This window comes from Schistocerca piceifrons, chromosome 10, assembly GCF_021461385.2.
Source record: "Schistocerca piceifrons isolate TAMUIC-IGC-003096 chromosome 10, iqSchPice1.1, whole genome shotgun sequence".
Lineage (NCBI taxonomy): Eukaryota > Metazoa > Arthropoda > Insecta > Orthoptera > Acrididae > Schistocerca > Schistocerca piceifrons.
In genome coordinates this window covers 139,961,795-140,105,973 of record NC_060147.1, presented here as the reverse complement: position 1 = coordinate 140,105,973, position 144,179 = coordinate 139,961,795, and the positions used below count along the sequence as shown (strand labels likewise).

At 45.3% G+C, this 144,179-nt stretch overlaps 1 protein-coding gene and 1 non-coding gene across 2 annotated transcripts; both read right to left on the bottom strand.

Moving 5' to 3' along the window:
- Window positions 1-45,817: 45,817 nt before the first annotated feature.
- Trnat-ugu lies at window positions 45,818-45,892 on the bottom strand. Its single transcript has one exon. It is a non-coding gene; the product is annotated as a tRNA-Thr (tRNA).
- Window positions 45,893-50,648: 4,756 nt separating this feature from the next.
- On the bottom strand, window positions 50,649-87,483 carry LOC124718832 (proline-rich extensin-like protein EPR1). Its single transcript, XM_047244455.1, has 2 exons — window positions 87,362-87,483; window positions 50,649-53,179 (listed from the first exon to the last, which is right to left on the bottom strand). Exons 1-2 carry the CDS (start codon window positions 87,374-87,376, stop codon window positions 51,335-51,337), a joined length of 1,860 nt encoding a protein of 619 aa, XP_047100411.1. The 5' UTR covers window positions 87,377-87,483; the 3' UTR covers window positions 50,649-51,334.
- Between the last annotated feature and the right edge of the window lie 56,696 nt (window positions 87,484-144,179).

Sequence of the window (144,179 nt, the reverse complement as noted above, 5' to 3'; positions counted from 1 at the left end):
TATAAAGTATGCATCAACTTATGTCTCCATGTCGGGCCGTGGTTTCGAAACTGGTTTTTAACGTAAAAGGTAAGTTAGAACAATTACTTGTGTCATACTGTTTTTGAATGAACCTCTCAGTGTGACGTTGCATTTTGTGTAACAAGTGAAAGCCATTTCCGGAATTTACGATTTAAGTGGGAGCAGGAAACAAACGGAAAGAGAGACACACCCGAGAAACAAGAACTGCTATTGCTTGTTCTCTGTATGGTAATGAGTGCCGCCGACACGAGCGGTTCCATAAAGTGGAGCGAGATCTCTCGTTGGCGGTAGCGCTACTGGAATACTCGACGTGTGTGGTTGTCAGTGATAGTTCAGAACATTTTGTCTCTTGTTGCATAATCAACTAATCCTGTTTGTGTTTTCTTTGCAGGTAAGTACCGTTGGGGGCAGCAGGCATCAAACTGTGAGTACCGCATTGCGTGCATCTACCTGCTTTTTGTTCCCTCTCGGCTGCTGTCTTTGTTATCCCCTCCATGACCGCATGACTGTTGCTACGCGTTCGCCTTGGCGGTTCTCTACGTGCTCAGAATTTTTATAGGCACGCAGTCTGGCGACGAAACAGATAACACGTAAGACTTTTGTTCTGTATAACGAGAATCACATAAACGCCGTATCTCGTACGCTTGTGAAACCCAAGTAGCTGTTGATGTGTTGTTATCTCAGAAATGAGGTGTAGCCGAGGGCCGGCAGCCACAGGCCACATACGTCTTTTAAAAATTACTGTGATGTGTACTTACAGTATTTTAAAAAGTGATCTGTTTCAGAATAGAACAACACCCATTGTCATCGGAGAAATGAAACTGGAATAAATTAGAAAGACTTCTTCAGGATTCCGGTACAAGTAGTCCATAAGCAGTCGCAGTTTGCAAATCGTAGACATCGGCAGTTGTCTGCGCCAGCTTAAGTGAATACACGTGCTTTTGTTTATGAAAAAGGAAGAGAATTGGCCTTCAAAGGTGCTGTTCTAAATGCCAACCAGCGGCCTCTGATCAGCCATTTAATTATTGATGCATGTGCAGATTCTCAAAACCACACCTCTCGTAGGTTTGTTTAGGGATATCTTGTCATCGTTTGTTTGTGTGAGATTGCAGGTTCAGGCCTTTATATAATGTTTAAGATGATTTTAAATTTTTGAAAAACGTACAAAAACACTGCATGGTGTTCGTTAATTATCGTTTCGTACAAAAACTAAAACATATAGCTCCCACATGGCGTACCTCTGTTGCAACCACACTATTTAATAGAGAAGAATAATCAAAATTAGCCTGCTTGTCTGGTCTTAACGCACTTGGCACTCTCCACGTCTGCCCACCTGCCACTAGGTGGCTTCTTCTTCTGTTATGGTGAGTTGTGACGTTAGTCTTGTGGTGGCAAACAAGGCTTACCTCGGAATTGCTGCCTTCTGAATTAAAGGAACATTTTTACAATATCCAGTGACGCTGGTGCCAATGATTCAGTGGATCACAATAGTATTCACAGACGCCGCTTCTGTCTGCATGTAAACCATGTTCCCAGTACACCGTCCGTCCAAAAGGTGCCGAAAATTGTCTTACTCCTGGCGAATAAGCGACGTCAGCGCGTTAACGACGATGGCAACTTTAACTAACAACTGTAAACAACAGGTGTGCATCGCATTAACCAGTTGTGAGCAGGCAGTATTAAGTAGTGGACATGCGACCGGAGTGCGTGAATATTGTTGTTTGACAAATTACAGTGGAGCAACGTTTCTGTACCAAGTGTTCGAGACATTCTCCAGAATCTTTTGGAGAAGAGGAAAGTGTGTGCAAATTTTGTCCTACACACCGTGATTCCCTCAAAAAACAACTCCGCGTTGACGCCTGCCGCGGCGTGATTGAAATGCGAAACGCGAACAATTTCTGTCTGGAAGGAAACGTCACGGGTAACGAGACCTAGTATTATTAGTACCCACCTAGCACAAAAGGACAAAGTGCAGGAATTCAAACGAGGGGTCAACGCTTTGATGAAGTAACCGAAGAAGGCATTCCTGAAAATTTCGTATGGTTGTATGGACGTTCTGTGCGTCGTAGTCTGGGTGACTACGTTGACCATTTGAAGCGTTAAAACCGGCATTTTAACTTATTTTCTTATTAATCCAGTCTTGAAACGTTTTGGAATTTGATGCTTCAGTTAGTTTAGGTTGAACGGTGTTCTCGTACCTGGCTTCGCAGGATTAGTTAATTGAAGCTGTCCCCATCAAAACCTGTTAGGTCAGTGCGCGTAAGACAAGGTTGTGACTTCCAATGCGTGTTTCAAAATCGAGGGAAAACAAATACGAAAACTTGAGCCATACGAAGAAACCTTACACGGTAAATACAAGTAAACTCATCGATATGAAGAAAGACGGATAAGTTTTAAAAAAATGGTTCAAATGGCTCTGAGCACTATGGGACTTAACTGCTGAGGTCGTCAGTCCCTTAGAACTTAGAACTACCTAAACCTAACTAACCTAAGGATATCACACACATCCATGCCCGAGGCAGGATTCGAACCTGCGACCGTAGCGGTCGCGCGGTTCCAGACTGTAGCGCCTAGAACCGCTCGGCCAGGATAAGTTCAAGCAGCTACATGTAGCGGCCAATATTGTTATTTCACGTGAACAGATACTTTTATTACGTAGAATTTAAGTTATAGGAACACAGGGCCTTCATTCTGAAGCAATCGATTAAGAATAAATCATGTGCTCGCAACTGATTTTTGATGTATGAAAAAAAGCGAGGAATTAAATAAATCAAATGACTCTCTTACGTTGAACTGGAATTACAGGACCTAGAAAACGTAGCAGAAGCAACAGAGTGACTGCAGAAGAGCGTGTAGTTCAGGTCAAGGTCCAGACTGATGATACTGTAAATCTACACGGCAGTCCCCGGAACACCGTCTCCACCGTTGCAAGTCCCAACCGTAACACGACTCTATCCATCAACAGGTGCAAATTGTATGAACTTTTACACGGGGCATCAAGATAAATGACACCGGATTTAACGTGTATCTTGTTTAGTTATTAAGCAACATTTACAGATCATTGCCAAGTTAAAGTCTGAAACATGCACCCTTGTTCCGTAAAGAATATCAGTGTGCTTCAACAGGTAGAACATCAGTGTCCACGGAGTGTAAATGTGCCGTGTGGCGTGGTGAACCACCAGCTCATATCCCATGTTTTCATAGAAAGAAATATTGCTATCTGCTACAGACTAACTTCCACGAATACCAAAAGACGTTCTACTGCAGGGCAATGAGGCCGGCCGGAGTGGTCGAGCGGTTCTAGGCTCTACAGTCTGGAACCGCGCGACCGCTACGGTCGCAGATTCGAATCCTGCCTCGGGCATGGATGTGTGTGATGTCCTTAGGTTAGTTAGGTTTAAGTAGGTCTACGTTCTAGGGGACTGACGACCGCAGCAGTTAAGTCCCGTAGTGCTCAGAGCCATTTGCAGGCCATGAGGAACAAGTGGAATCAGCACGGCTGTTGTACAATGCACACTCTGTGACGTACTGCTGATTGGTGTCTTCACAACTTTTCTTCTAACTCGTTGGACAGGACAAAGGGCACCTTTATGTTGACCAATCCGTTCACCAGATTTGGTCCCCTCGCAAGTCTTTTCGCGTGGGGGAAATTAAACGCACTGTTCACGTTGAAATACAATCACAGTAGGTGGTGATAGCGACATACGGGCGTTACTGTTGCCTGCGCTAAAATTCCTACCGAAATGTTACATCGTGTCCATTAATCTACACAAGGCAGAATGGAAACCTGTATATCGAAGGTGGTCGTCGTCAATTTGATCTCAAAAGTTTGGCGGCTAAGCTGCTTTCTTCACCAGATTCCAAATCATTTATTTATTTATGCGATATTTTTCCTAACGTTTGTGCTGAAACATGCAGCAGACAGCTATCAGTATATACAGTTATCAGGCTGTGGTTGTTCATAGGCTACTTGTTTACTGACGGAAAAAAATCCCATCACGAAGGAGGAGTTGTACAACATAAAAGATAGTTGGCAGGCGTGTTTATACACCAGAAAGATGATCTCTACTCGTATTTTGCAGCAGTCGCTTAACAGTGGCGCTAGCAGCGCTAGTATGAGGGTGCAAATCATATTTGCTTTGAATACCACAGTAACGGTCGTGAGCGTTAGTTACCTTTGAGATTTAACGTGGTGAGTTGAGGTTAGTCAAGAATGCGTTTAAGGCGACAAAGACGCCATTATCAGCACCTCACTGAGCGTAAACGAAGTCGTTTAACAGTGCTGCGAGAAGCTGGATGTTCCCTTTGCGATACTGCAGAAAGACTGGCCAGGAATGTAGCCACTGCACGTGGCTGAAGGCAGCGCCGGTCACGGGAAGGTGCGGTCGCAAGAAGGCAAGCATCCGGACGACCATGTTGCGCAACCGAGAGAGCATGGCTCAGGGGCATCGTAATGCATCTGCAGCAGCAGCTGCCAACACAGTGACACAACAGACTGTTACAAAACGCAGGGACAGCTCCGAGACAGACGCACTGTAGCGTACATTCCATTGACCCCGGAGCACCGCAATTTGCGACTCTAGTGGTGTCGAGCGAGAGCTCACTGGGTGGTAGCGTGTAGATCTGTCGTGTCTTCTGATGTCAGCTGGTTCTGCCTCGGTGCCAGTGATGGCCGTGGGTTGGTTAGGAGGAGGCCAGATGAGAACCTGCACCCGACCTGTTATGGTCTGCGGTGCGATTTCGCGTGACAGCACGAGCACTGTCGCGGTTATCCCACACACCCTGACTGCGAATTTATGCGTCAATCTGGTGATTCGACCTGTTGTGCTGCCACTCATGAGCAGCATTCCAGGGAGTGTTTTCCAACAGGATAATGCTTGCCCGTGTACCGCTGTTGGAACCCAAGGTTCTCTATGGCATGTTGCCTTGGCCTGCTCTATCACCAGATCTGTTTACAGTCCATCAAATGTGGGCCACCATCGGACAGTTCCAGCGTCATTCACAACCAGCATTAACCGTCCCTGTATTGACCGATCAGGACCAACAAGCTTGGAACTCCATCCCACAGACTGGCAACACAATACATGCACGTATCCATGCTTGCAGTCGACATTCTGGCGGGTTACACCTGTTATTAATGTACCAGTATTTCACATTTGCAATGACTTACCTCACTTGTAATATTCCAATGTTAATCACTGAAATATGTTAGCCAGCTAATGCATTCTGGAAATTTCATCACTCTATATTAATTATTTTATAGTGTTGTGATTTTTTCCCTTATTTATTAGGAGCTTAATTAACTCTGATTCTGTAATTCCTCGAGCCGTCTTGCGCCTGCTGTTTATGAAACCTGTTTCGGTCGGTTGTTATACGGGTAGCCTGAACTGACGACGTAACACGGATTGTCTGGAGAAACCAGGACTGGTTTCCGTGGGTGGCCCCATGTTCATCAAGATGTACCAGCTGTCGTTCCGACTGTGCAAATATGTGAACCCGAGCAGAAATGCGTAGTTATTTCTCAGGCGCGATCCTATTAACCTCCTGTGTCGGGTTGGTCTTGGTGTGATTTATGGTTAACTACTTCGATACTAATCCTAACCGCATAAATTGTACAGATCTGTAATTAGTTACAAATCAGTGAGATGTCTCACGACCATTTTAATTAACTGTGATCTGGAAAAGAGTGTTTTACCTGTGGTTTGGCCATACAATGCAGTCATTCACACGGGTATTTAGATCCTTGTTGACTTTTTTGTTCATTGATCGTTAAGCCGCCATTCTAACGTTTCGTCTCCAGGTGCTGGAGACATCTTCAGAGGCTATGAACACTCAGTTATTGTAAGGGGCAGATGCACGCCGGCCAGCGCCACATTCTGTTGTCAGCACGGCCCACGGTAACCACACCTGCTTTCTCCACCCAGTCCACGCTGCGCCGCCAGTGCAGGCTACCTGTACGGCAGTCCAGTGAAGCGGGCTTCATAAGTAGCAGGCGCAAGACAGTTCGCGCGCGTTGTGCTCTTACGAACTTTCTATTTATTGTCATGTCTCACTTTGCCGTCATCTGTTGGCTCTGACCTAACATAAGACATTTTCTACAGCAGGATAAAATTGCTTTACATGCTACGTCGCTTGTAATTTTACTCATATTTAATCGATCATTTGTCATCGTGTGAAACAGAAATCGTTTTACTTTCGATTAAAAAAAAAGTTTAACGTTACTAACATTTATTGAAAGTCAGAACCATTTTTAATCACAGTGACGTAATATGACGGAAAACAGTCTGCTAGAAATAATCGGATCATGTCTAATGAAGCAACTGAGCATTGCTCCACTTAGTTTTTGACCTTTCTTTAAAGAAAAAAAAAAAAGCTTCTGAAACACATGACTTGTCGGTCACATGCATGTCATTGGTAACGAAGAGGAATCTTCAGACGCAGAAGTAACTTCGCTCGTACCCCAAGCGAACGTTCACAATACGAAGTATAAACAATCTAGTGGCTTTTCGTGGCTGATGGTGTTGTATTCAGAGAAGACGCAACGCTAGCAGAGTGTAGATTAATGCGGAAATACCTAGAGAGGAATGACGCTTGGCGCAGGAATTGGAAGTTGACCCTCAGTGTAAACAAACGTGACAGGTGCACTGAAGTGGGCTGAAAGACTCATTGCTGTACGATTCCATGATTGCAAAACAATCGCTGTACGCAGCCGCGTCACTTAAATATCTGGGCGTAAGCCTGCGTAGAGAACTAAAGTGGGATGACCATATAAAGAAAGGTCAGGGAGGGCAGATGCCAGACTGAGAAATTCATTGGACGAACTGTCAGCAATTGTTGTGCAATCACGGAGGTTGTACCTTATAAAACCGTTCTTCTACCGACGAATATTGTTCTTCAGTCTGCGATCCGTATCAGATAGGAGTGACAGAGGAAACAGAGAGGAGACATACAAGACCAGCGCGTTTCGTCGCAGGTTCACTTCGTAAGCACGAAAACGTCGCGGGAAACTGAGCCAAATGCAGTGGCAGACGCTGCAAGAGGGGCATTCAGCATGACGGTGCGCTTTACTGTCAGGTTTCTGAGAGCCTTCGTTCTTAGAAGAATCGGCCGATATAGTGCTTCCTCCTACGTGTATCTCGGGGAAAGTCCGTGAAGGTTAAGTTAGAGAGACTGGAGTTCACACGGAGTCTTGCAGCGAATCGTCCATCGCGCGAACCGTTCACGACCAGAACAAGGAGGAGCAGAAGTAACAGCGGAACAGAAAGTGCTCTCCGCCACACACCCTGTGGTGGCTAGCGGATATTGATGTAAATGTAGAAACAGGTGGTTTGCAAGAGAATATAGCAATTTGAATTAATATAAATTAATCAGCATATCAGTTGGTATAAACTGATCAGTTTCTAAATTCATTACCTTTACAAAATTTCATTTCAGATTCGTGAAACTCAAAGCAAATGGCATCTTATGATACATGGACAAGATGTTACCCAATTTTCATGTTAGCAGTTTTATTTAATTTTTTTTTAAATTTTATTTTTGCTAGCGCGCATACGGAACTGATATTCTGTGAGGGATTACCTTTTCTGTTACGATGCGCTGAACCATTCAGGATACTGGCCTTAAGCTTAGTTTAACTTTACTTAAAATAGATATAGAATTAAGAGACACTTCGTTATGACGTATGGCGCGTTTGAGCCGAAGGGAGCTGCCTCACCCGTAGGCAGCCAGTGTCTACGAGAGGAATGTGATACCCACGTGTTGCGTCAACGTATTTGTCTGAAATAATATTGTGGTGGCAACACTGATGTTAGCCATCTTAAGTTTTCAAACAATGGCTGTGTGTTGGACCGCGGAAAACAATGATTACGCAAGCACCCAAAGTCCCTCCACTCTGTTCAGGATTTATAGTATCTTGTTCGTGTCACTCTTTGCTTCCACTGAACGAAAATTTGCGACTACACGAATATTTTTCACGTTCTACGTTCTTTGGTCTTCATTGGCTGGCGATTACGTAAGGTCGGAATATGCTCACATCAGGATAAGCAGTGACTGTATACCTCTACGTAAAACGACGAGATCAAAAGGAGAAGTATGTCAACGAAAGTTGTGTATTTGGGGAAAAAGACAGTGCCTTCAAAGTCTAACATTAACAACAGACGAGTAGCGTTTATTTGTGGTGACAATAATCGACGCAAACCGAGCGAGGTGGCGCAGTGGTTAGCACACTGGACTCGCATTCGGGAGGAATCGATCCTGTCTCCAGACATCCTGATTTAGGTTTCCCGTGATTTCCCTAAATCGTTTCAGGCAAATGCCGGGATGATTCCTTAGAAAGGGCACGGCCGATTTCCTTCCCCATCCTTCCCTAACCCGAGCTTGTGCTCCGTCTCTAATGACCTCGTTGTCGACGGGACGTTAAACACTAACTAACCTAACTAATAATCGACGCGTGTTCGGTACATGTCTCCTCTGCGAGATAACTTACCGAGGACACGTCGACGCAGCCGCGCTGCGACAATGTTTAACGCCAAACCTAGCAGTGATTGCAACGAGACGAAGGCGAGAACAGTTCGTTGAATTAGAAAGTAAAAATGGCCAAGAGATCTCATGTCATAACAAGTTTCAGTTTTACAGTTAGCCAGTAGGGGAATCGAAATCACCTTCTAGTGCGCTCAGTGATTGTAGTGGCGCCGAAACGGGAGATGACACGGAGGAGACCGAAATACGAAGTTCGATTTTCAGAAATTGTTTAATAGCGACAGGTCGTAATAAATTTCGTCCTCTCAACCGTCGCACAAACGCCAAGTGGCAGATATTGACATAAGTGATGACTCGAGAGAAAGTCAACTAAAGGTGTTCAGTGGTGGAAAGTCATCTCAACCCAGTGAGGTAGTACTGAGACTGTACAGAGGTTCCGTGAAAGGAGTTGCTCTCCCTTCTAGCAGAATTTTATCGTACGCCATTCTACATGGTTGCCGGTCATTCCAGTTTTGAAGAAGGCTCGTCTGTCAAATGCACATAATATAGACCTCTTTCGTTGTCGACAATCTGTTCTGCAGTTACAGAATATGATTTACGACCTTTCTGAACAACTAAAATCTCCTCTTTAAAAATCCGTATGGATTCTATAAACAGAGGTCTCGTGAGTCGTGCTTGGGTAGCTCAGTTGGTAGAGAACTTGCCCGCGAAAGGCAAAGATCCCGAGTTCGACTCTCGGTCCGCGCACAGTTTTAATCTGCCAGGACGTTCCATATCAGCGCACACTCCGCTGTAGAGAGAAAATTTCATTCTAGAAACACCCCCGAGGCTGTGGCTAAGCCATGTCTCCGCAATATCCTTTCTTCCAGGAGTGTTAGTTCTGCTAGGTTCGCAGGAGAGCTTCTGTGAAGTTTGGAAGGTAGGAGACGAGTTACTGGCGGAATTGGAGCTGTCAGGACGGGCCGTGTGTCATGCTTGGGTAGCTCAGTCGGTAGAGCACTTGCCCGCGAAAGGCAAAGGTCCCGAGTTCGAGTCTCGGTCCGGCACACAGTTTTAATCTGCCAGGAAGTTTCAGAGGTCTCGTGACCTCACCTACCTATATTCGGCCACATGATGCAGACCACTTTAGACATCGGTGACCAGGTTGATCGTGCGCTCGTTGGCTTCAGGAAGGCTTCCGACACATTTCGGCACTGTCATTTTGCTCAGCGAAATACAGCGATGAAATGGATAGATCTGAAAGTAATATCGGCAGCATGCCTCTGTGCCACCGTTACCGTGATCTTCTTGTTTCCAATATGGGCGTTAATGTGACGACGAAATTTTTCATAATCTAAGTACAATACCTATCAGAACATGATGGCGCCGACCTTCTATCGATGTACACCAGTCCAGGCGGTAGCAGCGTCACCTGGCGAGTGCTGTCCGTGTGTAGAACGGGGAAGGGGCGCGATCTATTTGAGTTTGACTGAGGGCAGATCGTGATGGCCCAGAGGCTCAGCACGGGCATTTCGGAGACGGCGCGACTTGTCGGATGTTGGAGGAGTGCTGTGGCGAGTGTCTTCAACACGTGGCGAAACCACGTGCACACGTCGTGAGCTTGGGTGGCCAACTCTCATTTCAGATGCCAGACGTCGTTGGCTGGGCAGACTGGTAAAGCAGGACAGGTGGCGAACTGTGGAGGAACTAACATGAGACTGTAATGCTGGACAGAGTACAAGTGTGTCTGAACACACAGTGCACCGAGCCCTCCTAACGTGGCAGTGTTAACACCACCACGTCGGCAACTACGACTGAAAGGGGCACGTGACCATTGGCACTGGACGTTGGCGCAGTGACAGAGCGGTGCACAGTCTGTTGAATCCCGATAACTTCTTGATCATGACGATGGGAGGGCGCGAATCCGTCGTCTTCCAGGGGAACAGTTTCTCGACACAGGTACTGCGGTATAAAGACAAGCTGGCGGCAGCTCCATTATGCTCTGTGGAACGTTCACCTGGGCATCCACGGTTCAATAGAGCTCGTGCAGGGCACCCTGACGGCGAAGGAGTATCATGCATTGTTTTCAGATCACATACACCCGTTCATGGCGACCGTGTTTCCCGACGGCAGCGGCATTTTTCAGCAAGATAATGCGCCATGTCACAAGGCCAAGAGTGTGATGGAGTGGTTCGGGGATCACAGTGGCGAATTCGAGTTGGTGTGCTGGCCCCCGAGCTCGTCACATGTGCACCCGGTCGAAGACGTGTGGGATCTGATCGAACGTGGCGTCACAGTTCATCGTTCCCCTTTCCCGGAATTTGCGGGAACTGGGTGACTTGTGTGCGCAGATGTGGTGCCAATTCCCCCCAGCGACCTACCAAGGCCTCACTGCTTCCATGTCACGACGCGTCGCGGCTGTTATCCGTGCCCAAAGTGGACATACCGGCTGTTAGGTAGGTGGTCATGATGTTCTGGCTGGTCACCCCGTAGGGCACAGCATTGTGTGGAAGTGTATCCGTGGATTGCGGGAAAACCAGGAGAGAAGAGAATCGAAGCATTTGAGATCTCTACTGAAGGAATGGTCTGAAAATTAAATGCATCGATAATATAAGAAACGAGGAGCTAGAGGAAAGGAATATAAGAAAAACAGTAGCTGGAAGAAGCGGCAGAGTGGTAAAGACGTGTATTAAGGGAATAGCTTGCATGGCAATAGAAGGAGGCGAAGAGTTGTAAACAGAAGATCCATCTTCACAGGCAGGAATTTTCCTCGGATCGCTGCCAGTTCACTCTGCAGAGATCGCGCAGATGCATTTAGGCAGCAGCGTACCGGCACTTGTTGTTCTCACGCTTTATCTGCCAGTGGAACGGGAAAAAGCCCTGTGACAAGGAATGCGGAATAAAAAACACCCTCTGGCATGTACTTCGTAATGATTTTCGAGTGCATCAGCAGATGTCTGCGTCTTGGACTCTACTCGGACTGTGTCGCAGTTTTAACTTGCCACGAGTGACCACTTTCAATTCGCTGCCGGTCCGTAAGCAACGGCGGGCGGATGTGTTTGGCTACGCCCCGTGCGCGGTGCTTACCACACGTACTGCGAAAAACTTGCGTGGGCCTCCTGTGAAGTCGTCACAAAAATAATGAAAGAAAAATTATTTTGATATTAGTCGTTCTATTGTTTCTCCAACCTTCCACTTTTAGAATTCGTACACTTTGGCATGAGTTCGAACCTATTCTGAAAACAAAATTTTCCACTCTCATGCTGATAACTCAGGAATATGTCTGTACAATGATTGAAAAGCTGCTTGACGTGATGAAAATCGGTGCCCAGAGATGTTTTGTTTAAAGTGAGGAACCAAAGAGATGTCATTAGGCGATAAGTCAAGTGAGGACGGGCAGTGAAGTAATTGGCCGAATGAAGTACTCAGTTACAGCTGTCACTGCCACGGTAAACGACGCGACGTTGTCATTTGTTTTCCCTTATGTCATGACCACCTGTGGCGCCCGGATCGTTGTACACCAAACAGCATTACCTGTTACTAGATCCTGTGAAGCACTGAGAGCGATGTGTGCAGTGCGGCGCAACAAAGCCATTTTCTTGCAAGTGCTTCGCGAACAAAATAGTCTTCATTATTTTGGTTGATCTCGGTACAGTTAACTGTTGCTGATGGTTCAAATGGCTCTGAGCACTATGGGACTTAAATTCTGAAGTCATCAGTCGCCTAGAACTTAGAACTACTTAAACCTAACTAACCCAAGGACATCACACACATCCATGCCCGAGGCAGGACTCGAACCTGCGACCATAGCGGTCACGCGATTCCAGACTGTAGCGCCTAGAACCGCTCGGCCACTCTGGCCGGCTTAACTGCTGCTGATTCTCCAGCTCGTGCAAGTACACTGATGGAAAAAAGCTGCAACACGAAGGAGTTGCGTGACATAAACGAAAGTTGGTAGGCGTGCTTCCGCATCCAAAAGATGATGTCTGCTGAAATTTCACGTCAGTCCAATAAGAGCCTTTCAGATGACTAAGACGCTATTTTTAACGGATCACTGAGTTTTAACGAGGTCACGTAATAGAGCTACGAGAAGCTGAAAGTTCCTTGCGAGATACTGGAGAAAGACTTGGTAGGAATGTAACAACTGTACGTGACAGCTGCCAGCGGATGTCAGTGGAATGAAGACCGGGCTGCGGACTGCCACGTCCCACTACCTAAAGGGAAGACCATCGTGTTCGGCGTGTGGCTCTGATGCATCGTACTGCATCTGCACCAGCAGTTGGCACCGCAGAGACACAACGAACTGTTACAAATCGATTATACAAGGACAGAGCCGAGCTAGACGCCCTGTAATGTGCGTTCTAGTGATCGCAAACTACTGTCTTTTGCGACTTTAGTGGTATCAAGCAAGAGGTGATTGGAGGGTAGGGTGAAGGTCTGTCGTGTTTTCTGGTGAAAGACGGTTCTGACTCGGTGCCAGTGGTGGTCGTATTTTGTTTAGGAGGCCAGTCGAGGGCCTGCATCCAATGTGTCTGCGTACTGGAGTCACGGGACCTACACCTGGAGTTATGGTCCGGTGTTCGACTTCGTATAACAGCAGGACCACTCTCGTGGTTGCCCCACGCATCCGTACTACAAATCTGCACGTCAGTCTGGTGACTGAACCTCTTCAGCTGTCATTCATGAACAGCATCCTGTTTCCAAAGGGGATAACGGTCGCCCGCATACCGCTGTTGTAACCCACCATGCTCTACAGAGTGCCGACATGTTGCCTTCGCTTGCTCGATGACCAGATATGTATCCAATCGAGCAGATACGGGACATCGTCGGTCGACAACTCCAGCGTCATCTACGAAAAGAATTAACCGACCCTGTATTGCTCGACCAAGTGCAACAGGCATGGAACTCTGTCCTACAAACTGACATCCGTTACATCCGTAGCAAAGTGCACAAACATTTGCATGCTTGCATTCGACATTCTAGCGGTTACATAGGCTATTAATGTAGCAACATTTTAGTTTGAAATGGCTTATCTCGCGCTTACATAAACATGTGATCTTTTAATGTTAAGTCCGAAATTTTATTACTCGAAAGTCTACGTTAATTATTGTTTGGTGTTGCGATTTTTTTCCTGACAGCGTACATCAAAGGTTACTCTCTCGTGATATTGTGTGTGGGTTTTGCGTTTCCTCTGTTGAATTTTTTTGGGTGTTTAGTTGCACCAGTTTTCATGAGCCTTTTTTTCCCTTTCGGTCAAATTGTCCGGAATCCATTGGGAACATATTTTTTCTGCTACATCGTCATAAGAAATGGAATGTACTGATATATTCAAGGTGCCTGGGGATCTCTCTCTCTCTCTCTCTTTCTCTCTCTCTCTCTCTCTCTCTCTCTCTCTCTCTCTCTCTCTCTGTAAGCCAAATGTCAGCAGCATCGCTGTGTTTTGGACAACAGTCATTTTTTGACTGATGTTCACGAAATTCATCGCTGAGCGGAGCACGACGTTGTAAACACTGTCTTCTTAAGCCGGTTGATTGCCAAAAGCTGAACGAAAGACAGTTCTTGAGTTAGTTCTTCATGAAAATTGCGAAATGTCATGCTATTAAATCTTCTACATATAGTTTTTTTTTTCCTTCACAACGCTGTTTCTCGGAACGCTCAGTGTAGAGGAACTACTCGCCCAATTTCTGAGCTGACAATATCTTAGCTCCTCTTACTGGCAGTGCAAAATGGAGACCTGACGACACGCAGCCACCTCGCCTGTCACACAAACGGCACTAGAGTGCCTGGCGCCGCGCGGTGGTTTCTGGGAACGGACGGCTGCCACGCCCCACTCCGTGTCCCGATGCAAATGCGATGGCGGTGCGTTGCCGCCCACCGCCGACCTTGGCTGCCGGTGGAAACAGGGAGAAAGCGCGGGATGATCTAACCTCAGCTCAACTGTGCTCAGCTGGCCCGCTGCGCCGGTTCCGCCTTGTGGCCGCTGGAGCGCTGCGGTGAAGGGCCGGCCAGCGTAAGAGGCGGCTGCCTTAATGCTGGCGATTATGTGAGAACAGGTAGCCGATTAACCGGAGGCGGCGGGTTATCTGCGAGATGGGGGACTGCTCAGTAGCTGTTAAAATGACGTCACCAGCGTAGGCCTGTGGGTCTGCTCCCCCTTCAATGGGATCTGTGTACGCCATCTAGTGCAGGATTTACCTACATTCTGGCGCCGCCTACTGGCTTATGCTCTATAACCCGTGTGTTTCCTGATTCTTCAGGACATGGGTAAGGAATGACTAACACGATTCGTACTGTCGCGTCCCGGCACAGCCTCACTATACCAGAATGAAGTAAGTGTGGACTGCGTAGCGCAATGGGGATGTTAACAACAATGGGTTGGTTATAAATTGCTGTCAACCTTTATGTCGGAGATGGGACGGAGAGAATCTCTTTGGTTTGAAGAAAATATGTTTCCTGAAAATAGGTTACAGAGTTGCAATAGGCAGAAAAGATTGGTTGGTTTCTATCAAGTTTATTCTCGCATATAGTTACGTGAGGTGTTGGACCATAAACCTCTTAGTAAGATTCAGTCTATTTATTCGGATTTGCTACTTCAAAGCTAATTGCCGGTACATATAAGAAACAAGTACAAAGCAATCACTTGTTCTTGGTTAGCTCTGAAATCTCTCTAAGTAATTGAGACAAAGACTGACAGCCTCTGTTCAACACTATTCCAATGAAACTCTAAAAATCCTACTCGACCTGCAGTTCCTGACTGTCCACCAGAGTCTATCGCCGTCTTCTCGTAGTTGAAGTATTTATCAGCTGTACTGGCTGCTACGGGACTACTCGGCCCCGCCGGCGTCTCGCTGCGGAATCTCCAAACTGCCGGCACTGGCTCTGAATCTGCACCTCAATCTCTGCTTCAAGCTATTCCGCTGCCTGGCCTTTTATTTCGTTTCTCATGTACTTGGGTGCACACGAGTTAATTTGTTTCACACGACCCTTTCAGTTCTAAGTGATTGGATTGCACAAGAATGCCTATGGTTCCACACGACACTCTCGTTTCTAGTTGGTCGGCTTGTGCAAGACTGCCTTCGGTTCCACACGACACTTTCGTTTCTAGCTGCGCACAACTTAATTTGGTTCCACGCGAGTCTTTTCCGCACGTGGGTGACACTCTCTCTTGCTGTATTATCTCCCTGGTGTTTGCGTCTTCCATTGTGCAAGTTTCATTCATGCTGCTTCATCTGGCAGGAAGTCAAACACTAAGTTATTTGATCAACAAGCCATACTTGGCAGCCTCCGCTGCTTATCTTGTCCCTATGTCCTGGTGGGCTATTTCTTAATGTTGGCTGGCTGTTTGCCTATGAAGCCTGGGCTCTTATTATGGTCACAAAAGCAAGAATAAAAATTAAAATTTTCTATGGTCACGACAGTACGAAACTTGACTGTATTGTCTAAAACGAAAACGGGCTGCTTTTCTTTAGAAATATTAAAGTTCTTCGGTTTTAACTCAAAATGATTGTATTGAAGGAGTACTGGTTCATGCCATTTAATTCATTTATTATTTCCCAACAATGGCTAGACCCAAGCACTCACATAGTAACAGTTGAATTTGCCCCAATTTCACACTGAAGTTTACCATTGTTGTATTACTGTTGGAAAAGAATCTGTCACACCGTAACAGTTCACTGTAGCCTTAATAATTGTTCACGTCACAATACTGCTCGCTAACGGATGGTACCGACTGAGAGTGGCAATTCGATTTGCGCACTATTTAGCCGGCCAGAGTGGCCGAGCGGCTCTAGGCGCTACAGTCTGGAGCCAGGCGACCACTACAGCCGCAGGTTCGAATCCTGCCTCGGGAATGGATGTGTGTGATGTCGCTAGGTTAGTTAGGTTTGAGTAGTTCCAAGTTCTAGGGGACTGATAACCTCAGAAGTTAAGTCCCATAGTGCTAGAGCCATTTTGAACCCACTATTTAGTGTGTCATAATTAGACGCACCCTCCACGAAAAATGTGATTGATAACTCGTCGTTGCCTTGCCATTCGATGGAAAACTTGCGACCTCACATTACATCGACATCTGCAGACCGTCCATATATTTCTGGTGCGACTCGACTGCGTGAAGCCGTTCAATGCGCAACATCAGCGACGAATGCCCTCGCCTCGCATAAAGGTGCATTGTTCAACGAAGCAGCGAGACAACACCAGCCGCCGCAAAGACCACACTCAGCTCTCAAGTGTCCCAGGGAACCAACGATGCCAATATCGATAGTAATACCCCTTACATGTCCAGAAAGGTGTTAGGAATGCGTGTCTCCACACGAAAATGAGGGAACCGACTGCAGAATGTAGATCAAGTATAACAATGTTGATTTACTTTACTATTAGCTATGTAATCTGTGTTACTATTGTCGGCCTTGCCGCAGGATACCTTTTACATTATTTGACGCACAAGTATTAGTATTGGCATGTGAGCTATTACAAATAATTTCATGATACCTGAAGATGATCTCAAGATAGGAAACAGTTGTAAGCTCCTAACGGTAGAAACGTGTCACCTATCTCACATTTAGAGGCTATGGGGCATTAACTTCACCATATAGAGTGCGGCGCAGAAAAACGGTAAAAATGGGAGGAAAACGCCAGACTGTCGGGTGTGGTGGACATTTAGCTGCAATGGAGCGCTGCGGCGTGTGCTACGCTGCCGCCGTAAATGCGTGTTACCGACGTTGTGGCAGTGTGGGATGGGAGGCCCTCACTTGTTTGAAGATGGAGGAGGCTCTGCTGTCTGTTCTTTTTGCCCTGTCTGGCGGACAAGGAAATGTCCACGCAGATTTGGCTCAACAAGTTTACTTAGCAATAAAGAGTCCGTCTGTCCCGACGTCTGTTAAGTACAGTGTAAGAATGAAATCCTTTACAAAAGGCTATTTCTTCTCGAATAAAAAGTGAACACTATCGAAAAGAAAGTCTCTTGTCATGTACTGAAATAACACCAATACTTATGGGAAGGACGAAGCCTGAACGAAACAGTCACTTCTTGTGGAAGAACGATTAAACACAAATATGGTCTAAGGTTGAAGGCCTTTAGAAAGAAAACAAACACTGCTAGGAAATATCACTAGCTACCAAATACACAGTGCACTGTGGTTGCAAAGGTGCACATCCCGACGCTGCCCTTCACAGTTAAAAGTTTTGTACACTAAGACTCGGTGCTAGAGGGAGATTACAGTTTCAGGATTCCAGTATGATGAAACACAGTCAAGTGCGGGTAGGAAACAACGACTTGGAATGTTAAAAGTCCTCTAACAGCTCACTGACACACAACACGGCGTTGTCGTTCCCGATTGATGGAACGGGACTGCATTCGGCGCCTGGCGCAAGAAGCTCCTCGTCGTGGCTGTAGCGCCGACCTAAGTACAGCCCTCGGCGCCTGGGTACTCCAGGCACTGGTTTCAGTCACGTGGTCTGCGTAGGAGGAGAGCTCCGTGGTGCCAGCGGCCTCTGTCTGCGCCTGGGATGCCGTCTGGCGGCCGGGCGGGTCGCGGTCGAGTTTCATTTGTCAGCAGACAGGCTGCCCCTGTATGGGTTACTGACCGCTCCCCTCGGGTGTAATGTTGGTTGCTGGCTGGGTAGGCGTAAGGACTACCCATAGCACTGTCAGTGTGATGTCTCGGAGTTGTGTCATCATCCTACAGACAGTTTTGGCTGCAAGGCTCCCTTATTTTTGAAAATGTCACATTCAGCACACTTGGCTCTAATGGGATGGAGCCACATCACACAATGCCGCGCTGTTGTCGCTGCAGCCAAACGTTTCTTTGGGAATCGCGTAATTTCAAAGAATTCTTATATCTCTTAGCCACTCCGATCACCATACGTCTCAGAAACTGACTGCTTTTCACGGGCACATTTGAACAGCGTTGTGTACCAGACTAGACCAACGAACTTCGCCCAATTCGAGGCTTAGAGTGAACAAAACAACGCCAACAGTCAAGAAAACACTTTGAGCCACGCCGTGCAAAATATGCAGAATCGATTTGCTGTGTGTGTACGGCGGAATGGCCAGCACTTAAATGATATAGTTTTTAAAAAATGATGCCTAACGAAATTTTCACTCTTGCAGAACACTCATGCCAGCGTAAAATAAAGTTTTGTAAGTTTCCTTCACTTTTGGTACTTATGTCACGTTTCTCTGCGCCCACATGTGTACTGAGCCTTGCGTTTTGTTGCAGTATTTTCGCTTTAAAACCGTTGCCTGTAATTTGTAACTTATTCATAGCTATTACACATCGTCTTGTGAGTAGGAAAAAACAGCCTAGTCAGTTGCAAATTGAAGTGTACTTAGAGTCACGTTGTCCGGTATTTTGTACCGCGTTGTCACTGCGTCTTTGTACAAGTTGTGTTCAAAAATAACTGTACTTTGGTATTTTAACGCGTTGTATTAGTCTAGTTCCCGCGATATTTTCCTTGTTGTGTTGCTAAACATGACTACAAAACACCTGCACAATGTTGTCCGTAACAGATATTTAGTCTGTTATCAGCTGTCAAAGACGTTAGGTTTATGTTGCTAGTATCGTCGATTATTTGTTTTCAATAAAAACTGATCAGATAAAAACACTGTAAAGAGCAGCAGTGATTTAGAAATGTCAAATATTTGTTTTGGTGGTCTGCTATGGGAAAAAAAACTTGGATTTACGAGGGGTCTAAATGATCGAAGAAGGCAGTGGAGACTGCGAAGATGACGGGCGCCGTGGACGTCCCAGCACATCATCGACTGATGAGGTCGCGGGAAAGGTGAAAAAAACGATGATGAACGGCGAATGCAAGTTTCTCACGTTTCGCTAGATGAAGTCAACAACGACACGGAACAACCGCAGCGTATCATAACGGATGATGAAACTTGGAATTAGGAATCTGACGTCGAAACTTAAGGCTCGGTCGTCCTAGTAGACATATTTCTGGACCACAAAGACCGAAAAAACATAGACAAGTGCGGTCCAATGTGGAGGATGTGTTCTTAGATTTGAACGGCAAAGTGGACCATGAGTTCTCGCCACAATCTCGAACAACCAATAAAGAGTCCTAGTTACAAGTTCAACGCCATTTCCTTGAAGCAGTTCGAAAAAAAAAAAGCGCCTGGATTTGTGACGAAACAACTTGCGGTTTCTGCAGCACGATAATGACCATTCTCACACGTCGTTGTTCGCCAATTTCTGGCCAAAATAATACTACTTCTTTATGTGGATGTCGACAGCAGCAATATGATTTGAAAAATGCATGACACAGAGCTGTATAGCATTCATTTGTTATTGCTACCGGTTTCGCTCATAAGCCGTCATTGAATAGCAACCTAGCTGCTACTTAAAGGGCCTCAGCTTAACTTCACCTTTATCAATGTTCGTTTTGCCATTTGGACACAACTGTAAAGAATAAGGATATACCAATAAATAGGATCCCATGTGTCAGTTTGTGTGACATGTGAGCAATATTCTTCATTCTTTCATACTAAGATTCTGACCGAAACCGGTAGTAATAAGAAACGAATACAGCACAGCTCTGTGTGATGCATTTTTCAAGAAATATTGCTGTAACGATGCACAGCCTCCATACTCGCCATACATGGTCTCATGTCACTTTTTTGTGTTTCCAAAATTAAGTAAAACCTGGAAGGGCACTCGTTTTTCAAAGCACAGATGGCATTAAAAACGCATCGCCGATGGTACTAAAAATTTGCCCTGGCATAAACATATGTAATATCTATTGGAGATTGAGCACAACCATGAGCTGCTTTAAAGAACAAATAGCGTGTGAAATGGAGGGACCTGGCAAAATCCCCCCCGTCTATCCGACTGCGTAACGTAGCTCGTCTTTGTCAGCGTGTCTGACGAAAACAGTTAATGTTTTGTGTTTTCGAGGCTGCTGCTGTTGTGGTCTTCCGCCCGAAGACTGGTTTGATGCAGTTTTCACGCTATTCTGCCCTGTGCAAGCCTCTCCATTTCTGCATTGCTACCCAACCTGCAGTCATGTTGACCTGTTCACGCTACTGAGGTCTTGGTCTCCCTCTACAATTTTTACTCTCTGTGTTTTCCGCCATTACCAAAATGACTAATCCTTGATATTTCAAGTTGTATCATAACAACCGATATCTCTTTTTAGTCTAGTTGTAACGTATTGCCCTTTTCTCTAAGATTCACTTGGTCAGCTCTCCGTTAATTAACTAATTTACCTATGTAATCTTCATTATTCTTATGTAGCATCACATTTGAAAAGGTTCAGTTCTCTTATTGTACGTGCTGTCACTCATCATACTACACATAATCTCGCGAAGATGTCGAGATAAGAGGTATAGCTCGGTAAGCGTGGTGGAGACAAATTGAAGGCGTGTCGCATGATTTTGGTACATGAAGTACCCTCCTCCAGGCACCGTAATGTGGCTTATGAGGTAGAATTTCTGGTATAGATGCACAATTTCACAAACTATGACTCTTAGATACATCTCTATGATTTTTAAACCACAACTGTTCAAAAAATAATAGAGGCCTTTTGTTGTGTGATCAGGAGTAAATTACTAGAACTTACAAACACTGAAAGACATCCCAAATATTTGATGGATGTAAGTGAAAGCCTATGTAGAAACTGGCCAGAAAAATTTGAGCCCAAGAAACTGGCAGCAAGAAGAAAGTAAAAAGAAGACAGGGTACAAGTACTATTTAATACACTCCTGGAAATGGAAAAAAGAACACATTGACACCGGTGTGTCAGACCCACCATACTTGCTCCGGACACTGCGAGAGGGCTGTACAAGCAATGATCACACGCACGGCACAGCGGACACACCAGGAACCGCGGTGTTGGCCGTCGAATGGCGCTAGCTGCGCAGCATTTGTGCACCGCCGCCGTCAGTGTCAGCCAGTTTGCCGTGGCATACGGAGCTCCATCGCAGTCTTTAACACTGGTAGCATGCCGCGACAGCGTGGACGTGAACCGTATGTGCAGTTGACGGACTTTGAGCGAGGGCGTATAGTGGGCATGCGGGAGGCCGGGTGGACGTACCGCCGAATTGCTCAACACGTGGGGCGTGAGGTCTCCACAATACATCGATGTTGTCGCCAGTGGTCGGCGGAAGGTGCACGTGCCCGTCGACCTGGGACCGGACCGCAGCGACGCACGGATGCACGCCAAGACCGTAGGATCCTACGCAGTGCCGTAGGGGACCGCACCGCCACTTCCCAGCAAATTAGGGACACTGTTGCTCCTGGGGTATCGGCGAGGACCATTCGCAACCGTCTCCATGAAGCTGGGCTACGGTCCCGCACACCGTTAGGCCGTCTTCCGCTCACGCCCCAACATCGTGCAGCCCGCCTCCAGTGGTGTCGCGACAGGCGTGAATGGAGGGACGAGTGGAGACGTGTCGTCTTCAGCGATGAGAGTCGCTTCTGCCTTGGTGCCAATGATGGTCGTATGCGTGTTTGGCGCCGTGCAGGTGAGCGCCACAATCAGGACTGCATACGACCGAGGCACACAGGGCCAACACCCGGCATCATGGTGTGGGGAGCGATCTCCTACACTGGCCGTACACCACTGGTGATCGTCGAGGGGACACTGAATAGTGCACGGTACATCCAAACCGTCATCGAACCCATCGTTCCACCATTCCTAGACCGGCAAGGGAACTTGCTGTTCCAACAGGACAATGCACGTCCGCATGTAACCCGTGCCACCCAACGTGCTCTAGAAGGTGTAAGTCAACTACCCTGGCCAGCAAGATCTCCGGATCTGTCCCCCATTGAGCATGTTTGGGACTGGATGAAGCGTCGTCTCACGCGGTCTGCACGTCCAGCACGAACGCTGGTCCAACTGAGGCGCCAGGTGGAAATGGCATGGCAAGCCGTTCCACAGGACTACATCCAGCATCTCTACGATTGTCTTCATGGGAGAATAGCAGCCTGCATTGCTGCGAAAGGTGGATATACACTGTACTAGTGCCGACATTGTGCATGCTCTGTTGCCTGTGTCTATGTGCCTGTGGTTCTGTCAGTGTGATCATGTGATGTATCTGACCCCAGGAATGTGTCAATAAAGTTTCCCCTTCCTGGGACAATGAATTCACGGTGTTCTTATTTCAATTTCCAGGAGTGTATATACGAGGTGTGTGTAGAAAACAATGGCGATTTTTCGAAAGAATTTTATTCATTCGTCTACATACGTCCAAAAGTAAAAGTATAAGGCACAAACAGGAGGGTAGGAATGTCCCGAGTGGTGTTACTGAGTAGAGTGGAGTGACGGAGAAGCTGATTGGCAGACGGTAAATAACGAAAGCACTGCGGTGCAGAGGAAGGCGGCCCAGTTGAAGGGCGGAGTGACGTGTCGATGAGTGACGTCAACAAGACGGCTCTGAGACAGTGCGGCTCTGAAGCTTCAGGTCTGTTCGTGCCTCTAAAGAAACTGCTTCTCCTGTATCTGACGACGTGCGCCCTTTCTCACGACGTATATCTCTCACACTCGTGGCGTACAGCCCGTACCTCACGCCCGAAACCACACGTCTCGCAGCCGTGAGAAAGACGTGGCGGTTTCTGCCGACCCGCCAATCAGCGTAAATCTTCCAGCGTGCGTATGTGTGCTGAGAGAAAGAGAGATATACAGAGAGAGAGAGAGAGAGAGAACACACACGAGCTTATGGATGGAGCAGTCAGAGCGCCTCGTCTGTTGCGTTGGGGCAGCCAGGATCAAGGAGTGGTGCGTGCCACATTGACACACCGTCTCTAACGCCACAGCGTAAAGTTCTGATGCAATAAAGAAAAGAAAGAAGAACATATTCTTTGAAGAAATCCTTCTACAGGGTTATTACAAATGATTGAAGCGATTTCACAGCTCTACAATAACTTTATTATTTGAGATATTTTCACAATGCTTTACACACACATACAAAAACTCAAAAAGTTTTTTTAGGCATTCACGAATGTTCGATATGTGCCCCTTTAGTGATTCGGCAGACATCAAGCCGATAATAAAGTTCCTCCCACACTCGGCGCAGCATGTCCCCATCAATGAGTTCGAAAGCATCGCTGATGCGAGCTCGCAGTTCTGGCACGTTTCTTGGTAGAGGTGGTTTAAACACTGAATCTTTCACATAACCCCACAGAAAGAAATCGCATGGGGTTAAGTAGGAAGAGCGTGGAGGCCATGACATGAATTGCTGATCATGATCTCCACCACGACCGATCCATCGGTTTTCCAATCTCCTGTTTAAGAGATGCCGTACATCATGATGGAAGTGCGGTGGAGCACCATCCTGTTGAAAGATGAAGTCGGCACTGTCGGTCTCCAGTTGTGGCATGAGCCAATTCTCCAGCATGTCCAGATACACGTGTCCTGTAACGTTTTTTCGCAGAAGAAAAAGGGGCCGTAAACTTTAAACCGTGAGATTGCACAAAACACGTTAACTTTTGGTGAATTGCGAATTTGCTGCACGAGTGCGTGAGGATTCTCTACCGTCCAGATTCGCACATTGTGTCTGTTCACTTCACCACTAAGAAAAAATGTTGCTTCATCACTGAAAACAAGTTCGCACTAAACGCATCCTCTTCCATGAGCTGTTGCAACCGTGCCGAAAATTCAAAGCGTTTGACTTTGTCATCGGGTGTCAGGGCTTGTAGCAATTGTAAACGGTAAGGCTTCTGCTTTAGCCTTTTCCGTAAGATTTTCCAAACCGGCGGCTGTGGTACGTTTAGCTCCCTGCTTGCTTTATTCGTCGACTTCCGCGGGCTACGCGTGAAACTTGGCCGCACGCGTTCAACCGTTTCTTCGCTCACTGCAGGCCGACCCGTTGATTTCCCCTTACAGAGGCATCCAGAAGCTTTAAACTGCGCATACCATCGCCGAATGGAGTTAGCAGTTGGTGGATCTTTGTTGAACTTCGTCCTGAAGTGTCGTTGCACTGTTATGACTGACTGATGTGAGTGCATTTCAAGCACGACATACGCTTTCTCGGCTCTTGTCGCCATTTTGTCTCACTGTGCTCTCGAGCGTTCCGGCGGCAGAACCGTGAAGTGCGGCTTCAGCCGAACAAAACTTTGAGTTTTTCTACGTATCTGTAGTGTGTCGTGACCATATGTCAGTGAATGGAGCTACAGTGAATTTATGAAATCGCTTCAATCATTTGTAATAGCCCTGTATTGTCTCTTAAAGTAGTCACGTTCAAAATTTATAAACGTTTGCATGCGGTTGGGCCATATTGTGGAACATTTTTTCCACGAAGACTTTTTTTTATATAACTAGCAATAAATAAACCAACAGTTGCATTTTCATCTCTGATTTGTTCCAGCGGCAGCCGGTTTCGGCGTTCCATTATGCCATCATCAGGCCTTATGTGGTAAAACAGTGGCTGAGCTTGTACTGGCAGACAATAGATCATGCAAAAGCTAACCAGTATTCGCAACAGCGTATGTACCGCGGCTATACTTTCGTAAACAATCTGAGTAGACTTGTTTACGAACGTATAGCCGTGTTACATACGCTGATGCGGATACTGGTTCACTTTCCCATGACGTTTTGTCTGGCGGTAGCGCAGGTACTGTGTTACCATAGAGGGCCTGGTGATGGGACGCCGAAGTCGCTTGCGTCTGGAACAAGTGCGAGATGAAAATACAGCTGTTAGTTTACTTATTGCTGGTTTTATATGGTGTCTCGCCTAACTCTGCCACCTCAGATATTTCTGAAACAGCAATAGATATTCAAGAACAGTTTTCACCAGCATGAACGTACGTCAGGGGCTTAGGAAACCAAATACTGTGCGAAATTTTAAAACGTAAACAAATACTATTTTCAACACAAACTTGTGCATTTTTAAACGGACACCCCCTATTATTCCGAAAGCAGTCAATAGCATGTAAAATCACAAAAATGATGGTGTTGGTGCATCGCAATAGGTCAGTTATATCCCGAGAACATCAAGTTGACGCTTGAAATAAATGAAGCGAACAGCTAGCGCACGTCCTGAGACTCAAGCGCGCACCTCACGCTGCCGGTAATCGTGATGTGATTGACGTACAACGCCAGTGGAGTGTCGATGTATGGTGTTGTATTGCATGACAACACGTGATTGGCCCGTATTTCATTGACGACACTCCTAAACGGGGATAGTTTAGCCGCTTCTTGAGTTGTACCTTACTTGAACCGGTTCACCTCTTATAACGTGTCAAATAATGCGGTATCAGAATGATGGATGTCCTGCGCATAATGTTTATTGTTGCGAAGTGACAACTAGATATACAATTGGTGCTAATACACTTGTTTTCACGTTTCTAAAACTCATAAGTTCTGAAATATGTGGCTTGTAAAGGATAGCAACGGCGTCACAGTTTCTGACGTAATGCATCGCATGTAGTGTTGTGCTCAGAGCACGGGTTGCCAACATTTGCGCCTGTATCCTGCCGTAAACATACCAATGTCACCACGGCACGCTCTACCTTCAGTGTACAAGTGTGTCCTAATTTTGTCTGCTGCACTGCCCTCACACCGTAACGTAATTCACATACATTGCCACATTAAAACCTGTTTTCTTGTGCCGGCCGAGGTCGGCCGAGCCGTTCTAGGTGCAACAGTCTAGAACCGCGTGACCGCTACGGTCACAGGTTCGAATCCTGCCACGGGCATGGATGTGTGTGATGTCCTTAGGTTAGTTAGGTTTAAGTAGTTCTAATTTCTAGGGGACTGATGACCTCAGATGTCAAGTCCCATAGTGCTCAGAGCCATTTTGAACCATATTGATAATGTGGAAAAAGCGTTCGACAAAGTTTTACAAAAGCAATGAAAAGTAGATTTCCGCGATACGAATAAAAAATGGTTCAAATGGCTCTGAGCACTATGGGACTTAACTTCTGAGGTCATCAGTCCCGTAGAAGTTAGAACTACTTAAACCTAACTAAGGACACCACACACATCCATGCCCGAGGCAGGATTCGAACCTGCGACCGTAGTAGTCCCGCGGTTATAGACTGTAGCGCCCAGAACCGGGATTGTGCATACCTTCCCATTATGTGACCCTTGACACAGGCAGCGTGAGGTGCACGGTTGAGTCTCAGGACGTGCGCTAGCTGTGCGCTTCATTTATTTCAAGCTTCAACTTCGCTTCGCAATTTCTCGTGATGTAATTAACGTATTGCGAGCAACCAAAGCCATTGTGTTTGTGATTTTTCATGCTATTGACTGCATACGAAATAATAGGGGGCGTTCATTTAAAAGTACACAAGTTTGTGTTGAAAATAGTATTCGGTTTCCTAAGCCCCTGCAGTACGTTCATGCTGGTGAAAACCGTTTTTGAATATCTACTGTCATTCCAGAGATATCTGAGGTCCTGTCGTCCCTCCTAGCAAGGATGGATGAAGTGAAATAAGACTCTTTTTCCTGGACAGTCTTCTGGCTGGTCGGCCGCGGCCCGCCGAGAATTCCTCTCCTATGGCATCCTCTGGCTATGTTCCTATCTCTACCGTCCTCTACAGTTTTTACCCTCTACAACTCCCCCCTACTGTAGCGGAAGTTATTCTCCCATGTCTTAACAGATGTACTATCACCCTGTTCTCCTCCTTGTCAGTATTTTCAATACGTTCCGTTCATCACTGATTCTGCTCAAGACCTCCTCACTCCTTATTTTATAAGTCCATCTAATTTTCAGCATCCTTCCGTGGCTTCTCAGACGCTTCGATAGCCTCCTTTTTCGGTTTTCACGTGGACCGCGATTCCCTTCCGCACAATGCTGTGATCCAAACGTACATTCCCAGAAATTTCTTCCTCAAATTGCGGCCGATATTTTCTCACGAAGTGCCCTATTTTGTGTTTGCTAGTCTGCTTTCTCCCTTCCTTCGCCCGAATTGTCTGACGTTGCAACAATTTCTTGAGACGATGAAAATGGCTGCTTCTGAATTCTTGATCGACATTAGGGCACAGGAAGAAGTCGTTACACGACAAATGAGGTCAGCGTGGGCAGTGATACGTCAATTCGACGTTTTTTTGCCGTCGAATAATCAATTGTTTGACTGGCCGTGTGACAGCTGACATTGTCACGACTACGGTGACGATAATCATTAGTGGGTTAGGGCGCTAAACGGTAGGGTCATCAGTGCTCTTGTGACATTGCTGTTGATTGCCCTAACCACATATCACCATAATCATCGATATATAACGATGAGCTGTCTTCGATTGTTTGTCCTTACGTACTCCATGACTTCTGACAAACTAATGTTGTGCAGCACTGAACATTCTAGTACTTGTCCAGCGTAACCAAACAAACAAATGACCATTTCCTCGGAGTGCTTCGCGAGAGAACCATTTTCGTCGGTTTCTGTTCATCTTGCAACACCCAAACAATTGACTGCCGCGCTTACATTCAGGCTCGTACGGATGTGTAAAGTTTTGTCTCCTGTTACGAAGTTTGCATTTGCTTCCTCAAACTGTTTGATCATTTCCTTACACCAGTTTACACGACGATATTTTTGTGTTTTTGTCACATTGTGCGGAATCCAACGGGAACCGATATATTTTTCACAGCTTCAACTGATTTAGAAATCGGCTTGAGTTGTAGCTATTGCAAGTTTTATTGCACTACTTGCTCTGAAGGTTTTATAGGTCCATCATCAGGTGCCACATACTGCGAACAACAACGCGAGGGAATAGTACAAAATGGCGCGAACGTTGTAACAAACAATGATTAGTGGCATTACCAACATAAACGTGGTTTACGCATCTTTGTTACAACAGCTGCACTATTTTGTGCTGTTCCCTCGCGTTCTCGTTCGCTGTAGGTGCCAGCTGATGATGGAACTATAAAACCTCCGGAACTAGTTCTGAAATAAAAACATACACTATCTACAACTGAAGCGGATTTCCAATTCAGTTATCTTGCTTCGCAGTTGCGGATGTTCAAAAACCCAGTTTTGTTTTCGCAGCTAAATGTTGATGCACAATCGGATGTAATGGAGTCTTCGATGCGTCTAAAATGCAACTGTCTAAGATACATGTTTAAGCTCTTGAATAATAGTGTCCACAGCTTCGTTTTTGAAGGGGTAAAGAAACGATTTTGATCTGCCTTAACGAAATTCGTCGCTGATAGAATCGCGCATATTTTTTATTCAGCCGTGGATCAGTTTTACAACAGTATTGAAAGTGTAATGATACTAGAATTAGAGAACAACAAAAATAACGTAATTCATATACAGAGTGCTAACAAGACTCCGTATTTTGAGAGGTGGTAGTATGGACCAAAACAAGACAAAAATTAGATGCATTTTAGAGTCCATGTTTACGGGATTGATCATGCTTCCGTCTCTCGAAATGTCAAATACTTTTTCTGACAGCCTGTGTACAAGCTTTTACATATTTATAAGTTCAAGGCCGTGTGTTGGTTAGGAGGCGGCGAGTTGAGGGCCTGTAATCAATCTCTGTGTGCGTCAGACACACTGAACCTGCACCTGGAATTGTGGTCTGTGGTGTGGTTTCGTTTGACAGCAGGAGCTCTCTTGTGGTTATCCCATGCACCCTGACAACAAATGTGTTCGTCAGTCTGGTGATTCGGCTTACTGTGCTGCCATTCATGAACAGCATTCCAAGGGCGTGTTTTCCAAGAGTATTAGGATCACCAACGACCTCTGTTATAACTCAAGATGCTCTACAGAGTGTCGACATGTTACTTTCAACTGCTCGATCCCAAGATCCGTCTACAGTCGCCCACACATGGGACATCATCGGACAACTCCGGCTTCATCGACAAACAGAAATAACAGTCCCTTTTTTCACGGACGAAGTGCATCAGGCAGGGAACACCATCCTGAAAGCTGACATCCGACACCTGTACAACACAATTCATGCACATTTGCATGCTTGCATGCAACATTCTTGCGACTACAACAGTTATTTATGTACCAGAATTTCATGTTTGCAATGGCGTATCTGGAGATTAAAATTTGGCAATTTGTGGCAAGTTCCTGTGGGACCAAACTGCTGAGGTCATCGGTCCCTAGGCTTACGCACTACTTAATCTAACTTAAAGTAACTTACGCTAAGGACAGAGGCCTCGAACCTCCGACGGGGGGCAACCGCACGAACCGTGACAAGACGCTCCAGACCACACGGCCAACCCGCGCGGCTATCTCGAGATTACATTAACCTATGACCTTACAGTGTTAATAACTTAAATTTTTCCCTAGACAGATGTATTCCCAAAATTTCGCTACTGAACATTATTTCTTGATGTTGCGATCTTTCTTTCGTTGGTATATTTTGATCTCCATGTTTGGTTCACGTTTTTACGATGACTTTTTTTGTCGAAAAAATTCTTTTATTTCAAAGTGCCGCAATTCTGATAAAAATCCTTTTTTTAAATATGTATGCGTACTATGTTAGACAGTATCATCAGTTTGAAAGCAGTTTTTGAAATTTTGTCATAGGCTGAAAGCTGTGCCATTGAGAGCTCGCATCAACTGCTCTCGCACTCCGCGAGACTGCGAGAATGGCGAGGTGGCGCATTAGTTAGCATAGTGTACTCGCATTGGTGAGGACGATGGTTCAAACCCGCTTCCAGTCATCGCGACTTAGATTTTCCGTTACTTCCCAACATCGCTTCAGGAAAATGCCGGGATGATTCCTTTGAAAGGCCACCGCCGACTTCCTTCGCCATCCGATCGGATCGATGACCTCGCTTTCGGCCCCGTCCCGCAAATCAACGAAATACCCAACCAACTCTGCGAAGGCCTTCCGTCGATGTCTTGAAGTGTCCTCTGGGTGCACGTGTTTTACTTAAAAAAATACGTAATACATTGTTAATTGTGTACAGTAAAGATCTAAAGCCAGTTTCGTAATTTGTTATTTTAGTGAAAAAAATTCTGAATATTGGTTCCAAAATCGAGAATCACCCTGGTTTACTCCGTTAACAAGAGGAAATGACAAATTACGCAGGAATACTAATCTCGCACTTTGACAGCGCCATCTAGCGGTCAGTAGAAAGAAACTTGAAATGGGACTCCCGTGAGCCCATTGTCACGTACGTACGAGGCGGAGCGTGAACTTGGCGTGGTTGCGGTGTGGGAGAGGGGGGACAGTGGCAGAAACAACAAGGCTGGACAGTCCCTGTTGAGTGTGTGTGTGCGGTCAGCCAGACGGTACCTGCAGACGAGCCATCTGCTTGCGTTCCTGGACGCAGGCCGCGAGCGTGTTTTGTGTTTCACCAGGATTCCAGAGCCGCCCGCCTGTATCTGCGTCAGCGCATTGCGTCACGAGAGGCTTCAGTGTGCACAGGCCGCGTCAGGCGCGTGTAAGCAGCGCGGCGTAGCACGGTGTAGCGTAGCGGCGAGAGCGCCGTGTGCTGTACTCATCACACCTGCTGCCACCGAAGCGCTGGTGCGTGCAAGCTGAGGCCGTTGCTGTAGCAGACAGAGCACACGTCATTGACCAAACAGAGACATTGCGCTCTGAAAGAGGTCATTACTCCACACTGGCTGCTCTAAAAAGTTTTATTCATTTCTAACTTTGAACGACAACATCGGCATTTACGCATTTTCAAACATTTGGAATGCGTATCATCTGGTATGCAACATTATTGCGAGAGGCGAAATGCACTCAGAGTTTCAGAACAACGGAAGAATTCCAATTCCAAAAAAAGCACTTGCTGACAGGCGTCAAAATTACCGAACTATCAATTTAATACATCTACATCGATACTCTGCAAATCACATTTAAGTGCCTGGCAGAGGGTTCATTCAACCACCTTCACAATTCTCTATTATTCCAATCTCGTATACCACGCGGAAAGGACGAACACTTGTATCTTTCCGTACGAGCTCTGATTTCCCTTATTTTATCGCGGTGATCGTTCCTCCCTATGTAGGTCGGTGTCAAAAAAATATTTTCGCATTCGGAGAAGAAAGTTGGTGATTGGAATTTCGTGAGAAGATTCCGTCGCAACGAAAAACGCCTTTCTTTTAATAATTTCCAACCCAAATCATGTATCATTTCTGTGACGCTCTCTCCCATATTTCGTGATAATACAAAACGCGCTGCCTTTCTTTGAACTTTTTCGATCTACTGCGTCAGTTATATCTGGTAAGGATCCCATACCGCGCAGCAGTATTCTAAAAGAGGACGGGCAACCGTAGTGTAGCCAGTCTCCTTAGTAGGTCTGTTACATTTTCTAAGTGTCTTGCCAATAAAACGCAGCCTTTGGTTAGTCTTCCCCCCAACATTTTCTGTGTGTTCTTTCCAAGTGACGGTTGCAAAATATTAACGTGAATTCTTCACAGAAGAATGGAAAAATAGTCGAAGCCGACCTTGGGAAACATCAGTATGGATTTTGCATGAGGCATCACTGACCCAACGACTTCTCATAGAAGATAGGTTAAGGAAAGGCATACTTACGTTTAGAGCATTTCTAGACTTAAAGAAAGCTTTTGACTATGTTGACTGGAGTAATATCTTTGAAATTCAAAATGGTTCAAATGGCTCTGAGCACTATGGGACTTAACATCTGAGGTCATCAGTCCCCTAGAACTTAGAACTACTTAAACCTAACTAACCTAAGGACATCACACACATCCATGCTCGTGGCAGGAATCGAACCTGCGACCTTAGTGGTCGCGCGGTTCCTGACTGAAGCGCCTAGAACCGCTCGGCCACCGCGGCCGGCTATCTTTGATATTCTGAAGGTAGCAGGAGTAAAATGCAGGGAGCGAAAGCCTATTTACAGCTTGTACAGTAACCAGATGGCAATTTTAAGATGGTTGGTTGGTTGGTTGTTTCGGGGAAGGAGACCAGACAGCGAGGTCATCGGTCTCATCGGATTAGGGAAGGACGGTGAAGGAAGTCGGCCGTGCCCTTTGAAAGGAACCATCCCGGCATTTGCCTGGAGCGATTTAGGGAAATCACGGAAAACCTAAATCAGGATGGCCGGACGCGGGATTGAACCGTCGTCCTCCTGAATGCGAGTCCAGTGTCTAACCACTGCGCCACCTCGCTCGGTGCAATTTTAAGAGTGAAGGGCCATAAATGGGAGGCAGTGGTTGAGAAGAGAATGAGACAGGGTTTTAGGCTATCCCTGATGTTACTCAATCTATGCAGTGTGGACGCAGTAAAGGAAACAAAAGGAAAATTTGGATTAGGAATTAGAGTTCAGGGAGAAGAAATACAAACTTAAAGGTTTGCCGAAGACATTGTAATTCTGTCAAAGAGCAGGTGATCAAAATTGACAGTGCAGGGTTGGTCACAAGTCAGTTGCCAAAATGCATTTGGCACAATAAATACATAAAAATACAAATTCAATTTGTTATCAACATAGAAATTCATGTAGAGCACACTGCATCTACAAAAGTTGCTCAAAGTGGTTTCCGTGCTGTTCTAAGCAAACATTGCATCTTTTCAACACATAATTGCAAGCTTTGTCGCAAAACTTCCAGAACTGTAGGTTTTCAGATTCTGAGTGGTTTAGTTCCTTCATATGCTCAACATCGCGAGTCTTGATGGAATAAACCTCATTCTTAAGAATACCCGAAGCTGTAAGATCCAAGGTATGATACATGGTGATAGTGGAGGCCTTCAATAGTAGCTCATCTACCAAGCCACTCATCAGAGTTTTCATTCACACAGTCTCTTACAACTACTCCATAATGCGGACGTACTCCGTCCTGTTGCCGTATCGACTGTCCCTTCACCGGCTGATAATTTACAGAATTGGCAAAAAAGATAAAACCTGATAGCCGACCCCTGGAAACCGCTGTCCATACCCTCATACTCGCCACATGGGGATTCGTACTGTCCCGGAGGGCACAGTTGTCTCTGTCCACTGTGCCGTTCGCCTTAAAAGCCGCGTCGTCGCTCCAAAGTATCCTTTGTAAATCTTGAATTCGGCTTCTTGTCTGATTGTTTACAACTCGCAAAATTCCGTACGCTTGTCCTCATCATCTTCATTTAGGCCTTGAAATAAAGTAGGCATATATTGCCTCAATTTCAGCTTTTTCTTGGCATTGCTTGCTTCTTCGGCGCTATTCGTCCTGGTTTAGCCGGTGACTGCACAAAAGATGCGTAACAATGACAACATTTAAGATTATATTGGCCTGCCTCTGCGTGACCGAAGAAGCTACGCAACCAAACCAGTCTCTTAAATCTAAAATTTAATTTGCTAATACCTTGCCAAGAAGGAGTGTTCGATGTTTGGAAAATGTTCCACAAACAAATCATGAACATCACTGAAATTACGGTCATGTTCACACCATGTATGTAAAACAAATGCATTTTGTTTTCGTGGTTAACTTCCTTCTTATTCCTTGTTTCTCAGATAACAGCAAACAAATGGTTCAAATGGCTCTGAGCACTATGGGACTCAACTGCTGAGGTCATTAGTCCCCTAGAACTTAGAACTACTTAAACCTAACTAACCTAAGGACATCACAAACATCCATGCCCGAGGCAGGATTCGAACCTGCGACCGTAGCGGTCTTGCGGTTCCAGACTGCAGCGCCTTTAACCGCACGGCCACTTCGGCCGGCCAACAGCAAACACCACATCCTCAAACTGCTAGTGTCATCCGACTTATTGAAGTTCACAACTCACTACCATGACTCTCGTCAAAACAAAGTGCAAGCGTTAATAGTGACAACTGTAGTTTGCTTGCACCGACCGTTCAAAGAAGCAGTGTTCCGGAAAAACGCTTATTTCACGCGAAGCTTTTCCTTGCACGAATTCGGTGACGGTCGTACTCCGTCAGCAATGAATGATGTCTACCAAAATTGCTTATTTTTCCGAACTTCATGCTGTCCACAACGTGTTTGCACAGGATTAACACATCACTTACTGAGAGATTAGTGGCATTGTCAAGGCATTACGAAGACTTCAGTGCATCGATATTGCGTCGGCAACTAGCTGTGTTACGTCTCTCTTCCCATCTGTGTCCGCACAATTTAACCGAAGCTCAAATACAGTCTTGTGTCATGTAGTACAAGGAAATGATCGAAACATACGACGGACAACATGAAAAACCCATATACAGCACTGTAAGAGGAGACAAAATTTCGATATATTCGTAGGAGTCGGAAACTGAGCGGCTATCAACTGCTTGGGTGTTCCAAAAGTCAACCAAAGTCAACAAAAGTGATTCGTTCGCGATGCCCCTTCGAACATAATATTCCTTGTTCCTTTGCTTAAGCTGAACGTGTGGCGACCATTGATTTTGGAGGATCGATGAACGCTATAAAATAATTTGTTTGCCACAAGCCGTCGGTGAAATCGGGAAAAACAGCCGAAAACGTCGCATCATTCTTCATCGCGACAATGCCGGCTGTCTCAAAGCACAACAAAGATTTGATTATTTGACGGAAAAGACACAGAACTAAAGTCGCGCTGCCCATAATCACCTGGTCTGTCGTGTAACGACGTTTTTTTTTCCCCCTCGTGTCAAACAAAAACTGGTTTGCCAGCTATTTTCATCAGTACGAGAACGTGTACTTTCTTTTTCCTTAACCAATCTCAGCATAGGAAAATGTTTCCAGAATTGTACCAAGAATGTTTTTCATTCAGTGTTTTTGTAAAAAAAAATTTAGAGACGGCCCACGTAATTGAAGAAATGGAGACATATTTACCACTTATGTCGTGTCACTTCAGTTAGAGTTTAAATGTAGATTCAACAGAAGGAATCTATAAACGATGCCTGTGTGAAGACAGCGTCAGACTCCGCTGTATAAGCCGTGTTCCTACACGGATTAACGACGAGGTGGCTACGAAACACACACACACACACACACACACACACACACACACACACACAGGCGCGTGGTCGCAAGTTCGATCTTTAGTAAGGCTCATTTGAAAATAACGTGTTAACAGTTCATCATCATAAACTAAAGGCTATGCCTTGTCGATTTAGCCACGTCTCTCTCTCCATTGTCATCCTCTTCAATTCTTCATACGATTTTATCCCCATATCTTCTTTGATGTTATTAAAATACGTTGCTCTTCGCCTGCCTCTTTGTTTTTCCCTAAAACTTTTCCTTCAAATACATTCTTTAGGAACTGGTTGTGTCTCATTATGTGCCCTATCATTTTTTGATTTCCTTCTTCCTACATAATTTAGCAGCGTTCTGTTCTCATTCATTTCTCTTAAGACCTATTCATCACTTTTTCTATCTACCCAGCTTGTTTTCGTCATTCTTCTCCATATCCACATTTCCATTGCCTCTATTCGGTTTTTCTCTGCCTTTCCCAGAGTCCACGCTTCACATCCGTATGTTAAGACACTCCAGACAAAAGTTTTGGCAAACTTTTTCCTACTTTCTAGGCTTATATGATTGTCTGTTAGTAAATTACTTTTATTTTGGAAAGCTTGCTTTGCCAAGGCTATACTTCTCTTTATATCTGTGATGCATTTATTGTTGTCAGTAACTGCGCTCCCCAAATAACAGAAGTTCTCAACCTGCTCTAGAACATCATCTTCTAGTTTAATATTAACTTTACCGTTTTCTTTTGTCTTCCCTACTACCATAGTTTTTTTTTCTTCTTATTTATTTTTAGATTAACTTCCCTTAGAATTTTGGCAAATTTTAGCAACATAAACTCCATTTCCTTTACTGAGTCAGCAAGTACTACTATATCATCTGCAAAACGGATACAGTATATTCGTTCCCCGTTAGTTTTAATTCCTTCGGTTATTTTTTCAGTTTTTCGATGGTTTTTTCAATAAATAAGTTGAACAATTATGGTGATAATGTTAACAGTTACGAAAGGGAAAATAACAGCTCCTAATGACTCATCATGTGCATCAGTAGAGGGACACAAAATGAGTGTCCGGGAGGTACAGAGTTCAACAGTGTGTAGAATGTATTTATTACACTTCAGAAAATGGACATCGTCGGCATTCAAGAACCGTTAACTTGCACCATGAACACCGAACGAAAAATGGGGCGTCCCAGTGACCGCAGAGATTCGCACCATCCAGGTCGGAGGCGAACTCCTTGGGAGCGACAAACCTTGCAGGACGTTCAGCTGGGTATCCACTCTTGAGCAATGTTGGTGTAACGGAGTGATGAAAACCGAAGGAATGTGACGGCATGCAACCGAATGTGAAACAGTCTGCCATGGGACTTAGCGTGAAACTGGCTATCCTGCATGGCGTAGCTGCCGGCAGTGCAGAAGCTGAATTTGTCCAGTGGTAGCTGGTGGCATGAATTTCAACGACACACACTTCAAAAAATGGTTCAAATGGCTCTGAGCACTATGGGCCTTAACATCTGAGGTCATGAGTCACCTAGAACTAAGAACTACTTAAACCTAACTAACCTAAGGACATCACACACATCCACGCCCGAGGCAGGATTCGAACCTGCGACCGTAGCGGTCGCGCGGTTCCAGATTGTAGCGCCTAGAACAGCTCGGCCACACCGGCCGGCCGACACACACTTACCAGGAGGGATAGTTTGTTCTAAAGGAATAAGATTTTTATACGCAGACCAAGACTCAAGCAGAAACAAGTTATTTTGAACGGCTATTGATCAAAAGCAGTGCTCATGCTGCAGCTGTAGTTCTCTCACGCCTATTTACCACTCTTGATTGCTGTGACGTAAATATTCCCTACTGTCCTGGCAAGATCACGGACACGAGGAAGAACCGTTGGAGACAGAGCACCTCCGACTTGTCGCAGCACAATAAATAACTTTTCAGCCAATTTACTTTCTACGTCAACATTCTGTATACGAATGAATTGATGTTAGCTGATCCTGATACAACGCTCTCGGTACCGTTAATTTCCAGGGTTAGTATCATACGCTTTTTCTATTCAAATGCTGATTGGTCGGAGATGAAAAAATAATTTCTTACTGAATGATGGGATAAGTTTTTTTTTTCTCTCATCTACGAATTTTCAGGCCGTTTTCCGCGCACTGTACATCTGACGCTTTGTACGAAATTTCATTATCTTACGTCTTCCAATACTGTAGAACAGTTTGAAGTTACGCTGTTATCCACTGCTTCCCTTGAAATCAGTCTAATCTACGGCTTACGGTATTTGATGTGTATCACGTACTATAGTTAATTTCTTTGATCTTAGCGGCTCGTGCATGCCCGCCCAGACGCGGGAGATTGCTGCGTTGCCAGTTGCACACGACGCACGCGCCAATAGAAGCAGCGCCATAGTATAGCATAGTTCGCAAGCTTACGTGTAGGGGGAAGCGCGCAGTTCATGAAGTAAAGCCACCACGGCCGCATTAACCCTTCCGCTGCTACAAGGACGTGCTCCCTGCATTCCGCGCTGTGCGCGATTTTGTCACTGCACTGCTCGCCTGTGCAGACACGTGGTGTTCCGACTGCTTTGACACTCTTATCAATCGATTCCACAAAAACTATTTGGCCCAAAAATTAGGTTTTTACACATCTTCTTGACTGATACCTTCCCCCCATAAATGACTTAATTTTGTTTCGATTTTCAACGCAGTTATTATGCAGAATTAAATATAGTAAACCATTGCACGAAATTTTGAAGAGTTTGCAGAGGTAAAAGTCCATAGAGTATACTTTCTGTATGGTCGATTTTAGTTGCCACAATGTTGAGAATGAAATGTAGACAAGATACCTAAATTTCATATAAAATTTACTGTATTACAATAGCTCATTTAAGTACCACATAGGTGTCGTATATAATATTGGGAAATATTCCGTCTTTAGCGACTGTAACAAAAGTTTTAGTTACACTGAGCACGTTTGGCTTTATTTTAAAGCACTTCAATCAATCAAAAGGAAGTAGACAAAAACATTAAACAAAACTGTGGACTTACAAAAACATTAGGACTTGAATATACCGTCTATCAGTGAAGTGCTCTGAGCTATGTCAAATAAAATTTTTGTGTGTGGCACACACAAACATCATTTATTTGCTGAAACACAAACGTTGAATATTGTGTTACCTCAGCACAAAACTATGGAAGGTGACTTGGCAATGGAGAAGACAAAATACTGTCCACTGAAGATGCTTCAAAAGAGAGAAACGCGTCTGGTCTAAATAAGTCCCTTATTACATTTGCAGAAGAGGAATATATTTCAGTACCATTGGTAAAACTGCGACTGTGGAACAAAAACGAGAAAGAGAACATGAGTACCATTGTGTATGTGCCATACCTTTCCTTGATTGAAGTGCTTTAAAATAAAGCCAAACGCGTCCAGTGTAAATAATAGTTTTATTACAGTCGCGAAAGACGGAATATTTCTCAACATTACATACGACACCTATGTGGTACTTAAATGAGCTATTGATGTACAGTAAATTTTATATGAAATTTAGGTATCTTGTCCACATTTCATTCTCAACATTGTGGCAACTAAATTCGACCATACGGAAAGTATACTCTATGGACTTTTAGCTCTGCAAACTCTTCAAAATTTCGTGCAGTGGTTTACTATATTTAATGCTGCATAATAACTGCGTTGAACATCAAAAAATGGTTCAAATGGCTCTGAGTGCTATGGGACTCAACTGCTGAGGTCATTAGTCCGCTAGAACTTAGAACTAGTTAAACCTAACTAACCTAAGGACATCACAAACATCCATGCCCGAGGCAGGATTCGAACCTGCGACCGTAGCGGTCTTGCGGTTCCAGACTGCAGCGCCTTTAACCGCACGGCCACTTCTGCCGGCCGTTGAACATCGAAACAAAATTAAATCATTTATGGGGGCAAGGTATCAGTCAAGAAGACGTGTAAAAATCAAATTTTTGGGCCAAATAGTTTTTGTGAAATCGAATGATAAGTGTGTCAAAGCAGTGGGAACACCATGTGTCTGCACAGGCGAGCAGTGCAGTGATGAAAAAATCGCGCACAGCGCGGAATGCGGGGAGCACGTGTCTGCAGCAGCGAAAGGGTTAATGAAGAGACAAAGCACTAGAAATTTCAAAAAATTGCATTCAAACGAATATAATTCGTGAAGTAAGGCACTTCGATATTGTTTTTAAGTAATGAAAATATTAAGCACCACCCAAGGTTTGAACTCATAACCTTTCGCGTAGCAGCCCAACACCTTCACCGTTACGCTAACGCACCTCGTCTGACTACATAACGCCATGAGGACTATAACACATCACGCAAAATACTGACAAACACTTGGTATGACTATGAATTACTCACGCTTCGTCGAAATACAATAGGAAATAAACAATTACCGCTGTTCTTTATTGCGAGAAAGCGGTTCGTGAGATTGATACAAACACCTTTCCTTGCTATCACCTGAATTAGGAGTCTTATTGCTTGTTTGGTTTAATTAATTAATAGAATATGAAGCAATTGGTATAAAGAATGCTTTTTCCAAACTTTCTATAAAAGAATGTCTGCTATCAAGACACTGCTTTTGTTCTATTACTTTATTTATGACTGAACGTTTCTAAAACTGAAGACACTCGTCCATGCTCTGCACTGCAGTCGATATGTGGCAACGTCGTTCTCTGTTCATTGGCTGACTGTGTTTTGTGACGTCAGATGCGCAGAACGAACCTAAACTCGGCCGCCAACATAAATGACGCGCACTTTAGGTCACTGTCACGCACATCCCGTAAATTGTATCGAGCATCCGTGAAACGCACAGACACCTGTTCTTGTAAGAAGTGCGTCTTGTCATCCCTTCTATGTCCGTAGTTTTTCTTATTCACAGCACGCTCATACTGCTGCGGGCGTGTTAGAAATTTGTTTTTTTACTATGCTGCCGATGCTCTTCCATGTACGTAACTGTGTTTAGTGCCCACCCCTTGGACAACGATTGTCCTCTACTACGTTTCAATGGAGACGAGATTTGTGGCTCCCTGTCCGACAACGATGGTGAATTACATGATTCAATACCTGTTGTAGCACCAGTTTCGCTTGTTAATAACGTATCGTCGTCATTGTAGTCCTCATGTACATTATACACAGAGTCGAGCGTATACGACACCTCACATTCCATTGACTCATCTTGCGGAAACGCTAATATTTCATCTGCCACTTCTTTCTCATTCTGCGAAATTTCTCGAGTTCCTTTCTGACGAAGTGTTAACTTCGGCAACTGTTATCGTACATATATGGCAGCATTTGCTTTGTTTGTCGTTGCCATTGCTCTGATTCTATCCGTACTTCTTTCTGTGTGGTGGGTTACTCGTCGACTGAGCAGCTCAACATTCCTCCGTAAGGCTGTGCTCACCACAGGATACCTTCAGTCCCGCTCCTGTTGCTATTAGCAACGAGTATTGTGGTTGCGTTGTAGATAATACGTGGGGGCGTCGAGTGCCGTAAATATCGTTAGCCTTTCGCGACCTCGCACTGAAGCGATTCCTTGTGAGAATGAGAATGCTGAATGATTAAGTTAAACCGAGTCAAGTACTTCAGATTCAGCCGTTATCCTACGCCTTTGTTCTACGAGTACCACACTGTCTCCCTTATCATGCTGATCCATTTGCTTTTGTTGTGACTTGGCAAGACAGCCAAGCCACTACGAGGTGAAGCCGAAAGGCACGCGTTTAAGCTCACGCAGGCTGGCGTGAGGTCTGGAACAGTTAAGGGAATTTATAGTAGCAAAGAACGTAAGTAACTACGGGAATACTTAACTTTAATTCATAATTGGTGAACATCGGTCTGACGGTACATGCATCACAAGATAAATAACAAATGATAACGGCGCCTTGCTAGGTCGTAGCAAATGACGTAGCTGAAGGCTATGCTAACTATCGTCTCGGCAAATGAGAGCGTAATTTGTCAGTGAACCTTTCCTAGCAAAGTCGGCTGTACAACTGGGGCGAGTGCTAGGAAGTCTCTCTAGACCTGCCGTGTGGCGGCGCTCGGTCTGCAATTACTGACAGTGGCGACACGCGGGTCCGTCGTAAACTAGCGGACCGCGGCCGATTTAAAGGCTACCACCTAGCAAGTGTGGTGTCTGGCGGTGACACCACAGCTTTCGTATTATTTATTGTACACGAATTTCAGTAGGTTCTAAACTGCGACTCCATAATCCGAGCTTGTCATCTGCTTTTCCGCCACATGCCCATCTTCTACATTGTGTGTATCATGATCCATATTTATTTGAATGAACTGATGTAGTGTTTGAAACTGTGTGGGGAATTCCGCAGTCACAAATTTCGATTTTGTTGTAAGATAATTTTAAACAATAATTTAATGTGGCTTATCGCTTCTACCACACCTCCTTGTTCCCTGTTCATTTATTCGCCACTAACTGTTTATTTTGCGTTCCTGTTACTTACTTATCTCAAACTTGTATTACGAAGTACCAAATTTCGTGGCAGTTGCTCCTGGACTTCTCTTGTTGTCGCTCTGTCTATTCCGACCCTCATCCCCACCCTTTCGTGGTCCTTGGGATACATATGTGACACTAAAGTAATGCACAGTTTTGAGTGTTGGGGTGTCTATATCTCGTATCTGTCTAGTGCTACCATGTTGCGAGAATCTTTCCAAATTTGGAGAAAAATGCTACGAATCATGGGGCGGATGTGTAGAAGGCTGTGAGCGAGCAAATGAGGCGGCATGTATTTATATGTGGCACTGTGCTTGGTTTCATGAAAATCAGACCTAATCACCATATTCTCAATTCCAAGAATGTCTGAAGTAACTGTGTTTTCTTACACATCATAGACATTTGAAACATGACTACACACCTCAGCGGGTCTACTGGTTTGTACATATTTTGTATATAGTGGCACATATAAGTCCCTGAGAACTTCATACGACGAAGAAAACGTTGGTTTATGATAAGTCAAAGCCATCATCAAGCGTTATGTTGAGCACTTGTGTGCGATATTTTATGTTTTTCATTGTCTGCAGGATTAATAATTTGATACTGGCTCTGTCAAACATTTTTCCATATTTTCCATGCTGATGAAATCATTCTAAAATTAAAAATTAATTGTGAAAATCCAAGGAACATTGATCTAGTTTCGTTCTGGGATACATGGGTCCCACTTCACCTATTTTCAAAATCAGTCAGCTTAAGATTTTCTTGACAGTAAAAGTGTATTATTTATCACAAAGGAAAAAAGTTTTGACCTATTATTTTTCAAATATATGCAAAATAAATTTTTACCATGATAGGATTAAGTGTCATAACTGCTATCACTAGCTCGCTATCGTGTTCTAAAACTGTTAAGATCTTAATGTACTTTGTTCACTATCATTTCTGAATGACATCCCGTTCACAACCAAACTCTATCCCTAAAGGTGGTAGGGCTCCTTTACCACAACAGTATAATTTTCCTTATAGTAAGCCGTAAATAGTATGGTGAGAAACGCTCTGAAATGATTGAAAGGGTGTTGCAGCGTAAGTTGTACTAAGAAACAATTGTTACGAAGAAATTCTATATGTCGTACCTTTAGCGAATTAATTATCGTTGAATTAGCCATTTGAGGTGGCGCGACAGACACAATTAGCATCAGTTGGTTCTCGTAACGTAGGTGATGGCGCACGAGGCTGCTCAGCCTTTGGCTCGGGTTCGATCCTTACTACTGTCCCGTGTACAATTTTCGTATCATAGACTTGTTCAGTTTTGGGAAACTAAATCCAGGACACTTATGGCGATACCGTTTCTGGCGGGCTGCTTGAAATTGGTTGCACAACGGACTGACTGGCTAACTTCAGTGCTAATTAACTCGGAAACAGCGAAAGTATCGAACATTTTTCTTAACAATTATTTCTCAACACAACCTCCTTTGCAAAATCCTTAGAACCTTTTTAGACTGTTTCCCGGTTGAAATTGTTGCAGACTTTCCGAAGCGTAGTCTCTCTCTCTCTCTCTCTCTCTCTCTCTCTCTCTCTCTCTCTCACACACACACACACACACACACACACACACAGTTTAGTTTAAAGTTGCGTGCTTTGTTTCCATTTCAATCCAAGACAGCTTAGCTAGAAACTTTTCTGGCTTCAAGGGTTCGAAATCTCCACGATCTGCTCTTCTGCCGGAAGTCCAGCTCAGGACGGTATTGTTGCCGCTGGTGGACCAGTGTTGCGCACGTGCGACTTATGTTGCACATTTGGCTTGGAAAAAATGTCGATGTACGTTGCAAGTTAGAAAACCATTAATATACATTATATTTTTTGCGCCAGTCCTGCCCTGGCGTGGCTGTCGAATGTGAGGGTCAGATGTCTTGATGACTGCTCACTCGTTAGGCTTCTCACCAGGAGGGGGCCGGCCATTTTGCCACTGCAGTGGAGAATGTCCCACGCTACAGGCAAACTCTTGTACTGGATGACCTGAACGAAGTGTCTGCTTCTCACTTACTCCGAAACAGAGCATTTTCCACGACGGTCTAAATAGATTTTAGGCAACGTGGTCTAGTACCATTGTATTGTATTGTATGTTAACCGGGGACCTAGAAACGACGGAGAGGCTCCGTCCCCGCCGCAGCCGCAGTGGTCCACAACCCCACGGCGACTACCGCAGTCCACTTCACCCCTCCGCCGCCCCACACCGAACCCAGGGTTATTGTGCGGTTCGGCCCCCGGTGGACCCCCAGGGAACGTCTCACGCCAGACGACTGTAACCCCTATGTTTACGTGGTAGAGTAATGGTGGTGTACGCGTACGTGGAGAACTTGTTTGCGCAGCAATCCGCCGGGCGGATTCGTGCCGGGGACCAGGCGCTCCTTCCCGCCCGGAAGGTCTAGTCCCATATAGTGTGTATTCACGTACGAACCGTAATGAAGACGTACAAAGACAAGAAGCCCGTAGTGTCTACACTTTCTCACTTTGGTGAAGCGTAGCACCAGTTGAGAAAGTCTACTGTTTTTAAGTGCGAACACTTTACTTAAGTCTTGACCCCGACCGCCGTGGTTCCCAGTAGAAACAAGAAATTACTATCACAAAGAAATTTTCGCTCTGCAGCGGTGTGTACGCTGATATGAAACTTCCTGGCAGATTAAAACTGTGTGCCGGACCGGGAGTCGAACTCGGGACCTTTGCCTTTCGCGGGCAAGTGCTTTTACCGACTTAGCTGCCCCGGCACCACTCTCGACCCGTCTCCGCCGTTTTACTTCCGCCGGTACCTCGTCTGTTACCCTCCAAACTTCGCAGAAGCTCTCCTACGAAACTTACAAGACAAGCCCTTCTGAATGAAAGAACATTCCGGTGGGTAGGAGACGAGGTAACGGCAGAAGTAAAGCTCTGAGGAGGGTTCGTGAGTCGTGCTTGGGTAGCTCAGTCGGTAGAGGACTTGCCCACGAAAGGCAAAGATCCCGAGTTCGAGTCTCGGTCCAGCATTCAGTTTTAATCTGCCACAAAGTTTCAAGAAATTACTATAACCAACCTTGATTCTAGTCCCAACAACGCGTTTTGGAAGTTCATACCACAGTCCTCAGATGGATGTACATCAGCTGAGGGAGGATGTTCATGAAAAATGAACATAATTTAAAAGATGCAGCAAATCCACTATTTTGAAGATACAGCAATGAAATTTTGTGTCGTTCTTTAAGTGCAATTTACACATTTATTTTTAAATTCCTTGGATTGCATATATTTAACTCTTATATGGACCTTAAAAATTTTATCTTCAAAAAATATGTGTATCTTTTTCCCAGATACTGTTAAAGAGATTTCTACAAAATTTTCACTCATTAGTCTCTTTGCATGTCGTAAACTTCTCGCATAAGTTTTTTTTCAATATATCGAATAGGACAGTTTTAACAATTTTTAATTGTAATTCTGTATGTATAATATAAAAATCACGCAAAATTTCAATCACTTTGCTCCATATTTCAGATTACACTCATAACTTCAAAACGTTCTCTTTAGACGACATTTATTGGGTTTATAGAATTAAGTATTCAAAATTTCATAATTCTAGCCTTCATAAATCCTGAGAAAGAGGTACATAAACTTTTAAAAATATAGTTCTGAGGAAATGCAATTTAAAATTCAACTTAACCTTTGTCCTTATGTCGTCTCATAAGAAGGTCCCAGGTTTGTAGTCATGGTCCTCTTTCCTTTCAGGGCTTCTCTTCTGGTCTCTGGTTTTTCGCCTTCTTTCCTTTATCATGTGTTCAACTGACTTTTAAGCTGCAGAGAGGCACTGTAAATACATTTTGCTCAAGATGTCTTGAGTGAAATTTACCATCTCAAAGCCAGTTCAGCCCCCATCCTCCATAGGTTCCCACCATTAAATACAAGAACTACAATCGGTTGCAAGTGTGAAAACTGCAGTAAATGAAACTGTAGTTTTAGGACATCCTTTCCATAAGAGTGAATTCAGACTGCTCTGGATCCTGAGTTTTACCGTGGAGTTATGTTTTTAGTGTAAATGATAATTAATTGAAACCCTCAGCTGCCGAGAGGTGGTGTTGATATACCTCGATGGGAACAGCGGACAATGTGTGCCCCGACCGGGACTCGAACCTGGGATCTCCTGCTTACATGGCAGACGCTCTATCCATCTGAGCCACCGAGGGCACAGATGAATAGCGCGACTGCAGGGACTCATCAATGGTATCTGTTCATTCGAGAACAGTTACTATCTTCATATATACTTTTTTAGTTGTTCAGGATGTGCCAGAAGCCTGTAACTGGGTCCAACAGTATCCACGATATAATTTGGAAGCCTATCTTTATGAGTGTTGGGACTGTCATCCCTCCGATCCTATCGATATGAAGCTCAGCTACTGTGGCACAAATGATGAATGGGATCTTCATCTGTTGACACCATGTGGAAATATGTAGCTCATACTGCACTTCCTATAACTCTTTCTGACAGTGGCATTCTTGTGTGATGAAAGAAGCGAACATTTGCGTAAACTTCCGCCGGCAGCACAAGGCAAAACAAGAATTACTACTTCACAAACAAATCAGCTGGTTTGTTATTGTTTCTAAAATCAAAAATGGCTCTGAGCACTATGGGACTTAACTTCCGAGGTCATCAGTTCCCTAGAACTTAGAGCTACTTAAACCTAACTAAGTTAAGGACATCACACTCATCCATGCCCTAGGCAGGATTCGAACCTGCGACCGTAGCGGTCGCGCAGTTCCAGACTATAGCGCCTAGAACCGCTCGGCCACTCCGGCCGTCATTGTTTCTAAGATACGAAACACTCATTTGATCTGTAATACCAAAGAGTAGATATTGCAGCTTCTAGATGTATCCCGTAAAAGTTTAGGTCGTGGGATCGTCGTTCATCAAGTTAGTATTGAAGTGTTGCTTCAAAAAGTGTGGTGGGAAGGTCGCGTCACGAACTTAATTATTTTGCAGGCACACATCACTGAAACTTCGGCAACTTATTATGCGTGAGTTGTACTAATAAATTAAAAATAAATTGAAAAATTGGCATTGTCAGTCAATTTGATGAACGTCCTCCCTTAATAAGGAATGGACGTGTTGTTTGTACGACTTCTGGTACCATGTGTCCCTGTCACCCAGTAGTCACGGACAACTTTTCCAGCCATACTTACATCAGATGAACTTCCTACACTTTGATTCGCAGTTCAGGTCGTAAAGTGCGTGTACTGCACACAGGGCTGGAAAAGTAGTCTCTGCCCACAGAAAGACAGAGTCTGACCTAGTAGATAGTGTCGGAAGTTCCATGCGGCTTTTCGCGGATGATGCTGTAGTATACAGAGAATCTGCAGCATTAGAAAATTGCAGCGAAATGCAGGAAGATCTGCAGCGGATAGGCACTTGGTGCAGGGAGTAGCAACTGACCCTTAACATAGACAAATGTAATGTATTGCGAATACATAGAAAGAAGGATCCTTTATTGTATGATTATATGATAGCGGAACAAACACTGGTAGCAGTTACTTCTGTAAAATATCTGGGAGTATGCGTGCGGAACGATTTGAAGTGGAATGATCATATAAAATTAATTGTTGGCAAGGCGGGTGCCAGGCTGAGATTCATTGGGAAAGTTCTTAGAAAATGTAGTCCATCAACAAAGGAGGTGTCTTACAAAACACTCGTTGAACCTACACTTGAGTGTTGCTCATCAGTGTGGGATCCGTACCAGGTCGGGTGGACGGAGTAGATAGAGAAGATCCAAAGAAGAGCGGCGCGTTTCGTCACAGGGTTATTTGGTAAGCGTGATAGCGTTACGGGGATGTTTAGCAAACTCAAGTGGCAGACTCTGCAAGAGAGGCGCTCTGCATCGCGGTGTAGCTTGCTGGCCAGGTTTCGAGAGGGTGCGTGATGTAGATGTAGAACTCATACTGGCTGACGGTAATGTTAGCCGTCAAGACTCAGACGCCGCACTGCTGTGTTCCTCAGAAATCCGTTTTTAGACAACTCTTACTTCAAAAACGCGTGAACGACCTGAGCTTCGGGGGCCACATTTTACCGTTTCTACAAGGGTTGCCCAGAAAGTAATGCATCGCATTTTTTTCTTCAACAAATTTTTATTTAACATAGTGGGGTTCACACACGGAAGAATGGTGTTTCATCTACACACCCTATTTTCCACGTAATCTCCATCCCGTTCCATGGCCTTCCTCCAGCGCGAAACAAGGGCGTGTATTCCCTGTCAGTACCAATCCTTGTCCTGGTGGCAGAGCAAGTGCTTCACTGCATGAATCGCTTCCACATCGTCCTCAAAATATCTTCCACGAGTGACATCCTTTAGTGACCCAAATAAATGGAAGTCTGAGGGGGCTGGGTCACGCCTCTAGGGTGTGACAGCCGTGGATGGTCTCCCCGACCGCTGCAAATCGTGGAGCTCCGCCGAACCGCCTTCAGATGACCTCACCCTTCGTGCCCGGCGACAACTCAACTGCTGTCGACATCATATGCTCCAGAGACTTCGCACAAGCGTTTGTGTATATTCCCCACAGTTTCTTTTTCTCCAGCGAGAAATTCAATGACGACACATTGCTTGTAACGTACATCACCTACAAAACGCCGTTTTGAAACTGTCCTGCGGCTACTCTACTGTCGGAAGTGACGGAAACTTGGCGCGCTCACTTGGGAGACTTCATATAATACATAGATAACGTTTCGCGTTCCTAGAATTGATTTCGCCTGAGAAGGAAAATGCGGTGCATTACTTTCTGGGTAACCCTCGCTCATTATTATCAAGTCGTTCTGTTCGTATTTGAGCAATACGGGAAGCACACCCGCTAATCAACGTGGTCGACATTGGTTCACCGTAAAAAGGATTAATATAAATACAAATGAAACACTCAGCAACTACTGTGGTGGTAGCCGTAGGGCAACGTCTAGATTTCATGACTGACAAAGAGCTCACCTAGCGGAAACGCAATTGTGGAAAACTTTCGTGTACCACATAGTAGCTCAGAAAATAAAAATCCATAACAAGAAAACAGGGATGTGACCTTCCAGGTAGTCTCAGACCAGCGTACACTCTTGTGCACTGTGAAAGCTTAATTCTGGACATTCCCTCAGGTTGTGGCTGAGTCTCTTCTCCGCAGTATCTGTTCTTCCAGGAGTCCTACTCCCGCAAGGCATGCAGGCGAACTTCTCTGAAGTCTGGATGGCGGTTGATGAGGTACTGGCGGAAGTAAGACTGTGAGGGCGGGTCGTCGGGACAGTTTATTGCTCACTCTTTCACAGCTAAATGCTGGGTATGATGTGCAAGCTGCAGGCTCGTCGTACTACTCCAAGACAGTGCAAGAGCAGTTACGAAATCAAGTAAGAATCTGGTCCACTGCATACCCTCTCTTCGTCCAGCAGTAAAAATTAGCTTAAGACACAAAGCCCACAGTTTGCAGTTCTCAAAAAAAAAAAAAAAGGGCAGAGAGGACATTACGAGCTGTCGATTATCCAAAATATGGAACCATTTTCCAATTTTCCAGTAGCTCCACTGAATATGTGCATTATGGTGTCAACGTCAACCAGTACTATGCTACAAATCCTGCAGCAGTAAATATTCAGAGGAAAAATTTGGGATAAACCTAAGACGGCAGTTTCGCTGTTCAGTTAGCTACTGTCCTTTCTGATGCTGCAGAATGGATGTGCTTAGCTGACAGGACATATAAGTCAGATAGCTAATGAACATCTAGTTATTACTGTTTTAACCATTTTCAAGTACCTACAGCTTTCACATGGTCAGGAATCTTAAGCTTATGCCATACATTATTATTGTTGTATTTCCATTCTATTCTCTGTATATTTGTAGTCGTGTATGTTCATAATAGTGGAAGGTTGACACAGCTGTTGCATTTTTGACCGGCGCAGTTCGTCTCTTCATGCATCAGCGTATAGTTGATATCTGACGCTCAGCTATTACAATTTACGAGATGCTTGTAGAGTCCAGCATAGCCTACCGATTTCGGTGCTGATTAGGAAATGACGTTTCTGTTTTATGGGCGCGGTTCCTGCTAGCTTTTCTCTGACATTTTAAGAATCGTAAAAAAACCTGAGTTTATGAACTACATAGTCATTATCACTAGAGCGCCCAATACGTGTTGGAAGTTATATTAACTAGCTCCTTTTCTTTTTTTCTGCAATGTTAATGTTACTGCTAGAGGCTCATGACTCCCAAAGCACGATTTGTATTTCGAATTCCGCAGTGTGTTTAAGCATATACAAGTTAGAGCACCTAAGGTTTCCACATCAGACTCCTTTTTATATATTGATGATCCACTGTAGCCCAAGCGAATAGCAAAGTGAAGGCCACCATATCTTGATTGTTTTTTCACTAAGGCGTTTTTGTTCCGACAATTCCGTGAGACCAAGCTGTGGTATTAATGTTTGCAATAGTAGGTCTAGCAAGAAGCAAGACAAAGTAGAAATGGATTTAATATTTAGATTTTCTGCCGCTATAACCTTGAACTGACCTATGGCCCATGTAAAATTTCATACCTATACCCACAGCAAAATGCTTCGCGAAGATGGCAGATGAGTATGACACAAAGAGAATTTATGGTTTCATGGTACCTTCCTTGAAGTTTATGATTGTGGTGATGGTGGGGGTGGTGGTGGGGGTGGTGGTGGTGGTAGTGGCAAGGCATAGAACATTATGATGCTGGCATACCACAATGCTTAACTCCCCTGACATTTATGTTGGATTAACTGTGCATGGTAACAACGACATCAGCTCCAGCTTTATCACAGTACCATACTTCTTAAGAGGTATTTGATAAACAGCAAGTGATTCTGCATACTCTGTTGAATACATGTGCTATGCACTTCTATGCTCTTGGAGAGGATTATAAAGGAATGTTGGGAAGTGTAGCAACTGGTAGAATGAATTTAACACCAGAGTTTACTTTTACAAAAATGACTTCACTATATTTCAGTATAAAAAAGGAAAAATGAGACATGACGCGAAAGACACGTATAAAACACACACATATGGAAGTGATGGCTGTTACGATGCAATGGCTATACATACTTACAAATAAACAGAAAACAGAAGTAAAAAAAGGAGAAGAAGGCGCATCTATGAGGCGTGTCGTCGGCGACAAGGAGGACGTGATGGGTGAGATGTGCTGTACAACGTTTCGGCGCGCCGGAGCGCCGCAGTCTTCAGGGCGAAGAAGACTACCGCGCGACGCTGAAGCTGCGCCCGTCCACACTGGAGGACGGTAAGGGACGGGGTCCCGAGCGGCCGGCACCGCTCTGCCGCCTCCTGGAAGACGCGGAAGAACCTGTGTTGTCCAGGGGCTTCCATGTCAGACAGCAACGCTCGAGGGTGTGGTGGACAACACTAGAAGCGTCAGCCAGAGGGTGGTGTGTCTCCGGCCGTGGAGCTCTTCCGTGCTTCTTTCCTAGGCGAACGCTGCATTGTGCCGTCGTCTTCCAGGACTGCAGAGAGCGGAGTGGCAGCTCTTCTGGTCGGCGTGTCCCCGGTGGTCTTCGGACGTCCCTCCGTGCGAAGGTGGCGCTCCAGTGTCGCACTGTGTATGTCCAGATATCTGCCCCGGTTAGCTGCGCCTAGCCGCCGATGTTTACTTCTTCCAGCCGGCGTTCACCCCGTATCCGTAGCTAGGGTGAGGCTGGTGTACCGGCACGGGGAAAGGCACTTTGACGGGATAGGGGCGGTCGACGGGTACCTTCACGGGGTACGGGTGGGGCACGGGGACTGGACGGTCCACGGGGACTTTGACGTGGACGGGGTAGGGCTGCGGCACGGGCACCTGCACGGGGACCTTCACTTCGACTGGGTACGGCTGAGGCACGGGGACCTTCACCGGAACTTCGACCCTCTTCTCGACTGGGTACGGCTGTGGGACCGGCACTTGAACTGGCACCTCAACGCGCTTCTCCACCGGGTACGGCACCTTGACGTGCACAGGGTAGGGCCTGTCGACGGGTACTTTGACCTCCACTGGGTACGGCTGAGGCACAGGAACGGGCACTTGGACTGGTACTTCGACACGCTTCTCGACTGGGTACGGCTGTGGCACGGGCACCTTCACTGGTACAGGAACGGGCCTGTCGACGGGAACCTTGACGTGAACTGGGTAGGGCTGTGGCACGGGAACTGGGCGGTCGACTGGGACTTTGACGTGGACCGGGTAGGGCTGAGGCACGGGGACTGGCCTATCTACCGGGACTTGGACAGGGACGGGGTGCGGTACAGGGACCTCCACGCGCTTCTCCACCGGGTACGGCTGCGGTACCGGCACCTTCACTTCGACGGGGTACGGCTGCGGAACGGGGACCTTCACGTGGACGGGGTACGGCCTGTCGACAGGTACTTCGACACGCTTCTCCACTGGGTACGGCTGAGGAACCGGTACTTTGACGTGGACGGGGTAGGGCTGAGGTACTGGGACGGGTACCGGCTTCTCGACGGGGTAGGGCTGAGGTACTGGTACTCTGACGTGAACTGGGTACGGCCTGTCGACGGGTACCTTGACTTCGACTGGGTAGGGTTGTGGGACCGGGACCTTGATGTGGACGGGAACGGGCACCTCGACACGCTTTTCCACTGGGATGTGCACGGGAACGGGTCGGTCGACAGGGACTTTGACTTCGACAGGGTACGGCTGGGGCACCGGGACTTCGACACGCTTTTCTACCGGGTAGGGTTGTGGAACTGGGACCTTGATGTGGACGGGGTACGGCTGTGGCACGGGGACCTTCACGTGCACCGGGTAGGGCCTATCGACCGGAACGTGTACGGGAACCTTCACTTCGACCGGCACCTCTACGCGCTTCTCCACGGGGTAGGGCTGCGGGACGGGGACCTTGACCTCGACGGGGTAGGGCTGCGGCACTGGGACTTTGACGTGGACGGGGTAGGGCCTGTCGACGGGCACCTGCACCGGGTAGGGCACTCGGACCTCGACCCGCTTCTCCACCGGGTAGGGCACCTTGACGTGCACGGGCACCGGGTGCGGCACGGCCACTTCGACGCGCTTCTCCACGGGGTAGGGCTGCGGCACGGGCACTTTCACGTGGACGGGGTACGGCCGGTCGACGGGCACCGGCACCTTCACCACGGTCTTGACGTGCTCGCCGTAGCGGGCGTAGCCGCCGCCGCCGCCGCCGCCGCCGCCGTAGCCGCCGCCGTAGCCGCCCCCTATCAGACCGCCGCCGATGGCGCCGCCCCCGAAGCCGCCGCCGAGGCCGCCCCCGAAGGCGGGCAGCGACTGTCCGCCCAGGACGAGGGCGTCGGCCACCTGCGAGCCGTAGCCGCCGAGGCCGTAGCCCAGCCCCAGGAGGCCGCGCTTCACCGGCTGCGCCTTGGCGTCCTTCTGCTCCTCCTCCGACGACGACGACGCCGCCTTCTTCTCCTCTGCGGCTGCCACCAGCACCGCTAGTGACACCGCGAGGACGTATAGCACCTGCAACAGCCGGAACGGTGCGGTGGTTAAAGAAGAGCAGCAAGGTTACCGCGCTGTTTACGGGAATTGGGAAGGAAACGAAAAAGGACAGGGAAGTCGCGAAAGGTTACAAGAACTAATACCGATATGAATATGTTGCTAACACGTTAGTGCGGCCCAAAAACCCGCACACACCAACAAGTGACATCTTAACCGACTTTCGACATCTGTACGTGGCACACAGCAGCATGTCTGAGAAAACGGTAGAGAGAGAGAGAGAGAGAGAGAGAGAGAGAGAGAGAGAGAGAGATAAGAGATATAAGAGATCTGCCACTGACATGTCACCCACCATCTGTTGACGACGAATGTTAAGGTGAAGCGCCATTTCTAGGATCGAGGCACGCCGAACTGCTGTTACTCCTTCAGTATTTTCTCCTATATTGTTCACTAGCTGCCTGTGGAACGCAATAGTGCGGCGTCTGATCCCTTGCCGTCTAACATTACCTTCAGCCAGTATGAGTTACGGTTACACGTGGGTCTGTCTTTCGGTCGGCAGAGAATGCTTTTCCACCCATATTCATGGACATAAATTTACGAGCTGAACTGCGAATGAAGTTTGGCTTATTTCAGTACATAGGAAGTTCGTCTGAGGGAAGTTTGCCTGGAAACGTTTATATCTGCCGCACAAAGTGGTTGGCCCTGTGCCTTGTTGATACTCATAGCGAATGCAAGGCGCATGGGAAACTGCAGTCTCTTGTCGAAGGGCTTATTTGAATGATTGGGTTTCAACAGAACGCGACGAACGAATACGTCTTCACCTTGCGGCATACCCCGTGCTGATGGTTGTTTTTACTGCGTTCAGCAGTAGGTTTTTTAACGGCCAGCCTCTTTCCGCTGCAAGTGTAACAACGGCAACTGATCAATAAGCACCAGTTAGCAATCATGTTCCTGTCAAATTCGGGAGTTTTCGCATTATGTAGTGACGTCTGGTTGTACTATCTCCAAGTTGGATATTGGCCCTGTAACTTAGTCTTGCAATAGGAACAACAGTTCATCACAATATATTTTGTTTTTTAGCCGTATAATTTTTCATTTATTTTTTTCATTGTTTCATCTGAATGTAGAAATTTGGAGTAAATCGTCCAGGAACTTTGAAGTAGGCCTAAATTGGTCAAGTACTTTTCGACATGTTTGGTAACTGCTCATCCTTAATATATTAAGTACATATTTCAAGTCAGATTACGAAACCTTATGTAGACAGTGATCTTCCTCTTGTCTTGAAAGTAAAGTGTGCAAAATTTCATCAGTTTCGGAGTAAAGCTGTACATTTTTATAAAGAGACAAACGAACGGTCTATAGATGTGCTACGACTATAATTGTAAGTGCAGCTTTTAAACCCTCGTCCGGAAGACACGGTCGAGGATGTTACAACGTTAAGATGCATGTGAATGAAGCTTATCTGCTGTTTCGCACTGAGACATTGGTCAAACATCCCGCCGTAACTATAATTGTCCGCTGATTCATCCACCAGGTGATATCGAGGGGTACCTTGCCAAGAGCAACTGATGGTGGCGTCAGTGTGAAGCAACTACCTGGGAGGGGGGAGAGTCCTTAACATTGGCCGGATGGTCTGCAGCGTTCCAATCACTTCGCGAATGGTGAGCAGTTTGGCTCGGGAAGTGGCGGCAAGTATTGTTCGACTGGGCAAGACTCCAGATCCTGCCACCATCTACGGAATATCTGTTAGTGAGATGCTTTGGCGCCAGGCGGCCCGTTGTGTAGGCTGGTACATCTTCCTATGGCCTTACAGAGCTGAGTTTGCTTTCCCGTAGGATTGCCTGTGCTAAGCTACACGTCTATGATGCTTATGTTCGTCCTTGCGCCGTTGCATTGAGTGACCGTTTCACCCTGCAGGACAAAAGCGCTTCGTTCAGCAAGCACGAGAGTGTTCCGCACTTGCTCAGCAATCTCCAGTGGCAGGCGCTACACGAGAGGGGGTGTGTGCATCACGGATAGGTTCACCGCTCAAATTCCGCATGAGTACCTCCCACGAAGAGTCCAACAAGGTGTCACTCTCTCCCACCGCCGTCCCCCACCACGCTAGACGAGAAAATCAGAGTAGTAGGAAGTCACGTCTAGTCTCACCGACACTCGTTCTTCCCACGGATCGTTCTGTGATAGCAGTGTCAGAAGTACCCTCCACCACACAGTGCTAGGCGGCCTGCGGAACAGAGCACAGAGGGCGCGTCTCCTCATCGGCCAGCGATTCAGGTTCAAATGGTTCAAATGGCTCTGAGCACTATGGGACTTAACATCTATGGTCATCAGTCCCGTAGAACTTAGAACTACTTAAACCTAACTAACCTAAGGACATCACACAACACCCAGTCATCACGAGGCAGAGAAAATCCCTGACCCCGCCGGGAATCGAACCCGGGAACTCGGGCGTGGGAAGCGAGAACGCTACCGCACGACCACGAGATGCGGGCAGGCGATTCAGGGTACGGAGTGAAGAGCGCGACCTCTCATGTTGAACCTCACACAAAACATAAACAGTAACAACTGTTTGGCTGGTGGACACCTGTCCAGGCTTAGCTCAGACACGAAAGTCGTCCGTAAGTTTGTATTTCGTTCACTAGACGATGGTGTAGAACGGTAGGAAATGTGGTTCCCAGACAAAAATTAGATCGAGTGACTAATCAGGAGGTACTGGATGGAACTGGGAATAAAGAGCTTTACGGAGAAACCCGACTGAAAGAAGCAATCAGCTGGTTGGTTTGGATAGAAAGGGATCAAACTACAGAGTCATCAGTTCACTAATCGGTTCTTAGGACACGGCCTGAGACAGCAAAAAGCGGTACGTTTCGTAATAGAGAGAAATGTGGGGGGGGGGGGGGGGGGGGGGGGAGTTAGAAATTGTAGATGGATATTGAGGACGAAGAGCCTTCCACTGGCTAGAGCAGCGTGGAGAGGCGCATCAAAACATTCTTTGGACTGAAGACCACAGGAAAAAAGCGAAACTGATTGTTTGCAACTGAGTTACATTCGTAAGGTGTGTAGCAAAGACAACCAGGGAAGCTAACTAAATACCGTGGACAGAAAATGACAATTCTATTGCAAAACCGAAAAATCTGCAAACGGCACGGAACTTGTCCCGGCGGTCGAGGAACTGGGCGTCAACCTGGGCGGTGCTATCCAGTCTTCTGCGTCTCAAGTACGAACAGTTCAGTGCCACACGGTATTCACTTCTTTCAGTCTCCGGAAAGCTCCCTAGTCGATGTAGTGAGCCTCCGCCCTAGGGAGGAAGCCCTTTGATTCACGCATCAACTTCCGGGCCGCCAAAACCGATCGCGTGCCGCAGCAATTGGCCCCGCCTACGACGCGAGAGGAATATGAGTGAGTGTAACGGCTTGTAAAGCACCCGTGACGGCCAACGTTTGTGAGGACTAATGGCGTTAACGAACTTCGGCGCGGGCTATTCTTTTCGATTACGCGCGGTTCCAGTTAGGATTTGCATAAAGATGGAGTGAGGTGTCCGAGATGCAAAGCGCAGGGGGCCGGCGACGGTACGTCAGCGGCTAAGTGGCCATTAGCGTCCCCGCCGGAGCGGTCCTTAACTCCCCAGTCCGGCGCGCGGTCGTTAATTTCGTTCGGTGCTCGTTCACTCTGCGGCCGATAACGGAATGAAGCCAATTACAGCGTGGGTGGGGACACGGATACATCAACATTTTCGAAATATTTTCAGTAGCTGCTACCTCACAGCTTGCAGGTATTTATCGAGAATCGTGTTGTGCCACCGACAGCTGCTATGAAAATCTCTCTGTTATTGCTACCAGTTTTGAATATTATTAATGACCGTGATGCACAAGTTTTTCCATTACGATGCCTGTGTAAACACAGTCGTGAATGGTTGGAACGCCATATATGTATCCACGCGGATACTGTCATTGAAAAACTACATGTTCCTGATGATGACTGGTGACATTCGAAACTGGCACCAAAAGTCAAAAGTGTTGTTAGCGGCTGTCGCTGGTATAATATGATCTTTGCAACTACATTCTTGTAACTGCACAGACGGATTTAAAATGCCTTCAATAATTATAAAGCAACTACCGAAAATATGGGCACAGAAATGAGGGGAAATATGATTTTCTATTAGTATTGTAATTAGCGTTTCAAGTGATCGGTTCCTATATTTGTTACGTCATCAGGAACGTCAAGCGTTTCCCGGATGATACATTTGTCTGTAGTGATGTATTTTCCAGACAAAAGTGTATAAATATCAAGTCGAAGTTTGGAGAGTTTGCAAAGTGGTTTCAAAGACTGGGAACTTAGTTTAAACGAGCAGAAATGTAAAACCGTGCAGTTGACGATGGGATGAGCGGAAACAGCTGAGGAACGGACACTGTAGATATAGAAAGTGATTGTGATATGCTAGACAGACTTCCGTGGTCCAGAATCTATTGGGTTGCCAGTGCTGATGTCGCGTGCGAATCGCCTGTTTACCACTACGTTTACATGGGATTCGCGAATCTGGATTTCTTAAACAGATTCTCTGTTATAGCTTGTGGTTGGTCATAGTAGTATTGATCCTCGAAATGGGGTTCTAGCTGTCACATTTCCTGTGACACACAAACTTTGAAACGTGCTTAGGTTGTCAGGTTCCTATTTAATTTTAATAATGTCTGTTGTCGTGGACGGAGTTACTTTTTGAACGGCATAGAAGAAGAAGAAGAAGAAAAGTTATGAGCGTCCTGTGTTTAACTGAAGAGAATCAGACACCGTGATGACTAAATCCGAAACGGAACCACTGCTTAGCAAATTACGAGAGTAAAAAGAAGTAACATCTTGGGAAACCAATACTAGCACGGGTCCGCAAAATCATTCAGGCCTTAACACGTGAACTTGTATGCGAAAATCGGTTTGCGACATGCAGTTTTCGTAAACCTGTGTCCCATGGAAATGCAGCAGCTGGGAAGGCGCGCGCTTGTGTGTGTGTGTGTGTGTGTGTGTGTGTGTGCTGATGCAAGAGGTGTGGCCAGTCTAGCCGGCCAGGCGAGCGGAGAGCTGCCAACCGGTCTGGTCTAGGAGCTTCATCCGCGAGTGTGTGTGGTGTGGTGTGGTGTGTGTGTGTGTGTGTGTGTGTGTGTGTGGTTGTCCGCAGGAGAAAGTGAGGCATCGTGTCGCGTCGCGCAGGACGAGTTACGGCCGGGGTCACTCGCTGGCTGCTCTGTATGGCTGTGGGCGCCTCCATCCACATCTCATCGCCGCATTCCTTGTGTGACAGCCTCGCTTGTTTTCCCTTTAGGGTTTAACGTGCTGGGGACGCGGACCTGAGTCACCTCACTTCCGCAGTGGTCTTCGTTAAGACCAATCAACGTACTCCCTTTTTGTTATATTATTTCATAAACATGTAACCTCCGTAGTTAGGTTAAGTAACCTTTCACTACTCACTCAGTATATGCATGTAATCTGCAGAATTCTTCTATAACATCTCATTACAAAAAGGAGCACTAGTTTCTTGTCTGCAGTCTATCGTCCCCGTTTCACTTGCATGTAAGGTTGCACTCCAAACAAATACTTTCACAAAAGACTTCATAAAATATCATAATATTTTTCCCCTTTACATCAACGCATTACTTGCTACTGTCGGTCTAAATTGTGTCTTCCTTACGTCTGCTCTCGCCAGTTCTTTTGCTGCCCACATGGTGAACCTACTTGTCCACCTTTTGCATCTCATTTCTTAATCTGAATGCGCCGTCATTGCCTGATTTAAAATTCAATTACACTCCATTACTCTTCTTTTACCTTTCTTGATATTCTGCCACGGTCGCAGGTTCGAATTCTGCCTCGGGTATGGATGTGTGTGATGTCCCTAGGTTACTTAGGTTTATGTAGTTCTGTTCTAGGGGACTGATGACCACAGATGTTAAGTCCCATAGAGCTCAGAGCCATTTGAACCATTTTAGCTCTTTTCAAGACACAATTCATTCCATTTAACTGCTCTTTTAACTGCTTTGTTCACTGCGACAGACTTTCAACGTCTTCGGCAAAATTCAGAGTTCTTGCTTCTTGCCTCTGAATTTGCAAATCTGTTTTTGGTTTGATTACTGCTTGCTGGATGTACAGATTCAATAACATGCGGGATAGGCTCTGTCCACGTCTAACTCCATTCTCAACCACAGCTTGCCTGGCATGTCCTTCGACACTTAGAATTGAAGTTTAGTTTCTGTTCAAGTTGTTACTAAGCTTTCGTTCACTGTATTTTACACTTGCTGTCTTCAAAACTTCAAGCACTATAGTTCGGTGGATATTGTCAAAGTTTTCTCCAAATCTGCAAATGGTACAAGTGCGGGTTCGTTTCCGTGGTCTTACTTTTGTACAGGAGACAAACATATCTTCCCCGAGTTGGGCTTCTACTTGTCGTTCCCTCAATCTGTAGAAATTTCGAGTTTGAAATTTCCGACTTCCGAAAGCCGTATTTTGGCGGTGCTCACACCTCACAGGTCCTGCCTTTTTTGGTACTGAGGTTATTACAAGCATCTCCCTCATTTATCCATCATGCCAGGTGGAAATGTTCTGTCACGGTTGGTTCTCCCAGGGGCCTTAATCAAAACGTATTTGAGGTGACTAACCCTGCTGAGTGCAGTCAGTGTCAGCACACACAACTGCTGCAGCCACGTCCCGTGCGAGAATCGACCTCGCGAAACCTGCTGTGTAGCCCTGCAGTGTCACGTGAGGACCGTAATATTAGGATGGGACGGACTCTGCATCGGGAGATGCCTGCCGCGCGCACTTGGCACGGGTGCCACGCCCTCGCGGTTCGGTGAGCGGTCCTTGGCAAGTGGCGCGTCAGCCGGCACTGCTGCGGCCTGCCCGCGTCACGTCGGACTTCAGAGGCGCCGCCGCCGCCGCCGCCGCCGCCAACAACATCCGCGAGGCGCCTCACGTTGCTGCGACCCGCTCTCGCGCATCACTCGCGCAAATCGCCGGCAGCGCGTTTGCTCCGGAATGCAACGCGAGGGAAAGCCGGCACCGACCCGGCCGTCTGCATGACGGACGGACGGACGGACGGACGGACGGAAACAGCGGCCACGATTTACGGCGGAGAAAGCGGCCGTCCGGTCAGATTCGCTCCCACCTCTCCTACCCGACACGCCACGTGTAAAGATCGGCTATTACATCGGTGCTCCGGAAGACGAGGAAAGTGCAGCCCACAGCGACGTTCTCCTGCGTCTCCAGACTGAGTAGCGGACGGTGGGTATCGTCAGGAGTGTCTCAGGGATGCGTGACAGGACCACTGTTACCTTCTACGTACTGAATAATGTGGTGGACAAGTGGGCAGCAGTCTTTACAGATGATGCTGTGGTGTACAGGCAGGTGTCGAAGTTGAGTGAGTGTAGGATGATACAAGATAAGCTAAACAAACTTTGTAGTTGCTGTGGTGTATGGTAGGTAGCTAGGAATATAGCGACTGAGTAGGAAAAACAATACCGTAATGTCCGCTTACAGCATTAGTAGTGTCGTCTTTGACACAGTCACGTTGATTAAATAGCGGAGTTTAACGTTGCAAAGCGATATTAAATGGAACGAGAATGTGAGGTGTGTGGTAGGAACGGCGAATGGTCGACTTCGGTTTATAGGAAGAGTTTGGGAAAGTGTGGTTCATTTGTAAAGGAGGCTGAAAAAGAAACTAGAGGGACCCATTCTTGAGTACCGTTCGTGTGTTTGGGACCTGTACCGGGTCGGAATAAAGGAAGATATCGAAGCAATTCAGAGGTGGGCTGCCCGCGTTACCGGCAGGTTCCAACAAAACGCAAGTGTTAGCGGGCTTTGCTTCGAGGACTCAAATTGCAATCCTTGGAGGGAACGCGACTTCCTTTTCGAGGAACAAAACTGAGAAAATTTAGAGAACCGGCATTTGAAGCAGCCTGCAGAACGACCGTACTGCTGCCAACAAATGTTGCGCGTGAGGACTTTGTTACTGATATAACTGCAGCGTACCACATCTCAACGAGTACTGTGAGAGCGCGGGACAGTTGTTTTGTAAACATGTTGTGTATCTTTTGTAGACAATTACGGTTCTCCAGTAAGGGTCTCTACATCTCCCTGGAGAGCTGTAGCGGGAGGCATTGCAATACATCCAACAAATAAATAACGGCGTAGGCTGCTAGTGCTACTGTGCGATGTAGAGATGGGCTCACAGAGGAGTCGTCATCGGCCGCATCAGACAAGTGAGAACGTTGATGACTCGAAAAAGATTGAGTCTTATGAGATGTTGACGTACAGCTTGTTGCGTTGGAGCCAACGGCCAAGAATTGTTTGTGGGTTAGCGATAGTAACTAGACAGCGGAAACAGGTATAAACATTATCGATGTAGCATGAGCATTTCAGTAAAATAAACATTATTGTTAGGCGGGCTACGCTTCACTCCGTTCAATAAACACACACACACACACACACACACACACACACACACACACACACATTCATTTTAATTTTTGGCTGAGTGGACATTTTTATCGAAGGACGTTTTCCCAGGAATAAATTAATACGGTTCCAATCCCCCAATTCTTCGGGAGGTTTCCAGTGGTTGTAAGCTGTATACCGCAACTGGTAACAGCCTAATATTTGTTCGCACTTGGGATCCCCCATCTACGCCGCTGTCAGCTCGTCTGATACTTAAATATCTTCAACATTTCGCGGCCCTGCCAGCAACTGTGTAAATATTAATTTTAATAATTAACAGCCTCAGTTGCACCGTTTACCTAGAATTTACTTAGGTTTCAGTCGGTATAACCCAACCTTATTCAGAATAACAGTAACTACCGTCTTTCCATAGGGGACATCGTCAAGCTAAAACTAAAAATTCATAAATTATCGTCAGACTACAAAACTTATCTGGAACTGCCTCGGCCCCACTTCGCTACCGCGATGCGGCAGCCACGAGTGCTGTACTGGAACTCAACTCTGAAGAAGGTTGGGTTATCCCGACTGAAACCTAGGTAAATTCTAGGCAAACAGTGCAACTGAGGCTGTTAATTATTAAAATTAAAATTAACGTGTGATACTTGGCTGAACAGAAGAACAACTCTTCATTTGGCCGGATCTCGAACATTCCACACCACTCCTAGCTGTGGAGAATGGAAAGAGTAAGAAGTAAAACAAAGCAGAGGCAGGATACCACCCCCAAGTAAACTGCAGCGATATAATTCGATAACTGCTGAACGTGGTCAGGTTTTTTACTCGTTTTCACGGAGAGGAATATTCCTGCCCCCTCCAAAAGCAATGGCATTTTCAGCAGCCATGCCAAACGGGCGTTCACCTTGCGAACTCTGCAGCTACTTCTCACCCGACAGGGGAGGGAGGACAGTGATGGACTCCCGACGTGATCTGCCCGCCGTCCGCGAACCGGCGGCTGCAGAGTGAAAGTGCGGGTTCCTGAAGAGGTGCCCGGCAGGACGGAACGAGTTCGCACCCCGCCGCGGCGCACCGCAGGAATCACGGCGCGACGCATCCTGGTCCCGCTTCCTGGCCCGGCGAAAGCTGGCGGGCCGCCCTGGCGGACCGGTCGCTCTGCTAGCACGCCACACCTCGGGGGTCCGGGCGCCCCACACAAAGAGGCGAGCCGAGGCGAGCCGCTTTCCCTGCCGCGACATCTGCCGACTCGCACTCCGTAATTAACGAACCGGCCGCCTCTGACACGGTTCCCGCACTCTCGCTCCTTACTGCCCCGCCGCTCCTTTTGGTCAGCCCGAGCTGCGACGGGTCTGAGGTCTCCAGTAACCAAAGCCTATCTTATGTCGAAACCTACTCGTACATTTACATACTGGAATCCACAGTCTCAAGTCCCCCGCAAGATAACATCCCGTACTGTTTACAATTTCAGGCTGCCGACATCGTGCTACGACATTTGCAGGCATATTGCCGTATGTGAAGCTTTCACGCGCCCAATTTTCTGTTACCCCAGGCCTTTGTGTATTCATGAAACTTGACATTCTCACTTAGATCACGCGATCTAACTTATTCAAACAACTTTTTATTAAAACTATCTTGATCGCACTAAATACAGGTGTAACACCAAAGTTCACGATTTCGGCACCCAAACAGTCAGGATCAAAACTAAGAAAAGAACTAAAGTGAAAATTTTGTTAAATATATAATTAAAAAAAGGCATAAATGCGAAAATATACTCATCCGATTTGTTAGAAAATAACCTGTCATTACATTTAATAGTTCTCTTTTTTCACTTCTGATGATGACTGTTTAGTATTCGAAACTTCTCAAATGCGTCATTATTTTAGTACGACCAATACAGTTCTAATGGAAACACGTTTCCTTGTGTGTTATTCTGTGCTTTACCTGAGGTATTCATTTCAGGCACATATATCCTTCATTCTCAAAAAAATTTAAGTGCGCACGCAGCTGTAGATTTATCCTTACAACGGGCTGTCCTGTTTGCATCTACATACCTAGCTGGCAACCAACTGTGCGGGGAACCAGTCTCGTTTTGATAGTATTCGCACAGGTGTCTCGAAATCTTCCACAGTGCGATGTGTTTTCCTCAGTCAGCACTGTACTTGTTCACTGTAATGTCATAGCGTGTTTCCGATAACGGCCTTAAGACGCCAAGTCCAGTGATATCGTGGTCGAGTAGTAATATATACTGATGAGCCAAAACATTATGTCCACCTGCTTAATAGCTTGTTTGTCCGTCTCTGGAAGGAAATACATCACTAATTCTGCCCATCAGAGTCCGAAAGTTTGTTGGTAGCTGTGGCATGTAATTCGCGTAAATACAGGGCCGCTGATTTGAGTACGCGGTGATGGCACCTCTAGCGACCCAGATGGGTTCCATAGGATTTACATGATGCGAATTTTGTCGCCGAGACATCAACGTGAGATCATGATAATGCTGCTCAAATCACTGTGGCAAGGTTCTGGCTCCGAGACACGGACAATTATACTGCCGCAAGATGACATCTCCGTCGGGAAAGAAATCGAGCATGAAAGGATGTAGGTGGTTTGCAGCTGTCAGTATGTCTTCCATTACCACACAGATCCTATGCAAACGCAGGAGAACCTCTCCCACAGTATTATACTGCTCCAACCAGCCTGCGTCCGTGGCGAGCTGCACGTTTCGAGCCGCCGATCACCTCGATGACGGCCTTTGTAGAGACGACCACCGACCTAGTGTAGCAAAACTGTGATTCACCCGAAGAGCCGACACGTTTCCATTGATGGACGGTAGAATCCCGATGGTTCCGTGCCCTCTGCAATCGTAACTGACGATGCCGTCGGGTCAACATGTAAACAAGTGTCTGATTTACTGCGGAGCTCCGTGTTCAGCGATGCACGCTGTGGTCCGGAACACTGGTCCGTGTGCCAGCAATGCGCTCTTTCCGGTAGAGACGCCGCAGATCACCATCTATCCCACTTTATAGAGCAGCCAGGGCGCCGATCCCCACGTTCTGTGAAGAGTCGAGGACGTCCTGTCATTTAGCACCTACTGGTAGTTTCACTGTCCTACCTCTTTCTGTAGGTGCTCACGACAGTAGTTGGTGAACATTCGACCACCTTCGCCGTTTCCGAGATCCTCGTTCAGATGCTCTGCATAATAGTAATCTGGCCTTTGTCAGAGTCGCTTATCTCACTAGATTTTCCCGCTTGCAGCCCATATCTTCGTTAGGGTAATTCCCCTCCGTGTTTTGTTTTAACACGTCACGTGACCGCAGTGCCACCAGGCGGTATTCAACGTCGCGGTGGACAGTGGACAGTGGTCAGCAGTGGTCATAATGGCACAAATGGCTCTGAGCACTATGGGACTCAACTGCCGTGGTCATCAGTCCCCTAGAACTTAGAACTACTTAAACCTAACTAGCCTGAGGACATCACACATCCATGCCCCAGGCAGGATTCGAACCTGCGGCCGTAGCGGTCGGGCGGTTCCAGACTGTAGCGCCTAGAACCGCTTTGCCACCCCGGCCGGCAGTTGTCATAATGCTCTGGCTCATCAGTGTAAGTTACGTACCGTGTTTTGCGACTGTAATGACTCCGGCACAAAGGAAGATAAAATGTTCATGGAAGGCGCTCTAAGATGTCAAGAAACACTACGTCAACCCAAGCTCCGTTTTCTGCTGCCATCTGGATCTTTGCAACGAGTAGATCAAGCTCTGTTTGACTTGACTAGTGCTTTCGGACACCGTACCGATTCCTCTTTAGGAGTTGCTCAATGCTCCATAAAGTGTCTGTAACGAGCGCAGGATATGTTCCGTAATCTGCGCCGTATGTCAGAGAGAGAGAGAGAGAGAGAGAGAGAGAGAGAGAGAGAGGTGCGTCCGCTTTCCCCCGGCAGCTGTTTCCGCCGCCACCTACGTGCAGCTGGGCAACTAAACTGGCTGCCAAACCAGCCCTGCAGCCGGCAGGGAAAGCTGCGGTGGGCGGCGGCCACGCCCTCTGTATTAAGCCCTGCTCTGATCTGCACGCCGCTCGCACACGCCCACAGCGCCGGAGTTTTCTCCCGGGATCTCGCTACGTCACTGCCGCGCTCCGGGCTGGAAAACAGTGCTGCCCCCCCACACGAGCCCTTCCACGCAGTCCAGCCTTTACGCGTATGTTTGACGACAGCACACGGGAGCGATCCGCGGGATAAATGTGTCAGTTTTCGTAATTGCAAGACGTGCTTCAAAGCCCCATATCTTCCTGTGGTTGGCGGTAATGTGTTAATAATATTTGTGTATATTTGCTGTATTCCACTCAGCTGTGTTTATTTATGACATTCATCTTTACATGATGCTACTGAGTTGACAGTTATGTAACTCCTCTCACGGACTCCCGTACGGCTGTCCAAATCAATCGACCATAGAGTACACCGAGCAACTGAAACAGCGCATTGTTAGAAATCCACTGTGCATACGAACTTTATAAACAGTTGACTGAACGAGACATTAGCAACTATTGCACTCACGTTGAGACACAACTTACTTTTTCGTTTGGCTGAGGGAAGGGAACAATTTTCTGGTTCAAAAAATGGCTGAGAGCGCTATGGGACTTAACATCTTAGATCATCAGCCCCCTAGAACTTAGAACTACTTAAATCTAACTAACCTAATGACATCACACACATCTATGCCCGAGGCAGGATTCGAACCTGCGACCGTAGCAGTCCCGCGGTTCTGGACTGTAGCGCCTAGAACCGCACGGCCACCGCGGCCGGCTAAATTTTCTAAATGTTCGAAAGTAGTCTTGTCATTATTTGACCCTTACTAAGTGCCCGTATTATGTTTTACCGCTGCGACGCGGGGGAAACCGAGAGACTTCGACGCCGGGTAAAGAAAGGAACTCACGTACCCAGAGAGCAAGGTTATCTAAGCCGACGGCGGACAATAGGGCTGCGGCTACCGTTAGCTGCAAATACCAGCCCTGGGGAAGTCCTTGCACTCTGTGCTAAAGGTTGCGGGGCTTTTTGTCGCAGCACTCCGGCCAGCACGCCGCACGTCAGCGTAACTAGCAGCTGTGTGAGCGCCCCGGTGCGGCCCACTCCCGCGTCTTGTCCCCACAGTAATTGCAGTCATCAGCACGAAGGCTGCCTCGTACAATTATCCATGCAACTCTATCACGTGCACATCTCGTCATCTGAGTGTAAATTCTCAGTTTTATATCCATTGTAACCTACGTTTCCTGGATGTGTCACATCAATCGATACTTTCACTTAGTTAGGTAGTGCTATAAATATCCTTTGTTATTCAATTCCTTTCAGTCCCACTCCATTAATTACTCGATCTACGTGTCTAATCTTGTGCGTTGTCTTGTACCACTGCATTCATAAAGCTGCTATTCTCTTCTTGTCTTTACTGTTAATTGTATATGTTTCACTTCCATATGAAACTATACAACGAATACGTCCAGAAAATACTTTCTAACACTTAAGTCGACAATCGATGTTAACACATTACTCTCCCCTCTTGGGAAAACATTTCCATGCTATTGTCTGTCTACGTTTTTTATCATCCTTTCTTCTCTTATTGTAGTGCCCGAACAGCAAAACTCGTCTATTCACAAATGGAGACTGACGCAATGCGGTAGTAGCTGCCCTGATAGCGTCTCTGGGAGTGTGTATGTAGGTTTGGATTGCTTCCACGATTTGACTTAGGGGCGTGCCACAGCTGGGCAGTGCTCGGAGCGTGCGTTTGAGTTGGAGGTTGCGAAAAGCGTAGCGGCGACGCAGAGTGCCGGAAGCTAAGCGCGACGAGAAAAGCCCGCTAGCGTCGCACACTGGTTGAGTGCACAGGCGGCTGGCTACCGGAGTGCGCTACCCCTATCGGGTCGTTGCGTAAGGTCAGCGCCGTGTTTACACGCGCGCGGGTACTCTGCACAGCAGTGAGGTCGGGCGAAACTTACTTTACTTTCCGCCTCTGACGACGCGTATCAGCATTCACTTCGAGAAACAAATCATATTAAACGTGATAAGTGATAGGCCGACACTGTGGGATGGCAGAGCAGGCAAAGTCAGGCATACATATTCAGTGCATTTTCCATCTCTCTACCGTGAAAAGTGTTATTGAAAACCACCGCAAATGTCACTAGTATTCTGATTTTGGCAGTACACGAATGGCGGTAAAATTAAGGAGAAACTGAAAACTTGTGCATATCCGAGAACAACTCTTGCCGACCTAGTTTTGAGTGCTGCCACGCGAGCCGGTCTGCAGGGTGAAACAAGAGGTCTGTCTTCTTGGATTTGGTATTCAAAGTTCTCGAAAAAGCCGAAGAATACACGTTCCAATCGATGGCGGCGTTTCTTGGTTCGCCAGACAATGGTTCGAACGCCAAAGGTTTCGCCTGTGTTGTGCGCAGCAAGAATCAGATGCGTAGATGACTCCGGCAAAGCTGCATTTTCTTTCCCTCGCTATTCAATATTTACTCGGAACTGATTTTTGAGGATGCCCTAGGAGACACTGAAAGAGGTGTCAACAAAATCGATCGTAATAACAATAGGCACTGAAACATAGTTTTGTCCATTGTAGACAGTGTTGTCGACTTGACTGTATTACTTCCGTAAAAAATCATGAGAGAACAAACCGCCTTGAGACACTAATCACGATTTTTTTTATTTCAATGCACGATGCGTTTCGAACTCTCGGAGCCCATCTTCAGGAGCTTGGCATCAGTTCTACATCTGTGTTTGAGACATATTAGCATTTTTACTTTCAACAACGCCACGTTGCGCTTTAACAGTCTGCTAGCCGAACGAGTAAGGAAGTTTAAATACCTTGCCATATCGCTTTCTGAAGATCCGAAATGTCGAATAAATTATGCTCGCGATACTCTCATCAAATTTCAACAAGTTTTTAATAATGTAAACTGCAACCTAAATCGCACAGGTCTGTTCATAAAATTCCACGTTTGCGCTGTGGTGCTGTACGGCATGGAATGTTGGACGTTAAAACAACGAGTAATATAAAGGCATTTGAAATAGGGGAAGAGCAGTAGTCGCGTCATGGTTCCATGGACAGTACGAGGGGCGCATGAGGAAGTTCTACAGTGTATAAGCAAAAATCGTGATTTGTTAACTTACTTGTTTCATCTAAAGCGAAATTCAGTGTCTAGCTTATTGAAGGGAGAACAGAAGGCAGACGTGGAAGAGGTCGCAAGATGATGTCGCAAGATGATGTCGCGGCTGCAAAATGTCTGTCAGTGGACAGGCTTGCCAACAGTTGCACACACAATCCACACGGCAGTGGACAGGCTGAAGACGAGTCATCGGGTCAGACACGCAGCGGTGGATACGCTTCTAAAGCGGAACTGTTGTGACCCTAAAAGTCGCGACGCCGTCTGTTTGAAGTTCCGGAACTCGGTCGTGGCCAGTCAGTGGAGTGTTACTCAACGTGGCTTGGAGGGCCGTGGTAACCGCGGCGCCGGTGAGAGGCTCGGCGCCGCCCCTTCACGCCCTCTTCCTGCGCTCCACTTCCTCTCGCTCCGGACTCGGGGGGTCAGAGGGGCGGCCGCCGCGATAAAGGATCGGGCGGCCGCTCAGCTTGCGCAACCTCTTGTCTGTTCCCATCTGCGTCCCTGGCACCTGTTAGGCGTGCCGCGCTCAATGCGCCGCCTTGTACTCCTAGCTCGCTGTGCTGTACACTACTGCCTTCCCCGTACTCGCAAGTATCTGCGCGCGATATTCGGGCCCCTAAAAGTCAGCCGACCCGCACTACATGCGCCCAACGAATGCTGTGTAGCAAGTCTGCCATTGCAGTCTGCGAATCCCATCTTGGAGCATGACGTGTTGGTTTTAAATGCGTGCTCAGTATGGGTCAGAAGGCGTCCCTACACGATCAGAATGTAAATGACACAAATGATAATGCTGATTAATTTGATTCTTTTCGACCCTTCGCGATGATGAGTGATTTGTTCAGCACGCGTCCACCGTTCTACGACGGCTAGTCAGATAGTAAGATTCGATCGGTCGCGAAACGGAAACTACAGTGAAAATCAAAAATTTTTTATTTGCAACAGTTAGCTGCACTTGCTGTACAGAGTCGCCGCTCCGAACTAGACATTTGTCGTTGCGTTGTACCGACTTTCCAATACCCTCATCTTAGAAGCCAGCCGGCTATGCTTTCCACCATTTCTATTCACTGGTCGGCAGTTCGTTGTCTGTACCAAAATGATGTCTTCATAGCGAGTGGTTCATGTGAGCAGACATGAACGTCAGAGGCAGCCATTTACGTGCTGTATGGTGGTTACTGAAGCAGTTGTCATCGAAGACGCTGCAGGACCGTCCCCATTGCCCCTGGAGTGTGCGGCCGAGAATTGTCGTGAGGAAGGAAATGCATGACAGGCACGTTATGTGGGGTTGCATGAAAGCAGGCGGAACCTCGAATGGACACCCATACTTGGCAGGAGACATTACTGTTACAGGCATCTCGATGCCCTCACTGTGCGCTCACAGCTGAGAAGAGCGACGCGACAGGATCGACAGGCGTACTACAGATACTGCCCTGTCGTTTCCATTTCGCGACGTGTCAGTACTTACTTACCGGACAGCCCTCGTACGTCCACATACATACTGCGCAGGACATTGTCCAGTACGTGGCAAAAAAACACTACGATTTTCTGTTCCATTAAAGCCGTGGAACTGGGTCGTTTTGACGTTTTTTTTGGGGGGGGGGGGGGGAGGGGGGGGGGGGAGCGGGGACCGTGACGAAGGAAGGTAAATAAACTTTAGAATTAGAAAATTATGTCACGTCTTATTTCATTCTAACAGATAAGTGACTTCGGCATTACAGCCATCATCAGATCTGCAACAGAGAATTAAAAATGAAAGTATTTTCAAAATTTCTCAACCATGAACATCAACGAATGAAATGTCAATGGAGAAGAAGTAAGCTGGGTACATCATGAAGACAGACCACACACGGGTCGCTTAGTCCTTCACTGAACTGATTACCAGTATTAGGTTCTTGTTCTTCACCTGTATTTAACATGTAAGTGTGATGATGGCCATAAAGCTGGAACTGCGAGTTCTAGGGTTTATTCTGTTCGCATATACAGTGAGGGAACAGTGGCTGTGTAAACGTTTGCAAACAAATTCCAATCTCTCACATTGTTCTTATGAGCCTTACGCGAGATATACAATGGTGGTCGCAGTACGGAATGACAGCAATGTTCGCATGCCGTTTTTTGACATTTACCCAACGTGTTTTCGCGAGGGCACCGCGGCCTTTCCTCCTGAGGTTCCCATTTAAGTTACCAGAGGTTCTCAGCTACTCTTTTCGTATGGACTGCGCCGTCCTGTTACGACGTTAGCAGCGTTTCCCTTAACTATTCGACATCTGCTGCCACGCATACTTGATACGGATTCCAAGCACTGCAGCAATAATCTAGAGTTGCTCGCACTATGCGACTTCCTGGTGAAATGCACTAAACTTTACCAGAACCCTCCCAACAAATATATGTATTCCATTCGCCTTCCCTAATACGAATTTTACATGTGGGTCCCGTTTAGTATTTCCCCTAAATATTTATATGACGCGACGCTTCATATAACCTTGTAACCCAACACTATCCGATTATTTCTCTTTCGTACAGGTGCAATCTCGTTTTTATTTCCTCGCAGTACCTCTTTAATGTCTCTGTCTTCCTGCGTGTTTCCGCTTTTAAGATATCAATTTTACCTCTCGTTTGCGTGGGGTTTCTTAACCTTTATCCCGACTACTATTTCAATCCTACCTGACGTATACCACCCAGTTCCCCTCGTTTAGCGTTGCGTATATGTTTGCTCCACATACTCATATTTAAATCTTCTGCTACGAATTATACTTGAAACTGGTTCCACACATCCATACAACTCTCGTATTGATCTACGTGTGTACCTTGTTCTTCCATTCCATATTCGTGATGCTTGATGAGATAGTTGGATATCAACCAAAAGCCGATTAAATGAAAGACAGAAGTTCTGCCCAAACAATCCTAAACCCCCTACAACCAATCACTGTCTCGTAGACAAATGCATCGTCAACAAAGCAGCGGCAAATGGCTATCTACCCTGTGTATTTGAGGAATAGGGGCGGTCCTGTCACTTCGCTCTCATTGGACACATTTGCCTCTGATCAAGACCCCGCCGTTCAGGTACTGTCGCGGGGAGGTCTTCGAACCGGTCACACGTTTTTAGAACATATTCCGTATGCTCGCAGTAAGAGCTATCGGCTACTTCGAGAGCAACTCCTCCTCGCTTGAAATCTGCCTCCCTTGCAATGGTACTGAGACTGGCGAGCAGTGGGCGATTGCGTTGCCCTCGTAGCAACGTTGTCAGGATCAAGGCGCGTGACGGCGACGCTTTTGTTTCGTAATGACGGCCGCGTGTGGGTAGGTGCACTGTCACCGCACGAGGCGGGCGTGTCTCCAGATAACATCACGCGCTCTCGCCGATCTGCGAGAAGATACGCAGACCTGGGCTCGCCCACATTTCTCAAGCTCTGCCCCGCATACCCATCCGTGCTGACAACGGGGCGAAACGACCCCCGGACGCAATCATAAACCATTGTGTTCCCTGTCGCCGAACCGTTTCAGTGGCCTTAATGACGCAGCTGTGAAAGGCCGGAAAAGCAATTGCCAACACCAGTTTTAATGCGGTGTACAAAATCTTGACTTGAAATATAATTGAATGCAGTATACATGTTTAACAGATGACGAAACAAAGAAAAACCGAAGTCCCTTTTCAATTTTATCATGTGTTCTGATTAAAAATACCTATTTTTAGTTGGAAACACACACAACTTCAAACGAAAAGCGTTGTAGCCACATGAGAACAAATTGTATTCTAAGTTTGAGCTACGCGATATGCGCTTATGAAACCAGCGAACTGAGTATAGACAATTCTGTGTCAGCAAAACGCCAGGCGGTGGTGCGTCGCACTTCTACTGACGACATTTACAGGCAGTGCTGTAAAATAGCACTGCAGTGTCGCTGTGTCATATCTGCATAACCAGTTTAAGCTACCTCACTACAGACAAGAGCAGCAACGGCAAACACACCCAGACAGTAGGCTAAGTCACGATGGGCATTATTTCCTTTTGTGGCGTATCCGAGTGTTTTCAGTCCCACTTAGGCACATCAGCGAAACAGATGAAGGGCTACAGTCCGAAATGCGAAGTGCTATACCAGAATGAGCAGTGGAAACGCGCGAATTGATAATGTAATGCGACTCGTTGCGACGTAAAGAAATGTATCGAGTCATGAGCAGAGTAATACCTATTTTTACTTACTCCATATTCTGCGAACCACAGCAATTGCGCGACAGAGGATACTTCCATTGTATCGCTAAATGGGGCTTTCGGTTCCATTCTGATATGCAACGTCGGAAGAATGATTATCTTACATGCCTCCGTGTTTGCTGGATTAGTATGTTCATTTCTTCATAGTCCCTTTGGGATCGATTCGTTGAGGGTTGTGGCAGATTGCTAGATTCTTCACTGATTCTTGAAACTTTCTAAGTATGCTTTCCAGGGATACTTCACGTCTATCCTGAAGTGTCTGGTATTTCAGGTTCCTTTTTTCTTTTTATTTCCACGACGGTCGCTTGTGGTTCAAACAAATCTGTGATCCAAGTTTGTAAACTTCCGGTGCCAGGATCATTGTAAGTCAAATAATGTTGAGTATTAGACCGCATCATTATAAAACACTAAAGCAACTGCATTGCCGACTTTTCGACCGACTTTGCAGCAGTGCTATTCAGGGCGGTTGACTATCCTGAAGAGGATCACTGCAAGGTCTGTCGAAACGTTGGCAATTTAGCTGTTTTTATAACGGCACAATCTAACGCCCAATATTATTTTAATCGAAATCTGTGACCAGTCGGTCTGCCTTTCTCTGCATAGGTTCAATATCCCCTGTTACTACTCTTTGTCGTGTGGGTCCCACCTTCCTGAGCAACATTCTACAAAGAGACCCGGGACGAGGTTTTTTAATTTTATTTTTTTAAACAATCTCGTTCGTAGACTACATTTTCTGTTTATCCTACGAGTGAATTGAGGCCTGCCGCCTGCTTCACGCACGGCCGAATCTGGGTGACCATTCAGATTTCAAATAACTGCGGGACAAGACCCGCCGTGCGATTGCGACAATCGGTTTGCCGAGGTTGTCGTGTCCAGTCGAGTTTCCAGAACCAGTCGCACCGCCGCACTGGAGACAACCAGTTTATCTGCGTCCCCGGAGAAATGTCCCGAGTTCGCCGGTTCAGCTGACCCAGTGCCTGGAGCGGTTACGAATATCACCAAAAAACAGCTGGGAGCGGAGGGCAGAATGTGAACGGCGAGGCGATTCCGCAACGCAGTGTCTTGAGCGGACGGTTTCGCACGGCGTGACCCAGATCCGTGAAAGGGGATCGTTTTACGACCGCCTGCGGGCGCTGCGCCTGAAATTACCAGCGCGACGCACAGTGGAGGGCAAAGAGTTTTTGCGACTCCTCCACATCCGTCCCGTTCACCGCGCCGCTACCGTAAAAGAAACGCCGAAGGTCCGGCTGCCGACACTGTGCGCTATTACGTCGCCACGCAATACGCGGCAGAGAGTGGAGCAGTAGCCTTTCCTCCGGGCGGTACTTAACAACATTCAACGGCGATGACGCGAGAGTTGCGTAGAACGGTCAGTAGCGTACTCTCGCTAATCGTATCTGCAGGAAGATTTAAAGCTTCACATAAACCGTATTGTGACTCAGGGAATAGTTCAGGCAGGTGAGGTTGGTGAACACTTTGAGTGGCGGCCTACCTCTCCAAATTCGCCTGGAGTAATTTTCATCTAGATATGCTCTCCTCAGTCCGTCGTACAGTGGTTGGCGAAGAGTACTTTGTGCCATTACTAGTTATTGTGTTTCCTGTTCCACTCGCAAATTGAGCGAAAGAAAAAAATTACTTCCTCTATGCCTCTCCACGAGTCCTAACCTCCATTATCTCATTCGTATGATCATTACGCGAGATGAACTTCGGTGGCGGTACACTCATTCTGCAGTCTGTCACAAGTGCTGCTTCTTTAAAGTGCTTGACCAGATTGTCGCAGAGAGAATTACGTCTTACCTCCGAGGAGTCCCATCGAACCACACGTAACATTCAGCTACTGATCCTGGACGGGTGGCAAATCCATCATCACGCCTCAGAACTGCTTCTATGTTTGCCTTCAATCCGACCTGGTGTGGATCCCAAGTACTGAAGAATTGGTCAGACAAGTATTCTGTAACAGTCTGTCATTCTTCGCATCAGATAGACATTCTGTCCAAGCGACATCGAATCTCTCTATACTCAGTGTCTCTTTCGGACACAACAGCTTCATCACCAAAGTCTCAGACTGCTGTCCAACCTGTTCCACACATCTGATGGCCGCACACACGGCATCTGGCCAGCCGTTAGCGCCACTCTCAAGGCTACTTCAGTATGCACCAGTAATTTAGTCGAGTGGCGAATCATTTAGTAGCATAACTAAACGTGATAACGGGATGCGTGCGTTCACACGTGGCATAACTGGTGGTCACTTGCCGATCATCTTGAGGGCGAGGGCGAATCAGACAATAAGTCTTGCGTCAGAGCTTATCCTGAGAGATGTGGAAGAAATTAAAAACATGAAAAGGAGAAAATAGTTCAAAAATGAAGTTAACGAAGAGTTTTGTTTGGAGCATCTTAAGTGTTCCTTCGAGAACTCGCGGTTGCAGATCCAAAATATTTTATTTCCACACTCACTTTCCTATTGCAAAACGAAGGACGTGAAGTGCAATGTACATCTGTCACGTAAGAGAAGGTAAACCTGCAGCAATAACAACAGTTCTGTGGTTCCTCCCCTCTGGCTACAGACGAAAGATGACAACGTGCTCGTTTCTGCTTGGCAAGTCGACCACTTCCGTATGCCTAGCCAGATGCTTTCACTTTTCCGAATAATATCCGTCTCTCTAAAGCTCCGTATCCTGATCGCCTTTTGCACTCACAGCGATGACGAGTGTTTCTGTTGCTCTATTTAGCTGTGCGACACATTCGACTTTTCAGTTTTCTTTTTATATGCAAATCTGACTTCTTCTGCTGCAGTTACAGTTCGCCTCTAATTTGAATGATAACCGAAGCTGTATAACCGGCAGGATCATAAACATTGCACTACACTCCTGTAGGTAGAGACTGAAAAGTAGAAAGAAAAGAGACCTCCACTTCTGCTTAACCTTCATGGACGTATCATTCCTACAACAAACTATGTTGCCGAACTGCAAGGAGGAGACGACCGTAAAAATAGAAAAAAGATGGCGTAACGAAGACGGACTTGTAGTGTCTTTTACAAAAAAAGACACTTGCCCGGTGACGAGTGATCAGTAGTGGCGAAGCCATTCACAGATCGCTGTCTAACTTGCTGGAACGGGTTCTCTAAGGCATTCTGTTAAGCCACTTGCGTAAACGGTGCTGTCCATACACATGTTTACCGAGCGAGGTGGCGCAGTGGTTAGCAATCTGGACTCGCATTCGGGAGGACGACGTTTCAATCCCGCGTCCGGCCATCCTGATTTAGGTTTTCCGTGATTTCCCTAAGTTGCTTCAGGCAAATGCCGGGATGGTTCCTTAGAAAGGGCACTGCCGATTTCCTTCCCTAATCCGAGCTTGTGCTCCGTCTCTAATGACCTCGTTGTCGACGAGACGTTAAACAGTAATCTCCTCCTCTTCCTCCATACACACGCTTAGCTACTAACACGCTCGCCACTTAGACTCGAGGAAAGAAACGCCTGTCACTGAGAGCGAGTGGTGAGCGACCCTTCACCCACCGCAGCTCGGCTCGGCTCCATTTCTCCAGCAGTCCAGTGTTTTTGTGCGGCCGTCCTCTTGCGCCACGGAACATCCGCCCAGGGAAGCCGCGGCCTCGGGCGTCCGTACAAGGCCGCCTCTGACCAGCAGGGGGGGGGGGGGGGGAGGGTCCTTTTTGTCGCCTCCGCAGGCCTTTCACTGTTGCCTAACGCGCGCCTCCAGGCCCGTCGCTCCAGTTGCGGCGGCTGGAACGTCACGCCTGCGCACGTGGACCGTCCCGTCCGGTGCTGTTCCGTCGCGCAGCCTCCCGCAAGTAGGTCGCTCGACCCAGTTGTCACGGGGCGTCGATTTCGCTTTCCGCCCTACACACTGCCGCTCCTTCTGCAGGTGCGTTGCACACTACCTCCACCTGCAGTTGACTACACACAAAGGCTCCTAGAAAATGGATTAAAAACACTACTGACCGCAATAAAATACGGAATTCATTTATGGTGGGGACCAGTTTCGGTCAGAATGTGGCATCCTCAGAACATATATACCGTGATGGTCACGAACGTCAACTCCTCCACGTTCTGACCAAAACTAGTGACCATTATAAACAAGTATTTTACTATAGTCAATATTGATTTTAATCCATTTTTCAAGTATTTTAGCTAGACCGCTGTCTTTCTCCACAAGAAATGTTTTCAGTAATTATAGACCAACTTTCATAATTTCCCTATGTAAGCGTCACCGTGTACCTTGACGGCGAAGTATTTCCGCTCAGACTGTAACTCAAGATCTCTGTATGTCCACCTTTTCAGAGACGGTCGCGGGACTCGGTTGTTCCACACAGGATATCCAATGAAGCATCTTCCAGCCGTCTACTTTCCAAACCAGATTATGGTTGAAGTGAAGTGACCGCTACAGCCAAGCAGAAATCTACTAATACTAGTATTGCTGGCCCCTGTTGCGACCGAAACCGAGGTGGAATCTTTCTACACGTCGGAGCCTGAAGATAGTGTAGTAAATCGCCGAAACTGGTAGCCAAATAAAATAAAATTTGGAAACGAGACGGCTGAAAGGTGTTTCATTGGACTTTCTGTAACGGAAGATCCAAGCGATGTGTCCGGTGTTTCGCGGAGAGGCCCGTTTCTCAGACTGCGAGAGGTGGCGATTTCGTTTTATTAGACGAGTTAGGATCGGCCTTGGAAAGCAGTCTCAAAAAAATCGTTGGCTCATTTACGACTTGAGACCGTTGTCAGTAAAATCTGCGCACATAGCTGTCCACAAATTGAAACTGGAGCCTTACGAAGTAAGCGGCACTGCGCCGTCTGACCAGTTCAGACACCGTTGACTGACGTCAGTACTGCAGCTGGCTATTGTGGTCTGTGCACGATGCCGAGACCGACATTGAAGTCTGTTTTTTTTTTTTCTTCTGCTGGAGCGCGCCTGCATTCATCCGGGTACGACAGGTGGTAGGAATTCCGCAACAGTTACTACAGCAGTTTCTGCATGGTGTGGAAAGAGCAGTGTGGCGTGCAGTTGCTGCAAGACGAAACATCGGACCGATCTTTCTCCATAAAACCATAACTACTGACAGCTATGTCAACAGTGTACTGCAAACTTTTTTGATCGCACTGACAGGAAACGAAAAGACACCCTGTTGTGAGATACACAACCAATACGTCTGTGAACGTATTACGAGAGGTTTTTGATGATAGCGGCTATGCTATACTTTCTTGATATTGCGAGGTAGTTTCAGGACCAACCTGTACACCGTGCACACACTGCAATAGCCAGCTACACTACTGACGTCGCACAACGGTATCTGAACAGGTGAGCCGATGCATTGCCTATACTTTAGTAAGGCTTTAGTTAGACTGCCTGCTCACATTACATCAGTCACAAGTGCTGATTTACCCAGTGAGTTTCTCGGACTTTGTTCCAATGCCGGTCTTAACTCGTTCGAGGGTGGGTAAAACCGATACGTCACCAGCTGGAATGGATGCAGTAATCAGAGCCTGCGTGCGTTAGCCGTACGTGTGTTTATGGAGAACTCGGCTCGCTGACGCCATACACGCAACTAGTTTGGTCTCGTGTAGCCGGTTTGAAGTCTACGATGTCAACAAGCGCACAGTAAACAACGGGTTCCACATTCGCTACGGCCTGCTTCTCCACGTCGTAGGTAAACGCTTCAGAACAGCCGTGTGGGCCAAAACTAGTTGCAAATGTAAACGGAGAGCAAGGAGAGGTCTCAGTAAATATTAACCCTGTGGTCCAGTTATCGACTGCAGTGGACAACTGTTAAATGTCGCTTTTCTGCCGTTTTTAGTCGGCCTCGAGGCTCCAAATGCACGCAGCCCATTCCACTGGACGCTCTCTACTTGTGGTGTGCGCTGCGTGCATTTGCAACCTCGAGGGCGATTAAAAACGCCAAAGAAGCCACATTGACAGCTGTCCACTAGACCAGAAGCTTAAAGCCGCAGTGGAAGAAATGGTGCCTTCATTCGACAAATTTATGACTGTTGCGGCCATTATGACGAAGGTACTGCAGCGTATTCTGAGCCGTTACCGTACACTGGCCAATAGTTCGAGTGTGACCGTCTTTTTTTGTAATTTTTGTGGTTCGTACGCGTCACATTCCAGAGACAGACGGCCGCATAGTAGTCTTGAAACTTATTTTTGTTAGTGTCCGCTTTTCCAATCGAAAGCAAAGAATTCAGTCTTGTCGGAATGTTGTTTGTAAGACTGCACCTCTCGTCCTATGACGAACGGATAACCGCGATCTGCAATGTTGAGGTATTAGCAACCAAATACGAGAAGCCGATTCGTCTGCATCCGTGTCCGCAGACAAAACGTTACACGTATCTCACAGACCAAAATTTCTCAGCTACAAGTCATCCTGCTGCGAAGACTAACAACTGTCCGTTGTAATAATGACATGGAATGTTCTGCGTTTCACTAAAAGCCAAAGCGTGGTGTCCGTCGAAGATGAAGAGTGCCGTATTCGCCACTGACGTGGGCTGTGGCGCAGTGGACTCCCATTCTGGAGGACGACGGTTCAAACCCGTGTCCGCCCATCCTGATTCAGGTTTTCCGTGATTTTCGTGAACCTCTTCAGGCAAATTCCGGGATGGTTCCTTTGAATGGATCCTTCCGTAATCCGTCGGGACCGCTGACAACACTGTTTGATCCACTCCCCAAAATCAACCAACCAACCAACTGACGTCGGTGGTGAGCACGATTTTAGTTTCGTGAGTTTTTATCCTATCCGTCCCATAACTATGGAGTACCTGACATAGGTTGCTATCAACCGTGAAAGCTAACATCATTTGTATACTTCTCATTAATGGTGACTACTGCTGTTTTCAGCAGCTGAAAATGATCAGCGGGTGAAAATGGCGGTAGTGGATATTGCAATAAATGTACAATCAGTAGTGGATATGAAGTTATTTAAAAATGCTACACAACTGTTTCGGACTAACTATTGATATATAATTCAAACGAACACACAGGCTTAGTTCTTAGTCCAGGAAATAGAAGACTATGCGTCATTGCAAGGACACTTGGATAGTGCATTTTGTCTACAAGAAAGGTTACACAAAAAGACTAGGAAGACCCGTACTTTGGTAACAGAAACGTTGAACATGCTTAATTGTCTGACACACCACAAGCATGAGGCATACCTCGTGGGAAACTACTTAGAAAACTTAAAGAGCCGTCTTTCAGGGCAGAAAATACGAATAGTCTCCTTATGTGCGCCGGCCGAGGTGGCCGAGCGGTTTTAGGCGCTTCAGTATGGAATCGCGCGACCGCCACGGTCGCAGGTTCGAATCCTGCCTCGGGCATGTATGTGTGTGATATACTTAGGTTGGTTAGGTTTAAGTAGTTCTAAGTTCTAGGGGACTGATGACCTCAGATGTTAAGTCCCATAGTGCTCAGAGCCATTTGAACCATTCCTTACGTGCTTCTCTCCTATAAATCGAGGAGATAACGCGCTTGTCTATTCAGCCGGGTGCACAAAATATTCAATGTGTGTTATGTTACGAAGCGCCCCCTGGCACAGCCTCCAAGGTGTGTGACCGATTCCAGTGACTGGTCGCAGATCGCACAGACTAACGACATCGGATCTTTTCGCCTATTCACGGGCACTACGGTGAGTTTGTTTTCAGGCTGAGCTGTCAGTCTCTGTACTCGGCGCTGATCGTGTGAAAGTCTCTCCTCATCTCGTAGCAAAAGTCTTTAGCAAGGTAACGGCTCCGTAGAGAGTCACACTAGCCTCACAGCACTACAGTACGCCCCTCCCCCCCCGGCCAATTATACACTTGCTGTGCGCACACCGTCAACAACAGCGGACCTAGCACAGAGCCCTGAGGTAGGCTTCCTAGTCAGAGCTACTTGCTGACCACTGTCTGCTACGAAAACTTCAGTCGAGTCGCATATGTATTAGGATCTTCTGTATCCACATATTTTGTGTACAAAAAACGGTCTACACCGCTCAGGCGCTGGGCTTTCGCACACGCAGCGGCTGCGCCGCCACGTTTTCTCCTACGCGGAAACGACGCCAGGGGGGACCCGCATGTGTCGTCCGCTTCCTGCCACACCACACGTGTTCCGTGCGCCGGCCTCGGCGCAGCACGCGAGGTCGACCGGTCCCCGTACACGCCGCCGCATCTCTCTGCCGTCGTAAATTGATGACCCTCCTCCCACTCCAGGGGAGTGTCCAGGACTGGACGTCCCAGGGAGCGCTGGAGACGGCGCGGTGTTCGGCAGTCGCGCCCTTCGGTCGGTCCGCTCTCCCCCCCCCCCCCCCCCCCCCCTTGCGCTTCCTCGCTTTATCGCCGCTCCACTTCCGTTGCGTAACTGTCGCGCCTGCAGCTGACGTCCGCTTAGCGAAGTACTCACCGTAACTACTGTACCCTGCTCGTCGTAACTGCCAACACGGAAGTCAGCGTTGCGCTGCGGATTACCCCGCGTCTGTTGTCACGTTATGGCGCTCTCACCGAGCGAGGTGGTGCACTGGTTAGCGCACTGGACTCGCATGCGGGAGGACGACGGTTCGAACCCGCGTCCGGCCATCCTGATTTAGATTTTCCGCGATTTCCCTGAATCTCTTCAGGCAAATGCCGGGATGGTTCCTTTGAAAGAGCACGGCCGACTTCTTTCCTTCATCCTTTCCTAATCCAATGGGACCGACGACCTCGATTTTTGGTCCCCTACCCCAAATCTACCAACCAACTTATGGCGTTCTCCTTTCCCCTGAACGTAAACAAACGCCTCGCTGCAAAACTTCATCGGTAGCTTATAGTAGCAGCCCAATAGCACATCAGATTCCGGTGTATGTGTGATTCCCAAAATAAAAACAAAACCTTGAAACTACATTTAGCATAATTTCCAAAATCTCCGATGTATTCTGACTTCGTAATATAATAAATATACCAAGGCCCGAAAAGCTTATGTCCACAAATCAGCACTGTTTTGGAAAGTGTCTCTCGTGTGAAACTCAGCTTGCCCATGAAACTTCCTGGCAAATTAAAACTGTGTGCCGGACCGAGACTCGAACTAGGGACCTTTGCCTTCCGCGGGCAAGTGCTCTACCAACTGAGCTACCAAAGCACGACTCAAGGCCGTCCTCACTGCTTCAATTCTGCCAGTACCTCGTCTCCTACCTTCCAAACTTCACAGAAGCTCTTCTGCGAACCTTGCATAACTAGCACTCCTGGAAGAAAGGATATTGCGGAGACATGGCTTAGCCACATCCTAGGGGGTGTTTCCAGCTTGCCTATTTCTCGCGTGGTGTTCAAAAATGGCTCTGAGCACTATGGGACTTAACATCTATGGTCACCAGTCCCAGAACTACTTAAACCTAATTAACCTAAGGACATCAAACAACACCCATCTCACGTGATGTCCTGCGACCTACAGATGAACGAAGACAGGCAGATGCCATTTGTGTAGATTTACGAAAATCATTTGACACGCTACTCCACTGCTGACTGTTAACGAAGGTATGAGCGTGTGGAACAGATTCCCAGTTGTGTGAGTGGCTCGAACACGTCTTAAGTAACAGAGCCCAGCACGTTGTCCTCGGCGAGTGTTCGTCAGAGAGAAGGGCATCGTCAGGAGTGCCCCAGCTCAGTGTGGTGGGACCGCTGTTGTTGTCCGCATACACAAATGATCTGGCAGGCGGGCAGGCAGGCTGGGCATCAGTCAGGGGTTCTTTGCTGATAATGCTGTGGTGTAGGGGAAGGTAACCCAGCTGCCACCACATCGGACTTCAGTGAAATTTCAATAATGCACCAGAAAATAAATGCAACCTGCCGAAATTCTCGAGCTCGATACGATACATGACGGCTTAGACAAAAATCTTATGTTGGTGTTATTAGTAGCAGCAAGCTCTAAATGTAGAAAAACGGGAGTTAATGGATGTGAGTGAGAAAAAAAGCCGTAATGTTCGGATACAGTATTAGTACCGTCCCGTCTTTCAAATACCGGGGTATAAAGTTGCAAGGCTGTGTGAGATGGAAGGAGCATGTGTGGACTGTGGTAGGGAAGGTGAATGATCGACTGCGGTTTGTTTGGAGAAAGTTGCGAAAATGTGGCTCACCTGGAAAGGAGGCCGCTTACAGGACGCTAATAGGACCCGTTCTTGACTACTGTTCGAGTGTCTGGGACCCGCACCAGGTCGGATTGAAAGAAGACATCGACGCAGTTCAGAGGCGGGCTGCTATATTTGTTATTGGTAGTTTCGATCAACATGCAAGAGCTCCGGAGATGTTTCGGAAACTCTAACGGGAATGCCTGGAGGGAAGGAGAGATTGTTTTGGAGAAACACTACTGAGAAAATTTAGAGAACATGCATTTCAAGCTGACCGCAGAACGATTCTATTGCAGCCAACGTTTATTTCGTGTAAGGTCCGCGAAGATAAGAAAAGTTAGGGCTCCTACGGACACGTATAGACAGTCGTTTTTCGCTCGCTCTATCTGCGACGGAACAGGAAAGGAAACAACGTGTTGTGGTACAGGCTACCCTCCGCCATGCAGTATACGACGGTTTGCCGTGTAAGGCTTCTCTGGTAATTATTACTCTCCTATAATGAATGTGTGTGATGAAAGAGTTCGGTATGTGGCGTTGGAAAAGAATACTGAAGATTTCCTTGGCAACTTGAGCAACTAACGAAGAGGTACTGAATTGAATCGGGGAGGAAAAGTTTTGCCAGACAACATGACTAAAAGAAGGTACAGATTGATAGCAGGAATCCTGACACATGAGGGGCGTATACGTACGTACGTGTGTGTGTGTGTGTGTGTGTGTGTGTGTGTGTGTGTGTGTGTGTGTGCTTGATGACTAAAGCAAAAATTTAAGAAACTGATGACAGTGGTCAGAAGTGAGCATTTAAAGTTATGCTCTGTTCTTCCTATCCAGACAGAGAAACTTTTGAAAATTCCGGTGTTACTTCTGCAGTTCAACCGTATCCGTTACGGCAGATCTTTTTTCTAAAAATTTCTTCGTACCATTGCGTAAAAATAATTTGGCATGTATGAGATCTATACTGCTACCTTCGCCTGCTATACACCTGTGTGGAAGAAAGCGCAATGGGAGAGGCAAGTGCATTGGATGTAATATTAGTATTTGTTCACTAGAAGCGGCAGATATTCCCGTGTAACCAAACTCCTCAAAGATATTTGTATAATGCAGCAGAAAATAAGGCACCCTACCTAAATTCGCGATGTCAAGCGTTTTGCATAATGAACCCAACAGAGTCACGAAACGTGTCCTGTTTGACAAACAGTTCAACGCAGCGTATTTCACAACCACGGTGTTGCGATTACCGGCGCGCGTGTGAGTCCTGGTCGCCGTGATACACTGGGCTGTACTGATGTGAAATGAGACAAGACCTCGGCACGAGTGAGTTTGTTAAGGTGGTAGCTGTCTAATTCATATTTGTACATCTAACTAAATCTCGGCAGGGCACTGCACAGCGCGTAGCGCGACGATATTTGTGCCAGTAGTACTGATTCACTGCCGTATTCCATTCTGCGTGTCACACTATGGAACACTGGCTGCTTGTATGCCTCTGCATGCGAGCTGTTGTCTCTCGTCTTATTCCCGTTATCCCTAAGCGACGCATGTAACAGGGACAGCATACACTGTCGCACAACTTTCGTAGAAAACCAATTCTCGAAATTTACCCTATCGTGTTTTCAGAGGAACAAAGGTATTTTTCCGCTAAGATTCCGATTTAATTTCCGCGATAATCCCTGTTACAATGTCATGTGGCTCTTCCGACGTGTTAGGGCTGTAGCAGCGTACCACAGAAGTCGTTAGATGTCTCTTCTGACGCCTACTTAACAAGGACTGCAAAAAACGGAAGAGTACTCTAGAAGTGGTCGAACTAACGAGATTATTTCAGAGATGCACTGCATTTTGTCAGAATTCATGCAGCATATCTCGGTCTTCCATTCGATTATTGATTTTTCGCGTTCGTCCCATTCCATACCGCTTCTTTGCATTAGCTGCGGATATTTAAGCCATTTTTGACGCTTATCTTTTAATGGGATATTTCAAACTGAATTATATGACAGCCCTTCAAGTATCGAAATTTAAAAAGAACTGGCAGTTATTACACAAATCGGACATTTCGCCCAAGTGTTTCAGCATTTTGTTACGATCGTTCAGCAATGATACTCCATGTAAATTTGAGCATCGTCAGCGAACAATATGACATCGGTACTGATCCTTTCTGATAAATCGTAATGGTAACAGAGCGATATGAAAAAAGATGTGTCCTTGACGCCCCATAGTTGCGTGTTATTACTTCAAACGACAAATGCGTTTCACTCATAGATTTGTTGAATAATTTCGAATGTAAGTGGAGACGCATAAATTTTTCGCGAACATTATTTTGCGACCAAGTGAAGACGATGGAATGAGTTAGATATAACGTCCAAAATGTAGTGTAGTTGTTGAAAATGAAGTTGCAGTTGCGAAACGCGTCGGACTTGGAAGGAAAATATAAAAAAATTACCTGATGATGTCGTTTTACTAACAAAGTATCCGGAACGTAAAAGCTACGGTGACCGACAGCCCAAGACGAAATCTGTTTTTATCTTCAGGGCTTCATTTGATTAAGGTGTTGCAGTGGCGCAGCTCCTGGAGACTACGTTGAACTCCAATGCAGAAATGCCTGGGATAAATAGGAGGAATAGTTTTGTGTCGCATACCTCTGAATGATTAAGTTTCATTTAACTGTGCCTGCCCAACGCAGTAGGCCTGTTTTCTTGTGCCTATTTACGCTAAAGACTTACTGATTTTCTATACCGTCTTGCGCGTTTCAGGTACTCTATAATGTGTCTCGTATATGCATTTTCATTGCGTCGGTTTTGCAGTAAAGGTCCCGAAAATTCAACTGAAACGTTAAAGATGAAGCTCTCTTATAACACAGGTCTAAAAGTGCTCAAGTTTCCATCGATTTCTCAGTATCGCGCAACAACTTCATCTTCACTCCGCGGGCCACCCTAAGGTATGTGGTGGAGGGTACATAATGAACCACGACCATTCCCCCTACCCCCCTTTCTACTTCCATCTGCCGAGTTTACGCGAGACGGAAGACTGTCGCTATTGTTCTGTATCGGTCAGACTTTCTCTAATTTCACTATCTTGGTCAGTCCGCGAGATATATATTGGAGCAAGTGGTACGTCTCTTGACTTGTTTTGGAGCGGGTATTTTAGGATTTTTGCGAGTAAGGTCAGCGGAATGTGTTTAAAGCGTGTCTACATGCAAGGTCGGTGACGCACGTCCGTTTTCGACTCGGAGGTACGCCAGTTCGAATCCTGGTGTAAGAAATAGTCATTGTTAATAGTTAGACACAAAGGGGCAAGCTGAAAATTCGTGCCGGACTAGGATTCGAACCCAGGTCTACTGGTTATTAGGCAGACGCAATGACCACTGCGCCACCCGGACACGGTGGTCACTACAACTCCTCGGACCACTCCAGCACGTCTCCCATCAGACACAAATTCTCAGCTTACACCGCACACTACTGATACAGCGTATTGAACATTAGCCTCGTTACTCATGGCATGTTGCCGATTCCCATGAGAGTCCGAGCTTTGTGGGCACCTGCACTGAAGAGATCATTGGTTGTCGACACCTTAATTAATTACACATGTAGTGTCTGTTCTTGCAGACACGTCGAAAAGAACAGACACCACATATATAAATAGCTAGTATTTGGCCGTCAAGGGAAAGAGAGGTGATGACGTCAAGTTGTCATCAGACTTTGCGCCAAATCTTGGCTGAAACTCAAAACTTCTCCGCCGTGGCGCCTGGAGCTATGGCACGGGACTCACTGTTGAATGTTATCCTTTTGTCTGACAAGGACGTTAAGTCTGGCGTCACTTCGGTTCTCCCGGAGAGGGGTAGGCTGTGTGTCGGACTGACTCTCTGCCTCCTTGCTATACGACACAGACATGGCATCGTTGTATAGACATGCTCGTTAAACTCACTTGCACTGAACAGATATAGGCGTTGTGCTCTCACAGTTCGACCGTCAAAGGAAGAGAACCTTTCTCCAGCCAGTCACGCCGTACGACTTTACTGTCTCAGCGTCTCAACACTGCAGATTGTTGAGCATTTCTGTGACACCCCCGTGCTGACCAAAAGAGCCCGTGTCGAAATTTTGAAGCTCCTTTCGAAATTTATCCGTTTCGGAGGAAAATGACTAGTAATACAAGTGGACTATGGAAGCACCCCTCCCCGTACTTTTGCCAACGGTAGCAGAAATTACTGCGAAAGATGCTGCTGGGGTGACTAAGATGTTACCGTGAGCTGAAGAACTGATTCGTGCTGTGTGGTGTTGAGTTGAGTGAGTGAGTGAGTGAGTGTCGTGATGTTAGTGCGAGTAGACGCGGCGTGGAGTTGGTTAGACGCGAGCGCGACTGCGTGACGTGACTCACCTGCAACCTCGCCATCTCCGACCCTTGAGCTGTGTGTGTGGTTGGCGAGTGTTGCCGTCCCAGAGCACCGCGGCGCTTTTATACCGGCGCTGGCCCCGCCACAGCGCAGCGCCGCCGCGGCGGATCACTTTCACTGGCGAGTGGCGCTGCGAGCGAGCGGCCCAGCAGCTGGAGAGGGGGGCAGGTGGACGTCCCGCGATCGCACCCCGCGGCCGTCACCGCGCGCTCCCACAGGCACGCAGTGTTTACGCTCATTGTTGTCCTGTTGCGGCGCAACACCTGTACGGGGCAGACCGCGACAATAGCTCGCCAGGGCGAGAGATCTGTCTGCAGATGGCACCGTCGTCTTAATTAGTATCCTATCGATCTTATTCAACAACAGTCATATGGACCGTCTTTCAAGGGAACCTCCCCATCGCAGCCCTCCTCAGATTTAGTTATAAGTTGGCACAGTGGCTAGGCCTTGAAAAACTGAACCCAGATCAATCGAGAAAACAGGAAGTTCTGTGGAACTATGAAAAAAATAAGCAAAATATGCAAACTGAGTAGTCCATGCGCAAGACAGGCACCATCAAGGATAGTGTGAGCTCAGGAGCGCCTTAGTCCCGTGAGCAGCTGTGGATCGAGAGGTCCTTGGCTCAAGTCTTCCCTCGAGTGAAAAGTTTAATTTTTAATTTTCAGTTTATGTGACAAACTCTTATGTTTTCATCACTTTCTTGGGAGTGATTATCACATCCGCAAGAAAATCTAAATCGGAAAAGGTGGAAGAATGTTTTTACCCATTCGCCAAGTGTACAAGTTAGGTGGGTCGACAACATATTCCTGCCAAGTGACGCACATGCCGTCACCAGTGTAGTATAGAATATATCAGACGTGTTTTCCTGTGGAGGAATCGGTTGACCTATGACCTTGCGATCAAATGTTTTCGGTTCCCATTGGAGAGGCACGTCCTTTCGTCTACAAACCGCAAAACACAGACACTAAACTTATCACAGTGAACAGAGACGTCAATGAACGAACGTACAGATCACAACTTTGCAAAAATAGGGAAAATAATCTTTTCACTCGAGGAAAGACTTGAACCGAGGACCTCTCGTTCCGTAGCTGCTCACGCTAACCACGGGACCACGGCGCTCCTGAGCTCACATCCTCCTTGATATTTCTTATCTTGCGCATGGACTACTCAGTTTGTGTATTTTGCTTATTTTTTTCATAGTTCGACACAACTTCTTCCTGTTTTCTCGATTGATCTGTGTTCAGTTTTTCAAGAGCTATCCACTGTGCCAACTTATAACTAAATCTGAGGGGGCTGCGACGGGGGGATTCCCTTGTTAGTTAACATGTTGTTGTTTTTGTTGTGATCTTCAGTCCAAAGACTGGTTTGGTGCAGTTCTCTACGCTGCTGTATCCATTGCAAGCCTCATCATCTCCGAGTAACAATTGCAACCTACATCCTTCTGAATCTCCTTAGCGTATTCATCTCTTGGTCTTCCTCTACGATTTTAACGCTCCACGCTTCCCTCTAGTACCAAATTGGTGATCTCTTGATGCCTTACAAAGCGTTCTACCAACCGATCCTTTCTTTTGGTCATGCTGTACCACAAATTTCTCTTCTCCCCAATTATATTCAGTACCTCCTCATTAGTTACGTTATCTACCCACCTAATCTTCGGCATTCTTTTGTAGCACCACATTTCGAAAGCTTCTATTCTCTTCATGTCTAGACTATGTATCGTTCATGTTTCACTTCCATACGTGGCTACACTCCATACAAATACTTTCAGAAAAGACTTCCTGACATTTAAATGGTTGGTTGGTTGTTTTGGGGAAGGAGACCAGACAGCGAGGTCATCGGTCTCATCGGATTAGGAAAGGACGCGGAAGTAAGTCGGCCGTGCCCTTTGAAAGGAGCCATCCCGGAATTTGCCTGGAGCGATTTAGGGAAATCACGGAAAACCTAAATCAGGATGGCCGGACGCGGGACTGAACCGTCGTCCTCCCGAATGCGAGTCCAGTGTCTAACCACTGCGCCACCTCGCTCGGTGACATTTAAATCTACACTCGATGTTACTAAATATCGCTTCTTCAGAAACAATTTTCTTGCCATTGCCAGTCTACACTTTATATGCTATCTACTTGGCCATCCTCAGTTATTTTGCTGCCCAAACAGAGCAACTCATCTACTACTTGAAGTGTCTCATTTCCTAATCTAATTCCGTGAGCAACACCTGATTTAATTCGACTACATTCCATTATCGCCGGCCGCGGTTTCCGAGCGGTTCTAGGCGTTCAGTCCGGAACAGCGTGACTGCTACGGTCGCAGGTTCGAATCCTGCCTCGGGCAGGGGTGTGTGTGTTTGTCTTTAGGATAATTTAGGTTAAGTAGTGTGAGTAGTGTGTAAGCTTAGGGACTGATGACCTTAGCAGTTAAGTTTCACACACACACACACACACACACACACACACACACACACACACACACACACACATTCCATTATCCTCGTTTTGCTTTCGCTGATGTTCATCTTATATCCACCTTTCAAGACACTGTCCATTCCGTTCAACTGTCCTTCCAACTCATTTATTGTCTCTGACAGAATTACAATGTCACCGGCAAACCTCACGGTTTTTCTTTCTTCTCCCTAGATATTAACTCCTACTCCAAATTTTTCTTTGGTTTTATTTACTGCTTGTTCAGTGTACAGATTGAATAACATCGGGGATAAGTTACAACCCTGTCTCACTCCCTTCTCAATCTTGCTTCCCTTTGGTGTCCGTTGACTCTTACAACTCCCATCTGGTCTCTGTACAAACTGTACGTAGCCTGTCGTTACCTGTATTTTACCCCTGTCACCTTAGAAAGGTAGTATACATGCATACAATGGTATGCATTCGACATATGAGTACCTCATGTTTCTGGAGGCCGCACGTGGAAACGGTATTTTCCGGTGCTCATAACTCGTATTCTATTGAAAATAAAAATGTAGGTTCAAGTGTTCTGGATAGCCCTTGAGCTAGGCTCCATTTGTATATCCAACAGAAGGGTCGCCTTTATATCACTATCCTAAAGTACAGCCTGAAGGTATAAATATTACACCCCCCCCTGCTTAGGTAAATGGAGCTAATCGATTGGTTCTCTTTGCATTTAATGTAGTCTACGGTGGACCTGATCCGATTTACGGGGGCACCATTACTTTTCGGGCGGTTCCTCGGAAAATCCCAAAAGTGCGTTTTTTATTATATTTTCGCCGTCACCAACGGACGAAAACCCAGCTGAGGATTCCAAGAGGCTATGTACAGAAAATGGCTGAAACTTTTACCATAAATGTCCTAAGATTCCGATCTCGAACAATTCTGAAAATTTCCTTGATATCTTTGTTCATTTCCAAAACGCACAGTTTCGAAGTTACCTTACTTCTGTACGTGAAAACGGTATAGGCGGAATGTAAGTAATAAATAACAGCTGCAAATTGATCAATTTTTAAAGATATATTCTCCACGTATTTCCCAACTTTGAAAAATCTTCATCCGTTATCGAGAAACACCCCAAAAATCTTACTTTTTGGGTACGAAAATCCAACCGCGGATTTCGAAATGGGTATCCACAGAAAATTTCTGTTATCTTTGCGGTGTATTCTTAAGATCCAGAGCTCTCAGAACCTTAAAAATCTTATTTATATCTCTATCCGTTCCCTGGATATTGAGGTTCAGAGTTATGCTAGTTATATAGGTAAAATCAGGTGTGAGGCGGAAACGTAATTTATAAGAAATATGCAGTTAAGTGCCTCCGTCATCATGTGGGAATCCCATGTTGTAGTACTGAAACACATACAAAAATTTTTTGCACGTTACATCCGGTCTGAGGTTGAAAATTAATTTTGCTTTATTTCAGTTTCATATAAATAAACTGTCAAAATTTTTCTGACCCGTTAAGTTCCTTTCGTGTGAATAACATGTCCTGCTACAGCAGGGAAAAGTAGGGAACCAGCGGAAAAGTGCTCCTATTGGGTAACAAAAAGGCGAAGATGCTTCTGTTTCAAAGACTGTGTCTGAAAAATAGGGTACCAGCTGCCTCATTCTATCTTAAAAATTACCCCAAAAATTCTGAGATGCGAGGACATTCGCGCTCTTTTTATGGTGAGAGAGGAAAAGACAGTGGCAATGGTAAAGAGAGGGAAAAGTAATAAATACTGGAAGATAGTAGGCAGTCGTTGTGTTATAGAAAGAGCGAAGGAGACAATAGCAGAGTGAGAGAAACACGGGGACACAGTGGTAGTGGAACGTAGTGACAGAACAGTGCTAGGGAAAGAGTGAAGGAGACAGTGCCAAGGGGGAGGGGGAGATAAAGAGGAAGTTGAAGTGGTTAAGAGGCTGTGATACCGAGAGACAGACCAAATGATAACGAGGAGAGAGAGAGAGAGAGAGAGAGAGAGAGAGAGAGAGAGAGAGAGAGAGAGAGAGCAGCAGTGCGAAGGAGCGAAGGAAGGAATGGAGAGTAACAGTAGGAGAGAGCAAAAGGGAGACAGTGGCAGTGACAGGAGACTGTGGTAGTAGGAGAGAACGAAGGGCACTGTGGCTGTGACACAGGAGACAGTAACAGAGAGGTAAGGATAATGTGTTGGACTGAATGAATGAGAAAGGCCGACTGGGAGTGCATAGGTATCAGCGACTTACTGCGAGGGACTGGTGAATGTGAATGAGTTACAGTGAGGGGAGCTTGTGGCAGTTTGAGGTGAGTTGCATGTTGAAAAAAGCAAGAATATGTTCGCATGCCAAAAGTTTTCGGAAAATTTTTTAAAGTCGCTGAGAAAGGTAGAATGAGGCAGCAAGTACCACAGTTTTCAGTCAGAGTCTGTTAAATAAGGGGGAGCGTATTCGTTTTTTTTATGCTCAATAGGAGCATTTTTCAGCTGGTACACACGTCATGCATATACAGGCTGTTTAGAAAAAGTTTAGCATATTGCTACACCTCGTAATGTTGATCAAAACTAGAGGAAACGTTCCTCTAATGAAATGCGTGGAAAGCAAATGACTTATTTGTTAAGATAAGGGTCGTTGAAGATCTGCAGTTCACAGCCTGCATTTTATTTACAAATGAGGCAGAATTCAGGCGGATGGCATAATAAACCACACAAATCCTCGAGCAGTGATGTAGGTGAGACTTCAGTATCGGTGTAAGGGCAGGAATTGTCGGTCACGGACAGTCGGCGGCGGACATGAAGGGCCATACACTTTACCAATCAGATATACGGGTAGGAGAAGGTAGGGTAAAATAGCCATTCTAAGTAAAATCAAATGTGCATCAAGCCATGGTTATACCGCTTACACATTTTTAATCTAAATATGATAAGGTATAACACCAAATATTATTGTGTGAAAAGGGAAGTAACATGTCAGAACTGTGTGCAATTTTTCTGAAGGCGTACATAGTGATCATATTTCCCTACCTATAGGGAGGAGGGGGCGGGGGCTGTAACGTGGCCAGTGACATCACAACAGCATACCACATTTGTTGTTGCGAATTTCGGATAATAATATCAAATAATTTCAAATAATACAAAACGGCTGGAGCAGACCTTCAATCGGATTTTTGTATTAAGCCAAACGTAATAGATTAGAGACGCTTTTAACTAATATAATTCAAAGTCGTCATAAAGAGATATAAAGACGGATGATAGCTTTGCACATAAATAGGCTTAGAAGTAGATCTGATCTGTGGTATGCGTGACACATGGAAGTAGCTACCTCTTGTTGAGATGTAGACCTTGGCAACTTTCCCCTTTGGGACACCATGTCGGCTTTAGTTTAGGTATAGGCTGCATGAAATACCGAACTGAGATTAAATCTGCTCGTAAATAGAGACAACTGCAACCAGTCATCCACGAGAATATTTATTTCCTAGTAACTAGTTTTCGATGTTTTTTAGACTCGTCGGTAGATGGGGCATTCAGGACTTAGACATTTGTGTTTGTAGCTTAATGCTGAGTACTGTCACAAACGCATAACTTCTGCACGCCTAATGAGTGAAAACTATCCTAAAACGGCTGAAAAATTAGGTTGGTGGCAAGAAAAAAATATCTTAAAAAATGACTGGTCGCAGTTATCCGTGTTTGTATTCAGTTAATGTGCAGTCACTGTCTTTTGCGGCATCGATAATTGATGATCTTAAGTCATGAAGTAGCGTGACGCTTTGTTAAACGTCTAAAAAGACTCGAGTAATATTGAGTGGAGGTATTAATGTGCGTTTTTAAAACGTTTTTTTCTAGGACTACTGTATATCTGCGTCCGTTGCCATTTCATGTAATCCATCTCCACTTCATTCAATGTACAAGAGTTGTGAAAACAAGCTGCAGTGCTATTGATAACATCTTTGTAGGCGCATCGTCAAGATGTAAACACCAGTAGCTAAAGTGCAAGAGTAATAAATTGACGACTTGAATACGTTTTTGGAAGTACACACTTAGCCTCAATGAAAAATGTAATTTATTTTGTAATATAGCCAGCATTTCCCATGGAAAGTATTCCAAAACCAGTTGAATAAATTTCAACTTGTGTTTTTTTCTTATTTTACGAGCATCAGTCGACATACGAAGATAAATTGCCACTGTTATTAAATACAGCAGTTCACTTTTCATAGCTGAACTTCACGATACTGGCTGAGATTACACAGTACATCGCTCGTGTGTAGCAGAGTCAAAGGTCTGACACTTAAGTTGAGTAGCAGACTGCGAGTGTTTGCTGACAAAAGTTGCAGCGTAAGGGAAGGTGTAGTCGTTGCCTGAGAGAGAATTTCTCTTTGCTGTGATGAATTGTGGCTTACTCTAAATGTGGGCAAGGTAATTAAGGTGAGGAGGGAAAACAATCCTGACATGTTTGAAAACAGTATTAGTGGCCTGCAGATACACACTGTCATGACGATTAAAATATCTAGGCGTAATGTTGAAAAGCGACTTGAAATGGAACGAGCACGTAAGTTCGGTTGTAGGAAAAGCGACTGGTTGACTTTGGTTTATTAGGAGAATATTGTAGGTAGATGTAGCTCATAGTAGTTAGTTACATGTTCCATAGATAATTTGAATAATTCATTTATCGAAACGATTTGGAACGAGTCAGTTTACGGAATATGTATAAGTCGTTAGTGCCAACATTAGTGAACGCGTTGTTATTTTTAGCCCTACTCACGTGACAACACTTATTTTTTTTATTTTTACGTTTTTTACTAGTTACTTGCTTTTAAATAGAAATTCGGCAATAGAGTAGAAGCCAGGAGAAATTATGTTAAATTAGATTTATCACTTGCTTTGCTAGCTGTCAGACATTTTATGTTATTGGCAAATGATCAAAAAATATTTGTTGCTGGATATTGAAATGCTTTATGGGCTACTGACAGTTCTGACAATGGATAATGAAGCCTCTGTTGATCCATTGTGGACGTGGGACAGTGGCTAGTCAAGTATTTAAGAAAGCAATTCGCCGAACAGCCGTATAAATTGGAAACTTATTTTATTTTATGTTCGCTGCAAGTTTCGGTAATTCATTGTGCCATCTTCAGGCCCCATACAATATAATCGATTCTGGCATATGGAGACCGTATGTTTCTGGATGTCGTCAATTCTCAGCTGCTTCCTTCGAAGACTTGATTACTTGCAGCTCTAGAGAATTCTCGACATGCTGAAACATATGGCCCCCATTAGGGCAATATAGATTATTTTTGTAACGGGTATATGGGTCCTGAAGATGGCATAATGAGTTGCCAAAACTGATAGCGAAAATAAAATAACTTCTCAATTTGCACGGCTGTTTGTCGAATTTATTTCTTAAATAAAATGGACAATAAAGGTCATTTTTCTCTTTAGTGTTGTTATGGCTTATTTATGAGGAAATTTCATGAGCACATATATGTATTGTGACGTTGAAATTAAAATTCCAGCTCCCTGAAGACGCCACCTACATGACGTCTGTGTGTGAACACACATTATTCCTGCTGCTCGCCTGTATGCAGTCAGTACTTTCTTTCTAAGTGATAAGTTAAAAAAGAAAAAATCCGTACGACATTACTGAGTGGAAATACGCAAAATATGTCAGGAGGTTGATACTTTGTTTCAAAGATCAGCAAGTACAAGAAGAGCACAACTAGTTGAACTTAATTGAGATGCTCAGTAACACGTTGCTTCTAATTCATGTTATCATCAGTTAGTACACTCAAAGATTTGGAGCGTGCTGCGCTATTTACTGACTCCTGCTCATGTGCTACATCGATTGTTGGTATGACTGTTTGTTGTAAAGTGTGTTTTCTTTTTTAATTTAGGAAGAGTCCATTTTCAACGAATATCATTTACCATCTCTTCCGTTACTTCCCCTCTAATTGGATTTATTATAACACTACTATTGTCTGCAAAAAGTACCAATTATTATGCTTGTTGAACGTTACGTGGAAGGCCATTTGCGTACATATGTAATAGGTGTGGACGCGAAACTGAACCGTATCGTACTCTCTTTGTGTTTTATGCCTAGTCAGTGAAATTTTCTATCCTCTCGACGTTGACTGAGTTACTGGACACAAGCGTTAGCACTCTTTTTGTTAACTACACTACTGCCCATTAAAATTGCTGCACCAAGCAGAAATGCAGATGATAAACGGGTATTCATTGGACAAATATCACTGACAACTAGAACTGACATGTGATTACATTTTCACGTAATTTGGGTGCATAGATCCTGAGACATCAGTACCCAGAACAACCACCTCTGGCCGTAATAACGGCCTTGATACGCCTGGGCATTCAGTCAAACAGAGCTTGGATGGCGTGTACAGGTACAGCTGCCCATGCAGCTTCAACACGATACCACAGTTCCTCAACGGTAGTGACTGGCGTATTGTGACGAGCCAGTTGCTCGGCCACCATTGACCACACATTTTCAATTGGTGAGAGATCTGGAGAATGTGCTGGCCAGGGCAGCAGTCGAACATCAGTCGTGCATTATCCTGCTGAAATGTAGGATTTCGCAGGGATCGAATGAAGGGTAAAGCCACGGGTCTTAACACATCTGAAATGTAACGTCCACTGCGAACAAGAGGTGACCGAGACGTGGCACCCCATACCATCACGCCCGGTGATACGCCAGTATGGCGATGACGAATACACACTTCCAATGTGCGTTCACCCCGATGTCGGCAAACACGGATGCGACCGCCATGATGCTGTAAACACAACCTGGATTCATCCGAAAAAATGACGTTTTGCCATTCGTGCACCCAGGTTCATCGTTGAGTACAGCATCGCAGGCGCTCCTGTCTGTGATGCAGCGTCAAGGTTAACCGCAGCCATGGTCTCCGAGCTGATAGTCCATGCTGCTGCAAACGTCGTCGAACTGTTCGTGCAGATGGTTGTTGTCTTGCAAACGTCCCCATCTGTTGACTCAGGGATCGAGACGTTGCCTCACGATCCGTTACAGCCATGCGTATAAGATGCCTGTCATCTCGACTGCTAGTGATACGAGGCCGTTGGGATCCAGCACGGCGTTCCGCATTACCCTCCTGAACCCACAGATTCCATATTTTGCTAACAATCATTGGATCTTCACCAACGCGAGCAGCAATGTCGCGATACGATAAACCGCAATCGTGATGGGCCACAATCCGACCTATATAAAAGTCGGAAACGTGATGGTACGCATTTCTCCTCCTTACACGAGGCATCACAACAACGTTTCACCAGGCAACGCTGGTCAACTGCTGTTTGTGTATGAGAAATCGGTTGGAAACTTTTTTCATGTCAGCACGTTGTAGGTGTCGCCACCGGCGCCAACCTTGTGTGAATGCTCTGAAAAGCTAATCATTTAGATATCACAGCATCTTCTTCCTGTTGGTTAAATTTCGCATCTGTAGCGCGTCATCTTCGTGGTGTAGCAATTTTAATGGCCAGTAGTGTACGTTACGCACAGAGCGAACGATAACGGCGGTTACCTCATAACACCACAACAACGTGTAGTACGCTATCCACGTTTCTGTTACCTGTTCTCCCAATACACTACAGCATGTCTGCCTAATATTTTCCCAGGCAGACTGTGAATGCAGAATGGTAGTTGGAGCTGGACGAGATCGTTACGGAATTCAGTATTCCGAGACCCCGAGTGTCAAAGTGTGGCGAGTATACAGAATTTCAGGCGTCACCTCTCACCACGGACAACGCAGTGGCCGACGGCCTTCTACATCTACATCTACATCTACATCTATATACATACTCGGCAATCCCCCAAACCATGCGTGGCGGAGGGTACCACAACTAGCATCTTCTCTCCCTGTTCCACTCCCAAACAGAACGAGGGAAAAATGACTGCCTATATGCCTGTACGAGCCCTAATCCCTCTTATCTTATCTTTGTGGTCTTTCCGCGAAATGTAAGTTGGCGACAGTAAAACTGTACTGCAGTTAGCCTCAAATGCTGGTTCTCTAAATTTCCTCAGTAGCGATTCACGAAAAGAACGCCTCCTTTCCTCCAGAGACTCCCACCCGAGTTCCTGAAGCATTTCCGTAACACTCGCGTGATGATCAAACCTACCAGTAACAAATCTAGCAGCCCGCCTCTGAATTGCTTCTATGTCCTCCCTCAATCCGACCTGATAGGGATCCCAAACGCTCGAGCAGTACTCAAGAATAGGTGACACCAGCGTTCTATAAGCGGTCTCCTTTCTACGAATGAACCGAAGACGACCATCCGCCTTCCCCACAACTACCATTTCATGCTTGTCCCACTTCATATTGGTCTGCAATGTTACACCCAAATATTTAATCGACGTGACTGTGTCAAGCGCTACACTACTAATGGGGTATTCAAAAATTACAGGATTATCTTTCCTATTCATCTGCATTAATTTACATTTATCTGTATTTAGAGTTAGCTGCCATTCTTTACACCAGTCACAAATCCTGTCCAAGGCATCTTGTATCCTCCTACAGTCACTCAACGACGACGCCTTCCCTGCTAAACGAGAGGTTTTGCTGATTCGTGGATATTAGTTCGAGAAGAATATGAGAATTCTTAAGCAAATAAGAACTCTGTACGCCAGATGCAAGGTGGGGGAGGTTCTCCCTCTATCAGCTCCCCCCCCCCCTTCCAACACACAGCCTCCTTGCAGGCGTCCATGTTCATATTGCAATGGAACAATAAGAAAGTACTTTCAGCTTAACGATCTCACATAACTGTACGCTTATTTTTACACAATTCAATTTTATTTTGACTCATATTTTACAGTGACTGTGCACAAATGTCCTGTTCACGCTTCGTTGTTGTTCTTCTTGTAGTGGCGGTGGTGGTCTTGAGTCCGAAGGCTTCTCTCCACGTTAGTCTGTGCTGTGCAAGGCCCTTCATCCCTACAAACACCCGCTTGAACCTCCGTCCGTAACCGAACGAGGCGGCGCAGTGGTTAGCACACTGGACTCGCATTCGGGAGGACGACGGTTCAATCCCGTCTCCGGCCATCCTGATTTAGGTTTTCCGTGATTTCCCTAAATCGTTTCAGGCAAATGCCGGGATGGTTCCTTTGAAAGGGCACGGCCGATTTCCTTCCCAGTCCTTCCCTCACCCGAGCTTGCAATCCGTCTCTAATGACCTCGTTGTCGACGGGACGTTAAACACTAACCACCACCACCACCACCACCTCCGTCCGTAACCGTAGTCAAGCCTAGTCTCCCTCTCAGTTTTCACGTCCCACATTTCACTCAACCAGCAAATTCACTATTCCTTGATGCCAAAGGGTGTGTCCTATGAACCGATCCCTCCTTTTTCCAGTTTTTTCCCCAGTACTTTGCAGTACCTCCCCAACAATCATCGGATCTACCCAACTGATCGTCGGCATACCTCTGTAGCACCAGATTTCGAAAGCTTCTATTCTCTTCGTGTCTGAACTCAATATTTTACACTTTTCACATCCGCCTAGAAGGCTACCCACCAAACAAATATCCTTACAAAAAACTTCCTAAGACTTAAACTTATATTCAATGTTGACCGATTCCGATTTCTCAGAAACTTTTTTTTTTTTTTTTTTTTTTTTTTTTTGTTAGTGCCAGTGCGCATTTTAAACCGTTCCTAACTCGGTCAACATCGATACTGCCCTAGTAGCAAAACTCATCTATTAACTGTTAGTACCTCATTTCCTAATCTAATTCCCTCTGGACTGCCTAAATTAATTAGACAACATTTCATTGCCCTTTTTTAAACTCTACTTGATATTCATGTTATAAGCACATTTGAGGATACTATTCATTCTGTTCAACTGCTCTTCCGAGCCCTTTGCCGTCTCTGACACGGCTATAGAGTTACGTAATTATACCTTGCGGAATGGCCTTTCCCCAGAAAAGACGACCTATTCTGTCGGACAGAGGTGAGCCAGCTCCGATGGCGAGCCGCGCCTGTCGCATCTGTCAGTGTGACAAGCTGTCACGGCAGCTGACACCTGACCTCAGGGACAGAAGGGGGTCCAAGCCGGCCGGCTTCATAGGGCCTGACACGCTACAAGGTAATGAAGACTCTCTTTTTTGCGGCGTGCTGTCACGAAATGAAAGGTAGGGGTATCGCTACGATCTGGACTGACGAGTCGCATCATGGACCTCCCTCACAACTTTTCTCCGAGCGAACGGCTGACTATTCTGTGGGAAAACGGGGCGTCATTGCATTCGATCGACTTGGAGAGGTAGAAAGAAAACCTCCATAAGCTTAGACGAGCCACTAGGAAGAAAATCCACACAGCCATCTGAATGCGGTCCGGATTTGTGACCACACCTCTTTCGTAATAATGAGGACGATCGCCAGGTAGCACCCTACAGTACGCGACAAAGGTCCACAAATTGAACCTTCCGACTTTTGTCTGTTTGGTAGAACCAAAAATCGGCTCTGGAGACAACGAAGGAGAAAGAAAAGGAGAGTTTGAGCTTAATTTCTCGTCAATGACGCGGGCAATAACAACGGAAGACAAGTACACGTTCGGGAGGAGGAGAAGGAAAAGGGACGTGTCTTTTTTAAGGAACCATCCCGGCCTTCAAGTTAAGCGATTTAGTTAAGCCACGGGAAATCTAACTCTGCACGACCAGATGGGGGCCTACATCTAAATTCACATTCATACTCTTCAGACCACTGTCAACAACACGGCAGAGGGCACTTCCGTTTGCACCACTCGTCATGTGAAGAATGGACGGTCAAATGTCTGTGTGCGTGCCGCAATTTCACCAGTTTTGTTTTTTCGGGCCCTTAGAAAACGATACGTTGGAGGCTGAAAAATATTTCTAGATTCACCGCTTAGTACTGGTTCTTTAAATTTTGTACTTATGGATCCAGGGGTTATTTGAGGCTACTTTTAAGCGTCTGCCACCTCTTTCACCCCGCCTTGTGACTCAGCTAAGCCCATGGCGGTTCGTGCTGACCTTCTTTCGTATACATTCAATATCTCAGTCAGTTCTAGTTGGTATGGACTTCAAACACTTGAAAAGTGTTCTAGGATGAGTCATGCAAGGGTTTTGTAAGAAGTCTTCTGCGTAATCTAACTGCAATGTCACAGTGTCCTGCAAATTAAACGAAATCTGCAACGTCCTTTACCTCCAACTGAGTAGATGTGATCGTTCCACTTCACATCTGCAAGAATTGTTACTATCAAATATTTGTATGAGATCACTGGTTCCAACTGTCATTCACTGATGGTCTAATTATAGGACACTACGACATTTTAATTATCATTATTATTTCGTACCGCCGTCTCATGGAAAACGAGTCCAGTTTCTTACCACCACGCCAGATGGTTCGGTCTGGGGACCACGAATTCATGTCACCAGCGAGGTGAAACTGGCTGCAAGGCAATTCATACGACAGTGGAAAGTGTACTTCTTACAACGGACATCCAAGATCTGGGTTGAACGATGGCGCAAATGCTTCGCTCTTCACAGCTGTTGCACTGAAGAGCATCTCTGTATAGAGAAGCAGTCAGTTCCAAATGTACAAATGTACTCCGGAACACACTATGCAGTACGTGGCATGTGGTGGGGTAGAGCTGTAACTAGGGCTCACTGTCCCATATTTAAAAAATGTACAAATGTGTGTGAAATCTTATGGGACTTAACTGCTAAGGTCATCATCAGTCCCTAAGGTTACACACTACTTAACCTAAATTATCCTAAGGACACACACACACACATACACACACACACACACACACACACACACACACACACACACACACATGCCCGAGGGAGGACTCGAACCTCTGCCGGGACCAGCCGTGTCCCATGTTTCTTGGTCAGCAGTTCAGTCTAGTGACAGACTGTAGGGGCGCGCACTTGAAGCGGCCGCACGCAGCTTCCGTCATTTTCTACAGTTCTGGTTGTTACCACGCACCAGTTTCCGTTTTTCCGTCCAGTACTTACAAATATTTCAAGTTCTACACATTTAAGTGCTGTGTTGTTTATGAAAACTATTCGAAATACACTCATAATTCCTCAGTTACAGAATTTTATGGCAAGTTACAGAAATTTCAGGCAAGTGAAATCCTATATGTTTCTAAAATTAGTTATACTACGTGTGGACAGTAAACCTATTGTGACTTGGCAAGACAGCCAAGTCACAATGAGAGGAAGCCGAAAGGCACGCGTTAAGCTCACGCAGATTGGCGTGAGGTCTGGAACAGTTAAAGGAATTAATAGTAGCAAATAAAGTACGTAGTTGATGTAATACTTAACTTTAATCCACAATTGTAGAACATCTCTCTTGACGGTACATGTTATAACCACAATATAAAATAATATCAAATGCTATGGCGCCTTGCTAGGTCGTAGCAAATGACGTAGCTGAACGCTATACTAACTATCGTCTCGGCAAATGAGAGCGTATTTGTCAGTGAACCTTTCCTAGCAAAGTCGGCTGTACAGCTGGGGCGAGTGCTAGTAAGTCTCTCTAGACCTGCCGTGTGGTGGCGCTCGGTCTGCAATCACTGACAGTGGCGACACGCGGGTCCGGCGTATAGTAATGGACCGCGGCCGATTTAAAGGCTACCACCTAGCAAATGTGGTGTCTGGCGGTGACACCACAAAACCCATACTTTGTCAGTCGTGAAGAGTCTTGTACACTGAAGCAGAAAGGAATGTTGCACCAAGGAACATGGGATATTTTAAAATTAAATGAGTGTCGTTAATGTCTTAACAATTTATATTGATTTGCATTAGCTTTATTTCCAAATACGTTTTACTTGTAACTGGTTTTTGACAACAGTTCTGATTAATTTCATTTCAGTTACTGATTATTGGTATGTAGTACAGTGATAATGTAACTGATAGACGCTTATATAGAGTACTTAAGAGATTTTCTCGATTGGAATGCCTTTAAATTTGAATACAATATCGGTGCCTAGGTGCGTGGCCGTGTTGTGCCTTCGAATATGCTGTTACATTTGGATAAACTTTAATTTTCCGGATTAATTTTTGTAATTTCAGAAAAAGACTACAGTACACGAGAAGTGGATGCCATTTAATAATGGAATAACGAAATATAAGGGGCGTTCAAAAAGAAACGAGCCGGAGGCATAACTACAGAAACCAGTACCTGTATGTCGGAACTGCTGCCTCTGAATGTTGAGACACTTGTCCCACTGTGACACAAGGCGGTGAATGGCTGTCTCATAAAATTCCGAGGCTGCGATGTTAACCAGTTCCGCACGAAGAGCTTGACATCGTCCGAGGTGAATCGTTTCCCCCTCAGAGCCTTTTTTGGGGGAGAACCTCGCATTTGAATTTCTGCACGAGTGCCGCGATTGTGTTGGCCGTATGAGGCTTTGCACTGTCGTAGAGCAGAATGACCCCACGGGCAAGATTGCCCGATCGTTTTGATTTGATCGCTTGGCGAAGGGTGGTCAAGGTTTGCGAGTAACGCTGGGCATTCACTGTTGCCCCGTGCTGCAGGAAGTGAATTAGAAGGAGGCCATTTTGGTCAAAGGAGAACGTCAGGATAACTTTTCCTGCAATCGTGTGGACAACAACGTCCAGCTGTACGTGCGGAACTGGTTAACATCGCAGCCCCGGGAATTTTATGAGACAGTCATCCACCGCCTTGTGCCACAGTGGGACAAGTGTCTCAACAGCCAGGGTCAATACTTCTAACATACAGGTACTTTTTGAAGACCCCTTATACATTAAACTTCTGCTACAGGGTTGGCCAGAGGCAAAAATGTGAAACGCTTAGCCCTATTCACTTGTTAGTACCAGTTTCATAATTTTCTTGACCTATTCTATTAGCGAGTAGGAGATGACTGTCTACTTGCTATTACACGCACCCTAATCTCTCCTACTTTATTCTCCCGGTGTCATCGCGAGATTTATCGTGGTGGAAGCAGAAGTCCCGCACCGTTTCTTCCAAAGCGATCTTGGTAGCGACTCCAAACGCTGGAGCACTTCTCCAGAACAGATCACACTAGCGTTTTGTATGCGACTTCCCTACCAGCCGCACTGCACTTCCAACAAATCTCTGATACTGCCTATACACATTCATGCCATTTCATATCGCGTCTTAGTGTCAACCCCAAACATTTAAACGATGTGACGTGCTGTAGACGCCGGCTACAAATCTCGTAATCAGATGCTATGCAGATTCACTTTTTGTTATGGATTTTACCCACACTGAAGAGAGCTGCTGTTTTTGCATTTTCTTATCAGGCAGGAAATACTCGGTGGGACTGAAAACAGGTAGTCCTCCTTCACGATTGTTACTGATCGTAGCTACTTGTACGTAATCAGCAGGACAGTATGGATAGGATTCTGCATATTCTGTCTCATGATGCGTTGCTCTATAACCTGTCGCATAGTGGCCTGCATCCAGAAAAAACGTGGCGGAAACTGGAAAAAAAATCCTAGCAGAGAAATGTCAGCTTAGTAGTTTGGCCATAGTAATGTTCGGACTGTCAGTTCCCAGCAGCTTACCCTTAACGATGAATTTCAGGCCACACTTACTGCCCTGTCCTGAGCAACCTGTCACACTAGGTAGGGCGAAGAAACCGTCGTACCTTGCACCTCTAATACTTTCGTTCCGTGAACTCGAACCACGAAATCTAGGAGGTGTAGTACTTACTACATAAATTCGCATTCAGTTCGTTAATCGGACATAATCTAATGTTTTTTTTCCTAAGGAGCTAACGTTCTTACCTAAAACTGAATGAAAGAATTATAAAGCACAATGAAAACGGAGATCAGTTAACTATCCCATGACATTCTGCTAAATTTCGAATTTTTCTATTAACTGTACTGGTTCTTCGTGATCAATCTATAAAATTTAACTGATGGTCATAACTCCAGTAATAGGGCACATTTGAAACGACAGTCTCAACACGCTGGCATTCAAGAATTTATTGAAAGTCGTTTAAAAAGTGAGTAATTTAGTTCAGATTTTTACAAAGAGCGCAGTAATCACTATCCGCAACACAATTATGCCATGACGAACATTTTTTCGCTGTTCTTTGTTGTGTATAGATAATAAAGTAACAGAACCAAGTATGTTCTCCTCGACGGCGAGTGTTCATCAGCGACAAAGGTATCGTCAGGAGTGCCCCATGGAAGTGTGACACGACCGCTGTTTATTTTTTATGTACATAAATGATTTGACGGACAGGGAAGGCAGCAATCTACGTCTGTTTGCTGATGATGCTGTGGTGTACGGCAAGGTGTCGACTGCAGGATGATACAAGATGATTGAGACAGAATTTGTAGTTGGTGGGATGAATGGCTGCTGGCTCTAAATGTAGAAAAATTTAAGTCAATGCGGATGAGTAGGATAAACAAACCCGTAATGTTCGGGTACGGTATTACTAGTGTCGTGCTAAACGCAGCCACGTCACTTAAATATAGAGGCGCAACGTCGCATAGCGATGCGAAATGGAACGAGCATGTGTGCATTGTGGTAGGGAAAGTGTGGTACGTGTGTAAAGGAGACCGCATAGAGGACGCTGGTGCGACCTATTCTTGAGTACTGCTCGAGTGTCTGGGATACGCACCCGCAAGCGTTAAAGGAAGACATCGAAGCAGTCTAGATGCGGGTTGCCAGAATTGTTACAGCCAGGTTACATTTTGCGTTATGGACCACGAAGACAAGATACGAGAAGTTAGCAGTCATACGGAGACAGATAGACAGCCGTTTTCCCCTCGCTATATTTGCCAGTGGAACAGGGGAGGAAACGATTGTTGGTGGTATAAGGTACCATCCTCCACGCACCGTACAGTGGCGTGTGGAGTTTGTATGTAGATGTACATGTAAATAAAATAAGTAATTTAATAATGACATGGGATAAATTCCGGACACACTGTGTATCATAATTAAAGTCGTAAATGCATACAGTTTAAAGTACACTATACCAGAAGCAAATAAGTCTCGGAAAACATGGGCTCCAAAACTCGTACTTTAACGGCTACGTGCACTTGTTCAGTAAAAGAGATGTGTTTCATAGTATAGAAGACGAATAAAGTGCCCAGAGCTCTGAAGGCAGACGTTTCAGAGCCCATGTCAAACAGACGTGTTTGCTTCTAGAATCGTGTACTTTCAACTAACACATTTACGCCGTTAATTATGGTATTGCTTGTGTTAATGTTAATCTAAACTTGGTGTCACACTTAAAGTTGCAATGAGAGAGACTTTCGTGTATATGAAAAATCACATGTCAAGTAAATTGTAATTGACTGTTAACAACTTGGACTTTCAAGAGCAGACAATGTGAGGCACATTATTTGAAATTTATTTAGCAAAGTCCGCAGCTCGTGGTCGTGCGGTAGCGTTCTCGCTTCCCGTGCACGGGGTCCCCGGTTCGATCCCCGGTGGGGTCAGGGATTTTCCCTGCCTCGTGATGACTGTGTGTTGTGTGTTCTTCATCATCATTTCATCATCACTGACTCGCAAGTGGCCGAAGTGGCGTCAACTAAAAAGGAAGGACTTGCGATACGGCGGCCGAACTTCCCCGCGTGGGGCCGACAGTGCCATACGATCATTTCATTTCATATTCAGCAAACTGACGGCCAAATACCAAGAAGTACGGAATCGAAATGATTTCGTTGTAGGAAGTTCGACAGCTAGTGTGGTATCCTTCTCTGTTGTGAAAACCACAAGAAAACATCAGCTTGCTCTCAAAAAGAATTTGAAGAGGAAGGAAGGAGAGCGGAGCATTTTCCTCGAATTACAGCCCAGCGCGAATGAGACTCCTTGCTTCACTCAAAACGGGAAACGAACGCTTGAGAGTTTGTAAGAGACAACCATGCACCACAACGTCCAAAGCAAAAAATAAATAAATAAAATAAAATAATAAAAAATTGGAAAGATTAATATCGAAAATTTTCAGACTAACTTAATTGCAATGAAGCTGCCACTCTTATTTATCCCTTTGTTGCCTGACGGTACTTAAAAGTACCAGTAAGTTTTGACTCTCATTATTTTCTCGTGGTGCAGTTTCGTGATCTGAGAGCCTCTCGGTACGTAACAGTAACTCTGCTCTGCTGTTTCATAGATGTTATTGTGCACTACATAGACCTCTCTGGCGGTCAGAGCTTGAAACTGTTTTTCGCGCGCTGCTGTGAAAACAGAAGATTGTATGTGCTTGTTTCCATGGTGTTGCCTGAATTTGTGTGCAATTTATTGAAACTTCTGTTGAGTTTTCCATTGTACGTACTTACCTTCTTTGTTTTTTATAATAGTTTGAAGCATTACGTTACAAGTGAATGAGATAAAGTGGAAAATATAAGGCGGACTTATTAGTACCGTCAGGTTGTGCGAACACTTTGTTGTAGCAACAATGCATTACCTCTCACTAATTGTTCTGTCCACTTTTTCTCACACAGAAGTCCGTAAATACACTTGCCTGTGGAACAATTAGAACAAACAAGAAAGGTTTGCCAGGGAATTTACCTAAAGAAAAATGTCTAAACCGTGGGGAATCAAATCACAGAGAGTCATCTTTAGACCTAACAGTATTTCAATGGAGGGAAAATAAAGTAGTGTATTTTGTCTCAAACTTCCATGGCACTGAACAGAGCGTAGTGACAAGAAAACAGAAAGATGGAACTAGTATGACTATACCATGACCAGTTATTGTATGTGATTACAATAAACACATGGGTGGTGTGGATCATGCAGGCAGATTACGTTCAACTTATGGTCTTGACAGGCGATCAAAGAAATGGTGGCACCGTCTCGTCTGGGGAGCAATGCTTACGTTATTTTCAGTGATCTACATGGGGCACTGCCACTGCTGGAATTCAGGAGTGCTGTCGCACTAGGGCTAATGAATGAACAGCAAGTGCCAAATCTCAAAAAGAGAAACTCTGGTAAAGATGAAATAACTCCCCCAAAGAGAAGGAAGGATAAGTTTTCTGTTCCGAAGAATGTACGTCTTGGCAACCGAGAAAACCATTTTGTAGTGGTCAGTTGTAAAAGAGGACGATGCGAAATGTGTGCGAAAAATAAAATTCAATCCACATTGACAATGTAGTACATGTAATGTGTATTTGTGTTACAATGAGAAAAAGAACTGTTTCCTACAATTTCATGAGGTATCACTAACACTAGAAATGTGATATGTGATATGTATATACTGTCAAAAATGTATAGCTAAGTTACTATGTATTGTGAAGTTGCTCTAGAATAAATTTATGCGAAATTAAAAAAAAAAATTCAGAAATATCGTATTTCTGTTGATTATGTGGAATAAAGTACAAGTTATAAAAATTGGAGCACTTTTCTGCGCATATTGTGATTCTGTCCATGGAGTCTGACGGTACTTCTGAGTACCAGCAGAGAAAAAAGTTGTGAAAAATAAAATAAAATTTTATAAAAAGTCCTACCGTCATTTGAGGCCACAATAGCGTAAATTCTGCAGAGAAAATGTTAAAAAGTAAATTTTTTCTTATGTCAGGAAACGAAGGGTTGTACGAGTCGTGTTTTCTTAAGTAAGATACGTTGCGCAATAAAAATAAAATAAGCGGACTGTCCTTAGCAATGTTTTTTTTATATGGACACCTGTACTTGTAATTTTCTTCATAACTGCCACCAATATTAAGCGGTTATCGTGTCGTACAGACAGCTCTGAATACCATCCTCACAGAAATCTGCCGCTTTAGCGTCAAACGTTCTGCAGCAGTTTCATAAAGCACACTTCTGGACATTTACGAGGGATGTCACGGTAATGGCCGTGCAGTTGTGCACGGTGAGGAAGGAAGTGGGCGACCTTCAGTCATTACTGGCGATCTGGCGCAGAAAGTCCACGAAAAAGTGAAGCGGGCCAGGCGCTTTACGATTTCGACGTTACGTGATGCGTTTCGTCCAGTGCCAAGAAGTGAGCGTTATGCAGTCTCAACAGAACGTTTAAATTACCGGAAGTTACGATCAGGCGGCAGTTTCTTTACGAGGATGGTATTCAAAGCTGGTCGTACGATACGATAGATGCCCTAATATTGGTTGGAACTATGCAGAACAGTAGACTGAAGTAGAGTCTTTCACGTAAAAGTAAATTTCTAAGAAAACTTTACTTGTTTTATTTTTCTTTTCCAAAGCGGCACTTACCCAAAAAAAACGCGCCTCGCGTAACACTGGGTTACAAAAAGAAAAATATCAGCGATACAGAAGGGACCAGTTTCGTAATTTTTGGAATTTTATCCGTAACGTTGGTACCATTATTTGGACTTTTATAATTTTTATATTACATTCGTAACTGGCAGTGTAAAAAAAAAAAATTCCTTAGATACCACCAGTTTTCACAAAAAGAACAGTATTTATTTCAGATTTTATCCGTCGTACTGGATCCCTCATTTTCAGTTTCGGTGCCAGGTTAGTTATCAGCAAGGTCAACAAAGCCTTTATACAAATTTCTTTCCAGGAATGGTAGCGCGTATTTGACGCATTGAGAGTCTTGATCATACAGCTCTACGTTAAAAAGCTGTAAGGAAAAGGCAGTGTAGGCAGCCGGACTGAGGCATCACGCTGTGGTTGCGGTGTCTGTCCAACTTGGCAGACGCGACAGCGCCCTAGCTTCCACCGAATTCAACAGTGACGTAATGGGCGGGAAGGCATTCAAGTTCCTCGTCAATAGCGAGTGATGTGAGGTAATGGAGACGCTCCGTTTACAAACAGGACGCGCGTTCCGCAACAGACGCATTTGCACTCAGCTGCACGTACTGCCAGAGCAATACAATCGCAGTGGCTACAAACAGAACGACTTCTTGTGTGAGGAGCCGCTGCTGGGTCAGGGCTTCCTTAAACCAGGACGGCATAGGAGTCTGACCTAGCTGTTATATGTTTTTGGAACAGTTCGGAGTAATCCTAGAGGAGCAATGAATAGTGAAGCGTGTTCTTAATTTAAGTATTTCTTGTAGTTGAATGTTCACTACTACTTTGTGTACTTGATCGCGCTACCAACGAACTCCAGTCTCACTACTAGACCTGGATTCAAACTCTGTGCAACCATCAACCTTACTTCTTTATTATAACTGTGTACGTAACAGTCAATTTCAGGCCAGCTGCGGACCATGTTTAAATTGCCACTTGGCTTTACTTTTTCTCCGGTAGGGGAGATTGTTGTATCTAAGAACATACGACGTCTTTTGGTCGACGCTTCTTCTTAGTGCCTGATTTTCAAAAATGGCTCTCAACACTATGAGACTTAACATCGGAGGTCATCAGTCCCATAGAACTCAGAACTACTTACACCTAACGAACCTAAGGACAGGACACACATCCATACCCGAGGCAGGATTCGAACCTGCGACCGTAGCGGTCGCGCGGTTCCAGACTGAAGCGCCTAGAACCGCTCGGCCAAACCGGCCGGCACCTAATACCTGATTTTAGAATTACATGAAGTAATACGAACTAGACATCTTCATAAGCAGTTTCCGTCATTTTCTACAGTTTCTGGTGCTGTTAGACAGTAGGTTGCGTTTTTTCGCAGTATTTGCAAGTGTTTGGTGCTCTACACAGTTAAGCGCTGTATAAAGTACACTCAGGCGACAAAAATCGTGGCACACCATCTAGTATGACGTCGGACCTCGTTTTGCCCGGAGTGCAGCAGCTCGACGTGGCGTGGACTGAAGGAGCCGTTGGAAGTGCCCTGCTGAAGTACTGAGCCATGCTGCCTCTGTAGCCGTCAATAACTGCGAATGTGTTGCCGGCGCGCTGACCTCCCGATTATGTCCCGTACACATTCCTTGGGATTCACATCGGGCGATCTGGGTGGCAAGACTACTCGCTCGAATTATCCAGATCGTTCTTCAAACCAATTACGAACAACTGTGGCCCGGTGACGTGGCGCATTGTCGTCCATAAAAATTCCATATTTGTTTGCTGCAAATCGTCTCCAAGTGGCCGCACGTAACCATTTCCAGTCGCCGATCGGTTCAGCTGGACCAGAGGACCCACCCCACTCCATGCAAACACACCCCACACCATTATGGAGACGCCACGGGCTTTCACAGCGCCTTGTTGACAATTTTGATGCTTGGCTTCGTGGGATCTGCGCCACACATACATTAGTAAGGTCACAGACCGCATTGGGAAAGTTTTAGGCAAGTATGGGGTGGAAACTATTTTCAGACCCACCAGGAAAATAAAAGAATTTTTAAGATCGGCAAAAGATGCACGACACCCTTTGGCTACACCGGGGGTATATAACATTCCTTGTAGTTGTGGACAGGTTTACATCGGTACCACAAAGAGAAGTGTGAACACCCGTCTTGCTGAACATAAGAGGAATTGCCGCCTGGGTCACACGGATAAATCGGCCGTAGCGGAACATGTTTACCAGGAAGGTGATCATGAAATAAAATTCAGCGAGACGAGCGTCATATCAAAAACTTCGCATTATTATGCACGCTTGTATAGAGAGGCTATCGAGATTGATAAACATCGTAATAATTTTAACAGGAAAGACGAAGGTGTTAAACTGGATAAAATCTGGATGTAAGCGTTGCACCGCGAGCGTGACGATCGATTACTTTCAATCGAGAATGTTGGCATCACCAGAGACAATCTCATAGCCGACGCCACGTGATCGACAGTGGCGCCCTCTGTACTGCCGATATAATCAGCGCTTCCTCGAGTTCCCTTCGCAGTTCGCCGCTTTACCTCTGAGGATGTCTCCCGCAGTCGGAGACGAAACGTCAGGAGAGAGTTTTATACTTCGACCACGGCCTATCAGCGCGGAAGTTTTATGTGAAGACAATACCGGCCGTGAAAGCTTACATTGTATGATCATACCACCGACTATTACCAACTGAAACTGGAACTCATCTGACAAGGCCACGGTTTTCCATTCGTCTGCGGTCCTATCGATATGGTCACGAACCCAGGAGAGGCGATGTCTGTGCTGTTAGCAGAGGCACTCGCGTCGGTCGTCTGCTGCCATAGCCCATTGACACCAAATTTTGCCGCACTGTCCCAGTGGATAGTTCCGGCATACGACCCATATTGATTTCTACGATTATTTCACGCAGTGTTGCTTGTCTGTCAGCACTGACAACTCTAAGCAAACGCCACTGCTTTGGGTAATTAAGTAAAGAGAGATAATACTGAAATTTAGTACTCTCGGCACACTCTTGACACTGCGGATCTCGGAATATTGAATTCCCTAGTGATTTCCGAAATGGATGGCCCCTGCGTACAGGTCCAACCATCATTCCGCGTTATAGGTGCCTTACTTCCCATCGTACGGCCATGATCGCGTCGGAAACCTTTTCACAGGAATCACCAGAGTGCAAGTGACAGGGACAGCACCGCGAATGCACTTTCCCTTTATACCTTGTGTACGGGATACTACCGTCATCAGTATATCGCTGTTACATTGCATTAGTCATCTCATTGTTCTCGTATATCACGGCGCACGCAGTTATAATCTGTCCCAGACCAATCTTCTTTAAGGACATGTGATGAATGATAACCAGTTTCGGGTCGGCAGTCGTAGCGGAATACAACACTAGTGGCGAACTTCTACTTGCTGCTGTTTAATTATTTAGGTGTAATATTAAGAATCAGTTTGAAATGGGACTGATATTTGAAATCAGGTTGACAGGAAAGTGAATGGAAAACTTGGAATTCAAAGTTTTGCGGTAAAAAGCAGTGCATTCACAAAGGAAACTGAATATGAGATGGTTGTGCGTTCAGTTCTAGACTACTGTTCTGGTGTTTGGACACCTCAAGAAGCAGACGTTTTAAGGCGGACGTGGAACGAATTGAGAAGCGCGTTGCTCGGATCGTAACAGATAGACGCGGCTCACACGAAAGTGGAACAGAACCGCACGGGGAAGTTCTCTGGAAATCTTTAGAAGAAATTCAACTTCGTTCTCAGGAAACACTGTTGGGCAAATTTTGTTTAGAGTACTTGGCCGCAAAAGTCAAAGGTCCCCAGTTCGAGTCTCGGTCCGACACACAGTTTTAATCTGCCAGGAAGCTTCAACGGAAAATTTAGTTGACAGTGGAACTATTTAAAGAGCTAAGAGCTATTTTAAGAGAAAAATGTATATTTAAAACATTGTGCATTGTAATTATCCTTGCATGGTTGTATTTGCAGCATTTCATAAATATATGTGCTCATCAGTGAGGCCTCTGGAGAAGACAATAATTTTAATAAACAATTCTTTTTATTACTACTCGCGTGACCTGCTGTTGGTCTGTTAATAGCATATGTAGTTTTCTTGTGAACTCAGGAGCAGAGAAACCAAATGTTGTGTGCAATACGTCGCCCAAATATCGTATCCCTTTCACATTATGGTGCACGTTCACTTCCACTGCCTCCTCCTTTTTTGCTCTGTTGGGGAGTCTGATAATGGGAATCAGTGCACGGTGGGGATTCACGCATCGGTGCGAGAACAGGTGCTGCACGTTCTCCGCCGGTTGGACCGCGCGTCCAATGGCTCCTTACACGAATAGGGCCCGGTGTTCGCTTTGGGCGAATCAGTTCGTGTTGTTCCGTTTCGCGGATGATCCAGCTGCCTATAACGATGTACTAACTGAAAAAAGGTGCTCAAATACGCAGTCAGATACTGATAAGGTTACGGAGTGGTGCAAAGAGTGGGAGCATGCTTTGACTGTTCAGAAATCTGAAATTCTGCGTTTCTCAAAATACAGAAGAGTGATATCCTATGACTCCAACATTAACGAGTCACAACTGAAATTGGTGTACTCATACAAAAAATTGCTTTAACGATTTGTGAAGGAAAGGAATGACCACACAGGGTCTCTAGCAGGTAAAGTCGATGGCAGACTTTCATCCGTTGGTACGATACCGCAAAAATCAGTCTACGAAACAGATTTCTTACGAAGATTATGTCCTACCCATCTTAGTATATTCCTCAAGTGTGTGGGACCCATAGAAAATAGGATTGAACGAATGTATTAAACGTTTACACAGAAAGTCAGCACGAATGGTCACAGGTTTGTTTGACCCTGAGCATCACGGAAACGCTGAACAATGTGGACTGGCAGACGCCATTATTAAATTAGGAATGTAGGAATGGTATTCAGCCGCGTACCTGTCGGTCACGTAGGGACTACGAAGAATATGTTAGATTTAGTTGCAGAGGCATTTGAGTACTTATTCTTCCGCGCTGCAAACGCGATGGGAACTGGACAAAATCGTAAAACGTGGCTTACAGGTAAGTACTCTCTGCCATTGGCTTCACAAAGGTTCGCAGCATACAGATGTTAATAAAGGTGTAGGAATGACTTCTCGTCAACTCTGCTGCTCCCGGTAAGTCTCCAGGCAGACCATCCTTCAGGGCAAAATAAGTCTGCACAGGATACGGCGGCGGATGCCCAGTGACCAGTTTTCGTCAAAAGCGCTGTCGAGGACATTCGTTTGTTCGGAAAGGGATGCCAACTTTTTTTGCCGCCTTTCACCCGGTAGGCGACACGCTGTGATGACAGAATCTAGACACACGCCGTGAAATCTTTCCCAAACTATTTTACAGACTCCATTCGGTAAAAAAAAAATGTGTTCCTTGTAGCTTTATATGTCAGTTTCATGATGAGGTGCCTATCATTTCGTTAATGGTCATATAGTTATTGTGATATATATGCTTAAGTTAGACACTTCGCAAAATTGGAAAAAGTTTGCAATGAGTAATATGGGTCGTTATGATTTTGCGTTTGCTGCATACTGCGTAATATGAGGGGTATTCAGAAAATAAGTTCCGATCGGCCGCGAATTGTAAACCACAGTGAAAATCAAAGATGTTGTACTTGCAACAGTTAGCTACACCTTCCAGTTACTTATCTACATAGTCGCTGCTCCTACTCAGAGAGAGGTTGTTACGGGATGTATTGTTGGTAATCAAAGAGTACCCATCGCAAACGCTGCTGGAGGATCTTCATTGTTCCTGCAGAATGCGGCTGAGCATTGTCTTGAAAAAGGAAACGCCTGACAGTTATGCTATGTGGACTGCATAGCTTCAGGCGAAATTTCTCACCAGGCCCTAGTACTTGGCGGCAGACACTATGTTCTAGGCGTCTTTACGCGCTCACTTTGCGCTCAGAAATGAAAAGAGCGATGTAACTGGCATACTAGAGACACTGCCCAACACACATGTGCAAAGCTTCATCAGATATTCCCAGTAGTTTCCATTCTATGACCAGTTGGAACTTACTTTCCGAATGACCCTCCTATGTTGCCACATATGAAATTCAGCTAACATATTGAATTTTTCTATAGACTTAGGCGGTTGTCTCTGTCTGTCATCAAACTCGAGAAATGGAGACCTTTTCAAGTGTCAAACATCTATAATGTGTATATCCACACTAAAGCAACCAATGAAAAAGTGTGCCACAGTTGGGAATCGATTCCGGTTCTCCTGCTCAGTACGCAGATGCGCTAACCACTTTGCCACTGTGTCACAGTGGCCTGACTACCCTAGCATGCCACCTTCCTCAATCCAAAATCTGATTCACGCCTCAGCCTACTTGGTATTCCCCATAAACACGAACAGCATTGCCGATGCTCTCCTACTGTATAGCGCCTCAGCATTGCAGTTGTGCAAAGCCACAGTGCCAGGACGGTCTAATGGCCGGCACAGTAGCTCAGCGTGATCGGTCACAATGCTGCCTGCTCTCTGTAATCAAGAAACTGTGTGAAATATCCAGTGATGAACTTGGAGGGGTGTCATGTGACGTCCGCGCAGACCGAACGACGAGTACAATAACGAACAAAATACAAAAAAAAAGGATAATGGTTAGCACGTCTGCCTAATGAACCGGCTTTGAATCCCGGCCTTGGTACAAATTTTCGTTTATTGCTTCAGTCTACACATATACTGCTTTCTGGTGCCTGTACAAGTTGTAAATAACTTGTCGCTCTCTGTATTTTGCCTCTGCTAACTTTTGAGTTTCAAAGATCGTGGTACAGTCAATGTTGTCAAGGAAAAATACTTTAACTTTGCACAGAAAAGAGGTACGTATAATACGTAATCACCTGTCACTGGACGAATAGGTGAAAAAAAAACGCGCATCCGTTAATGGAGAAATAACGTCCGCGTTTGCGTCAGTTTTTGCGCGCCTCTCGCAGCCTCTTTGCTCGCAAAGAGAGAGAGAGAGAGAGAGAGAGAGAGAGAGAGTGTTATGACTGTAATCTCGCATTCCGGAGAGAAACGGTTCACATGTGTATTCGAAGCAGTCGGTACGTCATCTGCACGCAGTCGTTCAGTCTCGTCCAAGATAAAGTATTCTTCCCGCCTGCGTTACGTAACTGTCCGCAATTGTCTAATAAGGAGACGAGTCTCCGGTGTAACGGCTTTCGCTAACTAATCACTGTAATATACGACAATCATGACTTATTGGAAAGCGAGGTAATTATACGTGTGAGACAGGAGTAAGCTTTAGCTTTTGACGTCTGCAGCAGATGCGCCCTTCGAGCGAAACTGAACCACGTTTTCGTTTCTTCTTCACGCGAAATTTGAGAAGGACCCGTACATCACAGTCCAAATATGCGCCTCGTTTCGTCAGATATGAAACTAACTTCGGTAGCACGCCATGGAAGTAGTTGCAGGGCTGTTAATGTTGGCTGTATACATACAACATATACAGAGTGAAGAAAAAATGCCGCACCTGGAGACTGACAAGTGAGTCCTCATCCAGACTCAAGACATAAGTTTACGTACCAAAACTAGATCGTGTGCATAGCTGTGTGGCAAGCTTGTGAGAATAATCTTCGATGCCAACATCTGTGGACGATACGAGGATTTTATCATCTGTCTGCAAAGTGGCTCAGGGTTAGCACACAGGATTCCCTTTCGGGAGGTTGATTTCCCTAAGTCGCTCAAGGCAAAAAATGCTGGAATAGTTCCTTTGAAAGGGCACAGCCGAAGTCCTTCCCCACCCTTCACACAATCCCAGCTTGTGCTCCGTCACTAATCACCTCGATGTCGACGGGATGTTAAATCCAACCTTCCTTCCTTCCTTCCTGTCTGCAACCTGCCATCGGTGTGCTTTTTATGAACTGTGTACATTTTTTAAATTGGATTTATCATGACATTTATACGTGGGGAGCGCCTTTTATGCTTTGACTTCATGTAATGTAACTCTGCAGTTTTATAACAAGACCCATAAGATCAAATGATGGCAGCGTAAGACTGTTGAAACCGATCGTCGTGGAATAATAAGAGTTTCTAAAATATGATCGCGTCATACGATGTGTGTTCATTGTCAACTTGAAAACAGCTTATGTTCGTACCGCCAAATGCGATGGTTAACGCAATGGGATATGCTTGCTGCTTGTGCCGTAGAACTATGTTGCATCTCTTTGGCCCTGTTCCTCTGCACGAGGCAAAACTGTAACATGCCAGATTTTTTATTTCGCGCTCCACACATAAGTGGAACGTGGAATACCAGCACCAGCTGTGCGTGAGAGGTCGGCTTAAGCCATAGGTCAGTCACACAGGCTATTCAGTGGTGCCGTGCGGCAACCGACCAGCCGTATTCAACAGGTGAATGATGTGGAGAGGTGGGCAGGGCAACAGTCGAACACCCTGTGCGTCGAGGCAGGAGAGGGCAGAACGCGCATTGTGCGGTCTTGCGTTATCTTGTTGAAAGAGAACGTCGCCCACACGTAGAAGATAGGACGCAGACATCAATCTTAACACTTCACAAATGTAATGGCTGTTGTCCAAACTACGGGCTCTCTGAACCAGGAGTGATCGCGTTGTGTACCCGACGGGCATCATACCATCACGCCACCAGATCGTCTGGTATAACGATAGCGAATGCAACGTGGCAACTTCTGCTCTGCTTGGAGCCTTCGCACAGGGGTTCGTCCGTCGTGTGGTGCCTCAGGCATAGTTGGGACCTGTGCTGCGATGCCCATTGTCGTCGTTGGATCCATCATTGTCGGCGCACCACTCTCTGTTGCTGCAACAGTGGGCAGCTGACAGTCGGTAGTGCTAGGAATGGGATATCGATATAAAAATGTGGAGATTGGACACAATCGAATATCGCTATGTAGAAAATGTAGATAACGGCGATTACTCGAATGAAAAACATATTACGATTTAGTTCTAACATTCAATTTGTAACTTACGCTTGCACGACTTTTTTAGAATTGTGAGAAGTGGATTTTCTGAATAATAAAAATTTAAGCGAAAGCAATTTTAAATATACTTCATTTTGCATATAAACAGGGAAATGGTTGGAAAAAATTATACTGCAGCATTTGAAAAGTACACTAGAATCTGCTAATTTTTGCACATATGGGTGCAGCATTATTGAATGTGTCCTAAATTTAGTGTACACACATAGAGGGTATGCTTTATTAAATCCAAAGATCTATTCATTTTCATAGAAAACTTAGTCCTTGAGTGTCTACACATACAACGGTATCACTCATTAAGAAACGTGTTCCTGGTGCAAGTCTTTAAATGAATGCCTGTCAGCAAAACGTTGAACCTTCTGGCAGATTAAAACTGTGAACCCTACCGGAAATCGAATCTGAGACCTTTGCGTTTCTCGGGCAAGTTCTCTATTGAGCTGACCAAGCGCGATGCACGACTCAGCCCCACTGTTCAATTTCGCAATAGCTTCTCTTCCAGAAGTGCTAGTACGGCAAGATATGCGGGAAAACGTCTGTAAGGCTTGTAAGATGGGAGATGATGTACTGGCAGAAATAAAATAATTAGCACAGGTCCTGAGTCGTCCTTCGGTAGCTCAGATGGCAGAGCGCTTATGCACAATAGGCAAAGGTCGTAGGTTCAAGGCCCTGCCCGATACACAGTTGGAAACCGCCGGGGAGTTTCAGTCCAGTATGCGTTCCGTTGCAGAGGGAAGAGTGGCACTTCACTTCGCTAGACAAACAGAAATCCCACGCTGTACAGAAATATGAAAAATAGATGAAAAACATTTATAAGAATTGTCTCAATCCTGTAAAAGGTAGCTCTGTTGACCGTGAGAAGCAGTTGAGTCCGTTATTTGACATAAGCAAAACAGGATGCAAAGGATAAAGTAAAATGAACTGTCGCCTTCTAAAACTTGTCTGTCGTGTTTGTATGTGTACAGGGTGTCCCAGGAATGTTATGATAAACTTCGAGGGGCTGTAGACGGAGCCTTGAGAAACAAATCGAGGATAGGAATGGAACCGTCATCCATGGCGGCTACAGAGCGTCGAAGTTACAAGCGCCGGCGCCTGCGACTCTGTACGCTGACGGAACGTCTCGCAGGGTGGTTTGTTGTTCAGTGCTCTAGACTGTGACAAGGGGAGAAGGTGGGGCCAGCTGTTGTGTGTGTAGACAGCCCTTATCTCCTATGGTTGCCGTGTCCTGTTGCCTCGGTGGATGACGGTTTCGGACATGAGTTTCCATCTTCAGTTCATTTTTCTCCTACACAGAAGCTGGCTCCATGTTCTCCACTGGCGACTGTGGCAATCGGCCGCGATCACTGGGTAGCAAACAACGTTGCGAGACGTTCCGCCTACGGTCCATCTGTGTACAGTCACGTTGAAACGTCCCCTTAGAAAAATTATAAATGACTGTGCTAGTAAATCTCTTACGTTATTTGATTTTCAAAGAGCTGAGAAAAACTGAACGTACTCAGACATTTTTCTCTTTACTTATTCTGATCATCACTAAACTGACACACAATATTTTTAGCACAACGCAATCTGACTTTCAACAATCCCTACAAAAGAGTGGCCCTGATTAACAATAACCTATACCTTTCATGAATCACTTGCCTCACAAAAATCTTCGTTACTCGAACTACTGCAATACAGCGAGCGCCAATACTGCCAGCTAAATAAAAGATTCTAACTCCTGAAGTCACTAAATACTGATAGGCATAGTTAGCAAATGAAAGATTTTGATAAAGAACAAACAATGTATTTACCTTAATTGTGTTCAAAAGTCACACTATATATATATATATATATCAGTTCATGTCATCCAGTCTTACGAATTTCCTTTTTCTGACGAACATACGTCCAGATCGTCCGCTCTCAAAACTCCATCTCTCTCCCCACATCCACCACTGCTGGCGGCTCACCTCCAACTGCACAACGCTACGCGCTGTTCACATCCAACTGCCCAACACTACAATGGCGAATATTCCAACAATGCAAAGCAGCCACAGACTGCACACAGCACAGCCAGTGATTTTTATACAGAGCGCTACGTGGCGGCCGGCCGTTGTGTCAGAGCGGTTCTGGGCACTTCAGTCCTGAACCGCGCTGCTGCTACGGTCGCAGATTCGAATCCTGCCTCGGCCAGGGATGTGTATGCTGTCCTTAGGTTAGTTAGGTTTAAGTAGTTCTAAGTTCTATGGGACTGATGACCTCCGATGTTAAGTCCCATAGTGCTCAGAGCCATTTGAACCAGTTTTTGCTACGTGGCGTTACCAGTATAAAAACCTCAACAGCCTACTTCCAACGTTTTACGCCTGAGGGGGCCCTTGCGGCAGGCGCCGGCGCCTGTAATTTCGACGCCCTGTAGCATCGTTGGAGGATCTTTCCCAGCATGGGATCCTCGATTTGTTCCTCAGGAAAAGCCTACAGCCCCTCGAAGTTTGTCGCAACATTTCTGGGACACCTTGTACATTTTTTCGAGCAAATTAATATTCTGATGTTTTAAAATGCTTGGGCAACATTTTTTCAGCGCCAGTTCTCGTTGGTGGTGCATGTTCATACGACTTTCGTTCAAGAAGTCACAAATAAACTGTTCTATCATCTGTAGATACTTAACACTGTTACTATATTACGACTTCCTGTAAGAATGGTCCCTGAAAACAAACTAAGTTTTCGCGCTGACATGTGAACACAAACGACCACACGTGACAGCCATGTCTTGGTAGTGGAATATCATCCAATGGACGTTCCAGTAGTCTCGCTTCCAATTGAAAGAAAAACAGCCCTCGGTCACTATATTTAAACGTTTTGCAACTTGCCCCACGCAAGTAACGAGCAGCCCTTAGTGGCTCGCCATCACAGTTTTCTTTATCTTAAATATCTTTTGAGTATTACCCTTTTGGCATATTTATTATTTTATAAATGACATATGAGTACGATAATTCCGTACTTCTACTCTACCATACGTTTTTAGTCATAATTCTGTGACAATGTTATAGAATATAGACCATTATTTGATTTAAATTCTGAGGAAGACACTCCTGGCAGTGTTGAAACCCGGTTAATTCGTTTAAGGGGCTCCGGAAAGGCTCAAAATCGTGAAAAGTTCAATTTTTACTTTTTTGCGTTTTCTGAATCTGCAGACTATTACCTTTTAATAGATATATAATTTATTCAATTCCGAAGACTACAACTATTTTTAAATTTTTTTTGAAATGTGTTCTACATGGGCGTGACCCACTGTGGCGCTGTTAAACTGCTGTCAAGTGGTGTTATTATTAACGTCCGTGTTCATCAGGTACATTTTAGTGATGTGAGATAAAGTATGTGTTGTGGCTAACCTGTGATGGTTCAATATATATCGCTGGTGTGATTGTCGATTGTTTCATGTTTATTTACTCTGTCGTTATCTCGAAAATATTTGTAATTAATTCTGTTTCTTGAGTCTCTGTTTTGTTGAAGTATAATAATGAGCAAAAGTAAAGTTATTAGAAATCCTCTGAAGGCTTTTAAGAAAAGGAGAAATGTTGGAAAGCCAAAGGTATGTGTTATTACTGTAAACAATAAAGACGATAACCAAGTGAGTGAACCTAACCTCTCAAGTACACCTGCCCATAGCAGTCAAAGTGGGAAAGAAAATACTTCACAGAAGAAGCTTGGTTCAATGAGTGAAAACTATGAATGTTTTATGGGCGAATCGGATGTGAATGAAATATTTGATATGTCGGTTCTCAAAGTAATTTTTCAAACTGTGTAAGATGTATTCATTGTAGTGAAGTTGGTCTGGAACTCTCCATAATAAAGCACGTAGGACTTGCTAGTGAAATACAACTGAAATGTGATAAGTGTTCATACATGACCACCTTTTGGAACAGTGTTGCAGTAACTGCAGCTGAAGAAAATGGTAGCAAAATCTACGAACACAACAACGAGCGATGCTTGCTTTAGACAAGGAACGCCTTCGGGCTGCAGACAGGGCTGTAAAGAGTCTAGAAATACAAGCAAGAGTAAACAGGAGGAGGAACAAGAGGAAGCTGGAGAGGAGTTTGCAGAGGATGAAGATAATCCATCCTATGGACCTGGAATGCACTAAAAAGTTAATCCAATCTTTGTCGCTCGATTCCCAAAACTTTTATTTTGTCATACTAATTACATGTTTTCTGAGGATCTTCCAAACATATTTGTTTCAAACTTTCAGCAAATGTTACACAGTACCTTCTGCATAATTTAACACAGCCTTTTTCCAAAAAACTGTATATTTTTGAATATATAAATAAAAAATTGCAAAAAAATTGTGTGAATTTTCATTACAATTGAAAAAAAATCATCTTTAATAACTGAACTAAAATTTTGTAAAATCCCGGTGTTAAGTTGTAGCCCATATTCCAATAAATAATCTGTAAGAAGTTCAACTTCCTACCTCAAATACTTTGTGAGGAAAGATGTAATTTATAAGCGTTATTTTAACATTGCAAGTATAGGGCGTTCCGGAGCCCCTTAAATATAGTGACTGAGGGCTGTATTTCTCCCAATTGTAACTAATCACGGTCTCTGAACGTGCAGCCATCTACAAAATTTTGCGAGTCTCACTTGCCACGAGTAGCCGACTGAGAAAAAGAAATTTCCTCCTGTAAAAGGTTTCTTTCTGATAACGTCTGCGCTGCGCTACCAACTGTTGATGACATCCAGCACTCTGTCTCGGACACGTGTACCAACTTCGTAGTTGCTCCCGACATTTTTCGCTGTTGGTATTACACATAGGGGTTTTTCAATTTAACTCACCGTCGCGCGCGGCTACTAGCAGCTGGAAAGCTAGTAATGGCATTTAACGCTCTCTAGCCGCCACCATTTCCGCCCGTCACGGTGGCCACGAAGAGCCGACTCATCCACCTGTGCACCAACACCTGAGAGCCTGTGACGTAACCCGGTACCCACTCTGCAGTGCTCAACCTCTGGCTGGAATGCACCTGCAGTGCCGTTTCGAATGTCGCTGCTCGTCGAGATGCTTAGGAGTTGCCAACGTATCTTCGAGCTCAACACAAGAGTCGCTTTCGCGCCGGACTGTCCCTTAAAAAGAGAGAACTTGCCCATCGATATAACTTCCTTAATCTTAGCTGCACAGCCACATTACATTTCTCCAGTCAAGTCATTTTTCTACGGGTGGTTGCTTTCCTTGTGGTGTCACCGCCAGACACCACACTTGCTAGGTGGTAGCCTTTAAATCGGCCGCGGTCCATTAGTACACGCCGGACCCGCGTGTCGCCACTGTCAGTGATAGCAGACCGAGCGTCACCGCACGGCAGGTCTAGAGAGACGTACTAGCACTCGCCCCAGTTGTACAGCCGACGTAGCTAGCTACGGTTCACTGACCAATACGCTCTCATTTGCCGAGACGATGGTTAGCATAGACTTCAGCTACAATTGCTACGACCTAGCAAGGCGCCGTATTCAATTGATATTTATTATATGACGCATATATCATCAAGAGCGATGTTCTACAATTATGGATTAAAGTTAAGTATTCCAGAAGCTACGTACTTTTCTTTATAGCATTCATTACGCATCCTGTTTCAGACCTCACGCCAGCCTGCGTGAGTTTAAGCGCGTGCCTTTCGGCTTCCTCTCATTGTGTCTAGGCTGTCTTGTGTAGACACAACACTCCTTTGTGTGGCTATCAACACAAAACTTCTACTGTCCGCTGAAACTAAGTTGACACATGATTCGGCAGCGGATGGGAGCGACCGTACAGACACTCGCCACTTACAGCCGCTCTCGTCAGCCACCACGCCGTGTATCAGCTTAGTTTTCGTGGACAGGACCCTATGACATCTGGCGGAGGGTACTTTGGTTACCACTGTCTTGTTCCAGTCGCGATTCCTGGTGAGCCTCCATGTGCGCTAGAATCTCTCTAATTTTATCTTAATGTCTATTCTGAGATAGGTCAAACTGATGGAAATCCTAAGGAAAGATGGTGTTGACTGGAAGGATAGACGGCTAATTGGAAATTTATATTTGAACCAGAGAGGAAGAGTAAGAATACGAGGTGTGATGAGTGAAGAAATTGAACTGGGAAAAGGTGTAAGACAAGGTTGTTGTTTATCACCAACACTGTTCAATATCTATCTGGAGGAAATTACTAATGAAAGTTTGGATGGAAGGAGAGGATTTGTATAGGGGGTCGGACAGTGGACGGTATAAGATTTGCAGACATGGTTGTGGTGAGTGCAAGAAAGATGGGGGAACAAATGTTAAATGATCTAAACACAAAATTAGAAGAATATGGAATGAAGATTAACGTGAAGGAAACGGAAAGCATGGTAATTGGAGGAAAGGGGAGAAAATGCCGTATGAAAATAGGGGGAGAGGAAATAGAGCAATTGAATAACTTCAATTACTTGGGAAATGTAATAATGGGTGATATGTATTGCTCAACAGAAAGTAGGAAAAAATTGCAATGGCAGAAGAAGGATTCAAGAGGAAACAAATTACTTTGCTCACTACTAAACAAAGAGCTGAGGAAAAGACAGGCCAAATGTTACATCTGGACAGTTGTACTGTATGGTGCGGAGACCTGGACATTAAGGAAGGAAGATGAAAGAAGATTGGAGGCAGTAGAGATGTGGATATGGAAAAGAATGGAAAAAATGAAATGGGAAGACCGAGTAAGGAATGAAAAAGTATTAAGAAGAGTTGGAGAAGAAAGAAATGTGCTGAAAGTCATCAGAAAGAGAAAACGGAACTGGATTGGACATTGTTTGAGGAAGGACTGTTTACTGAAAGAAGGAATAGAAGGAATGGTGGAGGCGAAAAGAGGAAGAGCAAAGAGAAGGTATCAAATGCTGTACAGTATCATAGGCTACACATTTTCAGAAATGGAAAGACTGGTTATGGACAGACAAAAGTAGAAGAGGCTCAACTCATGACAAGACCTGCCTAAGACAGAATACCATACTACTGCTACTATGTGAGATTCACGTAGGAGGGAGCAATATAGTGGCAGACTCTACTAGGAACGTACATCCTAGACGTTTAACACTGCGCCCCGTCGTGCTGCAGAGCTGCTCTCTTGCAGTGACTGCCACTGATGTTGGATCAACATCTCTGTGAAGCATTCGCACTCACTTTATGAACCTGTGACGGAACGCGCTGCTCTTCTTTGCCGTTAACGCCACACCAAATTTCTCGAGATTCCTCGTGTTGGTCAGTTCGCGAGATGTATGTGGGAGGAGGTAACACGTTGACCGACTCTTGCCTGGAAGCAGTCTCTCGAAATATCAGTTGTACGCCTCTCCGTGATTCGCAACGCCCCCCTTGTAACGTCTGTCACTGAGCACCTCCGTAACGCTCTCACGCCATCTAAACGATTCCGTGGCCAAACCTGCAGCAGTTTGTTGGACCTTCTCTCTCTCTCTTCCATCGGTCCTACCTGCTAAGAATCCCAGACTGATGAGCTTTATAAGAATCTGTCCAACAAGCGCCTTTTAAGCCATTTCCTACTATTTCTTTTATTTGCCATTCGACTTAAGGTCGCTCTCGATCGTTATTCCTAGATACAGTACTGGTCATTAAAATTGCTACACCAAGAAGAAATGCACATGATAAACGGGTATTCATTGGACAAATATATTAGAAGTGACATGTGATTACATTTTTACTATTTGGGTGCATAGATCCTGAGAAATCAGTACCCAGAACAACCACCTCTCGCCGTAATAACGGCCTTGATACGGCTGGGCATTGTGTCAAACAGAGCTTGGATGGCGTGTACAGGTTCAGCTGCCCGTGCAGCTTCAATACGATACCACAGTTCATCAAGAGTAGTGACTGGCGTATTGTGACGAGCCAGTTGCTCCGCCACCATTGACTAGACGTTTTCAATTGGTGAGAGATCTGGAGAATGTGATGGCCAGGACAGCAGTCGAACATTTTCTGTATCCAGAAAGGCCCGTACAAGACCTTTAACATGCGGTCGTGCATTATCCTGCTTAAATGTAGGGTTTCGCAGGGATCGAATGAAGGGTAGAGCCACGGGTCGTAACACAGCTGAAATGTAACGTCCAATGTTCAAAGTGCCGTCAACGCGAACAAGAGGTGACCGAGACGTGTAACCAAAGGCACCCCATACCATCATGCCGGCTGATACGCCAGTATGGCGATGACGAATACACGCTTCCAAAGTGCGTTCACCACGATGTCGCCAAACACGGAAGCGACTATCATGATGCTGTAAACAGAATGTGGAGTCATCCGAAAAAATGACGTTTTGCCATTCGTGCACCCAGGTTCGTCGTCGAGTACACCATTCCAATGTCGAGGGTAACAGCAGACATGGTCTCCGAGCTGACAGTCCATGCTGCTGCAAACGTCGTCGAACTGTTCTTGCAGATGGTTCTTGTCTTTCAAACGTCCCCATCTGTTGACTCAGGGATCGAGATGTGGCTGCACGATCCGTTACAGGCATGCGGATAAGATGCCTGTTATCTCGGCTGCTAATGATACGAGGCCGTTGGAATTCAGCATGGCGTTCCGTATTACCTTCCTGAACCCACCGATTCCATATTCTGCTAACAGTCATTGGATCTCGACCAACGCGTGCAGCAATGTCGCGATACGATAAACCGCAGTCGCGATAGGCTACGATCCGACCTTTATGAAAGTCGGAAACGTGATGGTACGCATTTCTCCTCCGTACACAAGGCATCACAACGACGTCTCACCAGGCAACGCCAGTCAACTGCTGTTTGTGTATGAGAAATCGGTTGGAAACTTTCCTCGTGTCAGCACGTTGTAGATGTCGCCACTGTATGTTGCGATAGCTACTATTTCCAGCAGGTTATTATCAATAGTTCAGTTGCAGACTAGTGGATTTTCTTCTACATCTACGTGATTACTCTGCTATTCACATTAACGTGCCTGGCAGAGGCTTCAGTGAACCACCTTCAAGCTCGCTCTCTATCGTTCCGTCTCGGACGGCGCGCGGGAAAGACGAGAACTTAAATTTTTTTTGTGCGAATCCTGATTTCTCATATTTTATCGTGATGATCATTTCTCCCTATGTAGGTGGGTCCCAACAGAATGTTTTCACAATCGGAACAGAAAACTGGTGATCGAAATTTCATGAGAAGATTCCGTCGCAACGAATAACGCCTTTGTTTTAATGATTGCCACTCCAATTCACGTATGATGTCTGTGACACTATCTCCCCTATTTCGCGATAATACAAAACTAGCTCCTCTTCTTTGTACCTTTTCGATGTCATCCGTCAGTCCCACCTGATGCGCATCCCACACCGCACAGCAATACTCCAGAATAGGGCGGACAAGTGTGGTATAAGCAGTCTCTTTAGTAGACCTGTTGCAACTTCTAAGTGTTCTGCCAATGAACCGCAGTCTTTGGTTTGCTCTACCCACAATATTATCTATGAGATAGTTCCAATTTAGATTATTTGTAATTGTAATCCCTAAGTATTTAGTTGAATTTACAGCCTTCAGATCGGTATGACTTATCACGTAATCGAAATTTAGCGGATTTCTTTTAGTACTCATGTGAATAACTTCACACTTTTCTTTATTCACGGTCAATTGAGACGTTTCGCACCATATAGATATCTTATCTAAATTATTTTGCAATTCATTTTGGTCGTCTGATGACTTTACAAGACGGTAAATGACAGCATCATCTGCAAACAATCTAAGACGACTGCTCAGATTGTCTCCTATGTCGTTAATATAGATCAGGAACAATAGAGGATATATACCACTTCTTTGGGGAACGGCGGATATTATTTCTGTTTTACTGGATGAGTTACCGTCTATTACTACGAACTGAGACCTTTCTGACAGAAAATCACGAATCTAGTCGCACAACTGAGGCGATACTCCGTAGGAACGCAGTTTGATTAGAAGACGCTTGGGAGGAACGATGTCGAAAGCCTTCTGGAAATCTAAAAATATGCAATCAATTTGACATCTCCTGTCAAAATGGTTCAAATGGCTCTGAGCACTATGGGACTCAACTGCTGAGGTCATTAGTCCCCTAGAACTTAGAACAAGTTAAACCTAACTAACCTAAGGACATCACAAACATCCATGCCCGAGGTAGGATTCGAACCTGCGACCGTAGCGGTCGTGCGGTTCCAGACTGTAGCGCCTTTAACCGCACGGCCACTTCGGCCGGCTGACATCTCCTGTCGATAGCACTCATTACTTCATGAGTATAAAGAACTAGTTGTGTTTAACAAGAATGGGGTTTTCTTAATCCGTGCTGACTACGTGTCAATAAATCGTTTTCTTCGAGATAATTCATAATGTTCGAACACAGTATATGTTCCAAAACCCTACTGCAAATCGACGTTAGTGATGTGGGCCTGTAATTCAGCGGATTACACCTATTTCCCTTTTTGGGTATTGGTGTGAATTGAGCAATTTTCCAGTTTTTAGGTACGGATCTTTCTGTGAGTGAGTGGTTGTACATAATTGCTAAATATGGAGTTATTGTATCAGCATACTCTGAGAGGAACCTGACTGGTATAAAATCTGGACCGGAAGCCTTTCTTTTATTAAGTGATTTAAGCTGCTCTGCTACACCGAGGATATCTACTTCTATGTTTGTCATCTTGGCAGTTGTTCATGATTGGAATACAGGTATATTTACATCGTCTTCTCTGGTGAAGGAGTTTCGGAAAACCGTGTTATAACTCTGCTTTAGTGGCGCTGTCATCAGTGACTTCACCGTTTTTATCGCGCAGTGACGGTATTGGCTCTGAGCACTACGGGACTTAACATCTTAGGTCATTAGTCCCCTAGAACTTAGAACTACTTAAACCTAACTAACCTAAGGACATCACGAGTCATCACGAGTGACGGTATTGATTGCGTCTTGCCAGTGGTGTGCTTTATGTATGACCAAATTCACTTTATGTTTTCTGCCAGATTCCGAAACAGAGTTTCGTTGTGAAAATTGCTGAAAGCATCTCGCATTGAAGTACGCGCTATGTTTCGAACTTCTACAAAACTTTGCCAATCTTGAGGATTTTGCGTTCTTTTAAATCTATCATGCGCATTTTGTGTACTATGGGGGATCAGTACCATCACTTATTATTTTATGTGGTATACATCTCTCAACTGCCGTCGATACTATCTCTTTGAAATCATTCCACATCAGTTCTGTGCTTATATGATCATGTTGGAAGGAGCGGAGACTGTCTCTTAAAAAGGCGTTAAGAGCATTTTTATCAGCTTCTTTAAATAGATGTACTTCGCGTTTCTGTTTGATGGTTGTAGGTGTTGCGGTATACAGCCTAGCAGCAACTGCCTTGTGGTCGCTAATCCCTGTATTCGTCATGATACTCCCTATTTGTCCAGGATTATTTGTTGCTAAGAGGTCAAGTATGCTTTCGCAACCATTTACACTTCGAGTGGGTTGGTGAACTAATTGCTCAAAATAATCTTCTGAGAAAGTATTCAGTACAGTTCCAGATGACGTTTTATGCCTTCCGCCGGCTTTAAACGTATAATTTTTCCTGCATATCGAGAGTAGATTGAAGTCACCATCGACTATATCTGTATGAGTGGGGTACCTATTTGAAATGAGACTCAAGTTTTGTTTGAACTGTTCTGCAACTATATCTTCTGAGTCGGGGAGTCGGTAAAACGACCCAATCACAGTTTAGTCCGATTGTCATATATAAACTCTACCCATACTATTTCGCAGAAACTATCTATTTAAATTTCACTACAAGCAATAAATACACATAGCAATAAATACTCCACCATCAATTGTACTTAATCTATCCTTTCTGAACAGTGTTAGGGTGTTTGAAAAAATTTCGGCTAAACTTATTTCCGGCTTTAGCCAGCTTTCTGTATCTGAAACTATTTGAGTTTCGGTGCTTTCTATTAGGGCTTGAAGCTCTGGTTTTCTCCCGACACAGCTACAACAATTTACAACTACAATACAGGTCGTTTCCAGAACTAACTAACTGTGTTTTAAACGGACGCCGTTTCTGTGGTTTTCTGAGTGCTTCTATCCTAAAAAACCGCCCAGTCCCTTCCACACAGCCCCCGCTACCCGTGTAGCCGCTTTCCTAGGTACTCGCAGTGTGTTGAATTTATATATATTCAGGGTCAATCGCCGTAGCCAGCACCGGTCATCCATCATCTGTACGTAATTCTGCAAATCCATACTGCTTCCTACCGTTACTATTTTGTTATAGCGAACCGTATCATCTACAAACGGTCTTAAAGGGCTTTGGACGTTTTCTGCTGGATCACTGTAAACAGTAAAGGTGCTATCCCACTTCCTACTGCGGTAACTACCTGTACATTTGTCGATTTTGTTCCGTTGAGAGCGACGTATTGAGTTCCATCTGTAAGGAAGTCTTGAAACCAGTCTGTGCTCGGTGAGCATCAGAATGCTCACCAGTTGAGGAGAGCTTCGTCGGCGGCCGAGGATCAGTTGTTGACACTGTTACGTCTTCAAAGTGTCCTCAAACGGTTGTCAGTGTCTTTTTGAACCGCGCGACAGAAGTAAACTATTCAACAAATAAAGCCTAAAGGTACGCGTCCTGTACCAGTGCAGTTGGACATGGACGGAGTACGAGATGCGTGCGTTGGTCCGTCAGGAATCAACACATCGCGTCCTTCCTTGCAACTTCTGCAGAACCTACCGACATGGAGCAGGACGAACGCCCCAAGCTACGAAACTCGACAGAATCACAGGAACCGAGCAAGCGAGAGTTACTGTGATGAAACCGTTCCACAAACTAAACCTGTTTTAACTGCTGGGTCGACACGGAATGAGAAGCTTTTAGATTTCTATATCAGCCTATGGAGTGAAAAAAAAAACCGAAAGAAAGGAATTCAGAATTTAGCAGTTTAGAAGTAGTACAAGCTGTTAGCCGAGTACCTGGACAAACTCCGAGAATACTGCTACGGGATCGAAAAAGTAATCAACTTTTTCCTTAAAATGTGTTACAGCGCATCTTGGGAAATTTCAGAAAGGGATTGGCTTGTTTGGAGCCAAAAAAAAAAAAAACAAGCATTTTACTGGTTTGCTTGGAGATACTCGTGACACAATTATTTCTAAGTTCTCATTTGTCTAGTTTTTTTCCTCCTCCTGTTTTTGTAATTGTCCGTACTTATTACTAAAATAATAATGAATAAAAATGTAAAAGTAAATATTCGCCTTTTTACAGTTTTAATATTACCGATACTAGTTATACATAAGCAAACTTATTAACAAATGTGTCCCACATTTATTTTATTCTGCGCTGTATAGCCGTTGACTGCTACGTTTTCCAGCCACTGCCTCAGGCTATCGAAGAACAGCTAATGTTCAGTGGTTGCAATTTGTTTGCCACGAATCGTCGGTTAAACGAGGGGAAAAAACGGAAACATCGTATCATTTATTGTAATGACAGAGAAACATAACGTCGAGTGGTTATTTTTTGACGGAACAAACACGGATTTAATCTCTCATTGGCTGAATACGCCTGATCGTCTAACAACTTTGCGTCAAACAGAAAATTTGTGGACAGCGATTTACGTCAGGTGAAGAACTTGTTGAATCCTATTGTATTTTTGAAGTACCTACATTAGGGTGCAAAACGAAGTGTGAAAATTTGTTTCGAACGCATAAAAAGGTGTGTTAGTTTTATAAGCATTAAGTCACACCACCCATGTAATAAAGCCTGTAGTATAATTGTAAACAGTTTCTACTCGTTGTAGCTTAACTTAATAATGTAGAAAATAGAAGAAACAAATAAAGAAGTTTTTATAGTTGACAACGACGTTCGTTTCATGCCACAAATATCCTTTAAAAAATCTGTGAAACAAAACTCCCAGTTATACATAAGTATCATTTTTTGTGTACTGTATCTCATTTTTAAGACCTCAGTCTCCTAACGTCATTGTACTTAGGAATATCTCATGTGCAATATTTTCAGTCCAAAAAAATGATAGTGTTTTATTTATTTATGGTTTAGATTTTCAGCTCTAAAGAATTAAACACAGTGCCGTTTTAAAGCAGCTAACATTGTCTTTCATATACGTTTTTCTCCTGTCAGGTACTCATTTTCTTTAAAAAATGAAAACACATTTTGTGATTTTGTATCATATTTAGGACATCTTACCCTAAGAAAGCAGAAAATTGATCAGACCTCACTCTCGCTCCGGGAAACGCATTTGTAAAATCTTGTAAGCCTCAAGTGCTGCGAGAATGCAAAGCAGTGCGGCACTCCTGGCTTTTACACCATCCCAAACGTCGTTCATCCGCCTAATATGGGAAGCTGTTCTTCGTCGAGCGCAATGCCAGCTTTCCCTCGCAAAGTATAAGCGTCTATTAGCCGAGTGAAGGTTATTGTGACGTGGGCGTGTGTGCAGCCCAGTTACTCCGACGTTTGTGTGGTACGATGACGAGAGGGTGGAGGGAGTATTTAATCGGACAGCAGCGAAGGGCGACAGCCGTCACACCACGTCCTCCCTCCTCAGAGGTCTGGAGATCAGCCCGGGGTATTGGCGCAGAACAGGTGATCAGGAACTTGGCGTCAACACCTGTCCTAACCTTACTGGCCAAACACTGGCGGCGGGAATTTCTCCCACCACCGAGGTTCGAATCGGCTTACCTCCGCGTCGAGCACCACCTCACAGGCGTTCTTCAGCGACCACCACTTCCAACTTCCATGTGTTCTGTACCGGAGCATTAACTGGGGAGATTATAGTAGGCCGGTAGCTCCAGATTTCAGCACCTCCCAAGATTCGCCGCCACCTACGCCCGAGAGGGATGGCCCCTGGTTGAATCCAGATTTTGCAACTCCTAAAAATTGTTTCAACGTGACGGTTATCAAGCAGTCAGCCCGAGGTGCAAAATGAAGTTTTTCTCGAGTACGTTCATTTTCAATGAACATCCCCATTCTATGTATTGCCACTTGTGTAAGAACACTGTGCAGGCGACACTTCCCGCTTTCTTATTATTTTTCACTGGAATAGTACCTGGTATCGTTTGAAAATATCTCTTGTGGGAGCGTAGCAGAGCCCAACAACAACGTTGTAATGTTGATGCATTAATTTGTTCTTAAAGCGGTGCTGATATACAAGACAATAAAAGCGGGTTAAAAGCTGTGAGCTATCTGGGGAAGTTAACCTTGCATTACTGAGCAACTGTTTCACCAGGTATCCAGTCTAGCTTACCAAATTCCCAACCAGACTAACATTAATTATAATCTTTTAGTATTCATCTTACGATAACCGGTGATTATATATATTTATATATAAAGGGAATTTAAATAAAAAGAAATATATCAGTTTATATTTGCACATTTATTTTAACATTGATCATTGTTCCGTTAAAATCTCAGCATATTAAACTTGATTCATAACTAAACTGGTGCCTTATTTAGGATTGCGAAAATGTGAGTTTGTAATCTTACGGAACACATCAAATATGGAGCCAAGATTGGGAGACTGCATTCATAAAATAACACACGAAGAACGTTGAAACATATGCAAGAGGAAATTAAGCACAACCAACCGATTCAATTTTCACCCAAAGAAGTTACGTTCGTAGCGCAATCCTGTCTGTCATGAAATTACCACACACTGGTATACTAAATTCATACTAACTCTCTGTGAAATCTTCCCGGAAAGAATAGCTGAGCGCTACTTTGATGTTTGCACAAATAGTGTAACTCCACAATAATTTTAATAATTAAAATAAATTACATCCAAACGCAATTTACAAAAGAAAAACATCGAACTGGTTACTCTCGTCTTACTATTAACGTGATGGGTCAAACAATTGTTTAAGCACATGGTACTGGTCTGACAAAGTACACCCCACGAGGGTTGAACATAAAGAAAAGTTGCTATATTGAAAAATATTGTCAAGGCGAGACGTTATAATCTCACGCACATTCGCATTTAAGATTGATGATCATTGTTAGAGTTACTGATCAACATGTGGTTCCACTTTACTCACAAAGTAGTGACAAAGCAACTACTGGAAGATATTCTGAACTTCACACTCGAGTTAGACTGCGTGCAATTTAAGATAACATTAGATATTTTAGAGCTAAACCTGAAATAAAGGTGATTAAATTTTCAGTTATGCTGAACTTAAGAAATCCATTGTCCTACGGACTTAGCAGAGACGCGCTTAGCCGGAGATCTTACCACTTCAAACAGCCTGCCGTGGGCCCCTACCGAGGGTGCTTCCAGATACAAAACGGAAGTGACCAGGGAGGCAGCTTCCTATACCAACATGACAAGGGACGGACAGGACCATACCAAGAATAGAAACCTCTTTGCTTTTAGAAAGCGTAGCTACCTGTTCTGACGGTGGTCCTACTGTTCTAGAGCAGAGAGGCTTGTCTGCTACCATCAAGCATGCAACTTGAAATACATTTGCTCATTCATCCTTTCACAAAGAAGGGAAGGGGGATGACAGTATCTTATCATATACAGTATATAAAAGAAAGCGGATGTAGGTCCCGTATGAGACTGTGTGACATGAATTACATATAAACTGTGTTTTAAAGTGTTGTAGTGTGACAGATCGTTCTTGTTTATGTGTAAAAGTAACACGTTCCACTGCTCAGTCTCCTCCCAGATAGAAACACCACAGTAAATTTAGAAGTGGAATGTATGCCGTAAATGACACAGGTTTTAAGAAATGAACATGAAAGGAATCCAACAGAGACCTTTCAACGTTCAGCACGCATTAGCGATCTAATCTATATTATTTGTTTTACCTTTATTAATAACCCATCAAGTAGTTTAACTAATGTGGCCTGTACTTTCTTAAAATCGTATTTTTGACTCACATTATAAAAAACATACCGATTGTTATTTTTTAAAGTAGTCGCTAATCGATTCTTGTGACCTCGTTACCTGTTGATGGACGACGCGTCATTCAGTGCGTGTTACTCTGCACTTTAATTACGTTTTACCAATTTACGTATTAAAAGTGTCCCCACATAACATGGTACAACAAAAGTAAGCGAGTAATGTATAGGATGGACACTAGTAAAGCCGACAGACTGCAGGGACGGATTCGTGACTGGAAATGCAGCAAAGAAGGTACTGTGAACATTTGTGCGGAAACACATCACTGCTACGGTACACGGCGCTGACGAATGAGACTTCCCCTGACCACGCGCCGTGTGTTGCAGGCTGTGTGGTTGACGTTGCGTACTGTAACCACCAGGACGGTCCGCTATTTATGTTGGAAACAAGCCGAGATATGAGTTTGTATGCGGCCGAGCACATGGAAACGGTCCAGAGGCAGCACCGCTGCACCAAAAGAAGTTCCCCCAGAGACACCGACCACACAAGCCGTTTCTGAGCGTTTGCGTTGATCACGGGTCCTTTCATACAGATGGATGTGCAGGGAGACGGCGGACTGTGCCTACACCGGATTTGGAGGACCGAGCTCTACCGGATACTGAGACGAACCTTAATGCAAGCTCCAGACAAGTGGCCCCTCCAACTTGGTGTAAGCCAAAGTACGATCATGTGTATCCTGTGTATCCTGCGTGAGAAAACAGCTTGAAATGTTGTCTCTGTCAAAAATTTGAAAGCTCTAAAAACACACCGCATTTATTTCTTGCAAGTTTTGCTAAATTGTGTATCAGACGATCGAAACAATGTCTTTGACAACGATGTAAATCATTTAAACGTCTTTGCTGCACACGTTATCTTTGGCTTTCTGCTTGTTCACACTTGTCGTGAGGAGTGGTGGTACGATGAAGTGATGGAAAGCCGGTTGTAAAAAAAGCAGTGATATTTTGTTGTGGAACCTATTGTGAGGCACATCTTGCGAACCACTTGTTTACGAATTTATGAATACGGAAGAAACTGGGAGGAAACTCCTTTATTTGACACTAGCTTAGCCCGCGCGATGCTTCGCTCTCGTAGACTGTGTGCCTGCAGAGATTTTTTTTGTTCTTATTTAATCGAACTTCACAAATTGCTATATCTTGTAAGCTTTTCTCTCTAATTAATGCCATATAAACACGGTCTTTCCGAATGTACTTCTGACCAAAACGCGATTGTGGTAGTTGGAGTCCAAAGTTTTTGTTAATTATGCCTTTGGCATCCCCTAACAAATATTTCTTTATATCTAACCGAGAAGTGAAATACCAGTTTTCATAGATTCAACTTTACAATTTTTTTAATATAAGGAAATACTTTATTAAAAATTTTCTTCCCTTATTGCACTCCTTTAGGGGTTGAATTTCCAGAAACACTGATACACGTATTTTTTTATTTGTAACCAGAAGTCAAATACCAGTTGTCATAGACGTAGCCTCAAAAGTCCAATAGCAGTTATTTGGCAATTTTTTTAATCGAGTTGAGCCTCTATGGACTGCGTGGTAACAACCAATTTCATTTTAGTGTCTAGGTCCAGGTCTTGTACCAGCTTTGACTTCCTGCCAGCCTACCAAGAAGTTCCTGTTTATGTTCTTCGGACAAAGGTTCTCTCCGTCTTTTGGACGTTGATGCCATTTTAAAACCTTGGTAGTTGTTCACCCATCTTCTAAATATGTTCCTTTAAGGAATTTCTCTCTCTGAGATACCAATCTACCTAGGATATTTTTCACGTTATTCGAACCATCTTCGCCTTGTTTTCTTAGATTGGATGAAACTCCATATTCTTTTTGTTAGTCTGTCACCGTCCATCGTAATGAGATGAGCGTAAAATAACAATCGTATCTTCTTAATGAATGCTGTGATAGGTTCTGTCTTGCTGTACAAGTCCCCATTTGCTCTCATTCGCCATTGTCCTTCAACCCATCTTTTACCTAGGATTTTCCTTAATATCCTGCGCTCTCGCTTTTCCAGCCACTCAGCTTGACCTTGTCTATTCATGGTCGCATATAAGCCCTTAGGTCTTACAACTGTATTAATAATGTCGGAACTTGGTAATTATTAATTTTTTCACTCACTATTTTAGCCTCTTAGTGGTTGAATTTCACAAACTGTTGAAACACACATTTTTTATTTTCTGAATGAGAACCAGACACTAGTTTTCGTAGTTATAGCTTCAAAATTTCACCCACATACTTTCAAAAACCCTTCCATCCCCTATTTCACCATCGTGGGATTAGAATTTCTAAACGACTCCTACAGTATCAGATCCACATCTTCTCCAAATTTCAAGTTTCTATCCGTATCGGTTTTCAGCTGTACGGTGCTGATGAGTCAATCTCTCAGTCAGGACATTGTCTTTTGTATTTGACATGTAACAGATAATCCACTCGGCAATTCTAGAAACAGTATATTTCTTTGCACAGTGAAATCCGTAGAGCTGAGTGATACTCTCGCAACAGGACAGCGAGGCCAACATCAAGTCATTCACCTACGTGAAAAGTTATATTTTAGTAAAGTGAACATGTCCATCATCAATACTTGTTTCTGCATAATGACAAAAGTCCGTTCAGTGTATACGTCACTGTACAGACGGTACTGAAGTGATCAACGTGAGGCCAGCCATACTCGTTTTCAAGGTTCCAATCGGAAACGTCCGGCCACCACGCGGGAGAATCGCAGCATTGCGTGGCGAGCGCGTCGTGACCCTTTCAGAAATCTGCGGCTGCCACCAGAGAACACGCGACGGTCTCCGTGCAGCATTCTGTGTCACTCCACGCCACTGGTTGGAAACCAGCAGCATCTGGGCCGGGCAATTACCGTCCCAGGTCTTGGCTGTCTCAGCATAAATGGCAGTGAAGCATGGACTTCCGACGAATGGCGTCGTGCTGCGTTCAGCGATGAATCGGATGATACGGCGACCATCGCTGGCGAGTATGGCGGCCACCTGCGGAGAGGTTCTGTACTTGCAGTGTTTTGGAGTGACAAAGCGGTGTTACTGCTGGCGTCATGGCGTGGCCTGCGAACTGGATGTTTGTGTTGTCCTCATCATTTCATCATCATCATCATCGTGGGTGTGGCTAGATTGGACTGTAAAAAGATTGGACTGTAAATAAATTGGACTGTAAATAAAATTTGGACTGTAAAGAAAAATTGGACTGTAAAGAAAAATTGGACTGTAAAGAAAAATTGGACTGTAAAGAAAAATTGGACTGTAAAGAAAAATTGGACTGTAAAGAAAAATTGGACTGTAAAGAAAAATTGGACTGTAAAAGAAAAATTGGACTGTAAAAGAAAAATTGGACTGTAAAAGAAAAATTGGACTGTAAGAAAACTTGGACTTGGTATGGGCGCCCGACAAACCAATCATCATCATCATGGCGTGGGGAGCCACCTGATGAAACTTCACGTCATGGCTGATAGCAATGGCACGATGATACGTCATGGGCATCCTGCGTCCTCATGTGCTACTTCTCGTGCGACAGCGTTGTGCGCCATTTTCCAACAGGATAATTGTCTTGCACAGGTGTTACGTGTCTCTTTGAACAGATTGACTGGCGTTGAGGTATTCCCGAGGTTAGGATGTTCCCCAGATCAGTGGCTGATATTACATATGTGGAACCAGTTCGAACTTGCCATCCTAGTGCCAGCATGCAGGACATCATCTAGCCTCAGGAGAGGGCACAAAGGCTCTGACAGCCTTCCCGGCCGAATCAGCGCACGCATCCAGCCCAGAGGGGTTACAACGTTATACTGATAAATGGGTTCACAGTGGATTTTTTTTTAAAATTTTACTCGAAACTGTAATCACTAGCAATATCGTCCCTTCGTTCACTGTCCATGAAGTTTCATTTCGTTTCCTCCTTTCCCCGTGGGTGCTTTACTCACTTTTTCTGTTGTGTAACTTTGGGGGTGGGCCTACTGGAGCCGGACCTTCAGTCGACACTGCGCCGTCAGTTGTCAGAGGCCTGGAACACTAACTGATGCCCCTTCTTTCTCCGAACAAACTGCGAGCAATAGAGGGGAGACGTGCCGTGGTGCATCTCGTAGGAAATCTATCGTCCTCTGCCGCCTTCGCATTGGCCACATTCAAGGGGTATGTGTATCTATGGAGTTAGCATGGCGTGCTGCGCGTGTTCTCAGCGTCAAACCGGACTAGCCACGTGACTATGGGACAACGCTGCTTGTCTACAATTTGCGGCAATGGCAAAATTTGAATATTACACGTATTCGTCTTGTTTCATATACGTGTCTGCACGTTTGCGTTTTAGTTACAGCTGTGGTGCATTATTGTCGTTACTACGAATGTAAAGGAAAGTATGTGAAAGGAGGATCAGTTACTTTTCATAAGTATTTAGGACAAGTGTATAATTGTAATTGTCATATTCATATGAGGCACTTTGCACGTTGAAAAAGATTGAGACGCGTTATGATAAAAGCATGTATTGTAAACAGAATGTCTGCAATTTTAGGGTCATCTGTTTACGAGCCAAGTCCTTGAAAAATTACAAGCCTGTTTGAGTAAACTGCCAGTCGGTGTGTACATATTGGTGCTTTGTTTATATACAGATAAAATTTATACATTACATTCTGATTAGCTTTCTGCAATTTATGCAAGTTCTCAAACACTTGTGTGTTTCTCAGTATTTCTACAGTTTCCTGTACAGTGTCATTGCAGTGTTATTAATTAAAACAGAGATTCGACAATATGAATTGTCAGAGAACGTAAAAAAAAATGTTGTTGGCTGCATCTTTTTATCCCATTACCCAAAAAACGGCAATAAAGTGGAATATGAGCTAGGATACTGTGGCGAAAAAGCACCCATCTTTAAGCCAACTTCAGTTCCTGATATGAATTTGCTAAGATGTCTCTAAAACGCGAGTGCAAAGTTTCACGGTACTTGTGAAGATGACCTATCCGTAGCAGCGAAGTAGTAACACTCAAAATACGCTAAGTGCTATATTACGGGCTAAAATGCGCCCTCCCAAAATCACGTGACTAGAGGCGGAGGAGATGTTGCGGACAGAATGCTCGTTCCGTGCATCCGAATGCTCGGTTCATAGCTATTTACACTCTACGACCCCGTCTTCCTAAGGCGTGGCGATGCACTCCACTGTAGGTTGGGGTGCCCGTCTCACGGTGGAGCACCTGCTGCTGGACTGCCCCCGAATTTGGCCGTTTTACAGGGAAACCTCAAACTAGGTGACACGCTACATGTGAAGCTAGCGTACGACGCCACAGCAGCTGGTCTGACCTCATTGGTCGCTTCAGGGATTGGACAGGTGTCCTGGACCCTACTTCGACTCAGAAATGGCGGCTGCAGCTGGAACACCAGTTTTTGCTTACACCGATTTTATTTGTATCTGGTTTAATCTGACTGTTAAAATCGCTCGAAATAACCGGTTTCTGAAATAACCGATTTTCGTTTTTTTATTATTTCTGTTATTTCCAGTAATAAATACACACTTCTTACAAAGATTGAAAAATTCTAAGGAAGGAGAAGGAGAACTCGATCTATATAAGGTTGAGGCTGTAGCACATATCGGTCTCACTGTCTCCAACAAAGGTGACGAAAATGGAGGTGACGGTGGGGGCGTGAGGTCACAGGTTGGTGACTTTCCTAGGTCGTCACTTTCGCATGATATCAATTTTTTCGCCCTAACGCAACAACAAAATTAAGAGTTCAGTTACTGTTCCAGGTTTATAGCACGTCAGTGAAATTAGAGGTGCATTGATCAAATTTGCCTTCACTTGCAAGGGACATTGTGAATGTATTCTCCACATAAGGTGTCGCAGGTTTGTGGTCCATCCTCCGGTTTTTAATCTTTTAGAGCAAATGGAGCATTGCACTACATTGCTACTGCACTTCATGCAACAGTTCTAACCTAGGCATGAAGCGATTCTGCAATGTAGCCGATTAGTGAGACGCTACAGTGCAGGCCAGTTGGGGGCAGCTCGAGCACGCTGCACGCACTCACGCACCGTCTGACACGTCACGCCACACGGAAACAGCTATATTGTTATCTCAACAGTGCTGTACCAATTCTCATGTGATTATTGCTAGTTACGAACTGTTGGCGCTGTTCTTAAAATAGAACTGGTCGCACTTGCCATTTCCTGTAATAAACCAATATTTCAAAACAGTGGAAATTTTACCAACAAACATTACTCGTTCGTAAAAAAGGTTTGATTTAAGAACCGAAATTATAGCACTGAAGCTACGGCAAATAGATATTGCGATTTTTTTCCAGGTTATTAGTAAAAAATGAAAGAAAACTCCTATTATAACCGAGACAAAAGAAATACCGAAAAAAAATTCGTTATTCAGAATTGAAGTACCGGTATCGATTTTAACCGGTCGCTTTTCCCCTTCCCTGCCCAGGAGTCCCGAGGCTGCCCTTGCTCCGTGATCCGGCCTGGCTCCTGCCCTTCCTACCTTCTTAATTTTTCCTGTTCTTTTATATCTGCGGAGGAGGAGGAGGAGGTTAGTGTTTAACGTCCCGTCGACAACGAGGTCATTAGAGACGGAGCGCAAGCTCGGCTTAGGGAAGGATGGGGAAGGAAATCGGCCGTGCCCTTTCAAAGGAACCATCCCGGCATTTGCCTGAAACGATTTAGGGAAATCACGGAAAACCTAAGTCAGGATGGCTGGAGACGGGAGTGAACCGTCGTCCTCCCGAATGCGAGTCCAGTGTGCTAACCACTGCGCCACCTCGCTCGGTTTTTATATCTGCCGTTGGGTTACTGTCTCGCCGTCGTTGGTCTCTTCCCTGACATTTTATCAACTTGCTCGCAATGCTGACTGTCTTGTGGTTCTGGAGGGTGTGGAAATCTCGGTGGATATAGAGGGTGCGTCTCCCATCGCATAACACGTCCCGCGGGACTCCCAGCTGCTTTCTGGACGGAGGAGTTCAGTCACCTTGTCCCTCTTAAGCACCCTCTAACTTCTACATATGCCTGTCGCTTGGTTCCATTGATTCGCGGCTACAATCGGGTTCATCGGGATTTGTCTTCTTCGTCCTTCCTTTCTGAGGTCTGTTCCCGGCTTGACGCATGTAGAATGGAGAGGGACAGGTGACCTCGTGGTTTGGTCACGTTAACCCCGTCAATCCAATGCAGTCAGGCAGTATATATATATATATATATATATATATATATATATATATATATATATATGTGGGTGTGGGTGTCGTGCTTATGTACGCTTGCTGTATTCTGATTAGTTTTGAGTTCGAAATTTTGGTAGTGATTTTAGCTTATCTAAGCGAAGCAAGGAAGTATTTAGCAGTTATCAAAGCGTAAGTCTCATAAGTAAAATTAGCATGCTGTACAGGAGTGTTTTGAAATAAAGAATGGAGAAATTTATGAATGAAGTGGAAGAATAAAGTAGCTTTAGAAGCGGCAGGTCATGTGTACATAACATATTTACGCTAAGGTAGATCATGGAGAAGAGATTGGAAAGGGCTGTAAGCAGTCATTTGGTTTTCATAGATCTTGAGTAAGTATGTGACACAGTGCCACTAAAGCTATTGTTCGAGATGCTGTGGTCAAACTTTATGTAGGAAGTATCGTAAACCTCTACAAGTCAGCAGAATGTACCATTAAAGTAGCAAAAGAAATTTCTAGAGGACTGTTCAGAATACCCAAAGGATTGAAACAACGATACTGTCTGTCTATCACACTCTTAAAGATGTATGTACAGAAGGCACTGCATCTGAGGTCTTGGAGGTGTATAGGCGTGGGGGCTGACTTAGGGAACCAATTTATGTATATGCTTTTCCATGCTGCTGATCAGGTCGTTGCAGAAAACGATGAAAAGGGTGCGTCTTACACGCTTAGGAAGTTGCTGCAAGAGTATAAGATGTGGGGTCTGAAAATTAATTTTGAGGAGACGGAATATCTATGTTGCGGAGAAGGGAGAAGTAATGATATTAAAGTGTGTAAAGAGTTTAAGTGCCTGAGTAGTGTCCTATCACGTGATGGAAGATGTGACAGAGATAGCCAACGACAGATCAAGCAGGGAAGGGCGGCTATCCAAAAATGAAACCCTGTAATTTGGTTAGAGTTCATTTATACAAATGTCGTTGAACCAATAACAAGTTATGGGAGTGAGTGTTGCGACCTGACAGAAAGAAACAGAGAGAGACTTAGAGCTTCAGAAATGGATCAGCTGAGAAGAGCCTGTAGAATTTGCGGAGTTCACCACGTACGAAATGAAGTAAGAGAAACGACACAATCTCATTATAGTATTACGGATGAAATAAAAGACCGCTAGGATGGTTTTGGCGTTCAAAAAAATGATTGAAGACAGAGGGACAATAGAGTGATTCCATGGTAACCTCGCGAAAGGATATGATGAGGAAGATCGTGGAAAGTGTAGCTAAGTGGGATCCAAGAAGCGATGACGAAATGAGGGATAGTATAATACAAGGGAGAATGGCGAGACCAAGGCACTTGGCGACAGAGATGCGGCGACAGCTGTAGGACCACCGCAGGAGAGAAAAAGAAGGGAGGAGTAGTGATTTTAGTTTATGTACGCTTTTAGTCCTTCTGTCCCTCGTGTCAACAGATCGGTTCAAGCATTGGAAAACTGGACAATAAAATCGAACGCGACAGAGGATGGTTGGTTGATTTGCGAGAGGGGACCAAACAGCGAGGTCATCGGTCCAACGCGACAGAGGATGTCAGCTAACACGGACGTGCTTCAGTGAAGGTCTCTGAGGCAGGCCTTCAGAATTACTCTGCACCTGGCACACCAACTGTGCTCGCTAAACCAGCAGAGTCGAGTGTCGCACTACATTAGTGGTCTCCATGTGCCACGGTCATTTTGATGTAAAGAAGTGTAAAAAAAAAAAAAAATCCACTGTGGGCGTAATTGGCGCTGCCGTACTGTAAAAGACGTGCCGCGGCGGGACGCACAGTGGTAGAGTTCGCTGATGATGGTCATATGGAAGGCCGTAGAGCGCGGCGGCCCTCGTGAGAGCACGCGGCGGCCGACCTGGGAGGCCGGCAGTGGGCCAGCGGCCGCGGCGCGGTTTGTAAACACGCCTCGGCGTGCTTCAGCAGCTCAAAACACGCCCGAAGCTTTCACACTGTGGCGTAGCGACAGTGCGTAGCGCTACTGGTGTAAGCTTGAAAGGTCTCTGTTGGATTCCTTTCACGTTAATTTCTTAAATCTGTTGTCATCTACGGCATAAATTCCTCTTCTAAATTTACTGTGGTGTTTGTGACTCTATCTGGAAGGAGACTGAGCAGTGGAACGCGTTACTTTTACACATAATCAAGAGCGATCTGTCACACTATAACTCTTTAAAACACAGTTTATATGTAATTCATGTCACACAGTCTCATACGGGACCTACAT